The sequence below is a fragment of the Haliotis rubra genome, unplaced genomic scaffold, assembly GCF_003918875.1.
Source record: "Haliotis rubra isolate DU_JTF1 unplaced genomic scaffold, ASM391887v1 Scf487, whole genome shotgun sequence".
In the NCBI taxonomy this organism is placed as follows: domain Eukaryota; kingdom Metazoa; phylum Mollusca; class Gastropoda; order Lepetellida; family Haliotidae; genus Haliotis; species Haliotis rubra.
The window spans coordinates 552,461-696,639 of record NW_025767176.1 but is presented as its reverse complement, the minus strand read 5'-3'; the positions used below and the strand labels follow the sequence as shown (position 1 = coordinate 696,639).

The following is a 144,179-nucleotide window of genomic DNA, read 5'->3' as shown; positions in this document are numbered from 1 at the left end:
ACATCGACAATATTTCAGCCATATCGTGACGAGAACAATTAATGATTATATCACAGATCAATAAAATTAGAAATTAAAATCCTGTTGACAAAGAACAGTAAAGGTACTAGTGTATCACAGATATTCATTTAAAACTAGTAATTAAATCTAAAACATTTGAACTAGAAATGACAAGACAATGTAAAAAGAGGCTATAGATTGCCAACAACTGAAGGTAGATCACCATACTAGGGACCATGGGGACTTACAGTACATTTGCTTCCTGCATGGAGCCCTAGCACGTGTGTTAGAAGTACTACAACAATATCCTCGGGTACCGATTATCGGTGTTACGCAAAGGACGTGAATAAGCGATCGTGTTCTTTATCGTCTTCACTGCTAATACGAGTGTTTCTATTTAAATCAGTTGATTTTAATTCTGAAAGTAGATTATAGTTATGTAGACAACCGTTAACACCGCCCCATTCATTGTTCGTTTTTCTACAGACTGCATCAATTCAGACACAATGACAAGCCCGACTTCAAGGCTAAACTGTCGCAGCATAACACGGAGGAGATAAAAATGACTGGCAGGAACCTAAATGTAGCCTTGAGACACAGCTGTGTTAGTTTAAGTGTTCTCATGAGAAATCCAATCGAAATAAAAAATTCCTTGAGTGATTTAAGATCAATAGGAACTAATTCAGTCCATTCCAGTACAGTCCTCATCTTCCGCAGCCGAGATTCCGTTGACAAAGGGAATTAGAATGGCAATACTCTGTCCAAAGCCATTCCAGAACACAATAATTTTTAAATCCTTACCTTCCAAGATGAACTTCTTGAGTTTAATATTTATTTTTTATTAAAGCTTTCTCCTTGCAACGTTTTGAATTTAACTATTTCGGAAACACAGCATTCCGAAAATGGATGCCTGAAAACGAAAGTGAAACTTCACGCATTCAGCAAAATAGATTTTTTGCTGGAGCAAGTTTACTCACTCTTTTACCGTGAGTGTAGGGTACTGAACTTCTGTATTTCTAAGACATGAAAGATCTAGGCTACTGACAATGACCATAAACCCTGCAAAATGAATGAGATAATCTCCAATACATGCATGCATTGGTCGAAAGTGGTGCAACAAAATATAGTCCATGCGGAGGATTCAAATTCAAATACTTTTACAATAAACTTTGAAGCAATAGCACACCGTGGTTAATAGAAGACTCGAAAGACATACGATGCAATAATGGTTCGACACATGTCTCAGAAATAATCTTCCAATGACAACATGTAACGCCATTATAGCATAAGGGTAAATTGTTAAATTCCTAATCTCAAATATCTACAGACAGAGGTGGGATTTAATTGTCCGATTGCCTGGTCAATGTATTTACCGCTTTTACTGAAACATAAAACCTATGTTTAATCTGCAGTGTAAATGTCTTTATGTTGTGATTTTGCTGATCATAAGTAAATATGAAACGCCGATGCCAGTGTCACCATTAAGATATGAAGCATGTTCCATTAGACGTAAATAGTAGATAATGTTATGTGTAAAATGTTATCCCTGAAAATAGAAGAAGTCCACATAGCCTTTTTCATCGAGGTGATATTCATTATAAGTCCACCTTAGACAAATGCTTGCACGCTAACAATTCATAAATAAATGACAAAATGCTGCAGTACCTGGGGACACAGAGCCTTTTTATCGAGGTGATACTCCTAATAAATACACTGTTGACAAATGCTTGCACGCTGACTATTCACAAATTGGTGCCAAAATATAACAGTACTGGAGGCTAAAAAGACCAAAGACCAAGCATTATATTATTTTTCATGTCTTCGTGTCCAGTTAATGACTGAGAAGAAACAGGCAATTAACGTATACATTTTGGTGCGATATTTGAATAACTGTGTTTTGTTGATAGTTTTTTTCATATGTGTTCTCATACTTGCTAAGCTATATACCCAAGAGGCTTCTGGAAAACGTCTGTTTTTGTAACTTGATGTATTTCCTGCATTCAAGCACACATCTGGCTTTGTTAAAGATTCACAGTCACCCCATTATGCAAGAAAAACTGGCTATTGCATTATGCATGGTGTTTTAGAAGTATCTGTTTTAAAACTTCCTTGATGTTATCTGAAGAAATTCGTTACTGCTTAAATCTAGAATGTTCAGGACTTAAACCACGAAAAGCACGGATGTCGGAGTGTGAGGTACCTGTAATGACTGTTTGAATAATTATAAAGAATCGTCTGGTGAACCTAAGTGGAAAATAAAGAATACATAATCTATTACACTACAGTCCGGAAGCAAGATTTTTCTGGTACCTTTCAGGCCAAGGTTGACAAAAGACCTGTTGCTTTAACTTTTGTCCCAAATTCAAAACTGTGAATAGCTGATCATATAAACGTATTTAAGCAAACCTGGAAATGTATTAACGTAACTGCCAGTGAACGGTACTAAATATGTTAATTTACTTCATGAAATCAAATATTAAAAAATGAAATATCAAAATGATTATACCTACTGATCTTTGACGCCTATAGTTTATATCCATGTACACAAAGTGGCATTACTGTGGCTTGAAGAAACAGATGAGTAGGCATGTTCCTGCGGAGCCTATCATGCTATTAGTATACATTAATCATAAAGAAGACAATTTCACTCAACCGACTCGTCAATGGGCATTAAAACACTTGGACAGTTGCCTTTGGCAAGTTTCCAGGACTGGTAATATCTAAAAAGTAAGCTTTATGAACCTCTGGTTGCAACCGCTACGAGCAGAAAGGTGGCGCTATATAGAAACAAACAACATGATATATTGGTAATGCATCATTTATCAACAAACTAAATTTGCGTCCGAGTCTTTGAACTTTACTGAAATGAGATTTGGCCCCAAGTAAAATAATGCTTGTTATCTGGGCTGTAACTCAGGCCAGACAGTAGGTTTCATGAAAGTTGATAATGATGTTGATCGTTTGCCAAATTCTTATACAAATATTTACAGTTAATAAACACAGAATTGATATGAAGTCAAACAATGATAGCCTAAAGTACAAGGGTTTGTTTACAAAACAAATATATATGGGTTAGTGATATGTTTTGATAGGCTTACTTACGTTGTTTTGCTATAAATGACAAGTTTATAAGGTTAAGGCTGCAAAGTATGCAATATTCGTAACGTATATATGGGTTGTTTTGACACATTACTATGAGACTACAAAATCCAGACGTTTTCATGGCAACAGAAAGAAGACAGATATCAAGTCAATAAGCGTCAGTGTCCAACTTGACGCAAGTATACAATACACAAATCAGACAGTAGACACTGTAATTTGTCTATTTGACAAGGCAAGGTCGTGAAATCGCAGCATAATGCATTTACTGACCACTGGGCAGCGTGTGGACAGAACCACTTTCCCCGAGTCATGAGTAACAGTATTGATGATGGTTGGAAAGGTCCATGGTGATGTAAGATGCTAGACATTGTGTCTGGGCAACATTGCACTGATTTCCTTGCTAGTAAACACCATGTCCTTTAGGTAAGGTTGATGTATGGCTGTTGTAGGGAGAAGCACGTTTCTGCTATTTCTGTCAATATCAGCACGTGAACGGTACAAAACGTAGTAGAGACATATGAAAATATGCTTCCCTTTCTGTGGAAAATGAAATGCCATAAACAATTAACTTGTGCATGTTTTTGAACACTGACGTCAACGCCAAACGTGCATTATACGAACACGTTTTATTTGTTGGACTTGTTTATTTATTTGACATTTAATAAACATGTATAATTGCATGAGTGCGATGCACAGCATGTACATCACATAAGCATGTCGTTTTCAGCAAATTTAATAATATGTACATGACATTATAACTCTATGAAATAATAGCAGATAAAAGGCACGAAACGATACGGGTGTTGTAGCCATCATCATCATCGTAAACATCATTATCATCAACAACAACATCATAATCAGCATCAGCATCCACCACCACCAACACCAACACCCACGGTACAGAATATGTCAAGGGCATCATGAGAAATAACAGATTTAAAATTCGCCCGTGTACAGCCTTAGGCGGGTCCAAACTAACAAACCGGACCTTTTTTATAATTCCAATGGAATTATAAAGTCTCTGTCCCTCTTGGCACAAATATGAATGAACAAATTCAGGAAAAAACATGGCAATTCTGCAGACGTCGCTTATGGAATGTCACGCTTCCATCCCAAGTACCAATTTGTACTGTTCTTGGTGCCTTAGGTTATCATTTTCTGATTGACACTGGAGAGTACCCGGGTTTGCTGCAAGGAACACATCCCTCCTGACACCCTGGGTAATGCAGAAGACTTCAGTGTTGGGGAATCTTTACATACTCCAAAAAGTTCGTGGTGGGATCAAATAGGCAGCGCATTGCTCTGGGTGGCAAAGGCCCCAGTCCAGAATATGTTGGGTTTTTTTCCATGTTTTTATTCCCAGAATTATGTTTACAGACTTTACCTCAGTAGTACAGTACAGGTAGCTTCTTAGTATGCAAGTACAGTGTTTCTTTGATCTCATTGTCAAATAACATGCTGTTCACATATATGTAAAAAACGGTCAAAAACTAAGCATGTATATGAAGTGTTACATGTTTACAGATTTTACCTCGGTAGTACACAGTACAGTACAAATAGTTTCATTGTACACAAGTACAGTGTTTCCTTTGTCACTCACTGTAACATCATGCTGTTCACAAATATGCAAAATGGTCTAACTAAGCATGTACGTGAAGTATTACATGTTTACAGACTTTATCTCAGTAGTACAGTACAGTACAATACAGGTAACCTCACAGTACATAAATATGTAAAATGGTCAAACTAAGCATGTATATGAGTGTTACATGTTTACAGATTTTACCTCAGTAGTACAGTAGAGTACAAGTGGTCTCCTAGTACACAAGTACAGTGTTTCCTTGATCGTATTGTCCCATATCATGCTATTCCCAAATATGTAAAATGGTCAAACTAAGCATGTATATGAAGTGCTCCCAGTCCAGAATATGGGCTGAGTTGATAATGAGCTCAGTCAACTTGACTGTACCAGGACAAGCCGAACCTATTTCATTTTGCTGCATTTCTTCATATTTTATTTTACCTCCTCGCTGTGGCACATGTACCATTCACATGCCAAGGAATGTCATTTAGTACCTGAGAAGAAAAGCAGCAAGGGAACTGCACGTCATGTTTGTCAGTGATGCGTCAGATTTAGAAATGCCCTCCTCATGTCAACCAAAAAACTGTTTGGAGGCCACTAGCGTTGTAGCCCTCAGTTAGGCTCAGAGTCTTGAAATCTTCCAATAAAGATCATCTTCGTCAGTACCCATAAAGTTGGGAAATTCAGTTTTGAATTTCCACGAGGTAAAGTTATCCCATCTCCGTAGATGCCAAAAAATATTTCTAAGACAAAGCATGAAGATATTATATATGTTGATATTCGGTTTACATATTAATATTCATTTTTTTACAGACATCATCGTCTCCTTTTTCAACTTGATTCGGTACTGCTCTTGGGACTTCGATTTACAAGTTCTAAACCAACCTTCGTACAAGGCAACTAAATGAGTTCGGTGTTCTAGCTCGGTGACCTTGTTGATTGCATGTCACCGTAACTCGACGTGGCTAATTATATCATCCACTCGACTGTCTGTTCCAGACTCGATTACTTGCAGACTGCCGTCTTGTGAGTGCTGAGTGAATTTCCAAGCGTTAAATATTGAACAAAACATGAACCGACATCACAGATGTATGAACATCGACCTTAAGCAATTTCAGTGTCTAAGATGCACAACATCCAGACTCAAGAAGCTGCTGCAGTTATGGAACGACATCAGTTATATAACCATGCCTTTAAATCGGTTCCACTCTCTTCAGATAAAATGCAAAACCCGCGTATCGTTAATGAGTGTCCCACATTTGAACCCATAAGTTTTCTTTAACACTAACATAGGCATCACATTTCTTCAGTTCAATGCCTTCTAATGACATTGGGCCCGTGAAGATTCGGGTTAGAATTGATCTTCAGTAACCCATACTTGTCGTAAGAGGCGACCAACGGGATCGGGTGGTCAGGTTCGTTGACGGGGTTGACACATGTCATCGTATCCCAATTGTGTATATTGATGTTCATACTGTTGATCACTGGATTGTCTGGTCCAGATCCCATTATTTACAGACCACTGTCATGTAGCTGGAACATTGCTTGGTGCGAGAATAGCTAGCCTGGTCTCCAATCGAAGGGTCATTTCACAAACGGTTAAGTCGTTTTAAGCTGTGTGACGCAATGTACAAGAAAACAGGTTTACCGTTTTCGCGAACTCCTCGTGTCATTAATGATTTTCAGTGATCCATTCATATGGTTTTCAAAGCTGTTTTTCCCTGAACAGCGAAAGAAATGTTTCTGTGGACAGTTAAGACTGGTTGTGTTATTATTTTATTTTATTTTCTTAGTTTTGCATGTCAGTTAGTACATGCTTGTATGGGTGCTATTGGTCTCCTAACTCCTGGAATACCCTGTATTGCTTGTTGAAATCGTTGCTTGGTAACCGAGATCACGTATCCTGTGAAGCAAGTTTCCCATGGGAAAATAAAGTATTATCGTAGTTTATCGGGACACCTCACATTCCCCACATCTATTGTTTAGAGTCTGGGTCCATGACCAATTATTCAACAAAGGGGGATTAAGGTACAGTCTGTAACGAGAAGTCGGTGCAGATGATATTCGTAGCACTAAACATTCAGTAAGACAATTTACAGTCCAACAAAATTCATTACAGTGTTGAAGTATTTGATGGGTGTCTTGGCACCGGTGATCAACAAGTTCTTCTCTTCTATGATTCTCTCATCAAGGCGGCGGTACTTTCTTCTCTTGGGAACAAGTCTGCCCCCAGATTCGAGTTGTCTGATGGTGAGATTCTCTGTCACCATTGATTAAATCAAGACCTATTAAGACCGTTCACAATTTATAAGTGAACTGATTTCACCAATTGGCCGTAAGTACATCTTACAGATAGTGAGAAGTGTTCACCTGTGACACTAATTAGAACAGACCATAGTCCCACATCTACAGTCCAGTGACCTCCTAATCCCTTATTCAAACATTCAGATGTGAGGGAAGTGAGGTTAAACCAGTTTGGCATGCTTGCATCTCCGGAATCGATTCCTGAACGTGATGTCATCATACGTCTTGGGACATACAGGTAGTCGACAGACAGTGAGCAGCTATTACAGAGAACAGCTATGGACAGGGCAAGCATCGTTGGTAGAGATTGGGGTGCACCCAGCTGTACGTGGTTGACAGCGACGTGACTGGCATAGGGTCGTCTTCACTGATGAAAGCCGATTCTCTCGGTTCAAAGCTGGTGGAAGACGTGGCGTTTACCGCCGAAGGGTTACAAGCATGCCACTTGATGTTTTCTATCAGCATGACACCGCCAGACTCCATACTGTTTGAATTGCAAAGAACTTCGTTGCAGTCAACAACATCAACAAATTGCCGTGTCCTCCACGCTTCCCAGACGTGTTCCCCATAGCACATACCTGGCATGTCATAGGTCATCATGGTCAACAGCGATCCAGGCCATCAAAGTAGAGTAGCTTCACTCCCTCGTGACGTCATCAGAGAGATGACGTTTTCTGTGTAGGTTTTGAGTGACTTGTAGCAAGGGATAGTCATTGAACCTGAGAGTGAAAGCCCTTGTCCATCAACGTTGAAAGCCTGTTTCTAATTGCCCTTCTCTTTTGGGCAACTGTCCTGACAGTAACGGCTGCTATATGATAGATGAATGGATTCGTTGATTTCGTTCATATGTTCGTCTTTTCAGTACATTTTTCTTTATACATCTATTTTTTGTGGTCTGTTACTACTTCGTTTGGCTGTCAGATGATAAGAAGCCTAATAAAAGAAGAACAAGTCAGTGTGTGTTCACATATACGATGTAATATCTACTCTAAAGTTCACCACGTACAATTCTTGCGCATGACAAATCTCTACAATTCTCTAAACTGCAGTCAATCTGACAAAAATATCCCTGTATTTATTCCAGCCATGACGATAAGCGTACGTAATTCGAGCATATATATACACACTCCAAACAAAGTGTCACCATGAAGCAAATACAAGAACATTAATTTTTAAGTATCTGTTTACTATGTTGCAACAAAATGTCAACCTTTCTAGAAATCATTACCAGGTTTACACATTCATAAAATTGCAGTATTAAGGCATACATCAAGCGATCAGTTCCAAAACGAGACTCATAAATGCGTTTTTTTCTGCATCAATTGGTTTCTACACGTGTCTGTATCCAGAGTTACGTTAACTAAAACAAATTGGGATTTAAAAAGATTGATGTCGTGTAAAAATGGGAATTTTTCATTACCCTAAACATTATATATTAAAAACCTTGTCAAGCTTGGAAGTATTCATTCTAAACCGTTCACAATTTATGAACAGACCACTCGCTTTTTATGTTTAATAATATAATTTTAAACATGTTTTTATGGATCACTTGTAATTGTCCCTCAAATATGAATGCCGAACAATTGGTACCCTTTACTAACACACGAAAAGCCATGTCAAGGGTTCACTAGAACAAACACGGAAACACATTGCACACCTGAAAATAAGGAACTATATTAGAGGTTATTTTTGTCACTAATTTGGAAATTTAAAAACGTCGCATGATGTCTGCAACAAAACATCAGGAAAGCCTTACTGGGGCCCAGAACGTTTTGAACCTTATCAATAAGCTTGGTTCTGAATATATTGTCTCACCTGCCCGAGAGAGGGGTAGCCGGCATAGTTGTGATCTGTGATCGTGAAAGATTAGGTTTCTACGTTTGCCAGCACTGTACTCGCTGGTTTCACAAATGTGTAAACCTTTACGACCTGTGGGTGTTCTTCATCACCCCGACAACCAGTGACAGGAAAAGTAAGGTTTATAACGGCGTTTATACAAACTCACCCACTCATTCTTATCTTCATTTCTCGACTCCACTAGTTCAAACATGGTTTCAGGAGCTGAAGCCTTAAAATGGATTGGAATTAAAATGTAAATGCTGTGAATCGAGATGTTGAACCCCGAGTCATCTCTTAATGTGCTTAAAATGTAAAAACCTCCTTTCTACCTTCTCTCGACATAAAGGGACAACAACGGTTTCAATGTGACATGAACTCCATCTCCCACATTGCTATAAAACCTTCATATTATAATAAAGAAACCAAATCAGTGAAATACAATATATTATATTTCTGGAAGTGATTAATCCAAAAAAAGAGATGATGAAATATTATTTTCTGTATTCTCTAATCTTTTTATACTTTTGATCATCTTATTTTTTTATTAAATAGATCATCTGTGTTGATTTGAGACTCATTCGTTTGAGTTTTGTCTCCTTGAAACATTGAAAGGGCATGTGGAGTTTGGAGTAACAAGCAGCAAGCTATATGGACGAACAACGGTTCAGGAATTACACCGAAACGTGGCTCCAATAAAAATAAAGAAGCTGTGCATCCATATATCTTATCCTTCCTCAGAATTTCCGTGACAATGCTTGAGTTCCATGGTCTCAAATCAGCCTTAGTTGTTATATTTACGGTCCCTATCAACACAGTTCTCTTTTCTTGGGTTTGAACCCCATATTTAACGCCTTTAGAATGAGTCAGTACCATGTCGTGCTCGTTTGTCCAACACATATATAGGACCCGTGAAGATCCGCGTTAAAATTGAACTTCAGTAACCTTTGCTTGTCCTAAAAGGCGACTAACGGGATCGGGTGTTCAGGCTCAATGACTTGTTTGACACATGTCATCGTATCCCAATTGCGCAGATCGATACTCATGCAGTTGATCACTGGATTGTCTTGTCCATAGTAGATTATGTAGACACGGCCGCCATACAGCTGGAATATTGCTGAGTGCGGCACAAACCTAAACTCACTCTCTCACTCACATATCCGGGTTTGCTTCCTATATGTTAAGCTGTCACCGCATCATACAGTTCGAATATTGTTTACGGTTAGATTAAGCCCACACTCATTGGATGCGCATTCACACCTCCACTTATGTCAACTGTTGTGGGAGGTGGCATTTGTTTTAAGATCCGCACGCGCTGAATAAGTGAGTAGGCAATGAATACCAATAGCAGCGTGCCTGTGGGACACAACCAACCCACCTGGCCAAATAAATTGGGCCTTCAGGTCAAAGTTTATGAACTGACGTAGTAAGCTGTTGTAAAATGGTGTTGATTAATGTAAGTCAGTCAATGACATGAAGAACTTACACAACCCTATCGAACATCCACAAACAAATAAGTTCTATCTGGTGGTTTTGTCAGTGTCAGATACAGGCTGACAACAAAAGTGACATAACCCCGCCTCTATTTATTCACGAAACCCTTTTAAACGTAGAGTCGGTTGTCCGAATACATAACATACACGTGTTTATTCATCTCTATCAACTATGTACCATTCATGGTTTTACAGAAAAAGTGGGCATCTCTGCCTAACGATGACATCCGTCACAAATACATGCAAAGGAAAATAAAGTGTTCTTCATATTTACGAGATATAACCTTAAAAGTTTTAAAGCCTTAAACAAGGTAAAGCATTTCCGTAAGAAGCTGAACTGCATTAAAATAGTGAGTGAGTGAGTGAATGAGTATGGTTTTACACAGCGTTCAGCTAAATTCCAGCAATATCACATGGCGGAGAACACCAGTAATGGACTTCACACATTGTGCCCATGTCCATGTCTTCAACGTGACGACCGGACGCTGTTACCATTATATTTTCCTACCGCCCCGAATTAAACTAGAACGTGGCAATATACAATATTTTAATGCACATTGTATGCTGCTTTGACAATTTTCATCATAGCATCATTGAAAAACATGCTCCATTAAATCCTGATTGAAAATATAAGCTATACAGGTTACAAGTCGATCCAGGACCTTTGTACGTTGGAATGAATCAGACACAAAGCACAGCAGAACCAATCTTAACATATAGAAGTAAAAGTACATAGCCATAAGACGCCTTCTACGCAAGCTCAGCACTTTAGTACAACTCATATCATTCCTTGCCCTTCATGGCTCTGTGATGTTGATGCAATCTGCAGAAAGATATCATCATGATTTGTTGGGCAGTTTGAAAGAATTGATGATCTCCCTGGAATGAAAACATGATTGGGCGTAAAATGTTCACGGTGTCAATAATAACGAATAAGATAGAAGAAATGAACGTGAGCAGTCTCAAAGTTTACCATGACACAGTGGAATTGATTCCATTCCTCCTAGATCAGCTGTTTTGTACTGAATTTCACATCAGGCTGACCACTGTTGATGAGTGGAGTCTGAATCAGACCATTAAACACCATGTGACCCCCTCCGTGGTGTAGTGGTTAGAGCGTCCGCCCGTAGTGCAGAAGGTCGCGGGTTCGTTCCCCGGCCGCGCTTTACCAAAAGACGTTAAAATGTGGTACTTGTTGGTCCCTGCCTGGCGCTCGGCATTAAGGGTACAACAAGGACTGGTCGGCTCGGAGTCAGTATAATGTGTCTGAGTAGGGTATTCATGCTTCACTGCGGCATGGTATCTCAGTGGGCTGGCACTATTAAACCAGCTTCAGTCTGGGCTAGTACCAGCAGCCGCACATCCACATACACAAGCATGCACGTCGTCATATGAGCGAAATATTCTCAAGCACGACGTTAAACCAAATTTCACCTCACCTCACCTCACCTCACCTCAAACACCATGTTTGGATGGGTATTATCCAAAGCACATTATTCGGTGCCTTCATGGACTACATTCCCACAAGCTTCTAGGTCATGCTTAACCTTCTGAGATGTAATTATAAGCCTGAGGCGTGATGCAGAACAGGATGTAAACAGCACTCTTGATCTATACAGCACTTTGCAAATGTACTGGCGACTATGATCGCATATATTTGTCACTAGCCAACCAAGTCCACCTTTTCAACCTTTAAATGACTTGAATCAAATATATAGCCTAACATGATACAGTTATGAACTTTTTAGAAGTAGTATTAGACAAATACATTCCAAAATGTTAATTTTTCACCATAATTATGTTGTGGGCCACGTTCATACGACCTATACGTGAATTCCTTCGTCCTTAATTGCTATAACATATTTGATTGGGTTGGCTCCGTTGTCGAAGTATCTAAACTACAACTGTACCAAAGTGCATAATTGATCTTTTTTTCTGTCAGGTACCAGATAAAGTGCTTTACCTTTTGACACACCTGCAAGGATACTGTGTCCTTACGTTAACCTTTAGATTTGGATTTCGTAACCACAAACTCATATATATAGATGAGAAACACTTTGCCCTTCAAGGCAAACTATGTAGTTGAAAATTAATCAGAATGTTATGCAGCAATTCCAACAAACGACATGTCGACACATAGAACGAGGTTATCTCTATATAAAAAGAGTGAGTGAGAGTGTAGACTACTTTTATAACGATCAAGCTTATAACGAGATCTGATCAATATAACACACTGTTTCTATATTTTAGTGAAAATGCGTATAATGAACAACGGTTATAACGACTTAAAATGAATGTTCAGTTTGAGTTAGTTACAACCGTTATTACAATAATTACTTACTATTCAAACGCTTGTCCCTCTAAATTTGACATTTAGTAAATGGCCTACCCATGTTCTCAATAGCACAACTGATGTCAATAATGTGGTTAACTGCAGAATATATTAGTTATACAGCTGCTTTAATTTCTCCGAGGTCTGACATTGAGCACTAACAGATACAATTACTTAATTACACATAAAGGAATGTTAAGTAATGAAAATGTTAAAACTTCTTATATCCTGCCAGTCTATTTGAAAATCATCTTGGCAAGCAAAGACGCCACGCAGGCTAGGCGACATTTTGTGGGAGTATAATTGCAGCCTTTTACCAACCCACGCCTACAGGACGGCTCAGTGCCGACGAGTATAACAGTGTAACACAAACCCAGAATTGGAAATAAATTAATTACTTGCAACATATCATTGTGATACAGACCTAGTATCGGTAAGTAAGTTAATAAGTACATTCTTTTGCCCCCACGTTGACCTGAGTAGGAGATAAGGCACAACCTTGTCGCTTCAATCTAGATGTTTGACATGTCAAGTATGATGTATGTTCTGTGTATAGTGTATATTACGTTTGTTCAACCAGAGGAAAATCTAGGCATATTGGTCACTGATGTATTTTGATATTAGTAAGTAGAATTTCATATTTTACTTATCGAAAAATAAGACCAATCTGTGATCTCTATTGTCTAAACGATACTTTCTTCTGGAAATTTGGGTTGTCGTGCTTTATGCTTTATGTCATTATTTATGCTGCGACCGTTTTAATGGCGTGACGCTATTGTGGTTGCTGTTGATTCTGAGCTAGGAATCCACTGGTCATCTCTGAACGTGACTTAAGGAAGTAAAACTCGAGCATCTATAAGTCAATTAACAGAATTAATGAGAAAATGTACATATTCAAGTTGAAGAAGACACTTAAATTGAGGATTCCGGAAGCGAAATCAATACATTCTCATGATTTAAAAAAAAACTGCAGTGAATGTATTTCAATAATTTATTTTTTCTCGGAAAACACAGGCCATCAACTGGACTTCAACATGCATCATATCATTTGATGACATGCTATGTTCACCCTAATATACCGGGACGAATGACCCATCAGTCCAATATATTTCAGATAAAACTATTAAATATTTTCAAACATTGGAATAAATCTTAGAAACTTTGAGAATATTGTGTATAGCATTGTATTACATTGTGTTACATTGTGTTACATTGTTACCTATGACAATGTTCACAACAAACAAATAACGTGAAGAAAAACAACAGAAGAAAAGCTCATCTAATATCACAGAAAAACAACAGAAGAAACTCCGTCATTGTTCATGGCTCCATAAATACTATAACGGTCATTAACGCTAAGTAAAACGTATACGTGGCGAACAAAACACAAGTTTGTGGCTCCATGGTATAGGAACGATCTTTGCACCATGGCCTGTAAAGATCACTTCACGCCAGAGCTCGGCGACCGTTGACCCTTATCGTCAAAACATTTTTGTGAAGCTGATCAACGAGCTTCACACAGGATAAATGCTACAAGGAGCTGTGGTTCATGTTTGAAATACTTAACAGTAAAGAATAGTTGGTCAAAGTCTAACAGGAATGAAAGATAAATGCGTGAGAACTTGGGGATGTGCTTCAAGTTTACGAAAGAACATAACTGTAACTGACGGCACGTGAAACTCTTCAACTTTACGGGCGCCATGAAATTGTTTTCTTGACGAATCAACAGTTACTGGTATGATCTTCTTAACAGCCTCAGAAATAGCTTTAAGTATCGACGTACTGTATGAGTTTGTGCGTCCGTTGAAAATAACGAGGACATTAAGACGCGAAGTGTTGTCATCTTAGATAAGTTACTGAGATTAATCATATTCAATATTATATTAGGTATGCAAAAACAATATTAAGTGAGAAATTGATATAGGCTGAAGGTTAAAATTAATAGAGATTTGGTGTATGCAGATGTCAGGTGAGTTTACTAAGGATAATAGTACTACACATTTGTTGAATACAGAAGTCAGATGAGTTTACTAAGGATAATACCACTACACATTTGTTGAAAACACATGTCAGATGAGTTTACTAAGGATACTAGTACTTCACATTTGCTGAATGTAGATGCTAGGTGAGTTTACTAAGGATAATATTCCTACACATTTGTTGAATACAAATCTCAGGGGAGTTTATTAAGGATGTTACTACTACACAGCTTTTGTATACATATGTCAGGTGCGTTTACCAAGGATAATATCAGTAGATATATATTGTAATCTGAAGTCGATAGTTACTTCTTGATTGTTGATGTCATGCGAATTTACTAAGGATGATATTAAGGATATCTAAATATCTGTGGTATGTCAATTTCAATGTCGTTTTACTTTCCTAAGGAAAATGTTATTACAAATGAATCGTGTGCTAATGCCGAGCGAGTTTACCAAAGACAAACATTAATTTTGTTGTAGGCTGAAGTTTTGAAAGCAGAACAGGGATAAAATTCGATTTCATGTGTGCTGCCATTGTGCGAGATAATTATTACCTCAGCTAATGTTGTGTTACATGCATATATGTGTGTGTAAAGAAAGGAAGAAATAATCAATAGGAATGTGCTGAAAAATGTCATGAGGATTTTCTTCAGAAATTCAGATATCGATTAGATGTATATGCCACATAAATACGCGAACTTTGGGATTCTCTGAAAATGTTTTACAGTATATCTCTTTCTTCCGACATCAGACCTGATCACTGAGATAAACTTCATTTTTCTTCATGGTATGCACAACTTGTTTTGTTTGTTTAAGGCTGCATTCAGCAATACACCGGCTATTGTACGGCGGTATGTAAATACTCGTGTCTGGAACAGATAGTCGAGCGATTGTCATCATGAGCATCAATCTGACCTGTAGGTCGTTACTAAAGTCTCAGTTCTAACCTTGATCTTTCTTTGCCAGCCCTATTGTATTCTTAACATCAGAGTCAGAAGTGAGGTGAGGTGAAATTGGGTTTAACGTCGTGCTTGAGAATATTTCGCTCATATGACGACGTGCATGCGTGTGTATGTGTATGTACTATGCTGCTTGTACTAGCCCAGACTGAAGCTGGTTTTATAGTGCTAGCCCACTGAGATACCACGCCGCAGTGGGGCATGAATACCCCACTCAGACACATTTTACTGACTCCGAGCCGACCAGTCCTTGTTGTACCCATTAATGCCGAACGCCAGGCAGGGACCAACAAGTACCATATTTTAACGTCTTTTGGTATGACGCGGTCGGGGATCGAACCCACGATCTTCCGCTCTCCGGGTAGACGCTCTAACCACTACACCACGGAGGCGGTCCAGAGTCAGAAGAACCATGTGAAGGACAATGATCGGATTACACAGCATAACCACAGAAATTCCATTTTAGGTTCTCCTATGATCACAATTTGGAAACCTATATTGTCCAAACTCGCACGGATAACTACAGACATGAGACACCATGGGAACGGCGTCAGACCCCAACTCACTCACTGACTCATAACACAGTTTCACAGTTCCGGGGGGATTGAGAAATAATTCAGATGTCAATCCCTGCTCAGCACCGGCAGTATGATTCATACCCAGTATATATTGATATCAGTCTGAATCATTGTAAGAAATAAGTCGTTTGTCAATCTCTAAATCAGAAATGTTTCTAATTTAGGCTCTGGAGGTTATACGTCAGTGGCTGTTTAGTAAATGAACCGATAAATTCATTCAGCTTGCATGACACGTTATACGATCAGTCAGAATGGGCAGTCGTGTATAAAATTGCTCTGTTTCTACGTCACTAGGCATTCGATTGCAAAAACGCTACGATCTCGAGACATATAAAAAATGCCTTGGGATCGGATGTTGAATGTTGATGTTATATAATGTTCGTTATTCAATAAGTAACTTGAAGCCACGCTTTTTGTCCCAGGTTACAGATTTTCGTATAAAATATATGGCTGGATAAAATGAAATTATAACAATCATTATTTGCCTTTCTACAACGTTATGCGAGGAAAACTATATTGAGAAATAGTCACATGCTAAGGTGTTTAAAGATGTTTTTATGGATTGATGCAAACAAAAAGTGTGATTTACTTTCGGGGAGAATTGTTTTTTCTAATTCCATCGAGTGTGTTTTTGCATCCGCATTGGTATACCTGCAATACGTATAAAAACACCTCTTCTCCAAGGACACTAGGTCGCCTAGCCTGTTTGCCATCTTTGCTTGCTGATTTTGAAAAAAGACTGACAAGGTTTTAATATTTTCGTTAAATTGATTAAAGTGATCAGGTGGTGTGACTTGGTTGACAGCAGCCTATGCTGGTCCTAAGGAACTACCAAAGTGATCAGGTGGTGTGACTTGGTTGACAGCAACCTCTGCTGGTCCTAAGGAACTACCAAAGTGATCAGGTGGTGTGACTTGGTTGACAGCAACCTCTGCTGGTCCTAAGGAACTACCAAAGTGATCAGGTGGTGTGACTTGGTTGACAGCAGCCTCTGCTGGTCCTAAGGAACTACCAAAGTGATCAGGTGGTGTGACTTGGTTGACAGCAGCCTATGCTGGTCCTAAGGAACTACCAAAGTGATCAGGTGGTGTGACTTGGTTGACAGCAGCCTATGCTGGTCCTAGGGAACTACCAAAGTGATCAGGTGGTGTGACTTGGTTGACAGCAGCCTATGCTGGTCCTAAGGAACTACCATAGTGATCAGGTGGTGTGTCTTGGTTGACAGCGTCTCATTAACTGGTTGTTAGCTTGACGTGGGCACAATATCAATCATTGGATAGTCAAAGTGCCTCTCAAATTGTGTGGTATGGGATCATTGTGACAGAACACCTTGAATAGTTAATCACGCACATAATAAACGTAGTTTACTGTATTTTATACGTAGTTTACTGTATTTTAAATGTTGAGCTTAATATTCTTTAATACAACACACTTGATATGGATGTGCAACTTCTTTATTATTTACACACGACGTTTCTGGGCTAATACTTGCCCCTTCATCAGGTGAATAGTTACGGAAGTATATATAGTATGTACAGGAAGGCACAGAGTTGTTTTTACAAACGTATATATAGTATGTACATGAAGCCACAGAGTTGTTATAACAACAAATTGGTGAGGGGATTAAGTTAAATACATACTGTTTGTACAACATGTTTACATAGAGTGAATGACCACAGATGGAAACCCGTAACGGATATACAGTGATAGAGATTAGGTGATTGGGATGTACAATAATAGAAATTAGGCGATGGGATGTACAGCATGTTTTGGTAAACACCATTGTTGGAGGGAAATTAGTTAATGCACCAAGCATTGGGAAGGAAGACACCCTGGTCCCTATTCAACTCCGGTTTGGAACGTTTGATGTGGATAGCTTCCATTAATTTTCGTTTACGCCAATTGCTAATGTTGATGGCTAAGATTTATGTGTGTTGCCAGTTGATGGTATGGTCAGGAATATTCTTTACCATAATGCACTCAACCACTCTCAAACTGCAGTTTCAATTTCTGAATTTATTTGTTATAGCCAACTGAAGCCAAGGTTTAAAGGGTTTGGTCGTTTATGTCCTAAATGCAAAATACTACTGGCTAACGGTAGCTTATTAAACTTCGTTGCCATTTTTAAAGATCGGATCGAAACTGCTCATCATATTATCATAATGGTGTCTATTGCCCTTCAGAGTGAACTTTAGATTTGATATTGCGTCCGTCCACCGACATTTTAAGATCTCAAACGACACATTTAATCATATGCATTATCCTGCTCTACGGTCACTTCTTTGACTTTTGCAATGAATTCCAGTCAGACACCCCATAAATCATAAATTTCGATGTAATATAGCCTGTGAAAATGAACATAATTGTGATAGATCTTAATATCATTTGAAACTTAGAATGTTAAATGTTGATGATGAGTAATAACTTGAATGATGACACATTTACTCATGGTGTGGGTGTTAAAACCCTGGTCATCTGTCTCATTTCTCGGTGGCACTGTGGAGAGGGGGCCCGTCTAAGGCGTTACAACTCGCTTTGGAGAGTTCCATGCATGTCCATATTAACGTTGTCTTTTATTGTAGGTTTGAATTCGGGTTCGCGCCGGGTTTTTTTAGCAGTTTTTCAGCACCATATCCATGATATTGGTTTTCATCGTTAAACATCAAGGACATGCATCTTTTTAGGATTTTCTCCCGTATCAATAGTGAGTGATTGAGTGGGTTTAGTATTAAGTCGCTTTTAGAAATAATCCATCAATATCTTGGCGGGGGCTCCACACAATGTACCCTTGTGGGTAATGGAAACCGGATCTTCGGCACTAGGCTACCACTAGGCTACCCCCCGCATTAATATGAGACATATTGATACATTATTATTAAAGAGAAGGGTCTTTTCCATTTTGTAGGGATATTATTTTGAAACTGAGGTGTCTGAATGCATATGGATTTAGAAAATGGTTATTCCATTCAGAACATGTTTTGAACTTCGTACAATTTCGAGAAAGCGTTTTTCATGATCATGGTCGGGGAATATATCTAAATTTACAGTGAACTTGTCAGTGCTGTAGATGTACATTTCAGTGATAAAAAACAGATTGAAAGTTTTTCTGATATTGTGTTAAACTCAATTAGACTTTTTTTGGACACGTCAGGAACGGCTCCGTGCAACTGGCATGTTGAAAGTTGGAACAGGACAAAGCATTGTGGCACGAGGTCTTAAATTTCCACAGTCACTAAGTAGCAGATTACAATCACGATATCTACAGGCAGATGACGTTGATGACAGACGATCCGTTCATCCAACTTGCTCAAAAGACTGTTGCATCAGAACGACTGTGGTTACGTGTAGCCGTAGTCAAAGTGCCGCCTCAAATTGTGTGGTATGGGATCATTGTGACGGAACCCCTTAACATGAATTGTTAATCACGCACATATACGTGGTTTTATGTTTCAGGATGACAAAGCAAGAGCACACAGGGCTGGTATTGTTACTGAGCACTACATGTACCAACATAGATCATAACCACCTCACCATGGCCAGTACTTAGTCCAGACTGACATATCTTTCTCGTTTCGCTATCCAATGGTCCACTAGTCATATACCTTCACCGACCATCCTCGGGGACCTTGGAGCTGTCCTGCAGGAGGTATGGAATGGAATAAGCCATGCTGACATATCACGTTTGATGAGGAGAATGCCGGGATTTGCTTGAGAATAGAGAGGGATTCATGCGATATTAACGTGTTTGAGTTTTCATGCTAAATGACATGATGGACAATAGGGAACTTTGGCCAATCCTCTGACAATATGGTCATCTGATGTTCAATATCTTAACATCTTTGTATTAAATATCCCTTCCTTTTGTGAATAGTATACCTGGAACACTGTTCAAGGCGACGTTTAACCCAGCTCATCTTCACGAGCAAAGGTAGTTCAGTGGCCTCAGTTCTGTAGCGAGTTGTCTCTACACGCCGTTCAGTACCCACTGGTCATCGTACCCAGGTTCTCGCTAACTATGACATTTGTCTGACGGAACCATACGCACGGGATGTTGAAAAGGGGCGTAAACACAGACATGTCAATGTTTCTTAAAACATGCTGCAAACAACGTTTAAGACAAAGGCGCTTTTAACGAAATGGTGCATGTTACGAACTAGTTGTTTTGTCCGGCGGCTTGCTGCGTATTTTTGTCGAAATCCGTATAACGAACTACGGTTAAGACGAACTACAAATAGAGTTCGTTTTTAGCCGTAGTTTACTTTATAAATTGCATAATGTAGTTGTTTTAGTGCTGTCATTGAATGCAACAGACTCATTTGTTTTGGTGAAATCGTTTTATGTAAAATTAGCAATAACATGAATTTAATTAAGACTCATTTGTCGTGACATGCTTGTTAACACCTGAGTACACCCAACTGTGACACGGAATCAATGTAGATAGTCATTGTGACCTCGTTGACCCGGACTATTGTGTGCCCTCATCTGGGGATGTTCTGGATGAGGGTCCTGATTGTCCCCATCAACATCCGTAGCAGCTCCACTTTACAAAGCTGTAATTGGTTGATCCCGATTGAGCCACTACAGTTCCTTGGCCAGCATCGTTAGGCCGCTACAACAACACCGCTACAACAACACCCATTATATCCAGTTCTTTAAACGTCCATTGAAACACAGGCTACATATGGACGTTATTCGGATTCAACCCAAACTGAGGCAACATTGCGAGAAAATTACTACAAATTAATGCAACTCTACAAGCAAAGGGTGCCACGAATGGCATCAACACCCAACGCGAGTATGAACCCTAGTGCTTGGACCATGAGGGTCGAAAAGGTACCATCCTATTGCTAATACCATCGGTCGCAATGTGCTTGGCACACTTTAGGTAGCTCATAAGCATGTTTCCAAACACGGCTGTTACCTTGCCATCTGTAAATTCGAGAAGGAATTTCGATTCGTCACTGAACATTCTGGACGAAGTCACCTCACTCCTTGACGCTGCTTCGTCTCCATTCTTGAACGTTTTAGCTAAGCAGACATCTCGATGCCAATCACTGGGCGACAACTTGTTAATCCTGCAACTTCCAACTCATTGCTCACAGTTCGATCATTTAATCGCCCACGGGCGATAGCCCTAAATACAGCGTTTATGATTGCTGATGATCTGGAATTATCCTTTAACGCTAGACTCGTCACTGATGGTCTTCACGGTCTGTCGTTCTTTTGCCTCTACCAAGACCAGCCCGAATGTTTCATCGCTTTTTCTACGCAAATCCCTTTACCTTGAAACCATGACGTGCTGTCACGCTGTTTCGGCTATCCAATGGTCCACTAGTCGCCTGCTACCTTCACCGACCATCTCCTCGGGGACCTTGGAGCTATCCAGAATTATAGAAGTCGGAATGGAATAAGCCATGCCACAGCATATCCTACGTTTGATGAAGGAGAATGCCGAGATTTGCTTGAGAATGAGGGAGGGATTCATGCGATATTAACGTGTTTGAAATTTTTCATGCTAAAATGACCTTGTTGATGGACAGCTAGGGAACTTTGGCCAATCCCTCCGACAATAGTCGTCATCTGATGTTCACGGTCTTAACATCTTTGTATTAAATATCCCTTCCTTTTGTGAATAGTATACCGGAACACTGTTCAAGGCGACGTTTAACCCAGCTCATCTTCACGAGCAAGCGTAGTTCGAGTGGCCTCAATGTAGTTCTGGCGAGTTGTCTCTACACGCCGTTCCAGTACCCACTAGTCGCTCGTACCCAGGTTCTCTCCTTCTTCTTGATACATTTGTCACAGCCAAGACCATACGCACGGGATGTTGAAAAGGGGCGTAAAACACAGACATGTGTCAATGTTTCATAAAACATGCACCGGCAACAACATTTAAGATAAAGGCACTTTTAACGAAATGGTGCATCATTACGAACTAAGTTGTTTTATCCGTCAGCTTGCTGCCGTATTTTTGTCGAAATCCGTATAACGAACTACAGTTAGAGACAGACTACAAATAGTAATCGTTTTAGCCGACAATAGTTTACTTTATAGAATGCGTAATGTAGTTGTTTTAGTGCTGTCATTAGATGTAACAGACTCCATTTGTCTTTAGTGAAATCGTTTTATGTAAAATTAAGCAATGTGCTGAATTTAATTAAGACTCATTTGTCGTGACATGCTTGTTAACACCTGAGTACACATAACTTCAGACACGGAATCAATGTAGATAGTCATTGTGACCTGTTGTTATTGGACTATTGTACTTGTCTTCATCTAGGGGATGTTCTGGATGAGGGTCCTGATTGTCTACATCAACATCCGTAGCAGCCTTACTCCTTACAAAGCTATAGTGTATGGTTGATCCCAATTTCTCAGCCACTACAGTTCCTTGGCCAGCATCGTTAGGCCGCTAACAACACCCATTATATCCAGTTCTTTAAACGTCGACTGAAACGCTGAGCTACACTGCTGGACGTGTTATTCAGATTCAACCCAAACTAGAGGCAACATTGCGAGAAGATTACTACAAATTAATGCAACTCTCTACAAGCAAAGGAATTTTACAGATAGCATCAACACCCAACTTGCAAGTATGGTTCCTAGTTAGCAGACCGCGAGTACTCAGAAAGGTACCATCCTATTACTATAATACTATCAGTCCTGCAATGTGCTTTGGCAATTACACTTTAGGTATCCTTTTGCATAAGCATGTTTCCAAACACGGCTGTTACCTTGCCATCTATATAAATTCATGAGAAGGAATTTCTGATTCGTCACTCAGCATTCTGGACGAAGTCACCGCACTCCTCCTTGACACTACTTCGTCTCCATTCTTGAACGTTTTAGCTTCGTAGACATCTCGATGCCAATCACTGGGCGTGGCTTCCTTGTTAATCCTGCAACTTCCAACTCATTGCTCACAGCTCTGATCATTTTAATCGCTTACGGGCGATAGCCTCGCCCTTAAATATAGCAAGTTTATGATTGCCGATGATCTGGAATTATCTTCTTCTTGCTAGACCCCGTCGCACTGATGGTCTTCACAGGTCTGTCGTTCTTTTTGCTCTACCAAGACCAGCCCAGAGGTTTCATCATCCTTTCTACGCAAATCCTTTTACTCTTGCAAGTACTGACGTGCTGTCACGCAATGATTGCTACTAACAAAGTACAACGGTTACCGGATCCTTATACAGGCCATGATGATATATCCGAGACATAATCGTCCTTTCTGCTGACAATCTTTCGTCGAATACGTTATCAGCTTTGGATGATGTTCTTGGATCTGACGACTATATGGACCGTTTGTGTACACTACGGCGCGAGGATCCTCTACATCCTCCTCTACGGATGAATGGTGTTTTACCGATATATCTCGTTTCACAATGTGTGTCCCAAACGGAAGCAAGGTCAGGGTGAGGAGAGTTGTATTTGCTGCTGGCAAAAGAGCGGTGGCTCTAGTCTTCGTACAGGTTGCGCAAGCTTGATGTGAGACGAAGCCCAAAGTCTTATCTCGGGTTCGTTTGGTTTATGCTTTATTGTACGTTTAAGATATCACATCACTATCATCCCATCACCATTGCCACCACACGTAATACCACCACAATCACATCACCAGATCAACGCTACAATTCATCCATCACATCACTATCAAGCATCACCATCACCACAATCACATCACCATACCACCACCACCACCGTCATTATCACATGCACATCACCGTCATCATCATCACCATGCCATCACCATCACCATTTCACGGTACATCACCATTCCCATCACTCCACCTACCATCTAACATCACCATCATCGCCTTCCTCCTCCTGTCCCAGTATACATACCTCCATCACCGTCATCACCGCAGCATCATCATCACCGTTTCCATCGCATCATCACCGTCATCACCACCAGCATCATCCATCCACCATTCCCATCACCATCATCACATCACCATCACATCACCCACTATCCCCATCACATCCCCACTGTTTTCTTCTGTCATTGAATGCAACAGACCCATTTGTTTTGGTGAAATCGTTTTATGTAAAATTAGCACTAAAACGAATTTAATTAAGACTCATTTGTCGACATGCTTGTTAACACCTGTGTACAACCAACTGTGACACGGAATCAATGTAGATAGTCATTGTGACTCCAGTTGACCGGACTATTGCGTGCCCTCATCTGGGATGTTCTGATGAGGGTCCTGATTGTCCCCATCAACATCCATAGCAGCTCCACTTTACAAAGCTGTAATTGGTTGATCCCGATTGAGGCCTCTACAGTTCCTTGGCCAGCATCGTTAGGCCCATAATATCCAGTTCTTTAAACGTCCATTGAAACACAGGCTACATATGGACGGGCGTTATTCGGCTTCCTTTCAGCCAAACTGAGGCAACATTGAGAAAATTACTTACAAATTGATGCAACTCTACAAGCAAAGGGTGCCGCGAATGGCATCAACATCAATACGCGCAGTGGTGAACTCCCAGTGCTTGGACCATGAGGGGATCGAAAAGGTACCATCCTATTGCTAATACCATCGGTCGCAATGTGCTTGGTACACTTTAGGTAGCTCTCATAAGCATGTTTCCAAACACGGCTGTTACCTTGCCATCTGTAAATTGAGAAGGAATTTCGATTCGTCACTGAACATTCTGGACGAAGTCACCTCACTCCTAGACGCTGCTTCGTCTCCATTCTTGAACGTTTTAGCTAAGCAGACATCTCGATGCCAATCACTGGGCGACAACTTGTTAATCCTGCAACTTCCAACTCATTGCTCACAGTTCGATCATTTAATCGCCCACGGGCGATAGCCCTAAATACAGCGTTTATGATTGCTGATGATCTGGAATTATCCTTTAACGCTAGACTCGTCACTGATGGTCTTCACGGTCTGTCGTTCTTTTGCCTCTACCAAGACCAGCCCGAATGTTTCATCGCTTTTTCTACGCAAATCCCTTTACCTTGAAACCATGACGTGCTGTCACGCAATGATTGCTACTAACAAAGCAACGGTTGCGGATCATACAGGCGATATATCCGAGACATAATCGTCCTTTCTGCACACAATCTTTCATCGAATACGTTAACGTTTTAGATGATGTCTTGGAATGTGACGACTATATGAACCGTTTGTGTACACCCTTCGCGAGATCCTCTACATCCTCTACAGATGAATGGTGTTTTACCGATAGATCACAAACGTGTCTCCTGCAAACGGAAGGAAGGTCAGGGGTGAGGAGTTGTATTTGCTGCTGCTTAAAAAAACGGTTTCAGTCTCATACAGGGTGCGCAAGCTTGATATGAGACGAAGCCCAAAGTCTTATATCTTTATTAGTTTGGTTTATATTTATTATACATTTATGATATCACATCACCATCATCATCACATCACTCATCACCACCACATCACCACCACATCACCATCACCACAACCACCACCACCATCATTATCACATACACATCACCCACCATCATCACCACCATCACCCGTCACCATCACTACCAGTCACCACATCATCATCATCAATCACCCATCCCCAATTCATCACCGTCATCACCACCATCATCATCAATCACCATCCCCATCACATCACAATCAGCGTCACAGGCATCATCATTACCATCCCTACCCATCATCATCATCATCATCACGATAACATCATCATCACATCACATCATCATCATCACATCATCATCATCACCACCACATCACATCACCACATCATCATCGTCATCACATCATCACATCACCACACATAGGCACATCACCACATCACATCACAACATCACCACCACATCATTCGTAACCATCACCATTACATCATCATCATCAACACATCACATCACATCACCATCATCATCCATCACATCACCAACATCATCATCATCATCACCATCACCACATCATCATCATCATCACAACACCACCGCATCACTACCATCACCATCACCTCACTTTCATATCATCACATCACACACATATCACCTCATCATCATCACATCACATCACCACAACATCATCATCACATCATCATCACATCACATCACATCATCATCACCACCATCACAACTCACCGCATCACTATCATCATCACATAACCCCACCTTCATATCATCACATCACCACATCATCATCATTATCATAACCACATCGCGGCATCAACCAATTTACCACGATCACATCACCATCACATCACCACAACATCACCACATCACAAACATCACCACCACATCATCCACCACATCACCACAACATCACCATCAGCATCACCATCACATCACCATCACATCACCATCACATCACCACCACCATCATCACCACCATCACCATCACATCACCATCGCCACCGCATCACCAACACCACATCACATCACCATCACCACCACATCACCACCACATCATCATCACATCATCATCATATCATCACATCATCACATCTCCATCACCATTACATCATATCACATCACCACAGCATCATCACCATCAATCACCATCACATCACCATCACATCACCACCACATCATCATCACCATCACATCACATCACCATCACATCACCACCTCACCATCATCATCATCACCATCACATCACCACACCACATCATCACCACATCATCATCATCATCACACATCAACATCACCATCATCACCAACATCATCACATCACCATCACATCATCATATCACATCACCACCACATCATCATCATTATCACCATCAATACTCATTCATCATCACATCACCACCACATCATCGCCACATCACATCATCATCATCATTTCACATCACATCACATCACCATCACATCACACAACATCATCAGCATCACATCACCACATCATCCACACCACATCACCACCATCATCAGCCTTCCATCACATCATTTCTTCCATCACATCACACCACCACCATCACATGTTGTAGCACCGCATAACGTCATGTATCATCACACACTCGTGATAACCAAGACAATACTCACCCCCACCACGACCCTTTACACATGTACATGTATGTTACACCACTTCTCCAAAATACAGACTCTGAAAGCTCGCACTCATACACACACACGCATCGCGATCTTGAAGAAATATTATTGGTTCATATTTTACACGATTACATGTACCAATGCCATCATTCACTGTGGAACTGAAGTTGTAGTAAACGCTCTGGAAATATCGTTCAGGGTAACAATACGATCAGCTGAAACACATGGGCTGAACACTGACAAACAATTACCAATCGATTCAAGTGACAGCTGCGACCGTCCCAGTAACCCTTGCGTCACACACCACGGATAATGAATTACTTTTATCAACACGACTTACAAAAAGAGCTGTCCAAAAGTGCAACGGGTTAAACCACATTTCGTTTAAATTGATGATAAATGTTTTTCATTCAGACTCGGAAATCAGCAGAATTACTACGTACATTTTATCGTGTTACGTGGCCAAATACATAGTGTACATTTTGAGTGAGTTTGGTTTAATTCCGCCTTGAACAGAGATTGAAATAGGTCACAGTTTAACAGTTTGATGAGGGAGAAGAGCCTGAAGTAATGGTTACTATGTGGTGAACACATCAGGGTACAGATGGGGTTCGAACCCATGGTATTAGGCAACACAAGAAATGTACTCGTTGACAAAAGCTGTGGACTGCTGTATTTAGACTTTGACAGATTGAGACAGAATATTATAGAATGATTTTGAAAGAACTACAACGAACCTATTCCGGAATCATGTGTCATATTGTAGAATCTTCTAACATTGAGTGAGTGAGTTTATAGACGTATTAGACTGGCCCGAATCTGGAAAAAGGGTCAAATAAAAGATGTTGAGGCAGTTTTTAGTAGGATATGGTATCCGGGTTATTTTACCTATTTAAAGGATGCTGATCACGAAAAGGATTGCAAGCTGAACAATGTTTTTGGGACCTCATATTTGAAAAACAAAATGGCCGCCATAATCACCGCAAGTAGTGGTAGGTGTGCACGGTATGTCATCACCTGTGACTGTATATCTATTTGCTAATTTGTTTAAACTTGACACTTTTTGACATTCAAAGTGTGCTGATCACGAAAAAAAGGATACCAACTGAAAAAATGCTTAGATTGGTATATGATGAAACATAAATGACCACTGACTATTAAAATGTTAATATTGTTATCACCACAAGATGTAGAACTGCCTTGCATACCGGACAGTGTCTACATGTTCCTTAAACATTTGTATGTACACTTCATCCAGTAACGAGATCCAAAGATCTTGTTCAGTTGTTTCACAAAGCAGGACAAGTTACAAGGCAGGTCATGCGACTTGACACATCCATGCATCAAACGCTGGTTCTGTGATACCACTAAACCTCATACCAAACAGATTTGTTTTCTTCACAGCAGACAATATTGATATCCTGGATGAAACCTTGGATGAAAAAAACCCACCTTCCGTGCAGGATGGCAGCGTGGACCAGCCCCTGATGTGATTTTTTACACGTTGAAACTATCAAAACTTTAGATATTCCATATGTCATGTCAAAAGTCAGTTCAGCTGATATGCCTGTTTCTCTTGGCACACTTTCCATCTCTTAAAGCTGACAACATCAGGATGTTGACAGGAACTGCTCAGAAAAAAAAGTATATTCCAGTTGGTAAAGTGTACGAGAAACTGCTAGCATATTCTGTTGCATCGTTGTTGCCATTTCATGCACTTACGGGATGTGATTCCACATCCTACCTCTGAGGTCATACTAAGAAATCAGTCTGGGAGGTTTTTCTCAACCATCATCATCTCCTAAAGGATTTGGGTGATGGGAACCTGAACCAAGACAAGACCAGATCTGCTGAAGAATTTCTGTGCCAGGTGTACGGTGTTCATAATGTTCAAAGTGTGAGCACAGTGCATAGGTTTTGTTAGAGAAACCATCCAAACCTGGGATCAGTAATAGCCATGTCTCTGTCTGCCGACAGCAGTATGCAGATGACACACAGCTGAATAAGGTTTTCTCTACCAATGCTACAGATGCTCACGAAGCAGTTTCACAGGTAGCTGGCTGCTGTGAGGATATAAAAGTTTGGATCTTTCACAGCAAGCTGAAGCTGAATGAGTCAAAGAGTGAATATCTTCTCGTAGGTTCTCAGCATTGAAGGGCTGAGGCAGGATCCGCGAATTCCACTTTACACCTCACACCACCATCACATCACCATCACATCACCATCACCACAATCACATCACCATCATCACCACCACCACCATCATTATCACATACACATCACCATCACCATCACCATCATCATCACCACCATCACCATCACCATCACATCACAGTACATAACCATCTCCATCACATCACCACCACCATCACTAGCATCACCACCATCATCATCACCACATCACATCACCATCCCCGTTACATCACCATCACCATCCCCATCACCGTCATCACCACCAGCATCATCATCACCATTCCCATCACATCACCATCACCATCATCCCCACTATCCCCATCACATCCCCACCACATTACCATCACCACCATCACATCACCATCACATCACCACCACATCACCACCGCATCACCACCACATTACCACAACATCACCACCACATCACCACAACATCACCGCCACATCACCACCATATCACCATCACCATCCCCATCACATCACCACCACATCATCATCACATCACCATCACATCACATCACCACCACATCACCACCACATCATCATCACATCACAATCACGTCACCACCACATCAACACCACATCACCACCACACCACCATCACCACCACATCATCATCACATCACAATAACATCACCACCACATCAACACCACACCATCATCACATCACCATCACATCACCATCAATCACCATCACATCACCATCAATCACCATCACATCACCACATCACCACATCATCACCACATCACCACAACATCACCACCACATCACCACAACATCATAACATCACCACATCACCACCACATCACTACCACATCATCATCACACCACCATCACATCACCATCACATCACCACCACATCATCATCCCCATCATCACATCACAACCACCACCACATCACCACCACATAACCACCACATCACAACATCACCACCACATCACCATCACATCACTACATCATCATCACATCACATCACCACAACATCACCATCACATCACCATTCCATCAGCACCGCATCGCCACCACATCATCATCACATCACATCACCACCACATCATCATCACATCACCATCACATCACATCACATCACCATCACATCACCATCACCATCACATCACCATCACTATCACATCACCACACCACCACCACCACATCACCACCACATCATCATCACATCACATCACCACCAACATCACCACCACATCACCACCACATCACCATCACATCACTACATCATCATCACATCACATCACCACAACATCACCATCACATCACTATTCCATCAGCACCGCATCGCCACCACATCACCACATTATCATCACATCACATCACCATCACATCACCATCACATCAGCATCACATCACCATCACATCACCATCACATCTACATCACATCACCATCACATCACCATCACATCACCATCACATCACAAAAACATCACTACCACATCACCACAACATCAACACCACACCACCACCACACCACCATCACATCATGTCTCCATCACATCATACCACCACCATCACCACCATCACATGTTTTAGCGCACAGCATAACGTCATGTATCATCACACACTCGCGATAACCAAGACAATGTTCACCCCCACCACGACCCTTTACACATGTACATGTATGTTACACCGCTTCTCCAAAATACAGACTCTGAAAGCTCGCACTCATACACACACACGCATCGCGATCTTGAAGAAATTATATTGGTTCATATTTTACACGATTACATGTACCAATGCCATCATTTACTGTGGAACTGAAGTTGTAGTAAACGCTCTGGAAATATCGTTCAGGGTAACAATACGATCAGCTGAAACACATGGGCTGAACACTGACAAACAATTACCAATCGATTCAAGTGACAGCTGCGACCGTCCCACATTGCTGGTTTATGGCAGATATTTGAGAATCAGAACCTGAGGAAATCTTAAGACGTGAGGAAATCTAGCTTTAGTATTGCAGGGAGGGCTAGGCAGTAGGGAAAATAATGTGGTCCCGGAACTGTGAGACAGACTAAGTTTGTAGCCACATGCCATGAGATGACGGCGGTACACTCTCAAGGTGTTCTCTGAAACATGACGTTGGATTGTTATCAGCTCATTGATTATTGCTTCGCTTGCAGGGAACATGCTTAATAATGTGTTTGTAAATGATGTTGTGTGCCATATAAAACACGATAGGTCGTTTAGAGTCACTTTGACGGCTAATTAAATTCAGTTCTGTAAATGTCACGCGTGTCCTGCGTAAGACGGGACAGTCGTCCCGATCAATCTCTGTATACACTTTTAATCCTCTCAATCTTACAGTTTATGTGTTTATACACTGATTGGAAGTAGATGAATTTGTTACATGGTATCTAAGTTGGGGTCAATCAAGTTAAACCACACTGCCCATTTGTTACTGAACCCAGTTGTGGGTTTAAAACTGAAACGTATTTGACCAAATCATCAAACTGTGGACGGTTTTATGGTTTGGTTTTCGGAGCGAGAATAAAAAACATGTTTTCACCCCTATCCTGATGTACTTAAAAAATGCATCTACATATACATTCTTTAATCCGAGAATAGCTAAGATGTAAAGAAACCTGTTGTTCTCCCCACAAATATGGTTATACATAACGTCAAGGAACTCATCCATTCAGTTTAATGAGATTTTGCAAACTCGCGACAGTACTTTTTAAAGAGGACTCGCCATAACATGACGGCCATATTATATCGCTGAAACCATTCATTTGTGAATTATAACTCTACTTACAAACTAGTTTGGGAAGCAATAAACTGAAAGTAGAAAGGGATTGTCAGCAAAACATTTGGCCTGACTGTGCTGAAATTGAACGGCAAGCTGTAAAAGGTCTTACAAAGCAAACCTATATACCTGTTTTGTATTTGTTTTTTGTTGTTGAACGCTGAGCTAAGCACTATTTCATCCATATATCGCGGTCTGTGAATAATCGAGTCTGGACTAGACAATCCAGTGGTCGGCATTATGAGCATCGATCTGCATAATCAGGATAGGATTACATACATCGACCACGTCAGATATCTTGACCATCCGATCGCGTTAGTTGCCCTTAACGACAACCGTGGGTTGGTTCTAGCCCTGAACAAAGTCTGAAACTGAACAAAGGTCTTTGACATTTCACAGATTTATCTTGCTATTCAAAGCCACATTGTAATTTCTAATAAGCAAATGCGATAGTCCGCAGAATTGCATTCTGATGACCACAGGTGAATGTGAAACTATTTCAAAAGGTTATTGTGAATTAATATGTCGTGGATGCCAGCATGATATTAGTAAATATATTATCGCTACTGAATACCTTGACATACGGTAGTCCATGACAAGTAATCAGTCCTGAAATTTAACATTTGACAAAGACATAATATCTGACGTTCACAGAGAAGACCATACAGAAACAAGGCATGAATCACAGAAGAAACACCCTGGCTATCCAGTCAATCAGCTGGCGTGTTGTTGCATACGATTAGGTTGGCATTCAACAAAATACTGGCTGGAGATTTCACATATAGAACAAAGTGTAATCACAATAGACTGTTGCTTTGGTGTAGTTTTGGGGCATTTAACACAAGAAAATCTAATCATATCCGTCTTATGCAAACACTGTCATAAAAAACGAAGAATGTACTTTTAAAATTATAAGCAGCATGATTATGTCAGCAATATACGAACATTATGTCTTGTGGATTGAAATATGTTCGCGAAAACCAGACAAATCAGTGTCCGATGGCATTACAAACTATCCAGATCACGATCCACTATCCCGATTACCAATCACTATCAGTCCCAATATCTATTAACCAACGAGTTACAATGAAACCATTTTACAGTGAATTTGTTTATATTTATTAAATAGAATAATACACTTACTGTGGTTTCTTTTTGTTCCTTTTTAATTTTGGGTTTTGTTTTGTTTCTGTGGGTCTTAAATTGAAACCTGTAATATAAATTTTATATGTCGTGGGTACTATTTTTAGAAAAAAGACACAGTTTGTTTCAAGGTGGATCGGTTTGTCCCATAGACCATGGTTACCATTTATCAGATCAGAAACAGGAGTCCGAGTATAGAGAACATGAGCCTGGGTGTATTTGTCTCATAGTTTCCATTTTAGGAAGGGTTACAGGAGTATTTAGAATGTGCATCTTCTTTTTGTGTGTATCGTGGTTAAAATATTAGAGAAGGGATTGTTTTAAATGTGGAGCATGTCACCCTGTCTGCCACGGTTACCTCCATCAGAACAGAGATATATTATTTAGAATGAAAAACATATCGTTTTGTTTCTCATGGTTACCGACATCATCATCAAGACAGCCCTTGTGCTTGTCATGTTTACCAAATATAAGAATAGAGACAGGTTGTTCAAATTGTCAAACATACCACTGTGTTTGTCATGGTTACCATCAGCACAGAGACAGATTGTTCTGAATGTAAAACATACCCTCGTGTTTGTCATGGTTACCAATATCAGAACAGAGACAGATTGTTCAGACTGTCAAACATACCCTTGTGTTTGTCATAGTTACCAATATCAGAACAGAGACAGATTGTTCAGACTGTCAAACATACCCTCGTGTTTGTCATGGTTATCAATATCATAACAGAGACAGATTGTTCAGATTGTGAAGCATACCCTTGTGTTTGTCATGGTTACCAATATCAGAACAGAGATAGATTGTTCAGATTGTCAAACATACCCTTGTGTTTGTCATGGTTATCAATATCAGAACAGAGACAGATTGTTCAGATTGTCAAACATACCTTCTGTTTGTCATGTTTGTCATGGTTACCATACTCTTGTGTTTATCAGTTACCAATACAGAAATAGATTGTTCAGATTGTCAAGCATACTCTTGTGTTTGTCATGGTATACCAATATCATGGTTACCAATAGAGACAGATTGTTCAGATTGTCAAACATACCCTTGTTGTTTGTCATACTCTTTACATGGTTATCAATATCATCAGAACAGATTGTCAAACAGACAGATTATACCAATATCAGAACAGAGACAGATGATTCAGAATGTAAAGCATACCCTTCTTTTTGTCATGGTTATCAATATCATAACAGAAACAGATTGTCAAACATACCCATTTGTTTCTCATGGTTACTACTACGAGAACAGAGATAGATTGTTTAGAATGCAACACATGTCGCTCTGTCTGTCACAAACGCCTCGATTAGAACAGAGACAGAGTGTTTTGAATGAAATAAAGAACATGTAGTCTTGTGTGTAAAAGTAAACAATAGAGACTTTCATAAATTATTTACAACTGTAGCAAAGGTGATTATGGGTTTGGGGCGCGTTTAGCCCTGTCGTCTAAAGCGCCACATAACTCTGAGAAGTGTTTCGTTCCTTGCGCACGTCTGAGACTTACTATAATAGTAGGTTCGAATCCCGGTGCGTGCAAATTATGTTCTAGGTTTGTCAGTACCCTGCGTGGTCCCATGTTTCACCAAGGTTTCACCAAACGTTAAACGTATGAGACTTGATTCACGTTGACTGTCTCTCACACACTTAGCTGGCGTCTAGATAAAATGGCGTTCAACCCAATTCACTTACACGTTGGTGGTATTAGCGTGATTTCACCGATTTTATGAACAGTAAAAGCGAAATGTATTTGAATGACATCATCCAATTCTTACCTACTTACGCGGAACTGTCTTCTACGAACTATACATCTCGTACAACCAAAATAACAAATGTACAGGTGGTTTCGCCACGAAGCATCTTGTTTCAACAATATAAACTCGTCAGTACGAATTCAAAATTAGATAGGCACTGTAATCAAATCATTACAGAAATGAACATAATAAGCGGATCAAAAACATTTTTTGTGTACAAAACTCAGCACAATTTCAAGACATTACGTGAACGTTTGCAGTCAATTCAGACCCTTGACTTCAGTATCTAGTGTAACCACCACGAGCGGCCATAACTGCAGCACAGCGTCTATTCATGGAGTGCACCAAACGATTGATGAAGGCCATTGGCACCTGGAACCACACTCTGAGAAAGGCCTGGCGAAATAAATTGGCTGTGTTCGGCCTTGGTATGACATACTTCAGTCTCTTCTGAATTTCATCCCAAAGATGTTGAATTGGGTTTAAATCAGGACTATGGGCTGGCCACTGCATAATGTTGACACCGTTCTGCTGTAGGAAGTCCCGTGTAGCTCTGGCAGTATGGGCCCGGGCGTTATCATGCTGGAAACTGTTGTTCCGTTGACGTTCGAAATGTGGTATGACGTGGGGTCTGAGAGCTTGGTCGATATAGCGCACGGCTGTGATGCCGCCTCCTCTCCCTGGACCAAGGTTCTGGAACACCGCAGGACCCACTCTCTGGTTCTGGTTCAGGCCTATTACATCCCAAACCATGATGCTTGCACCTCCCCCTGAGTCTTTTTCCATAACACATTGGAGCAACGCTGGCCACATCGTCGCCATATTCTTGTTCTGTCATCTGCAGTTGATACGCAGTACCGACTCTCATCTGTGAACAGAACAGTTCTCCATTGCCTGTATCGCCAGTTTTGGTGTTGTAGGGCAAACTGTAGACGTTCACGCCGATGACGAGGGGTGAGGGTATGTCCACGGTAAGGTCTACGGCAATGGAGGTTCCCGCTGTTAAGACGTCGGCGTACTGTATCAGTACTGATTGGTCTTCCGTGTGTTTCCACTGTCTGGCGTACTGTTTCGGATGCCTGCATAAAGGGATTCTGTACATGCTGTCGCACAACATGGCGGTTTTGTCGTCTTGTGGTCACACTTGGTCTGCCAGTACGTGTGCGATCATTTGTGGTGTTGGTGGCCCGGAAACGTTGCTGCAGCCTGTAGATGGTCCGAACGTTGACCTGGAAGTGATTGGCAACGGCTTGTGTAGTGTGGCCAGCTTCAAGTCTTTCAAGCGCCTGGTTCCTCTGAGCTGTCGTGAGTCGCGGCATCCTGCTGGTGTTGTAATGTGAATGTTTTAAATCAGGTTTGGGGGTGCATTTTATAGGGCTTGTCATTGTGAACAGCACGTGCAGCATGAGTTGCATGAGAGCATGGAGAACACCGTACCATCTCCGAGATCAGTTTGCGTTTTTGAGACCATTTCCTTGGTTCAATTTTGAGTTTGGGAAGGAATGTCTTTGCTCAGGTAAAGTTAGAGATGTTATCAAAATACAATATACAATCAAAACATTAAATGAGTTTACAGTTATACGTTTATGCGAAGGAAAATTCCAAATTGACGTTTCTTTTGCTGCTTAGTATATAAACCTATCTATAAGCACATGAAAGTAAATGTCAACGCATAACAAATGCTTCTGATAGTCTGAATCGTTCCACATCGTATAATTTTGGAAATGGTTTTGTCATATATATTTATTATACACTATATGACTGTCTTTGAAAATTGTAGACGAAAACCTTAATGTGTAATGAACCAGTAAACCTTTGGCATGTGTGAACTGACAATGTCTATTGTATTAGATATAATCACAGACTTCAATAGCATGACGAAAATCAGAGGAGAATAATACGGTTTTGAGACCTGTCTGCGCAAATATTTTTTGCCATATGCTGTGTTCAAAAACAATGCTGTTCCGTCAGCAAAATACCCCGATACATGCATGTATCTGGCACAGTGTAGGTAATCTCTCTGTATGAGGGAATGACATTTCCACCATAGCTTTCAACACGCCTTGTTGTAAACACAATGTCAGTATTGAAGGTAACACTTCATTAGTAAAGCTGGTTGCTAACTATTGATAAAAATGGTCATCAAATCCTAAACAATTGCATCTAAACTATTAAAAATGATTTGTTCATCCTCCGCCGTGTTAATATCGGTATCTTTGATACACAATTCATCAATCCCCTTTTGTGTAATATTGATCGTAATGATTGCAACGTCCGTACATATCGTTTCAACCTGAATGTCATAACGATCTCCGTAAACAAAGAGCAACATTAATCATTCCTTCGTTTTGAACCTGGAGATGCATGACATAATACCCTCACCAGCGCCTTTATATTGTGGCAACGCATCGTAAACAAGGCCGATCTAGATACGGATAATATTGCATACTTCTGAGTATGCAAGATCCAAATTGCACATTAATTTCCTGATATGCCTATGATGATTATGATGCGCTGCATATGCAGATGTTCCGGCAATATCCGGGATGTAATGTACCAAGCTTATGTTAACGTGTGTGACTGCAGTTCCCCACTGCCGGTACGTTTCCCCGTAATTACACTATTTCCACTACGTTCAAACGTAACCAACAGTTTACGAATGCTGGCAGTCAGTTCCGCCAGGAAGAAAAGAATCTTATTAATATTCTTTGAATAGACGTGCCAGCGTACTTTCGGTGCAGAACATTATTAACATTGTTGGAACAGTTATTGGATTATGAACGTTGTTAAAGCATTTATTGGATTAAATCTGTGGGATTAAAGAAATTATCCTTCCATGCTGTTAAGTGATATAACAAAACCACTGCCGCTATCCCATGCTCTACATGTACGTTATTACAAGGCTTGCATCGGCTACGATTAACCAGTAAATATTGCTTTTTACAAGCATAGATATTGTTAGAAATTGCAATTTGATCATTTGATCACTGTTTTGTTCTAACTGAGGTATCAAATCAGTAACACGTACATGTTCATCATAATTATAACAACTCAGAATACGAAAGGTTCTTCCTTGTTTTCAACTAATCCTGATTTTTTCAAATTGATTCCGGATCTTCATGCAAATTTTGTAATTACCATTCTCTGAACATGCAACGAGCGCGTAAACATGATTATTTCACTGAAAAAATATATGACATCATCTCTGTTTAAAGCGATGGTTTAGATGCAAATAGGTAACTTTCATTGTTACAAGCCAAAAGAGTCGACTTGAATTTCGGTGATAACCGAGAACAAGGCGCTTAAAATAGTAATTTTAAATAAAAATAATAATAATAATAATAGTGCACATTTATAATGCGCTCATTTCCACGCTAGCAGCATGCTCAAGGCGCAACAATCAAAAGTACATAGGAAGGGATGATGACAATGTTAGTATGATTCATAGAACTGGCGGAAAAGATAGGTTTTTGAGACTCGCTTTGAATGAATCAAACGTTGGAGAAAATTTAAGATCTTGGGGAAGAAAGTTCCACATGTAGGGGCATAATGTTCAAAAGATCTCTGACCAAAGGACTTGAGTTTGTATTGTGGCACTGTCAGTAGGTTCTGGTGTTGAGATCTTAGTTCCCGTGCTGGGGCATAGGTTGATATCAGCTCTGATACGTATGGAGGAGATTGCTCGTGCAGAGATTTATATTAATTTTACCAATAAACTTGTATGCATTTAGTTTACCCTTTATGTCAAGTTAAAAACAAAATTTGAAGACATGAAATATAACACAACTTGTGCCACCTCATGAAGATACACTGTTTTTTGACATAAACGAAGAAACTGTATATATTTACAGATGGCCTACTGGGCTATTTGCTGTACATACTTATTTAACTTAAAGGTAACATTCTATTGGTACGGCCTATACCTTACACATATTCATATTTACCTGTAAAGGAGTCCAAAGTGGGTAAGAAGCCGGATGATCATGCATTTGTGACACATTCTCGGACTGGGAATATTGCAATGACAGTTAGCAGGAAGTCTGTATTGAATGAGAAGACGCCCATTCCACCCACAGAAGACTACATGAAGAAATTTCTATGACGTAAGACCTGTTTCTGGATATACCATTGTTATATACATCATCAGCCCACAGTGGATGATAAAATAGAATCGGTTATTTTGCAATAAGGTCTCTGGGGCATTCTATAAGCGTGGTGCATGGGTCACTCTCAGCTGCTTTAGCCCAAAGTCAATACCAATTAAGAGACTTGGACTCGGGCTCCACTGCCAAATAATATAGACGTATATAATATATTGTTTGAAATATATTTTAAAGCAGTTGAACAGGTTAGTAAATGTAGATATTGTTAAACGATCACGAGAAGGTAAATTATACCTTCGACCTTATTTGCTTCAGTGAGTGAGTGAGTTTAGTTTTACGCCGCACCCAGCAATATTCCAGCTTTATGGCCGCGGTCAGTAAAGAATCGAGTCTGGACCAGACAATCCAGTGATCAACAGCATGATCATCGATCTGCGCAATTGGAAACCGATGACATGTGTCAACTAAGTCAGCGATCCTGACCACCCGATCCCGTTAGTCGCCTCTTATGACAAACATGGGTTACTGAAGGCACATTCTAACCCGGACCTCCACGGGTATATTTGCTTCAGACCACATACGTATACAAAATAAAAGGTAATGAGAGTTTTTCACGTTGGAAAATACATCATTTATAATTTCGGGCTAACAGAATGAACGTAATATCGATAAAAATTACGACATTGTGATATATGTTTTCAGCTCTCTATGGCACATTGCTGGTTTATGGCAGAATTAAATTACTGATAATTTACATTTGTGATTGTAGACTTGGATTCATTACGTGATCTAGAGGTGCACACATGAGTGTAAGATAGTACAGAGTCCCCTAAGAGTAAAGTGCTGAAGTCGCAAACAAAAATGAATGCAACGGGGACAAATTCTTAATACTGTCACGTTCTAATGACACGTTCTGCGGTATGACACCTCCATATTGTCATTTTCAAATGTCGTCTTCTCCAGCATGACACATTCTATTTTCTCCATTGCATTAGAATGTAATAATATTCCAAGTAAATATAAGGTTCAAAATTGTAAGATTCCGACTATATAATGAGCATGAGTTCATATATCACCATCCAACAGTGTTACAGAAAAGGTATTCTGCCTCAAAGGTGGCACCCGTCACAAACTATTTAAGGTATATGCCCACAGTGATACGACCAACCCTTTTCCATTGGGCAAATCATCCTTAGTGCAGCGTAACTAAAGGGAGCTCCGCACAGTGACACAATTGCAACAGTCGGTGACATCGATCGGTTACATCTCCGACTATTGTGACAGTGCTGTCGGTGCTGTATGCCTAACTGTCAAAATGAAGAGTATTTGAATCATTGATTAGATTTTAGGACCAGAACCAAATCAATATGCTTGAGGTTGGAATATTCACAGCGAAACAACCACCTGCAACCTCTGAGCGTCTCCCGCTGTAGCTTTGTACTGCTACACATGATTGAAGAGGTCCAAATGGCAATCAACACTGGTTTGGTAGTTGCGTTGGGAGTCATGGTAAGGGACGACCTTCACTTAGCAACAGTCTTTGCTGTTGTTATACACTCTGCATATCCTTGGCGGGGAGAGATAGACGCAAGGGAAGTATTTTCAAACAAATAACTGATGATTGAGTAGCTTACACTCTGGTCTGAATGTCTGCACTTTGTTTCCTTTTTGAATTCGTTATTGTATACTACTCAGAACAAGATACATAAGACACAGTTGGAATGTTATGCGTTGCAATACCCTTGGCGGTCTAACTACAGTCATATTTAAACTTCTTCTGAGTAGTATATTTTCTGAGGATATGATGGTTGTATTGTGTCTGTCCTGTGCCCATGTATATGTAGATACATACTGTTTTAAATATTGGTGTTTGAAAGAAATAGCGTCGGTGATTGTAACTTGTCAATATCGACATGCACTGGGGTAAAGGCTAGACACATTATTCACACACATTTCCCAAGGGACAGTATCTATCACGTTGGGTGTAAGGCAGCTAAAGAAGCAATCGGACAGCTACTTGTTTGTGTGGTCATCCTGGAGCGGTTTCCTGCTGTTACCGTAGTGATTTGGGTAGATCTGGTGACGTGCCAATACTGGCGCATGTTTTACTTGACCAGTGAGACTGCTACATGTTGAAAAAAGGTTCAGAGTGAACAAAAACTCTCCGCAAGGGGAATGAGTTCAACTTTCCAATGGTCAACTTTTCCTTTGTGTCGAGCTATAAATCCAACAGCATCCGAGTTTTGTGTTTACATTTCACAACTTTTGAGGTACAATTAAGCATGCTGTTTAATTAAGATTTCAAAGAACACTATACTACTATTGCTCAGGAGTTCTTCGATAGTGGTTTCTACATTCAATGCATTTCTACATACATTTCAGAAAGTTTTATTAGTAATTTTATATAGAGGATTTTTCCCTATTTGAAAAATCTTATGTCAGATGAAATTCCATATAATCTCTTGTACCATACGTCCCCACACTTTTCAGGTGGACCACTGACTACCCGTTGTATTTGCTTATGACTCTGGTGCCACTGGTGTATGCTCACCATTTTGCTAACACCAAGTATCATCACTGTTTGAGTATACATGGAGAAAATTATCGCAACGTCTGTCGTTTTTGAACCACCATTTAGTCAATTATGTTCATATAATAATTTGCAAATGTAAACATCAATGCAATATGTTTACCCGCCTTTGAGCAAATATTAAGTGTCAGTAAACTGTCCTTACAGCGATAAATGGTCGGAACAAAAGTCGATTTCCTTTGTTCATGACTGGCGCTGCAGAAGCACTGCATATGCACCACAGAATCACTAGGAGCAAGTACCTCTCAGCGGAGTTCATTGAATGTGTGGGATGCCTTTCACCTGACTGTAAACATGACCTTGTAACGAATCAGAATGGTCAACGGCACATCACTTACATCCTAGACAGGGTTGTTGTACCACATTTCGTTGACAATCCTCTGAACACAAGGCCAGTCTTCATGGATGACAGTGATAGGCCACATCGTGCTGTTGGTGACTTCTTACGTAACGCGGTGATAGAAACTCTATGACGCCAGGAATCAAGATCTCAATCCCATAGAGCATGTTTGGGACGTTATGGGTAGCAGAATACGCGTGACAGATCCTCCAATACAAAATCTTGATGTATTTAAACGTTGTCTCCATCATGAATGGAACGCAAAACCTCAACGTCAAATTCAACGTTTGATACAGTCAATGAGGTGGAGGGTCAGGGATGTTATTGCAGTTGGCGGAGGTTACACCAGATATTGACATTGTGCTGGGTTAAGGAAACTTTCTTGAGGAATGTATGCCAGAATTTTGAAAATCTCAGTACCTGTTAACGTCATAGTTATCGGTATTACGAAATGAGTCATTGTTTTGTTGTTGTTTGCATGTTTGTATCTATGAATAAGCTACGGTGCTTTCTTTTTGGGTTTAGATTTGTCCTTTGATTATTCGTTGAGGGTTTACTTTCTCCAGAAAGTAAGTTTAATTGAGGTTCCTGTGCTATGGTAACTGTAAATTATTGATACTATGAAATATGTAGGGTGTTGCAATGCTTTTTCCCATGTGTATATAAACACATGATCTTGGTATTTTCGGAAATGCTTTTACCAGATATTTCTTATGAATGTGGAAAGAGGGACGTTTAATTATCAGGGTGCCGTTGTACAAAACAACCTTGGCGCTAAGGCTACCTTTAGTCCATGTTAAGGTATGGGGGTTACGGTCACCTTAGTACTAAGATCGTTTTGTACAACGGCACCCTGGGCCTCCTTTCACACAACACTAAGGTAACCTTGGCGCAATGTTAAAGAATGGGAGTTAGGTTTACCTTAGTAAAGGCTACATTCACTACAGCCCAACATTATATGCACAAATGTCAATTATACATTAGTCCGACATGTTACGATTGATGCATTAGCTTCGATAAATAGCATTACAGATAGACAGGATATAACACATGTATCACGACATGTTTTAAGTGATGCATTAGTTTGACTCATGGCCGATGAAGTCCGACACGATAGTTCGACTAAGGCATCACACCTTGTGTTGCTTTACGATGCATCTTTGCTTGTGTGTTACATAACGATCTACAATTGTTTGAGTGTCACTTTACAATCCACCCTTGTTTGAGTGTCACTTTATAATCCACCTTTGTTTGAGTGTCACTTTACAATCCACCCTTGTTTGAGTGTCACTTTACAATCCACCCTTGTTTGAGTGTCACTTTACAATCCACCCTTGTTTGAGTGTCACTTTACAATCCACCTTTGTTTGTCTACCACGTCACGATCCATCCTCATTTGGCTGAAATATCGCAATCCACACTGGTCTGTCTTTAAAATCATGTTAATCAATCCTTGTTTGACTGTCACTTCACCATGATGTGACTGGTCATTTAGTAATGAAGTTCCTGAACATTTATACAATCCATCCTTGTTTGAGTGTCACTTTACAGTCCACCCTTGTTTGAGTGTTACTTTACAATCTAGCCTCATTTGGCTGAAATATCGCAGTCCGCACTGGTTTGTCTTCAAAATCATAATCCATCCTTGTTTGACTGTCACTTCACCATGATGTGACTAGTGCTTTAGTAATGAAGTTCCTGAACATTTATAAGTCCGGAGTGGAAGAACGCCGCTGACGTTCAATTATGTCTTTCTTTTATACATGTAATGTTTCATATTTTGAGACAGACATTTTCAAACCTTGACAAAAAATTCAAAACATGTTTGTTTGTTTGTGTTTAACGCCGCATTGAGCAATATCCCAGATATATGGCGGCGCTCTATAACTAAACGAGTCTGGACCAGACAATCCAGTGATAAACATCATGGACATCGAACTAAGCAAATGGGATACGAAAACAAAGCAAAGTCAGCAAGATTGACAACACGATCCTCTTACGACAAGCATTGGGTGCTGTAGACTTATTCTAACCCGGATCTTCAAGGGTTGCATGTAAGAAATGCAAATGCCAAAGCTGATATTGTAAAGGCGTGCATCCATCACCATCCTGCGTATCATTCATTCCCTTCAATAGAGTTCATTGCTATCTGTTTCATTTGTCTAAATAGACCCATTTTATTCTGCTGAAACAAACGAAATGATGTGAACCAAGCCTTTTGATAAACTCGATCCACAACCATGAAGTCTATTACCAACCTCAAAGGGGTTTTGTTCTTTGAAGATGTAAATACTAATGTACACGTACTGTTAAAGTGGGTTATGGAACAGTTAAACTGCAACATAGAACGTACAAGCATATAGACGTTACGCGTTTCTAAAGTGTGCCTCTAACTGAGATTAAACAATTGCATTACTATCCTGATTAGACAGCGAAATTACTTTCTTTGAAGCTTGCAATCACCTTCGGAAATCAGACATACGCACAACGAATGACAGAGGGAGCCCAACCTTATTGACAATTACAATGCTTAAAGGACATACTGGAAGGCGTAGTTTTCTGTGGGTTTGTGGAAAGTTGAACTGCTGCGTGGTATGTAAAAGCAATTGTTCAAAAACTGGCAGTACGTTCTTGTTTTCAAACAAATCTTTTCAAATTGTGTGTGTTTTGATGGTTTTAGTGACCCATTAGTTGATGTATTATTTTTCCATCACAATTTATATTGTTCGGCAAATGGAATCTGTTTCGACAGATAGTCGAGAATGATTAGTCTCTGGTGTTCGAGTGTTATATTTGATATTTTATATCAATAGATATTTAATTGTCGATAGGAACATTTACATTTGTAAAAAGCCAGTTTGTTTCAAGCTGAAATTGTGTTTTCATGTGGTTAGATGCCTTGCATGTATATACGAATGGGAGTTGCTGACATTTGGACTTGCGTTACTAATGTGTTGGAATGGTATTAGCAAAGAGTGTTTTATACGATGTGGTACAAATGGTACAGAGCGGATACAAAGAAACAAAGAATGTGTGTTACATGATGCGACACCAGTAATTCACAAATCGATATTTCAGATGCAAAAGAAATCGAATTCGCTGATGTAAAATGTTCAATTGCAATATACGATATCGTGCCTCATCACAAAACAGATCAGCGTTTTCACGGCAACGTCATCGTACCCATGATCATCGATGAAGAGTAATAACAATGTTTGTTGCCTTCGAAGGAAGTGTTGTAACATTAAAACACCGAATAATGCAAATATTTTTACACTGTAGTTTCATAAATTTTGGACTTGCATTATACACACTGTGGTGTGCCGAAATAGTACATCACGCCTACTCTCTAACTTCACACAGATTTGTTGCATCTATCGTTTCTGTTCTTTTAACTCAACATACATTATTGAGTTTCTTTTTAATTGGAGGCTGTGGTCGTGTGTGGTGTGTATGACCTCTGTCCAGAAATATAGGGCGATCTTTTTCTGTCAAAGCGATTCCACAGCGTTTTCACTTCATGAGATTATTGCAGCAAATGCTTAGTCACACAAACTCCTTCACCCTTAAGACTCGCACAGGTTTATCCACCAACGTGCTTTGTAGATTTATATATGGCAAGTATGAGAGATACTCTTGGTTTAATAGGCTTCAGGAAATGCAAGAGAAGGCATCGTTCAGAAGGACGACCATGACCGCTACTAAAGTATATGATCTTATTTTGCAACGTTTTTCCACTCATGTCAAAAGCTCGGGCAATATCTGGCTTGCTTGCATATGATGCATTGCTAAATTATACAAAATGATAAATTGTTAATCAAATATGAATATTCACCAGATAAAAGGATATATGTATATCGTTTACTCTTAAATGCTCCCAGGATAAACTGATTGACTGATATAGTTGCAATTTCTGTATCATTTGTATTTGAAACGTGGTCCTAAATCAGCGGCTCAAAGAGGAACATATGCCTAACATCTGTATCGGTGTCTACAGTACAATAAGTGTATATACTTTACTCTGGAGTTATGTTCTTCCAACCTGCTTCCCGTGGACTTAAATGTTTTTTCATTTCATTTGAACTAAATTGTCAAGCAACAGAAAATTGTATGGATGGCACTTCAGAATAAAATGGAACGTGACAGGTATTTTTTGGTTCTTCAAAACAGGGTTGTACCGTCTGTGTATGTTAATGCTTAGATCTGACAACAACCATATTCTGAAACAAAGGAGATTTTATGTCTCTATTGATAACATAGTTATGGACCGCCTCCGTGGTGTAGGGGTTAGAGCGTCCGCCCGGAGTGCGGAAGGTCGCGGGTTCGATCCCCGACCGCGTCATACCAAAAGAACTTAAAATATGGTACTTGTTGGTCCCTGCCTGGCGCTCGGCATTAATGGGTACAACAAGGACTGGTCGGCTCGGAGTCAGTATAATGTGTCTGAGTGGGGTATTCATGCTTCACTGTGGCATGGTATCTCAGTGGGCTAGAACTATAAAACCAGCTTCAGTCGGGGCTAGTACAAGCAGCCGCACATACACATACACACGTATGCACGTCGTCATATGAGCGAAATATTCTCAAGCACGACGTTAAACCCAATTCCACCACCACCACCACATAGTTATGATACAAATACCATACCTATCAGTAATATTAAGCTATGGGCATTTAGAAATATTAAAAATAAATCATTGCAGTTAAGAAATACGAATTATTCCCGGATATGCTTGTTCTGTGGAGCACTATATTTTCTAACAGTATAACACTTCTCAGATATCAAAGAATTCGCATACATAAAACATTGCTAATATTGCACCTGTCTGGGAGTGAATACCAATAACCTTTTAAGAAAGGATAGTTTCTTATCGATTCGAACAGTGCATAAAGGTATTGTTCTAGATTTAATCACACTAAAATAGTCTGGTTAGTAATAGAAATATGATTTAGATGTTTATAGAATAATCTCGCTGATGACTTGAACTCTGTTGATTAGAAAGTGGGTCTCTCCTAACAATCCAATCAAACGTTATCGCAGTGAGGAACCAAGCACCAATTTCAGTTATCTAGATTGTATCAACTTACTGTCACTGATGGAAATACCTAACATGGCACACCAGAATAAATGCTCAAATGTTTTATGACCGAACCCTACACAATGACGACATAAAGTAGTTACCGCGTGATATTGATGCAATTCTCCAATACAACATTTCTATCTTTGTGGTAAACACATCAGTGTCCCATACACTTCAACTTCTCTACGGAGATCATCAAAGACGTATCACAGAAACAATCTTGCTCATGGAGGTTTACTACCAGAGTTGCTCGTAATTCCCAACTCAATTTCACCATTGTCTGTTTTAAGAGGGCCCAGACTCGTGACGGTCCCGTCATCCAAGTTTATCCTGATCTGGGGATTAGCCAGGCCCAGTTGGGATGAAGTCTCACGCCTTTCTGGAGACAGATCAGAGGCTAACTCAGTGTTATTGGTTAGAATAGAGCATGAAGTTGTATCACTTAAATTCCATGTACCCTTATGTAACTATATGTACACAATTGAAATGTTATAGCGGTTAGGTTATGTAACGTTACCCGAAATCAAAATACCGAGGACATATATGAGTCGTTCAGTAAATGAATATGATCTGTTTTATTGAGTAAGTATGTTTTGAAACCACTTTTAGCAATATTCCAGTAATATGACAGGAATGGGCTTCACACATGGGAATTCTAACTGGACTCAAAAGCGTGACGAGCGAAGGCTTTAACCACTAGGCTCATCTACAATAGAATCAGCACAAATCTTGACAAATAACCTTCAAAGCAAGTGAAACACTTTGGAGTGTCGAAATATTTGGGGATATAGAACATACAGACTGTTTTAGAATAGATGTTTTCGGTTATGAAACGTCGTATAGTATGTGTCACATATGAGTGCGTCAGTGAGTGCATGTGTGTGTGTTTGTGTGTGTGTGTGTGTGTGTGTATGAGCCATTGCTTAGGAACACGTTGTTTTGTTTTGTTGCATATATGTTACTGAAAGATACACATTTCGTTTCGTCATAATAACCAAGAACGTTCTATGATTGAATCACCAACACAAGTTCCATCAAGATATTTTGGAAAAGTACAGTGACCAAAAGTGACAGCATGCTTTTGTCGCACCTGTGATCACACAGTTCATATATAACAGTGTAAATGTTTTTTCCTGTCACATTTACTTATCTGCTCCAGCATCGGGAAGCCACAACAGTCAGCTGAGACCGGTCAAGTGAGTACTTTGATCTTCCAGATACAAGGCCAATGGCTCTGATATGGCTTCATCGGTCGTTGTTGTACGACAGAGAATAGTATAACTTCAACAACTCGCAACTAACATCTCTCGGGGGAACCCGGAGGATGAGTATTAAGACTGGTGTGGCCGAATTGTCTTTAGGGCCAGATACAAAGGATAATTCTAGAGATAAATATCTAATACATTGCCAAGCCTAAGTATGGTCGGTTATTTGATGTTATTACTGTTATTTGATACTGTGTTTGTTCCTATTAGAACGTAGTGTGTTGTGTACATTCCAAGAACAACTTTTGTTCGATACTAAGACAAATAAAGCTCGCTATGAAATGCAAAATATGATTGTGTTCATTTTAATTATTAATATTACTTACATTTAAGTAAAACAACATGTACTCGTGTTACATAAACTCATTTGCATGTCTGACATAACATTTCTGAAATGACGTATCAAAATCATCTCGTGTAGTTTTATAAGATATTTTCAGTGAGACATCTACACTGTAGGATTCCGACTTAATTATCGGCATTTTGCGTATGACTCACTATCAAGTATTTATGATACCAAGCCATCTTTAACAACATCAAATCCCACCAGTAGCACAGACAGACGCACAGACAAGTCAGTTGTTCAATTGAAAAACATGGGTCCACATATTTTTTGGGCAAAATAGGAAACTGAAATGATGCCTTAAATTTGTACCGGAAATTGTGTGACGTAAAGACCAAATTTCTGCAATAATCTGGATCCAAAGGGCAAGTTAACCATGTTCACGTTGAAGCCACCCTCTTCGTGGATGTTGTATTTTCATTCTGAATCGGTGCTCTTAGATCTACATATGAAACAGATGAGACGAGTTTTTACACCTCTAAAGCGCTTGGTGCCAAATTAAAAAGGCATTTAATCTAAAGTAAGAATACCTCATTTCTTTCAAAAGACTCATCTTCTACACACAAACCTCTATCTTAACCACACTGAAAGATATTGAAGAGCTGATCACTTTATATTTGGCGGTGAAACCTTTCGATTGCGGTGATGGTGTTCCAGATGCCTACAATGTGAGACTTTAAACTGTTAATGAGACTCGTACGATTCGTTTATTTAGGTATAGTACCTTTCCACCATTGACATTTTAATGTCATTTCAGTATCCTTAACGTTGACACTTGTCACTACAAGAATGTATTCATGGACCCTTCAGATGCCTACAATGTGAGATTTTAAACTGTTAATGAGACTCGTACGATTCGTATATTTAGGTATAGTACCTTTCAACCATTGACATTTTAATGTCATTTCAATATCCATAACGTTGACACTTGTCACTACAAGAATGTATTCCTGGGCCCTTGCAATAAAAAACCCTAATATTTGACACTTCTCTAAACACACACGTTTTCTTGCTCCATTCATTTGGTTACAAAACAACAACTATTTGACACCTTTCGCTGTACAGTCGTTCTTATGGAACACTAAGTCATGCATTAAAACTGGAAGCTTTTTTTGCATCTGTTTCCTTTTTATCCTTTTTCTAAATCACAAAACCGAACACGTAACATTGTTATTGTAATAATGGGCCCGCTTCCCCTGAACGTCAAAACAGTCATCGTTTACCAGGAAGGATTTTCGCCCTCCAAGTAATAACGCCTAATACAGATATCTCAAGTAATCAGATAAATTTACCATAAAGAACTAAAACATGGCATGATTGTCTTTCACCATTGATTTTTCTTCCTTCATAGAGACAACATCATTTATCAGCATTTTCCCAAGACATGTTTTGGACATTGTTAATGTCTCTAGTTGGTTCATCGCATCCCGAGTTCTTCCCCTAATGCAGTCTTAACTGCCCTAGGGGAGGACATTTGCCAAAGGGAATTTTTCTTGAATTCAGCATGAGCAATACTATTACACATCCTCAGAGAAGGACGATATTTCCCGTTGAAAGGAATCTGCAAGCTGCTGACAGGCCAGAACAACGCGTCAAATGTGTTCTTTTTTCAAAATGGAGCCGGAGCGATTAGAATCTTCCCGTGGAAGGAAACGCTCCTGTCATTACCGCAACGATAATTAACATTTATTTGATGTCCTGAATAGAATGTAGAATCTAACTCATCAGTGTTTGCCTCCTAGCCCTTTTCTGCCGTGTGTGATTCACGGCTCTTCCTTAATAAAGATGCCAGATGGGTTTTTTTTCGATACGTGCACATGATGTATTATGATATGTGTTTCTGTACCTTTGGTTATTTAATCACACGAACAGGGATTCGAGAGTCTGTCGCGTGAAGAAAATCAATGTCTCATGTCAGCGCATATCAACTGCCTCTTTAGTTGGGTTCAATTTTATAGCTACATTTCCTGTATAAATACATTGAAATTTCCTCCAAAGAGATGTTTTCATTGACAGTACATTTCCTCAAAGGAGTTTCTCATTGTGGTACAATCTGAAAAAGGGTACAAACCCTCTGGTATCCACAAGTTGTCCATGCTCGTTGCTAGTCAAACATGACACGGATGATACATTACGGCGTCTATTCGGTGTCACCATTGAAGTAACATGTCTCTCGTGTCCTATGTGTTCGTAGACTGAAGAATTGTTTGTATGATATTTAGCGCAACGTTTTGCTGTTGGTGACTTGCTTTGCCAGAGATGTATTTAAGTGTAAGTCTGGGTAGTAGCTGTAACACTTGATAGTCATCAGACTGGGATTCTGGAGTTTAGTGGATGATAGTCATAAGATATGTGTGCTTATAGTTCATTGTATTCCAAATATATCATAAGCATGTGATTTATGAACGCTATGAAATAATGATGATACCAAGTGGCTGCGAAAATGTAAACATACGCTCTGTCAGTGGCACCCGTCACAAATACATGCAAAAGTAAGTCAATTATTCAGAAGTTACAACAATTTTCGTACTAATGATTACTTACACACTTATTTAGGTTTAACATAAATAATAATAATAATAATGTATTTATAAAGCGCCTAATATCCACCATAGAGATGCTCAGTGGCGCTGTAATAATATTGGTGAAGGAAATAGTTCATAAACTTTACAGAAAGGCAGCAGTGAATAGATGGGTCTTTAGCGGAGATTTAAAAGTTTCTTTCGATGAAGTGTTCCTGATTTCCTTTGGAAGACAGTTCCACAGTTTAGGGCTGGCACAGGAGAAGGCTCGGTCAGACAGTTGGTCTGGAGATCTGTGTTGGGTTAGGAGAGAGCCAGAGGAGGATCGGAGACTTCGCTCAGGTACATACATAGAGATGAGATGTTTGAGATAGTCAGGAAAGTTATTATTGTAGAGGCAGTCATGAGTCAGAATGAGGATTTGGAAGGTAATTCTTGCAGAGATGGGGAGCAAGTGTAGAGACTGTAGTACTGGGGTGATATGGTAATGACGATGAGTGTGGGTGATACATCTGGCAGCAGAATTTTGGATTCTTTGAAGTTTCTGGAGTGATTTATTTGAGAGGTTGGCATATAGTGAATTACAGTAGACGAGTTTGGAAGTGACAAGACAATGCATCAGAAGTTTACAAGTGTCAGTATCAAGGTAGTAGCGGACTTTGCTGATGTTATGGATGTTGTATTATCAGGCTCTACTGATTCAAGTAGTTGGAGGTCATCCACGATTTTATTTCATTAATGCATAGCTCAAGTTTGTTGATATACAGTGAAACATCGTCTGATTCAAAGGCAATGTAGAGTTGCGTATCATCCGCATATATGTGGAAACCAATGAAATGCCGCCTGATAATGTCACCAATGGGGAGAATGTAAACTATAAACAGAAGGGGGCCAAGAACTTATCCCTGGGGAACACCATATAACAATGGTGACTTTGATGATTGAACATTACCGATTTTGACAGATTGTGGGCGGCCTCGTAAATATGAAGAGATCCACTTCAGAGCAGTTCCTGTTACCCCAATGTGATTTTGAAGTCGATGCAGGAGGTATGATCTATGGTATCGAATGCGCTGGAAAGATCAAGGAGCACAAGCGCTGTCGCCATCTTCTGGCCCATATTGACAAGGATATCATTGTGGATTCGCACCAAAGCTGTCTCCGTACTATGAGATGTCTTGTAGGCCGACTGGAACGATTCTGCAAGGTGGTTTGTCTCAAGATGTACCTTCAGTTTGCAAGCTACCACTTTCTCTAAACATGTGGATACAAATGAAAGGTTGGAGATTGGACGGACATTTTTCAAACTGTTTTCATCAGCTCCAGGTTTCTTTAGAACTGGCGTGACAATTGCATGTTTAAAAACACTCGGAACAGTGCCAGAGGAGAGAGATGAGTTCATAATGTCCCATACTGCAGGTGCTAAATAGTATAGCACAGATTTGAACAGCCAGGTAGGAATGGGATCCAGTGGTGAAGATTTAGATGTAGCATTCTTCATGATATCCAGTACCAGGTTGACAGAAACATGTCCAAAGCTTTCAAGCACATTACCAGAGAACTTGCTTTCATTAGAAGTGGAGCTAGTTTGATTGTATCCTGTATCAAGATTGGTTCTAATCCGATGTATCTTGTCCTGAAAGAATGTAGCGAATTTCTCAGCCAGAACAGTTGGAGTACTGTGCTCTGGAAGCTTGTGTTCAGAGTTACCCTTTATAAGTTGGTTCAACAGTTTGAACAGTTCTTTTGAATTGTTCTTATTTTTGGTTATACCATCTGATACAAACTTTTGCTTTGCTGTTTTCAAGGCGGAGTTCACTTTATTTCTCGTAACTTTATATATGTGGCGATGAACTTCGAGTTTGCTCCTGCGCCAAGATTTTTCAGCAGATCTACACAGATGTTCCAAGTGTCTGACTTGGACAAATACCAACTTGTATTTGGACGAACAATGTTGGAACGTTTCCTAATAGGAGCATGACAGTCAAGAATGTCTACCAGACTGTCATTAAAAAATTCACATTTGGAGTCCCACATGATCGGCATTGCATACATTTGCTGTGATGTCGCATCTATCTAAGTCGTCAGCAAATCAATATAAATGCTTCGTGTTTTGCGATAAGTGAAGACTTTACGGACTGGTCCAGGCTTTGATAGATCCAAGAGTACTGTCAATCAAAAAATGATCAGAAATCTGCTTATCTGAAACATCATTAATTGAGATGAAGTCATCCATTTCTCTAGTGATAACAAGATCCAAAGTATGACCTAGTTTGTGTGTGTCGATTTTCACATGTTGTCGGAGATTAGCAGATGACAGTAGCTGAAGGAAATCCTGTGCAAACTTGTCAACACTTTTGTCAACATGACTATTAAAATCACCAGTGATCAGAAGATGCCCATGAGAGAGTGTTACTGTTTCAATTAGTTCTGACATTTCAGAAGTAAACATATCATTTGTAAGTTTATTTTTCTTTGATGGTGGTGGTCTGTAGACAATGAGAAGTTTGACTTGTTCATTCCTGATGTTTAAGGTGAGATCAAGAACTTCAAATGACTGGAATGCATGAACACTTGACTTGACAGCTTTCATGGAGCTTTTGTATACGACTGCTACACCGCCACCGCTACTAAGCTGTCTGTATTGTGTAAATATCTCATATCCTTGAGGCACTAACTCAGGAAGCACAGCCTTGTCACTGTCATTCAACCACGTTTCTGTCATAGCAAAAACATCATAGTCATTCTCAAGAATTAGGTCACGGAGACACAATGATTTGTTTCGTACAGACTGAGCATTTTGAAGGCATATAGCATTAAATGTGTTCTAGTATGTAGTTAGGAAGATGATTCTTAATGTTCTGGACGTCAATGCACAATTAGGTGGATTGGAGATCATGAGAATCTGATATAATGTTTTAGAATGTTCTTGGAATTTTTGTTTAATAGTCGGATGTTTAATTTCCTGTTCCAGCCTTAACCCGTTGTTAGGTTAGCATTATAAACAGAGTGCCTTTGTCAGAAGTTAGATGTTATGTGTAATAAAGTAAAATATGTAATACAGCTCATAACATTGCTACGTAAATTCATTCGCAAGTCCACCATGTAACATTTCGTGAATAAAAATATTGTCCATAAGCATGAAACATCTCAACTGTAGTTCCAGACTGTGTGAGCAGAACTTTAGACGGTCCTGGAAGTCTCGGAATCGTTGGTCAACATTGATTTTAACTCTGTGTGTTATCCCAGACATGGGCAATATTACAACGTCGAGAGAATAACCAGCCTCGATTTTCTATTTAACTGATAAAAGAAAAAAGAAAAAAAAGAATAACTAGATAAATGGATCACGTCAGGGATTCGCGAAAGGGTAAGAATATCCTGCCCACCCACCAGTAGAACCCTCCATGCACATGATTGGAAGAAAAAAGTAAGTGTTTCTTGCCTGACGCTGTTCAAATGTACACCTACCTTAAAACAAGACAATAAGGTGGTCGATGGACCAGAAAATCCAGTGATACGACATCGCATTCATTGATATTACTGCTGCAGTATTGAACGATCCTGTTGCTTACAAATATATATATATAACACGTCAGCGCAATTATCACAACACTCTCGGTTATCGAAGGCAACAGATTCAATTTGACTTAAAAGCGAGTGAGTGCGGGTTTTAAGCTGCCTTTAGCAATATTCAAGCAATATCACAGCAGGGGGATACCAGAAATGGGCTCCACACATTGTATCTTCAACGTGACGAGCGACCGCTTTAACCATTACGCTACCTTAACGGTAAATATCGTTTGGGTGATAATCATTGAGTTTACACTAACTGTTGACAAGAGTAGTAAGCTTAGCGTTCATGAATTCATGTCAAATAAAGCTGTTCAGTAATTGAGGATGCAGAGGAAGAAATTCAAAGATTCTCTCGTGTCTTCATTGTTCAATGGACTATTGTGAAAAAAACAAGCAATATGCATAGATTTACATTCATTTAAGATATTTGAATAAGTCTTTATTGTTAATAGTATTTATTATATATATTTCATACTTGCTATGCTATTTACAAGAAGAGCTTCTGGCAAACGTCTGTTTTTGTAACTTGATGTATTTCCTTAATTCAAACACACAGCTGGCCTTGTTAAAATTCACTGCCACCCTGTGATACTAGAAAAAACATAATCATCTGTTTTAATGTGTTGATGAAATAATCTGAAGAAATACGCTGACTGCTTTAATCTGGAATGTTCACTATTGTGATCCAAGTTCATATACGTCAAGCTAGAGGAAGCTGAATGCTTTATGCGGTAAAAAATAAAGATTCTAGAGTGTTTTTGGAAATATCAAATGCTCGTTCTATATGGTTGCATACATGGTGACAAATGTAAAGTTGAGTGTCTTCAGAACAAGCATCAACAATTATTCAAATGTCTTTCAGTGGCATTTAGAAGTTGTACATTGATGTCCAAGATATTTTTATGGATTAAACTTCTTTTTAATTTCTCTCACGACGTTTCTAGGGACCAGGTTCATCAGGTGAACTGATGAAGGGACCTTGAATGGTCTCGAAACGTCGTGAGAGAAATTAAAAGAAGTTTAATCCATAAAAATATCTTGGAAATTATTCAAATGTCAGTTTCGCAATATCGGTCAGTGCCACTGACATTTAAACACATTTGCATCAGAATCAACTTTGGAATCATTTTTCTGCACTCCTACATCCTTTTAATGCCATTTCTCTTAAAATACCAGCTGTTGTAAAATGTTTACATTCATAGGTTTTTCCAAAGACATACCAAAGAAAAAGCTTCTATAGGAACATACCCGTAAAGATCCGGGTTAGAATTGATCTTCAGTATTTATATGTATTCAATTGCAAGACGAAGAACCAGCTGGTTCAAGTCTTAATAAAGTTTATGTTCTGTTCTGTTGAGCAGCCCATGCTTGTCGTAAGGGGCGACTAACGGTATCGGGTGGTCAGGCTCGCTGACTTGGTTGACACATGTCATCACATCCCAATTGCGTAGTTCGATGTTAATGCTCCTGACCACTGAATTGTCTAATCCAGACTCTATTATTTTCAGGACGCCGCCATAAGGCTGGAATATTGCTGAGTGCTACGTATAACTAAACTCATTCACTCACTCACTCTATATGAACTATTTATCACAATTATTTTCCTGATTTGAATGAAGAGCCACACATACCAAGGACTGTTTAATGCACAATGCTTTTTAGAAAGTGGTCAAACGTAAAGTGTGTAATATTTGGGATTGCACTTCCTCGGTAAAGTACAGATTCTAGCTCTTTTCTGTAGGCATTATGTATTCAAAGCTTCGGCCATGGAAACCGTGCCAATTAAACTTGCCAGATGGGAACACAAAAGTACGTTTTGGGGGGCGGTGGGGTAGCCTTGTGATTAAATCGTTGGCTCGTCACGCTGAAGACCCGTGTTCGATTCCCCACATGGGTACACTGTGTGAAGCCCATTTCTGATGTCCTCCGTCGTGATATTGCTGGAATATTACTAAAAGCGGCGTAAAGCCATACTCATTCACTCACTCACATTCCATGCTTGTGGATTACATTGCTGACTTTGCCTGCTGGCGAGTAGGTGCCTAACTCCGAGAGTGTGGTTTGAATCCCGGATGGGACTCGACCCCAAGAAGAACTAGGATACAAAGCCGAGTTTATAGTTTATAAGTACAAATATAGGAATATATATAATTTAGCATCAGAAGCATCAGTGTCGGTGAGATAGCGTTGTGGTCAAAGCGTTCGCACGTCACGCCGAATACCCGAGTTGGATTCCCCACATGGGTACAATGTGTGAAGCCCATTTCTGATGTCCCCAGCCGTGATATTGTTGGAATATTGCTTAAGAGCCATACTCATTCGTAGAGCCATACTCACTTACTCACGTTTCCAGCCACAACCATCCGAGTATTTTTCATTACGTTTCCTTCGAGGCGATCATAAAGCGGAGTTTATAGAACACTGCTTTTTTAACACGAGTGAATTCCTTCAATTCCGGGTACCTCTGTAAAAATAATACAGTTTCGTCAGTAAATTCTAACGGAATTCAGCATTTTGCCTCGAGCGCATAATGAAGTGCTGTTTTAAAGAGCCCACTAAAGTGAGATGAGAAAATCAGATGGTTACAATGTCTGTTATCGTGACTCGCCTGTTGAGGGATATTCGTATATGTCTGACTAACTGACTGAGTTTGGTTTTACGCCGCTTTTAGCAATATTCCAGCAACATCACGGCGGGGGACACCAGAAATGGGCTTCACACATTGTACCCATGTGGGGATTCGAACCCGGGTCTTCGGCGTGACGAGCCAACGCTTTAACCACTAGGCTACCCCACCGCCCCTATTCGTATATGTGACCTGTGGTACATGATGGTGAAATGAAATACATGATATATTGACTGCTCCTTAATATCTATGTTGTTCAAGTAGTCGAAATGTAACGTTTCTAGATATATGATACAATACTAGAGGTGAATTACCCAAAACATATTACCGTCGCCAGTCTGTATTTGAGTTAGAAATATTTGATAAGAGTGTCTGATTGTGAGAGGGTTGTTTCTGATTCTAATATATTAAACGAATAGTGTTAATACATCAGTGGATTTTCTTAACAATGGTAAACATTGTTTTGTTTTACTAAAGGTGGTATTTAATAAGAGGCTTCAGGGGCGGTGGGTTAGCCTGGTGGTTGAAGCGTTCGCTCGTCACGCCGAAAACCCGGGTTCGAATCCCCACATGGGTACAATGTGTGAAGCCCATTTCTGGTGTCCCCCGCCGTGATATTGCTGGAATATTACTAAAAGCGGCGTAAAACCATACTCACTCACTCACTCATAAGAGGTTTCATTTTATTATACGTGTGGGGCGGTGGGGTAGCTTTAGTGGTTAAAGCGTTGGCTCGTCACGCCGAACACCAGAGTTCGATTTCCCACATGGGCATGTTTGAAGCCCCTTCTGGTATCACCCGCCGTGATATTATTGGACTTATATTGCTAAAATCAGCGTGAAACTAAACTCACTCACTCACTCACTCGTTATTCGTGTGCTCAATAGCCCTTTTCTAATATCAAACTATGTACATATTCATTACCAAAGTGATTTTTCGAAGAAAGGTGTGGATTCGGTAACATTTAAGCTTCGCACTCCACATACATTGTCCATGCTCTTTTATTGTCTCCAGATACAGTAATCTGCTGTGTCCAGATTCAATCATCTGTTCTATTTGGCGTAAAAAATACTCCTATTCCTCGCGGGCTTCATGAAACAACGTCTATCCATTTATAAACGTTTACCATTACATAAATGAGTACTAGGGCAGTTTATGTATAAGACCAAAATACATCATGTGTAATAAAGGTCGCTGACATGTGATGATGTCAACCATTATGATCACAAGAACATTCGCTTCCCTACAAGACAAGCGTAGACGGTAAAATGGTTAGAATCTCCCATAAGCTCATAACGGAATCCCCCCTAACGAAAAGTAACAATCTCGTTACCAATATCAATTTTCAAGCAGCCGGAAGTCATATATGCAGATTGCATGCTGGGAGTTGGCCCGAAGCTGTCAAGATGGCGGCTGTGTTCAGAAAGAATAGAAAGGTCAATAGGGTGTCTGGTTACACATTCAATTAATGGGGTCTATTGAGACCAACAGAACGTATTGCCCTCGGCGTAACACAAAGGGTTTGACCATTGCTGTGTTTCTGCACCCCTTGAATACCCAGTGGTCATTTCTGATCTATTTCTGCTTCATTACGTCCAGTCGCATAAAATAACGTCATCTTGTGCAACCATATAGCAAACATATAATATTATCACTGCATGCGACGTGCAGTTCATCATTTAGCTTTCGGGGCTTTCGCTATTCAGAACAAATGTATCCGACTCGTAAATATTGATAAATATGCTTCGTACCGGCAGCTGCGCTAATTCACTGCTGGCGGTAACGAGCACAGATACGTTGCCAACTCGTATTGTTGTAAATCTGTCTCACTCAATGCCTCACAGCAGTCCAAGCAATTACGGGAGTACTGTTTAGTAGTGTTTTAATAATTTCCTTTCTGCTTTTATAACATTACGTTTAATGGATGAAAGGATTAAATTCTATCTACCGATGCTACTGATATAGATAGATGCATAAATGAATGGATGGATATGACAGTGGTACATATGCAAACTGTATTTATATCAATAGTTTCATTCAATGCGTGAGCATATAAACATGTAAATAACACTTTAAGTTACGGTTGTCGTATATATCTTATATAAAAAAAACCTAAGTGATTATAACGACATTAAACATGAAGAAATGGGGACAAATTTTATGAACATACAACTTCTTTATTCTGTATAGGCGACATTTCGATTCTAATGTCGTTGTCAAGCTCGAAACGTCTTCATCTCCTCAACTTCTAGACTGCCTGTCAAAGAAGATATTAAATATGCTGTTCAGTCATCTGACTGTGTACTCAGCAAATCAGATGTGAAAAACGATTGGGATGTGCAAGCTATATGTTAGTTTGGTTGGTTTGTTTGTTGTTTAACGCCACACTCAGCAATATTCCAGCTATATGGCGGCCCAGCTACGTGTATCATCATACATACCATTTTCTTTCTCTTGTTTATTCTTGTTATTGTCCGACTAACGGGATCGGGTGGTTAGTTTCGCTGACTTGGTTGACACATGTCATCGGTTCCCAATTGCGCAGATCGATGCTCATGCTGTTGATCACTGGATTGTCTGGTCCAGACTCGATTATTTACAGACCGCCGCCATATAGATGGGATATTGCTGAGTGCGGCGTAAAACTAAACTCACTCACAAACTCACTCTTGTTATTGTCGAATTGCAAGGAATTTATGTATGGAAAATCGACGTCAGAATCATTTTGGTCACGTTCAGCCAATGAATTGAATAGCTTTCCGTTTTCTAAAAAATATCAAAGTATGATCAAAACATATCAAAGTATGATCAAAATATGATCAAAGAGATCCAATCCTAACTCGCTTCCTTCCCATCCTTTCACTCAAGCACACTCACTCACCTTCTCACTAAAACATACAAACACTCCCATTCTCTTAATAACTTATCTACTAACTTACGTACCTAATGTACCCTGTCTGTCCGCCATGTGAAAGTAAGAATAGGTTATGATTGCATTTCTCATGTGGACTGCAATATGACTCAATCAACAATAAGGTTTGTTTGCCGTTTCCGTTAATGTAAGCTGTGTCTGGTCTGTTCCTCTAACCATCAATACCAGCAGGTTAGTGGTTTTCACACCTTAGACCACTAGCAGCTAATGTGGCGCTTTGATTAGTTTCACACTTGACTTCTGTATGGGGAATAGAACCACACGTCATGTAGCTGTGACAAGCCAACACCCTCCCACTGGGCGCCTCAAGAGACAGTGAAGTGTATTGGCGGTTTGGACTGTTGGACAGTGATCAATATATCGTAGCGACTACACCTGCAGATCAAGTGAACGCCGGAAGGTCTTCATGCGTATATTCGGTAAAAATAGGTGTGTTTTTTCCTGTACGTGGCGTTCAGAATCTGTTATGATGAAGAGGATTTTTTATGGATGGACAACATCGTGCAATATATGGAACGTTCGGTGACATCAAATGCTTGATAACGGTGTTAGCATCTACACGGAAACGTCGCATGTACTGCAATAAAGAGGTTGTCTATCCATAAAGAAATTATTCCGCCCAAAAATGGGTTTTACCTACATAACGCAGTTCTTAATACCACATTGTGTACGGTGAACAAATCATGATGAATTATGTTTTATCATAAAATAAAAGCGCCAACAATTTCTAATTCCACATTAAATATCTGCTGAATGCAGAGTACATAGTACGATTCCAATGGTATCATGAGGGTGTGCTCATGAATAACACACCGATGAGTGGTTAAACAAGGATTCAACAAAACGGTCAACGTATGTTGCAAAGATGGTAATTGTCAGAAGCCCATGCAACGGCTAGCCAAAGTAGTTCGAGTGAAAAATACACATGAACAATATGTTAGGCAATCGGACATCATTCTCTTACTACTGGGGTACCCTAATGGTTAAAGCGTCTGCTCGTCACGCTGAAGACCTGGCTTCGACTCCCCACATGGGTACAAGGTGTGAAGCCTAGTTCTGGTGTCCCCCGCCATGATATTGCAGGAATATTGCTAAAACCATATTATTTACTTACTCAGTCTCACTGCTGCGTCCTCCTCATATCTACCATGAAACTTTAAGGAAGCCGAGCTTATGCCATACATCTTGCTTAAGACGCTCGTATGACGCTCTTTAAAATCATCTCAGTGAACATCAAATGGTATTGGCATTAATGTTTGACAAATTGTCCTCAACCCCTGAAATATTAACTACTGCTAGCTTCCAAACTATTAATAGTTATTCCGCCCCTAGTTTCAAAGGGAAAATACATTTCAATTCAATATCACATTCTCACACCATTACCATTAATATTTCGACGGCCAACAAACGTGTGTCCGTTTACCCTTGGTTTTAGTCGCAACACTTGCTACTGTATAATACTCTCCTCTAAGCGGCTTATTATATGTTTTCTGGTTAATATCAAGGTATAAACGCTCAGACAAACTGTTCTGGAACTGTCGTGGACAGTACAGCGTATACTAAATCACAACTCCTGTGAGACCTGTTATGTTGAACAGGCTATAGATCATGGTAATGTTGTAGCAAAGCTGATCACATAAAAGAAATGATTACAAGGTAGATCAACTTCATCATCTTTGGCAGTGTCTGGTAATCTCTGGCAATCTTTGGCCAGAACCATGTGGTACCACGCCAGATACCTCTCTGCACACACAAATCAGGGTAGGGAAAAGTGACATTGTGAACCCTATCACAGTTATTTCCATATTGCACCAAACTGGTTCCTCTGCAAACTTTGCGTAGCCAGCACTTACATATACATTAAGCCAAACCATGGTAACCAAACAATCCGTGATCAGATTTGATTGTGTGAGTTCGGGTCTACGCCGCTTTTAGCAATATTCCAGCAATATCACGACGGTGGACACCAGACATGGGCTTCACACATTGTACAAATGTAGGGAATCGAAACCTAACCTTAGACGTGACGAGCAAGGGGGCTAAGGTTAGACGCGAAGTTGACGTAAGGTAAGAGTTTAAGGCACAGCAAATCTGAAAATGTTTTCGAGGATAGTGAAAACTGAACTGACATGCATGTTGAATACATGTGGTCAAAATAGGTTAAGTATGTACTAGATGAAGGCAACATAGCAGCATTGGTCCTTTTAGACCTCTCCTCATCATTTGATACCATAGACCACAGTATCCTTTTAAATCTGCTGAAAACCCAGTACGGACTTGACGGCAAAGTACTGAACTGGATAAGCTCCTATCTCTGTGACAGACGGCAGTGTGTAATGATTAGTAAATACAGATCTGACAGCATTACTCTCAAACATGGAGTACCACAGGGATCTGGTTTGGGCCCGTTTGCTGTTCCTGCTGTATACTGGTCATGTCGCCAATATCACATCAGTTCACAGCATGTCGCATCACTCTTACGCAGATGACACCCAACTCCTAAAGAAGATATCTCTGGAAAATCTAAGTCAGTCATTTCTAGAACTCACAAACTGCACACGGGAAATCAAGTCCTGGATGACAACTCATATGCTCAAGCTCAATGACACGAAGACTGAGGCACTTCTGGTAGGAACAAGCCAAGATGTCCCATTAAAAGTCTAACCATTGCCGATGCAGTTGTTCCTATAAGCTCATCTACTATCTACTCGTATACTTTGACACATCACTGTCTATGGAAACACAGGTGAACAATATCTGTAAGACCTGCTATTTTCATCTCAGCTCCATCAGCAGCATTCGTCAATACCTTAAAGCTGAAGCCGCCCATGCCTTAGTCCGGGCGCTTGTGATTTCAAGGCTCGACTACTGCAACAGCTTGTTGTTTGGGATCAGTCAGAGGCTACCAGAAAAGCTTCAGAAGGTGCAGAACACGGCCGCGCGTATCATCAGTCGGATTCCCAAACATGGCCACACCACACCTGTTCTTAAACAGCTACACTGGCTCCCAAACAAGGCAAGACACAATCCTCTGCTTGACCTACACGGCCCGTCACGGTCTTGCTCCCCCATATCTAGCTGACCTGCTTACTCCTTACTCAAACAAATACTGCCTTCGATCATCTAATCAAGGGCTTCTGTTTGTGCCACACTTCAGGCTTACAACTTTTGGAAACCGGACTTTTTCATGTGCAGCCCCAACCTTGTGGAATTCACTCCCATACAATCTGAAAGTTTCGGAGAATATTCCCACATTCAAGTCAGGACACAAAACATACCTGTTTTCAATGTATTATTAGGAACTCTATTTGGACGTGTACATATTGCTGTATAAATGTTGGAGACTCTTTTAATCTGTCATTGTTGCGCCTTGAGCATATCTGCTGACGTGGAAAAGGCGCATGAAGAAATCGGCAATATATATAGAGGTTCATTTGAAAATTCTGAGCAGTCAGAATGTGCATGATATCGTTAACATAATGGTGGCACCTGTATAATTCATTTCCAGTATTTTCAAAAGCTTTAAACCAGCTATATTCTCAACTTCAATAGGGAGTACAGGCAAAGGGTTAGATGTCCTTGGGAATGTTGACGTTCTAGTTAGACTTCCTTGGGAATGTTGACTGTTCTAGTTAGATTTACTCGGGAATGTTGACGTTCTAGTACATCTTTTCTCGTGTGTTTGGTTGTACGTCAAGAAGATGGTGAATAAAAGTGAAAGCAGGATGGAGACAACTTCTCCATTCTATTATGACTAAGTTGTCTTCCACAGAGTATCTGCCTTTACTGTCTATAATTGTCTTTTTCACCTATGTTCAATAGTTTACAACAGGTCGATCACACGATGTTTTGGGTCTGTTAAGCAGAATATTTCTTTAGTTACATGCAAAGCCAGTATCTTCGTTTACCTTTTTTGATCTTGGTAAATAAGGAAAGACTTACAGATGCAGAGGATACGTCCCCTATCTCTTTGCGAAACTACTTTGACGAAATAAATCACTGAGTGATGGAAATCAATGCTAACTGTGACCATTTGATAAGATTGATCATCTTGCTAGGTTAAATATATTTTCAGGAATTATCACTTTGTATCAGACATTTGGTTTCATATTCATGGTTTGCTGTCGACAATTCTTCCATTGTGTACTTGATGACTTGACGTCATAGCAACGCATTTTCGCATATCATTGAAAGATCTCATCAATCCCACAAGTATTGAAAGAAACTGTCCCTACTTGAGATGGGATAACCCACATTTTCCAACATTTTCCCGAAGACGAGTAAGGATAATACCATTGTATCTAGTCACAATCTCACTATTAAGATCCGTTACTCCGATTTGATGCTGCAGTCCATCTATGGAGGTCGTGGTGTGTGACTCTGAGCGAGTTGCTGTACTTGGGGTATGTTCACATTTTAGAAATGAAGTCCCAACTTAATATACATGTTTGTTGGTTGTCCCAAAACATTCAAAGTTAATTTAAACCTACTACTATTTTAAATCGTAGCATATATGTTATTTAATTTATGGCTAGATTATCTCAAATTGCCAATAGCTGAAGGGATGGTGCGAATCCAGCTAGGGTCCATGCAGGAAGCAAATGTACTGTAAGTCCCCATGTATGGTCCCTAGTATGGTGATCTACCTTCAGTTTTTGGCAGTCTATAGCCTGTTTTTATATAATATAGTTAAAATGTTTTAAGTTTAATTCCTAGTTTTTAAATTTACATTTGTGATAAACTAGTTGTTTTACTGTCCTTTGCTGACAGACTTGTATAATTTACCTATAATTATTATAAATATGTAACTTGATATAGTCGCAATATGGCTGAATCATGGGTTACTGAAGACCAATTATAATTCGCACTTAAATAACTTATAACGTTTATTATTGTTAATATTTATGTTATACCTCATTCGAAATTATCCTTTATGCTAGGTTTCGAGATTCACACTTCAGAAATGAAAAAGGGTTTTGGCATTTGTGTTAATTGGATACCATGAAACTAGCTGTCTGATTAGAATATAACTTCAGGTCAGACTGCCATAATGATTCGTATGCATCACACAGAGCGTCTGTTCACCTGTGTGCACGAGGAGTAATACATACATAATTATTAACAGGAGTACATCGTGTTATTTCAGGCATATGAAACACTTTCAGGCCAGAAGCTATTACACTGTCTGGTTTTGATTTGGCATTTGAGACATAATACACTGCTCATACTGGAACAAGTGAAAATGGAGCATTATTACGTCTAGTCTTAAATGCAATGGTGATAATGATGATCACAGTGAAGTCATGTATGATCACGTGGACTATTAAATATTAAGGATGAAACGAATCAGCTCAATGCGAGAACTTATTAAAACTCTTGTCAGCTGTAGATAAAGGTACTTTGAAGTTATTTAGGATTTGGGTCTTCGCATCCCAAGTCAACGTTCCATTTAAAGTTGTTATTTAAGGGTCAAACAAATGATCAAGCTGGACGGAAAGGTTTATTTTAAGTGATATAATTTGATCATGTCCACCTACACCTAATTAAATTACATTCAGTTTTATTTGTCTTTAAGAGTTATTAAGCTTATGTGCTTGCAAATATTTTATATGATCAATATTATAGACATTAGAACAAGATGCTTTACCCTTCTGAATACCTTCTTATAACAAGCTCCTTCTCATTCACATCGACGTGCTATGATGTTAATGGCTACGAAATACACTTAAAGTTTCTAATTACGTTATATGTTTGTTCAAAGTATTGTCCAGTGTACGATAATATCATAAGTGGGGCGGAGGGGTAGCCTAGTGGCTAAAGCGTTCACTCGTCACGCTGAACACCCGGGTTCGATTCCCCACATGGGCACATTGTGTGAAGCCCATTTCTGGTGTCCCCCGGAGTGATATTGCTGGGATATTGCTAAAAGCGGTGTAAAACCCAACCTACTCTCTCACATAAATGTCTGAATCCTTATATACATTTGTTCACGAACCGTGAATGTATATTTGGTATCTAACACCTGGTACCCATTACAAACACATACAAATGTAATACACATAATTCAGTTGTTCATTTAAACTTGTGTTACAGTTAACGTTCACTTAAACTTACTTTAAAGTTAACGTATTCATTAATTATATTACATTTGTCAAACTGTTTTAGCCTTCACAACAAAGTACAGTTACCCAGAAAAAGCATCACAGATTTTGAATTCTCAATTAATTCACGATAGCACAAACGCCACAGGCGAAAATACTAATCTGCAGACAAATTTATGAACATTAAAAGATTGAAACTTTTGGAAATATATGTGCCTTTTGTAAGTTTGACGTAGCAGATCGTAATGATTTTTCCTTTTCGGTGAAGGTTGGTTTAAGATAACTCTTTGATATATGGGAAGTTGATTTTGGATTTTAGATTAAAAAACTTCGTTTCTATTGCCAGTCCTTTGAAGCTATAAAGGAATCTCCGAATAAAATGTTATTATTTAATCAATTTTATTTGTAAAGTCATAAATTGATATATGTTGTTTTGACATTTGCTGCAGCAACTCATCTGTACTTGTACGTAAAATTCAGCTCCATTGGCGTTTAAATGTAACTTGAAAAAGTGGAATGCAAACTCGTAGTTACGAGAAAAGAAATCAGAAAATATTCAAACAAGTGAGTGAGTGAGTTTAGTTTTACGCCGCTTTTAGCAATATTCCAGCAATATCACGGCGGGGGACACCAGAAAATGGGCTTCACACATTGTACCCATGTGGGGAATCGAACCTGGGTCTTCGGCGTGACGAGCGAACGCTTTAGCCACTAGGCTACCCCACCGCCCCTATATTCAAACAAACTGGGCCCGAATGGTAATATATTACCTAACAAAGACATTGTGTATTTACAATTTTCGGTACAATTACAATACTATGGTCATAGGTATTTCTAGAATAACATCCCGAAGTGTGAAATTATAGTTTGTTAAATATTTTCAGAAGTATGTTCTATCCTAATTACAGTCAAAAGATATTTGGGTTTTATAAAGTTGAAAATTTAGTTCCAAACCTGTGACAAAAGCATGTTCGTATCTGCTCTCTTGAGAAGTCATGATTGGCACTGACTATCGTTGCTAATATTTTTCAGCGGTCCGTCGCCACTTATAATCATCTCATATCGGTTTAATCGTTTTCGTCGGCCTTTTCTTCTGACAACGTGCTCCTGCCTGTCGACTGCAAGCTAGGGTATTTACGAAGTCGACGGATGAAAATTCTATCCAGCAGACATGACCAGTCGTGTTTATAGAGACTTCTGTTGGAAAACAATCATTGGTTTTTGGTATCGAAAGCAAACCATGGAAAGCTAATACCGGACATATTTTGTAAAATACATTTGTTCTCGTCAGCAGAGCAGTTTGTTTGTTATCATCCAAGCAAAAGTTCTTGATGTTGATATGTCCTCATTTTTATTACTTTGCATTTTGAATAAAGGCTATACACATTAAATATAATGTATATCGTTAAAAGCTCACTATGTGTGTTGCCCGAACCACACTAACAAGTGTTATCAGAAGTTTGTAAGCAGGTTATCTGTAACTTCAGTTGTTTGACTGACTGACTGAGTTTGGTTTTACGCCGCTGTCAGCAATATTCCAGCAACATCACGGCGGGGAACACCAGAAATTGGCTTCACACATTGTGCCCATGTGGGGATTCGAACCCGGGTCTTCGGCGTGACGAGCCAACGCTTTAACCATTAGGCTACCCCACCGCCCCTCAGTTGTTTGAAAATCTTTGATATTTACGATAGCGTCAACGTTGTCAAATGTTATGTGCGATACATTTTGGCTTTAACGCTGCTTGGAACGTATTGCAGATGACGGAGTGATGTGGAGATTAGTCGTTTACCATTTTTGTGAAACCCGCGTGCAAGGAAATATGGCTGACAAGCATATCATCTTATATATACTTCCCATCAATAGTTAGACTCACTTAAAACACTCACTATATGTTATGCATATATATGTGATTACATCGAAGATTGATTTCTCCACTAACTTGGTGGAACCTTATGCAGATGAATTGCACGAGGATCATGCATCAAATTGTGTACAGCTACGTTGGCTACGTTGGTGTAAAGTTTTGTTAAGAATTCGCCAATTTTTTACTGATTTTTATCAGACAATAATATTTTCAAAGTTACGAATTTGTTTTACAGTACATAAGTTCATGTGTAAACAGTACCTTTCAGCAGTATGGAATATGTTGCAAAATATAGTTTAGAACAGTTGCCTGAAGTAAGTGGCTATATTTACACTAGTGAGTCTAAACCTTTGATGGGAAGTATATTTCGAAACATGGATTCGAACTCACGATCATAAAATCCATAGGGATGCAACTCTTCCTGAGATAACCGAGCCACCCTTGAACTACTCAAATGTTACGGCTAATACCACACCAGCACATAACTAAATGATCTAGTCAAATATATTGAACAGCCTGGGTCAGAACCAAGACCTTGGAATGATTGGCTGGTTGGTTGTTTAACGTCGCACTCAGCAATATTCGAGCTATATGGCGGTCCTTGGAATGAACATAACCGTAATGCCTAACAGTTTCATCTTTTTATCGCGTCATAGTGTCTCAGAGCAGCAATCGGTAATAAGTGACAACGCCCATCACGCTGATTCACGATAACGATATGAAGACACTTAATACCGGTAGACAAGCGAGTCAGCATTGCTTAAAGTAATTCCTAACCAGATAGAGCTGCAGGAAACTTGCGAAGGTCACCGTGGACCAGAGACTGGCACAGCTGGCATACACTGGTTACTACACTGGTGTTGCCATTACCACGCCGTACCATATGACATTCCATACCACGGATAATTAGACCATGATGTTGTCTGTGGGTACATCAGAAAGGTTCTTGGTTTTCCATCTCAACACATACGGTCGATAGAGAAGAATTACTGTGGCATTAAGATGAACATGAACAGGAGTGCGAGGCGATGGTAATGTACGAGTGTCGTCACAGACCATCGTATTATTGACACCATGTATAACATAGAGATTAAATAAAAGTGGCAAAACCCTGACCACATACATAAGAATTCAGTATGGCAGAGTCGATTGCACGATTCTGGCATTATCATGATCATTTGTTTATGAATGACCATGAAATAGTGTTACCAGGTGCACGCATCCCGTGAAGATCCTGGTTAGAATTGGTCTTCAGCAACCTATGTTTGTCGTAAGAGGCTACTAACGGGATCGGGTGGTCAGGCTCGCTGACTTGTTTGATACATGTCATCGTATCCCAATTGCGTAGATCGATGTTCATTCTGTTTATCACTGGGTTGTCTGGACGCGAAGATTTACAGACCGCCACCATATATCTGAAATATTTCTGAGTGTGACGTAAAACAACAAACAAACAAACAGGTGCGCGCAAAGGATAAGAGCATTGTGCCAAACCAAACGTACGCGTAAAGCATTGACCGTTGATCGCCAAGTTGTGATAAGGAGTAATTAAAGATACTTCCAGATATGTAAGGCAAGTAGTATCATTAAACATGTCTGCTCAAATTAACAGTTTTCGCCATGACAACTGTCAGGAGACATTGAAGACAATTTGAAAGCCAGTCACATCATTGCCAGAAACAAATACAAGAGTACATTACTCCAGCATTAAATAAAAAGGACAAAGCTCTTCCACAATCACAAGAAATCTCATGTCTTTGAATGACATTTAACACTGATATACACCAAGGAAAGAAACTCTGGGTTTCATATTCATGCAGCGAACGGGTATATCGAGGTGCAGTTTCCTTGATGTGATTCTGTCACTGTCCTCTGTGTCAGTATAGAAGAATGGATTTGGTGAGGGTGGTGATGATGGCTTATTGTATCCAGGGATGATGGGAGTGGTTGCAGTTAATGTAGGAATTTGAGCGTGTTGGCTTGATGTTCCTTGATGGTCTCCACTCGTCTTCTGCAGATCTGCATGATCTACAGAGAAAATGCGAAAAGGTCCTGAAATCTGGAGACACCATTCATCCATGAACCATGTCCAGGGAACATATCAGCCTGGTGCTTAGGACTGATTGATTTACCATCTATTACATTAACTATCCAGCTGGTACAAGTGCACAATAGCTGAATGGCTTGACCAGCTATACGTTCGTGCCTCGCAGAGGTTGGTCCAGTACATTAAAGCGTATTAACATGAATAGATTCAGTGATGACTGTGACATCATGCGATTACAGCAGGTGACCCGTCGTAAAAACAGGTCCCAAGTGACCTTTTGTTGTTATGCTTGTGGGCTAAGTGGTCAGGCTTGGTTGATCGCCTTTTATCGCACTGCAAGAGATGGGTCGTTGCAAATAACGCATACCATTTGATAGTCATGTCTTATTCTGGAACAATAAGCGCAACAAAAGCAGCAAACAATACAAAAAAAACAAAAAAAACACAACGCCAGTTGAAACGTGAACGGACATCTTTCTTCAAGCGTCCTCATATGAAGCACAAGGCCACCTGTCCTTTATTCAGTGCAAAGAGTGATTTATTTTCCAATTATTCTAATTTTAATAGTTTATCGATACTCGTTTTTCCTAATTTAAAAGTGATTGACCTCATGTGACCACCTTTGATAAGTTCGTAGACAGTGTATATCGTCGTGTTAAATTACCTGGTGTTATTGCTACGAACAGGCGAAACAATGAATCTGTACTTCGAACGTAAGACATCGACTGTATCGGATGTATTTGGGAACTAATTGACTTCGCACGTATAACAGGAGGGGGAAACGTTGTTGACACAGTGAATCAGTATTAAGAGTTGGGGAAAACTGGTATGTAGAGTCATAGAGTAGTAATCATTAGCTGGTACATATAACAGCTAACAATTACTCAAATTACAGAAAGGCAACTTTTGCCTTCGTCTTAGGTACTAATTGCAACTTCTGTTGGGAACCAGATATCATATCATAATCATCCAGCCTTGTGACGACAATCCGAAGGCCTGAAGGTTTGAACCAGATAAGTACAGGCTTGTCTTGTCTTGAAAACATTACATGAAATATCGGAGTTTTTATCTGTCATCGCTTTTCCTGTACGTCCTACGCCAAACATTTGGTCTTGAAAAGGCAGCTAAGTGGAATATATCAGTTCACGACATCTCACCATAATGTAGGTGGAAAACTCAAAGGGCTCGTCTTGGTGGAACCCACGAGAACGGGTATGTGTTGATCAACCAATAACATATTATCGGAGGAAATCTGGACATAGAACCAACGACTATGGCTTTCTGTCACGCATCCCTAGATTGTGAATTCCTTAACCGTCTAGGCCAGACGTACTCGGTACATTGAAACATATTACTGTTTTAAAATTCAACAGGTACAGAAGAAATGGCATAGGACTTGTGTCAGAATAACCACACCATTAACATCGTGAATTGCAAACATTTAACACAAGCGACGTTTTAATGAACATCCAAGCCATGTAGATGAACGTTAACACGTCACGCTCGTTACCATTGTCTCTGGGATGGGAATCTGTTAAACATGACAGTAGGCGTGATTTACCAGCACGTGGGCCACTATCTCAAAACTGAAGAGTCCACGTCAACGATTGACTGACGTCATGCGTAATGCTGTTGTGTAATGCACTGGAGGATGGTGACATGGAAATCATCAGCGCTAGTTTCATGATCACATTAACACCTTACGAGCACAAACGTATAATTAACAGTGTTAATAAATTCTACTCTGATCTACTATACAAGCTATTTGAAGACCATTTGGTAACGGAGAGCTAATTCGAAAGTGTGAGTATTGTAAGAAGTTTTGTTACCGCCATACACGTTCTCATTGGTGTAACTGCGTAATACATGCCTCACCTCTGGTTTACTGCCCACCTCTAACCCCCAAAGGCTGTTATCAAGTTGTCAAAGCGGTGTCAAACAATATTCATTCACTCTGTAGGAAACAACTGTATCTAAAGTGGTAATCCTGGAAACAATGTACCCCTCGTAAAAACATCTGTTACCATCACTATTTGATAATGATTCATTAACAACTGAATGTAAATCTTTGAAGGGCATTTAGAAGTGGAATACATAAGAAAAGCAAGATTTATGGACGTCAACTTCATTATTGTGAATAACACGAACACCTGATGAAGGAGCAAGCATATACTCCGAAACGTCGTGTTATTCACAATAAAGAAGTTGACATCCATAACTGAATGTAGATTTCGTTACATGTGGAAAGGGTTTTGTCGCTTGTATTTTAATTGTGGAAAGGCCTCTGTCGCTATATTTAGTGTTTGCGGAATTCTAAAAGTTGAAGATCCTGTACTTGATAGCAAAGGCATTGATTATAAAATCCAAAAAGTAATCTAATTGTGACCTGTGAGGAGAAATTGAAAATGTGTGAGCATTAAAATGCACAACGTTTCATGTATAACTGTGGCGAACGGCACTTATAGTATGATTAATGTTCCTAAAAGGATGATAAATCGGTAGTACCTTAATGTTGTGAGTGCCCATCGCTGAGAAATTTCAAGCAGATGAATATAGACAGTTTCATTTCCATCAAGTTTCTACAGGGTTTTAATATTTTGGGAACTTACATGACATGTACATATGCCACGAACGATGGTATGCTTCATGGCAAAAACCTGGTCGACAAACAGACAACCATAAATCCCGAAGCGGTGGCACGAACTGTTTGCTGTCTGAGTGGTGCGTTAGCTTCATAAAAATCGATGGCTGCAGCATGGTTTTTGGAGACCGCCCGCAACATATGTTGATGTTAAGAAGAACATCATTTAATCACGATGCGAACGTTGGTAATGCCTTTTTAATGTTAGTAAAATGCGATTTAGCTTTTAAATCCAAGTAAATTTACTTCAGTGTTGGATGACGGTAAGGACGTTGGTACGTTGGAAGCTTGAATATGTATCCCTATTACTCGCCTGAAAACGTGGCTTCCGTCGGGTTAAAAACTTCAGCCTACAGTACCGCAATACGTGTTTCTTGACCATGATGGTAAAAGCATTGTGAAATGTCCACGTCGGTTGCTGATGGTAGTTTATCCCAATCAATGGAACACACGCTCACTCATACAGTCAATATCGAAGGTTTCCTCGTTTGTAAGTTACAACGGAATTTCAGGGGTGCCACGGAAACGTCAGGGGGGTGGCTGAGAGGGGGAGGGATGGGAGGAGGGAGGGGGTCTATAAACTGAATACTCCCACACCAAACCTGACGCGAATTACGTTCAATAACTTGATTGGCTAGGCGGTATTAAAAGACCACGCCCCACTATGAGTTGGAATTAGCCTGAATGTCATGCGAATTGATTGATCCAAGTGGGAAACGCTACTTGCTGGGGGTCAGAGGTTATACCATGAATGGGAAGGACTTGTCGGTGGTAGACTTGTGGGCGAGTTGTTAGAACTAGGGCTGAACTGGGATGGTAGGTAGGAACACACGGGATCAACAATTCGTGGGATAATACACACGTTCTAGGCTCGCAGCGATTTTACTCTACTAGTTTCTTCCCTCTTCAAAGACCGACGTTGCCTTTACAGACTAAAGTAAGTTGTACTCTCTTGTCGCTTAAGATTCATTTTCTCAAATCATTTTTCTGACTTTGATATTTAAGTTGTCTTATGCTGTGTTGAGGGTGAGGATTTTGTAAGTTAGGCACACCATTATGACGTGTTTGTGATTTGGAGATGATTCATTCGAATGATGATAATCTTAAGGTACTGTGAAAACAATTCGGAATGGTTTTAGCTTTGGAAGAATGTATACCGTCTAGATGTTATTATTCTTTCTTGAAAATATTTCTTTATCAGTGAGAATAATTATTTTTCGTTCAACGTTAAACAAATTAGACATAAAATATTTCGGAAAAAAGAGTTTTGCAATAATGAAGTCTGTTAGCGATTTTAGGCATGTTCGGATTTTGGTTGTGATGTTAAATATTCATTACCAAGCACCGTTTTGTTCTGGTCTGTTTAAAAATATATACGACAGATAACGATTAAGCTGTCTCAGATGGTAGAGGAGACAGGGTTGGGGAAATTTAGAAGTGCTATACACGCAATGCTCATATATTTCTCCCTAGACCTCTCGATCAGGGTCATTAGCTTTAAATAGTTAGCGAAAGCGTCGAAAAAGTGAATATAGTTGTACACCGCGTTGTTCCTTCTCCGTGAACACAGTCACCACTTTGAGCCTTCCCCAGACTCACGGTATGTTAAACAGCAAAGACAACTACTGCTGGTGCGTTGTGGAACTTATTGTGAGATGACAGGAGTTTAATGTTTACTCGCAGAGCTTCCATGCTTGTCGAATATACCACGAAATAAACAGGACAAGATTTACATCAGAACCTTAGCACCTGTGGGCATACGTTCTGGGTAGTTTCTGTTTATGTGGATATTTTTTATCATGTGAATTAGATTCGCCAGCCATCCCTTACATGTTCCCTAGCAACAGTGTCAAACAAACCACTGTCAAGTCTTACATACATGTGCGTAGCAAACACAAAGGCAAAGCTTCCATTTCCTCCTTCCATGCCTCCAGTATAGTAACACGCAACATAAAGTGTCTTTGTTGCGTTTTGATGATTTGCACAGTGATCCTTTATCACGCATGTAGCTGAATACCCTCAAAGAAACTCTTGAATGAGACAGTGAAACTTCCCATTGATCTGTCACTGATGCAGCAGCAAGCAACAACAGTATAAGTAGTGTGGTCTTTCAAAAAAAACGATTTGATGTTTTTCCTTAATCTTAAAATGCGAAAATAGTCGCTTCAAATCTCAGTGGATGAGTTCTTGTTGACTAAACAGGATGACCTTCCGGCAGTATGCAATTTTGTTGGTTTTACTGTTGCCATTAGGAAAGTAGTTTTTTTTCAATTACTGAAAGGGCGGTCTCCAGTGATGATGAAGCTCACACACGTTGCACAAAGCTATCGTAGCGCTACGACTGACTGACTGACTGAGTTTAGTTTTACGCCGCTTTTAGCAATATTCCAGCAATATCACGGCGGGGGACACCAGAAATGGGCTTCACACATTGTGCCTATGTGGGGAATCGAACCCGGGTCTTCGGCGTGACGAGCCAACGCTTTAACCACTAGGCTACCCCGCCGCCCCGTAGCGCTACGACTGTCGTACCTCCTACTGTAACATAGACTTACGACAGTCGTAGATTTACGATAGCTTTGTGAAACGGGGCCCAGTTCCTTTATTAGTTCGTACTTATTATCGAAATAGAATGTCATCATACATTGGTTGTTGAAGGCATTGTAATGATGGGTAAATGCTTTTTCTTATGTCCAATACATTTCAGTTGTAAGGCAATGGATGTCGGTGTCCAGTTACCTTAAACCAAGTCGGTTAGTTTAACCACAGAACAATCAGTTAAGGTGTTTAACATTTAGTGCATGCATTATCACACGGTGAACGGATTTCCTTGATGTCTTTGATCATGTTCCTTAGTCGTACCAGGATTCGGTAATCCCGTGGTTCACCCTGATAATAAATTTATAGGCTGTCCTGCTTTCTGGTTCCACCAAGGTGACGCATATCTGAGACATTATCCATTTGTGTTTTTTTCCTCATTCGCAACGAAACCTAAAAGAAATAACTTTGTCATTAACTCATTCACATTACCATTAGATGATTGAGAAACACCTACACGCATCCTGTGTCATTTCGGAACAGGATCGGTGTATTACTTTTACGAGGAGGCGTTTGGTACTTTTGTAACACGACACTTGTCAGTGTGAGCTATCAATCAACGGCCTTTTGCATTCATTGAGACATATTCAGTTACATGTCACCATATATGTGGGTTGTCTAGACATATTGCAAGGATGTTTAAGACGTAACATCGTTCTTTTCGAGAAATAAATATAGATTAGCAGCAGTGCTTTGTAAGAAAAGACAATTTCGATTGATGAGTTGTGGAGACAGGAAACATTGAATGCTGAGAGAAAAAAACAAATTGTACATTTTCTTTGTGGTGTAATATATCATATGATTATAAGAGGATTTTGCCGATTCCCTGTCGAAGTAACATCCACATCCACTCGATATATGTCTGTCTTAGTTCGGGCATATGAAGTCAGTAGGTGCTACATCACATCAGAGGTTATGTTCTTCATTGAAGGTCACAGAGGATTCTTGTTATTGAAACGTCCACGCACTGTGAAGTGATGGCGCGCGTATCTTTGCGATAACAATGAAACAGTTTAATCTTTGTTTCTTTGAGTTTGTATTCAACAACATTCCGGTTGGATCAGCGGTCTGTGATTAAGAGGTCTCGACCAAGCAAAGCATTGTCGTAAGCCACGTCCACGCTGACGGGTACGATGACACACAATGAACCAATTGATCGAGTCTGACATGTACATTAGCCCACATCTTATTAGAAATCACAGGTTGCTTGGAACCGATTCTGTTCCGAAATCTCGCGGAGAGGAACTGAAACTATTAGGCAGAACGAAGTCATGGAGAACTGTATTATCAATAATTTTAGTCTAACAATTACACCATAATCTCGCGTGAATTAAATTGCTTGAATATTTAATTTCCGCCTTTTTTCTATCTTTTATAGAACCCGGCATGAGGGACTGTCAGTTTGAGTTTTCATTTACAGTCAGAATCGATTCTGTTTACTCTTTATCGATATTCTTTAATGTTGTGAGGTAAAAACATTTGCAAGGAACACTGAATGTGTCAACCTTTAATTGATTAGACAATTCAACATTTCGTTTCTATCGTTATGTCGTGACTTTCCATCCTGCTTTCCTAAACGAGGATATATCGTAAGTGTTCGTCTTTATTCTAAGCTGCAGAATTTCTGCTCTTGTATGCAGCAGACGTAATTCAGAATTTACATATAATTTTTAAGTCCTCACAAAATCAGTAAACACGTCGAGTCATGGAGTGTCTGGTCCACTGTCATTTGAATGTCTAACCAAGACTTGATTGTTTGCAGACCGCCTCCGTATGGCGGGAGTATGTCTGTACGGCGTTAGGGAAAAACATTTATCATGCAAATTTGGTCTTGCTTCAATAAACAGAGACATACTTATCCTTTTAGAAGAACACCTGTGTCAACACTGATTTTCAGAAATCCATTGACTGTTTAGCCTTTTAACCCCAGTGGAATCTGCTTCGACAGGAAATTGAGACAGTGTGGTCTGTGGTATGACGTATCAATTTCTTCACAGTGTCATATTATCGAGACTTCAACATAATCTATTACATACATGTAACCAGTGTTTTATTTGGGATTACACTTTCTCATTAAAGTACAGTCTTAGACTAAGGCACCCAATTGCCAGCAAGCAAAACATGTTGGTTTAAAGCCCGGATGAGATTCAGCAGCCCAAAGTACTAGAATATGTACTTTACTGTGAAAGTGTAATCCCAAATATAACATGTGTTACAATTGACCACTGGAACAAACTGGTCCGCCATTCGTATAACACACATCCAAAAATACTCTTGTGGCCTACGTGTTAACAGGTGTATTAACCCTGAACATTCACGGTCGTTATTCCAATTCTTTAGGGGCCTTTGTTCTTGCTGGTCCACGCGAACACCCGGTGTCATCATCGATATTCATTTGTTCACAATTCAATCGATAAGTTACCCTTTACGTCCATATATTTGAGCAGATAATGGAGAATGGTTACAGTCTGGCGTCGACATTTATACTGGGATTGTGAAAGAAATAACGAAATCGGTTAAACGTAACTAGAGTTCCCTTAATAAATCGAATTATGAGCAATTAAGACATCGATTGCCGTAAATTTCGATCGTATCAAGGTTCTCATATTATATAAGGATATAGTTCTTTGTATTCGCCAGCAACAGTCAACTTCAATGGCAGACTGACGTACCATCCCGTTTGGTGACTCCATTCAGTGAAGATGAATACGTCTGTGCTTAATTGAAAGTGAAACGAAACCATGTGCTTCACTGGTTAATCAGCCGGTGGATTAATTCTTACAACTACAGCGGTTGATTGCCTAATGGCGCCGTGGCTCGGCTCCGTGGTAATATCTAGATCGTGAGCAAACTGGTTTGGACACTGTACATCGCTTTGATTTCGACATGTTAAAAAAGTCAGACAAAAGCTGAAACAAAAGTTAATAAAAGCTTCTGCTACTACCAGATTGGCTTTGCATTAGTACCGCTGTCGTTGGCTTTGGTAGATCTCTTTGACATTGTAAATTGAAATGGTTCTCTTTAAATCAAACTGCTGTGTTGCTTCCCAGCATGAAACGTGTGAAGAACAGCTTCAAATCGCTACAGATCTGACATCTCAGACCTTCCACAGGATAGATTTGAGACGGCTAATATTTGCTTTCGGAGGGAATGGTTTTACTCATTTCATATGGGTGCATATTTCAGCTTATGTTCTTGTAAGTGGTCTCCGTGATTATGTCAGAAGCAAAGAAACATGCCACTTTACAGTCATCCTGCCGGGTTTACGAGCCACTTCAAACAAACTCTTTGGCGATGATCACGTATGATGAGTTTTCAACGTTCCCAAAGTTGAAGTGATCGAGAAAGTATGCAACTCAGCACAATCTCAAGCAAACACAGACTCGGTATTGATTTAAAGTTTTTAATTGTTGTTTTCTTATCGATTAATTTTACATGGTTTAGTTGGACTTTTATCGTCATTTTAACACGACGCATTTAGACAGCAGGGATGTATCCCCGATTCCAAAAATAGGCAGTGGTGCTGTATTCATAAAGCAGCGTACAATGCATTAAAAGCTTTGAAATAAGCTGCAGTGGATGTTAACCACATGTCTCGTTAATGCCATCATTGTTTAATCTATGGTGATACGCAGAATCTGACCAGTAACCTCTTCTCCTCATCTACAACTCCTAACATCGTGCTGTTACACTACAGTGTGTGTGAAGTCCAGTATAGGTACATAAATATGCATTAGATTTAATGGTTAAAGTGTTCCATTCCATTGACTCATTCATCAAGGTATCGATTTGAAATTCTATCAAAGTATTACTCGCTGTAATACCACGACAGTTAACGTTATTAGATGCAAGGCCAACGATGAAAGTTAAATGGGTATTTGCTTTATCCTGTTTTAAATAGTTCGTATTTTTTCTACTCATGCATGTTTCATGATTTGGGATATTTCGGTGGGAACATCTCATAAAAAGAGTCTCAAAGTGACTTTAGATAGAAAAATGTATTCCTGAAGAGAGTTCTCTTAGATGTTAATTAGTTATAATTCTTTTTGCCAATAGGACAAGGAAATTAACTATTCACAATCGCGGTGGCTGAGCGGTTAAGCGGATGACTTTGCGTGCTGACGATTAGGTGCCTGACTCTGGGTGGGTGGGTTCGAATCCCGGATGGGACTCAACCCAACAAAAGTACTAGAATCTGTACTTTACTGAGAAGGTGTAATCCCTAATAACATATGTTACAGTTTATTCTTTGTTTGACAAAAAAATAATGTACTAAGATGTATTGTTGTCCACCCATTGATTGAGATGCCTGTTGCACCAATTTGGAAAGACCGTCTGGATGAATTCGAGATGCACCTCTCTTGTAACGTCAACCATAGCGGCAGCGTTATTTAGAGTGCAGTAAACGAGTATGTCAGGACCCGACAGCAGTTGCTGACATGTGTAATCTAGCGATCACATGTTCTTGTTAGACTGCCTAGCTGCCAGAGAAACATACAAATCTGACCACTTGTTTTAACCATTATGGACAATACAGTGTTTGATTTTTAAGTGTTAGTAAGGGAGAGGAAGCTTCTTGAGTGAGTGAGTGAGTCAGTGAGTGAGTTTAGTTTTGCGCCGATCTTTGATATTGGATTTGAAGAGTATGTGTCATATTTTAATGCAGGAACACACGCGGATGAATGTTTTGTTTGCTTGTTGTTTAACGCTGCACTCAGCAACATTCCAGCTATATCTGCGACAGTCTGTAAATAATCGAGTCTAGACCAGACAATCAAGTGATCAACAACATGAGCATCAATCTGCGCAATTGGGAACCGATGACATGTGTCAACCAAGTCAGCGAGCCTGACCACCCGATCCCGTTAGTTGCCTCTTACGACAATCATGGGTTACTGATGATCAATATTCTAACCCGGACCTTCACGGGTGAAGCTTCTAGAAGCATGGATGCGATATATACGGGACGGAAGATTGCTATGTCCATCGATAACCAAGTTTATCAATTTGGATGAAGTGTTGATGAAGTGTGATGAAGTGCTGGCATCGCTAGTTTATGTTGTGGGATGTTCAGTGTGATAGGTATATGACACGAGCGTGTGCCCTCCTACTTGTCTTGTGTATGTTCTTTTACATCACATTCAGCAATAGTCTAGCTGCATCACATAGGTCTGTAAATAATCGAGTCTAAACCAGTCAATCCAGGGTGAGACATCATGGGCATGGATCTATGCAACTTTGACAAACATTAACCGAGTCAGCGAGCCTGAAACCCGACCCATTGGTCAATCGCTTGCTGAACACCATTGTAATCCTATTACCACAAACATATAAAACGGATCCCTTTGACTTCAGTTTACCTGCTGTAAATGTCAAGATAGTTCTATTGCAAATAGAGTTTGTTAAAATATCCTAATGCCTCATTAAGAACCAGAAGCGAAAAACTTAATGTTATGAATGGCTTCCGGTAATCATCGGGACTCACCATAAGTGTCACATTTCAAGTATAGTACACACGGATCGTTAAAGCTACAACAATGATTCAACGTAGGGACGCGTGTAGAATTAAAGGTGGCAGTGACTTCAGTGAGTGAGTGAAATGGCCGCTTTGAACAGTATCGCAGTTGCGTTATCTAAATGTGGATTGGAAGCCCAAAATGATGCTAGTCTTTAGACGTTTGCCTCTTTGGTGAATCCTATGAGCACGGTGAGTGAGTGAGTGGGTGGGTGTGTTTTGAGTGAGTGAGTGAAATGACCGCTTTGAACAGTACTGCAGTTGTGTCACGGCGCGTTATCTAAATGTGGGATGAAAGCCCAAAGTGATGCCTGTCTTAGACGTTCGTCTCTTTGGTGAATCCTATGAGCTCGGGTATGGTCCAGACTGACCTAGAAATATAACCTACAACGTTATTCGAACCCACGATCATAGGTTACTGGATTGACCAAGGGATGCAACTCTACAGTGGCAGTGCTTTAAACGACTGCCCAACCAATGGCTCCAGCAACTGAAGATCCGGGTTCGATTCCCCACATGGTTACAATGTGTAAAGCCCATTTCTGGTGCCCATTTCAGTGATGTTGCTGGAATATTGCTGAAAGCTGAAACTGAAACTCATTCACTCATTCAAGTCTGGAATAGACAGTCAAGTGATTGACATCGCGAACATGGATCTACTTGGGACGCGATGACATTCATCAAGTTCGTCAGCTAATCTGTCCACACGATCCACGTTAGCTGCATCATGAGTTGACCGGATCCTCCTGGATCTTCACGGATTGAGTCAGTGTTGATTGAAGCCTCCGTCAGTAACCTCTGCATGTGTATTGTGGCATAATGTGCTTCGTAAGCGTAAGCGGTGATCTAGTCGGCCACCAATGCGCAGTTGGTGCATATTCACAGAAACTACCCAGCCGCATATGAGTTAAAGAAATGTTTGCAACAACGGTACTTTAGCTATATACAATCTATGAAGGCGCTTGTAGATAATTACAGCATGGTACATATTCTGGCACAGAAACTACCCAACTGTATTTGGGATGCAAGCGAGACATTTCAAAGGCGAGGTATTATTTATCATTATTATTGGTGTTATTATTCATTATTATTATTATTATTATTATTATTATTATTATTATATGATACTTATATAGCGCACATATCCAGGCAACTAGTGCTTGCTCAAGGCGCTGATATTTTTTTCCCTCGATCCATGGATGTCAATCTCAATGGCACATGGTATTATCAATCTCAACTCCCTGGGGAGTATACACCTCTTGCTGCCACTAGCCGCGCCGAGTTATTGTGGCTTTCTCACGCTTACGAGGTACCCATTCACAGCTGGGTGGACTGGGACACATAGTCACAGTATTTTGTCCAAGTTCACTGCACGTTGCTGTACCCGCAACTAGGTGTTTGCACGTATTCTTGTGGCCACCATCTAGTCATGTACCAACGGATTCGTGGGTTCTTTTAAGTGCACAGGGTTGTGTACTGTACACTAGGGGTTGTGACAACACCGAAAGAGTCTGCACACAAAGTTGACTCCAAGGTTTTTACACCCGGTCACAGGTGGGCTCGATCCCGACACCTCATCCTCGCTGGATCACTAGCCTGGCGCCTAAGCCAGCTCGCCCACCGCGCCCCCAATATGAATATGAGTTCCAGAAAGTTTCAGCAATGCCACTTTAGCTATATACAATCTATGAAGGCGGCTTGTAGATAATAACAGCATGGTACATATTCTGGCACAGAAACTACCCAACTGAATATGAGTTCCAGAAAGTTTCAGCAATGCCACTTTAGCTATATACAATCTATGAAGGCGGCTTGTAGATAATGACAGCATGAATTGAACGCCGTCGGGGAACAATGACACCCAATCAGCCAGATCACACATTGAAACAACCTTATCTTCATTAGTAAGCTCTTATTATAAGCACAGCTCCCGTGGACCTATTTGACCCGGAATCCCGAGGGCAAGTGAGAATATGCAGGCATGTATATATAATATATAGATGTAATAACAAACAGAGATCCAGTTTCCCCACCAGGCAGGTCCAAAGTGCAATGAAGGGTTAAAGCGTTTGTCAGACAGTGTGGATTTAGGTTTATTGTTTTGTTTTGCCACCGCAATCAGACATGATTCAGAAACCAGAGGATATCATTAATAGGCATGGAACATCCGCGTGACCATTTCCCGTCTAACTAACTCAGCCGTTTTTTGCCTGGAAGCTATGGCGGGTAATTGGACCAGGGTATTAAATATTATGGAATGGCGTCATAAGATAATCAAATAATCACGGTTAATCAAGAATGGTGTTGGACAGAGAAAGAATTCGAAATAGTTATCGACTAAAGGTGTTCAAAGACATATGGTCACATGACGTGTATTTACTGGAAGACATACAGAAATATACGTGAAGTCATTTGTCTGTGTATGCGTGTGTGCGTGAGGGAGAGAGAACGAGGAAGGATAGAGAAAGAGAGAGAGAAGACATTTTTACATTGATCGTAGTCGTGATCACATCCGTTTGGAAACAGCAGTAGGACTTCCGAAGTTGATTCATTGCGTGCCTTGATCCCTCCACGGTGACAGACGCTGCAAACGCAATCAGTTGATTGTCTGGTCCAGATTGGATTATTTACTAGCCTCTGACACTAAGAGTTCTTCATTAAACAACAAACAAAAGCTGCCGTGATAATTCTGGTGCCCTGTATCTGTTTGTTTCTTATACGTTTTCTGTGGAATATACACATGAAAAAACTATTGCATCAAATAGAAAAGCCTGTGTTTAATGAGGGACAGGGGCGGTGGGGTAGCCTAGTGGTTAAAGTGTTCGCTCGTCACGCCGAAGGCCCGGGTTTGATTTCCCACATTGGTACAATGTCTTAAGCCTATTTCTGGTGTCCCCCGCCGTGATATTGCTTGATATTGCTTAATGCAGCGTAAAACTAAACTCACTCACTCATGATCACTACTGATAAATTGTACCCATGTGGGGATTCGAACCCGGGTCTTCGGCGTGACGAGCCAACGCTTTAACCACTAGGCTACCCCACCGCCCCGTCTGTCTTGGAATGTTTTGCCATGTTTTGCCATTACAACCCGTGAAGATCCAGGGTTAGAATTGGTCTTCAGCCAACCATGCTTGTCGTAAGAGGCGACTAACGGGACTAGGTGGTCAGGCTCGCTGACATGGTTGACACAGGTCATCGTATCCCAATTGCGTAGATCAATACTCATGCTCAATCAGCGGATTGTCTGGTCCAGACTCGATTATTTACAGACTGCCGCCATATAGATGGAATATTGCTGATTGCGGCCATAAACAACAAACAAAACAAACTTTACTTACACAAACGCCATAAATGTGAAATACGATAAACTTAGCACAAGTGACATCATGCTGTAATTTAACATAGATACCCCACTCTGTCACTTTATACAGAGTCATCGTCGCCAGTTCCTCCTTGTATCTCCATCACGACTTACGTAGCAAAATAGACCATCTTTAATGTCCTTCGGTATGACACGGAAAGACGATCGTACCACTGACAGTCCGCTTTCTCTGCAAGCTCTCTGTCCACAGTACCTCGGTGCCCGACCAAAGTAAATGTGTCTTAATGTAAAATAATAATAAAACCATGAGTTATTTTCAGCAGTGACTGGGACAGTCCAAACCATTTTGCTGATACTGTGCAGTACTTCGCGGAAAAGAACGGTCGTTACATATTTATTGTCCTATATTCTACCAACAATGTTTTATACTAACATATTTTTCATATTTCAAATATGCCATCATAAATGCCGTGGATATTTACCGTTACTTGTTTAATGCTGAAGTTTGCGCTAAAATCGATTCCAATAATCTATGTCTGATAAAGGAAACGCCTGACAGCCTTTCCATTAATGTAACAGAGAAAACAGAATTGTAATTACAGGAAAACATTTGGAGAAATGCCTCAGAGCTGCAGACGAAATGTCAACAAAATATTAGAAACAAATAAAGAACTCTCTGGTGACGAAAACACATTGCATCTAGATATCAACATTCATCCACCAGACTGTTATTTAAGTTTTCAAATGGCGAATCCAGACTTATTTGTAAGTAGTATCTTGAATTAATATTAGATAAGAGAATGTTTTATGTTGTGACATTATTAAAGTAAGCCCTAGAATTTAGTCTGACATTTGGCATTGCAAATCTTTGATGTTGGAATAAAAAAGTACGGTTCATATTTAATGTAGGACCACACGCGGATGAACATTTTTTGTTATTGTTTAACGCCGCACTCAGCAATATTCCAGCAATATTCCAGCTATATAGCGGCAGTCTGTAAACAATCGAGTCTGGACCAGATAATCCAGTAATAAAAAGCATGAGCATCGATCTGCGCAACTTGGATACGAAGGCATCTGTCAAGCAAATCAGCGAGTTTGACCATCCGATAATGTTAAGTTGCCTCTTACAACAAGCACCCATTCTGGATGAATGTGATGCAACAAATGTTCACATTGATCTGAATACCTATCATAAATCCTGCCGTGTCCCTCGAGTGACCTGTTTCGTAACTTTTGACCAATATGTTTCATTTATGGTGCATGGCATTAAGCTTCATTATCCTGTAATCCCTACTGATGATGAAATTGTTAACATCCATGCCAGGATTATATAGCTATCCGTACACGCGGCCATTGTTGATGGAAGAACAGATAAGTGCAGTGTCCAAACGCACTGTAATGAAGGCGAAGTCTAATATATTCTGTGCCACTCTCTTAGTTATATCATCAGTATATTTTATTGCATTTGTAAAGTTTAGGTCAAAATTGTTTCCTATGTAAATTGAAACTGCATTAGGTACATCAGGATAAACAGTTATAAGTTATAAAGGACGTTCGAAATAAATAACCCAAAATTAGCAGCAGCTTTCCTTATGTTATTTGTTGTTCCAAGAAACCAGTATTCGGATTACTGATCAAATGTGTTCATGCAAACTGGATTCTTTCAGTGTCGCCGCTTTGAGGTCATGGTGTACAATCGGGCAAACGTAGCCATTATCTTGTTTGAGTGGCATTTTAGAAGTTGAGACGTACAATATAGAACAAGTTTTATGGATAACAACTTCTTTATTTCGGAACGTCGCACTCACGAAATAAAGAAGTTGTTATCCATATCCATAAAACTTGTTCTATATTGTAGCCATTATCATATTATGTCACATAGTGAATCGTTGGTTCGAACCCCTGTTTGCTCTGATGATGGTCTTTGTGCCAGCACTACACTACTTCCGGATTCGACCCGTGAAGATCAGGGTCAGAACTGGTCTTCAGCAACCCATCTTGAAGTACGACGAATTTGTTCGGGTGGTCAGTCTCGCTGATTTGGTTGAAATAATGTCATCGTATCCCAGTTACGAAGACCGATGGTCATGACGTCAATCATGGGTTGTCTGGTCCAGGCCGAGTGTGAGTGAGTGAGTTTGGTTTTACGCCGCACTCAGCAATATTCCAGCTAAATGGCGGCGGTCTGTAAATAATCGAGTTTGGACAAGACAATCCAGTGATCAACAGCAATCTACACAATAGGGAACCGATGGTCCAGACCGACGTCATACAGCAGGATATTGCAGAGTGAGGCGTTAAACAAACAACTTCCGTGTTCGTGGTTCTTGCCATAGTTCAAAAAGTCTATGGCTTCTGTTCCTTTGAGGTCTCCTCTCATCACATTGCTGCCTGCCCGCATTATAATTGAAATACTGTTCAAAGTAGCTTTAAACCCATCTAACTTACCCCGCAGACATCATACGCAGGTTCCCAGAGCAAAGGACAAAGCACATTATCTTCCCTTTTTGCCAGGAGTATTGTCTTTCGTCTTTAATCCAAAGGAGGCAGGCTTGACATTCCTTATCATTGTCTGAAGCTAGGAAGAGTTATCTTCCCTTTCTGACTACCAAATTAAGAACGAAAAAAAGAGAATTGGTGGTGGTGTGTGTGGTTTGGTGTGGGTGGGTGGGGTGGGGAAGCTTCTTATTGGCCCAATGTTCCGCCCGAACACATAAAATATGAGTTTGTGTGTTTTGGGGATTATGTTGCTCAAATATATATTTGACGGATCGAAGTGTCAGGACGGAAAAAAGAATTTTTGGTTTAATTCCTTTGTTTTTGAGTGTTCATTTTCAGCAAGAACGTTATTTGTAAAGAATCTGATATAATAAGTACACAATAGCCTGTCAAATGTAACGAAGAAAATACTGTGGAAAGAAAGATATGTTGATATATATGCCAATACCTGTTATTGATACCAAGTGGAGTTACTTTTTCGTTTCCCAAATACAGTTAAACACAAATAAGGTTATGGCCATTTATGATAAAACGTTCTGAAAAACGATGTAATCTTTTACATCATAACACATTGACTGAATTATGCAATATTTACCCAAATTTATCATCCAATACTGGTTTCCAGAGCAGATATTGCTTGTAGAAGATCAAGCAATATCTCCTAGATAAGTTTTGAGCCTATTGCTGATTGGTCAATCTTTTTTGGACTACTTTTATCTGTTCAGCTGTAAACAAAGATGGCTACCGCAATTAAGTCATTATTTGATCAAGATGTGTTCTAACAACATAAACGTTTACCTAATATGCCACCAAGAAATGGTGAAATTAAAGCATTGCAGAATTTAAAACAATAAATGATAGCACTACATTTTATGTGCTTGTTTTTTGACGAAACCAGAAATAGGCTTCACACATTGTACCCATATGGACACTCTACATGTATTGCACAAAGGCAAATCTCATACCTAAGTAATCATTGTATTCCACCAGTGCACAGCAAGATCCATTTGTATGCTGGAGTCGCATCGCCTTAAACTGACAAGGAAAATTGTTGCGGGTGACGTGAAACGGAAGATAACCTATACCTAATCCTGTTAAGTATTAGTGTACATTAATTGACGCTGACAGTCTTTTGTTGGACTAAATGCGATATGAATGTCCGTGGCTCAGATGTACGACTGATAAGGAAACGGATAGAACCATTTCCTCAGCATCCGCTTGAGGTACTGGTATTTGCCTAGGTTTATGTAAGACTATACGCTTTCAAAGAGTATGTGAAGAAACTTATCAGTTACTGACTAAAATATGGGCGATGCTGTTGTTTTAGAACATAACGCATTGTCATCCGTGATTTTCGTTCATTTGAAATGTATGTGACTGAAAGTAGTTTGTAAGTTCCGAAACACCACACGCTGAATATAGAGTAGTAGAAAAAGTATATGATGGCGCAACATCGGCCTCTTAGCTTCGACGAGAATCAAGCTGAATGATTGAACGTGGAAATTTCAAAATTAATTCCTGTCGTATTAGAAACATCGGAAGACATTTTATGTAAGTAGCAATGGACTAGAACCTATCCTTTCGACAAGTGCCATCGCAACCATTGCCATGTAAATGAAATATTCTCCAGTACCAAATTGCCATGCCGAGTAATGAAACATCTGAAATTATATTTCTTTCCCAAATAGAAATTATTCCGAAAATCTGACGAGAAATGATCGTCCTTCTCTTGAAATGTTCTTGTTGTGAATCACCACTCTAGTCTTATAAGCTCAGCAGTGTTTGCTGAAGCCGACATGTTGTGACCAAATTGCCCAGTGACATGCTCTCTGGGCAATCAGTATGAGAAAATTGCTTATCCATTAAGCGAAAATATTTCGCTTTCTTCTCTCTAATGCCATTTTGATATTGCATATTATCTCCACGAAAGCCTGTTGTCAGATCAAACTAAAAAGGATTATAAGTAAGCAGGGTCGTTTGATCGAGCATTCATAGACCTCTCCTACACGTGCCACATGTTATGCCTGCTGAGCGCCTATTTCCTTGAACCCCAAAGCTTGAATAGCGACTGAATTCCGTTGACAATTATGCACCAGTGACAAACTCCGCTTGCATTAAGCTCACTTTCGTTGCATTTTCTATTCCTTAGTTTCATTAAACCGTTCTTTAACTTAATCTCTGAACAAGGTTTTGCCAAATATATCTGCGATAATTGTGCTAATACAGACGTTGCTATTTTAGTATCACTGGTCGTGCACTGACAGCATATTGATTACAGGTAACTTCCATTACGGCATCTGTTTGCCATTATAGGTACACCCAAACCAAGAATACCTGTACCGGTGGAAGTTCAAAATGTCACATACTGTGTTTATTTAAAAGTACACTTTCAGCTTGTTTTGATCAAAACAGTGCGTGCTACATATGTCAAGCACAAAGCGTAGATTTAATTAGAGACTAAACAATTTACGGTACTTCATTATTCTTCAAGTCAGGTCCATATGACTCTATCGTGTTTTAGCGACCATATATTAAAAAAGTACATTCTTGGACTGACACGGACACTGACTACTATTAAGAAGTAGTATTGGTACATTTGGTGTAAGTTATTATATGTAATATCTCCCCGTGACCTGAATGAACACCACGAATGTCTGATTGCTTACATACCAATACAAGCGGTTCATAACTCTCTCTCTCTCTCTCTCTCTCTCTCTCTCTCTCTCTCTCTCTCTCTCTCTCTCTCGCTCTCTTCTCCCCCCTCTCTCTCTTTCTTTCTTTCTTTCTCTGAGTGGTGTATTGTGTGGGTGTGTGTGCGCGTGCATGTGTGGTGTGTGTGTCGGATACATAACAAAATTTAGATTATCTCTGGGTGTTATCGAAGGTGATGATTGTGCATAAGTCACTTGGTCAACTGCTTTTATAGCCATAAACCGTGCAACTTGCCTTGTCTTTGCTTAACGAACAGACATACGGGTCTTAAAACGACGGTAGACTCTGCTAGCCTCATCACTGAAAGCAACCACGTCGCTAGATCCACTTGTATGAGACCAGTGCTACGGGCATTCACACAGTCTTGCCACTTCCTCTTCCTCGCTTAGTGTTACTGAAACAAAATCTTACCATAAAATATGCGTTTTAGTGTCAGCATAAACACGATTTAAAGGCTAGCAATTATGAATATCGCCAATGGTTAATATGACGAATGTTGCTTCGTTAACTTGATGAAGTGGCTCCTTGGTTCTTTTACAAGCCTTTAAGCCATGCATCTTAGATTTCCGCTCTGTACAGAACCTTGCTATTAGAGAGGTTAAACTTCCGTTCATTTATGGAATTGAAACTAGAATTACACTGAGTTTCAATTTATCTTCTTTTTCTATGAGCAAGTAACGATTACAACACATTTCGAAAATCAAATGCTAGTAATTACCCTCAAACAACCTGAAGCAATTGTCAATCTAAAAATATCGAATTGCACATTTGATTACGTGTGTTCCTGAATATCCAATTCTCCAGTCACACAAACTATCGAAAACCATTCAGTTATCTTGTAACAAACCACACGTTAACCAGAGGCATTGTGAAGCATATCACAAATGCTCACTAGTAGTCTGATACTTCCACGAACAACGAGTCCTGCTGATGGTTTCGCTGGTAATATGAGATAACTGTATACGCAAGGAAAATTCGTTGTTCAACTAGAGTTGAAAATAAAATAACAACAGAAAAACATAATCAGGGTCTTGTATCTGCATCTGTCCTCGGAAGATCAAGTGATGACAACCACTGAATCTTGCGTTACAACAAAAATGGATGATTTATATTTCTTTTCTTTTATAAAACTACTTAAACATGCTACCGTTAGAGAAGGTTATTCTTATTACTTTCAGTAGTCCATTGACATGATAAACATTTTTTTTTGACATGTGACTTCATCGTAAAAGGGAGTCGACTGACAATTCCTCCGCGTTGAATGTATATTATAGAACATATGACAAAAGAAAGGTATTCATTGCAGGAACTTTATAATGATAAAACAATTCCTGTTCCTTTGCATTCGGGTATGGTATTTGTGTTTTGTTCTCACATCCAGCCAAGTTATTCTCTTACACGGATTCTCGCGTTTTTGTGCCAACCTGGGCTCAAAACTGCGAAAGCATTAACCTATTGTCAAGATTGTATAGAGTTGTTGCTTTGAAGGCGTGAAAAACAAATCGAAGCCAATGTGCTCGCTTCGTTGCCGATACGTTTTCATCTCACGTATAACGTACTTCCAGTTCCCATTGATCTGTGACGCCTAAGAATAGAGGAAATCTTTGAATTTTCCGGATCACAGGTTATGCCAAGTTTAGATACACTGACGGGCTATGGATTATGTTTCCGGAAAGTGTTTCTGTCCACGGATCCTTGCTTCCTGAGTCTGTAATCGAAGAACTTGGAGAGCCCAAAGCGTCAAACAATTCTTAAGAATGTAAATGCCAACCCTTTGACTGTTTCTTATTTTGCTTTCTGTTGTTGTAATAATTGAACAGTACTCTAAACCTTAGCAAACAAAATGTTCAAAGGACGACTGGTGTCGGAAGCTCGCTTGTGTTGTTCCTTTGTTCCTGTTGTTATGACAATATCGAGACTGTCTTGAGATACTCAAGATTCAATAAGTCACTTCCAGATATATTATTATCGACTTTTAGAGTACCTGCATGCCACAGATATCATTTTAGATCGAAGGTTTATTATGGGAGCTTCATGTTCTGGATTTCAACCCTTTGTTTTTCTAGTTCCATTCAGACGATGTTTGGTTCCATGTCAACTTAAAGCAAGAACATTTATAAGTGTGGTTCACATAAACCACCTCTCAATACCGGAAACACGACATAACTTGAGCACTTGTTTAGTTCACCTTAAATAATCAAGCATTACTCGTTTGTCGATTGATCCCCCGGGCGATTAACGGAATGGTAAATTAGGATAAAATATTAGCCGATAAATGCCATGCAAAGAGCCAACAGGACGGAAATCTCAAAAAACTTCATTTAGATGATATATTTTCATCGATTTCTAAAGAACAGTAAACCCCCTCTGTGCTGAGAAGCAGGATCAAACTACAACAAAATAGGATTACCACTCTCTACAATTGGCAACGTGTTAGTGGAAAGCTTATCATAGGAATACTGTTCGAGTGCCTTGGGGATAAGGTGAATATGCCCCCAACTGGCACGACTCTCCATCCCTCCATGCCTACAGAACAGAGATCAGCAAAGAATGGCAATTTGTGTTACTAGTTTCACTGAGCCACAGAGGCGAAAGGTCTCAAAGGAAACCATCAATCAACCGTATCAACAATATTTCATGCTCAATTGTTTGCGAAACTCTCCAAAATATGAATTAAATGTCTGTACGGACCAAACGTGCCTCACCACAGAGGACCCAAAGGTTTCGGGAATAAATCTCGCTGACCAATTGATACAGATTAATGCATTGGGCTTGTTATTTAAGACCCCGCTCTTGTCTGTACTAATGGCCAGTGGTTCAGAGCCCTGTCAAAGATGAACAATAGAGAAATTAGCGTGAGAAAAATGTATACAAACCAGCCCTCCCATAGGGAGTTGGGGCGAAGGTTCGTATATCGTTAATTTCGACCGTTGGACATTTTCCAGGATTAAAGCAGATCAGACATATCATACAGACTTTGGCGCCAAGATGACACCATGATGTATTGTGGATTGTAAAGGGGATGTCATGATGTAGCCAATGTCGTAAGCATTGTATACAGTTTGTGCACACGTTGAAAGCACTCAGCATTTGATATAACACCTGAATGTTAACATGGATTCTATTGAGATTGCATAGAAGGAACAGAACCAAACCTTCTGTTGCTCACGTTGATGTAGTTGATTACAGGCTGGCAAACGTGTCCAAATGTACGTATCAGCATTCAAATTGAACTCTATGGAATAGCAATAAATAATGATAAAGCGCGTTGGTGTTCAGGGCAGGCTTTCTGAAGGATGGTTACGCGTACCATAGAGACATTTTGTTCTGTGGTCGAGGTCCACCTTAAAGCAGTTTTTTAACAGTCTGAGAGTCAAGGAGCTAAAACAATTAGTGAAGTCCATGATAGCTTAATACAGTAACGCCTTTACCACACAATAGCCTACTGTTAAAAGGATATTGTATCCAGTTTTGTGGGGTTACAACACCGGATCATTTTTTTCGATGATCGTCTCCAAGGGTTTTGGGTGAAGTTGACACATTGTTTTCGATGTCGGGTAGTGAAATCTCTATTTTTAGGCACCATATATTCATTTTGTTTTTCACTTTGTCCATATTTTACACATCGGGTAGTGAAATCTCTATTTTTAGGCACCATGTATTCCTTTTGTGTTTTCACTTTGTGCATATTTTACGCATCGGGTAGAAAGGCAAATATAAGAAAGGACACTTTGTATATCCATTTAATTGTATTCACTTGTATGAGTTTCTGTTGCATCTTCACAGTTCGCAGAATCAAAGGTAGAGGTATTTGAAAAGAACTTAATTCTGTGATATATAAAACAAATTAATTCTGGGTTGGCATGAAATGTAATCAGTCCAACGGCATTGGAAATGTTAAGATCAACGATCTTGAATGGCATCAGACAACTCGGTTTCCTTCTTAATTAACCAATGACATATGAAGGAAAATCAAAAGACCACGATTTTCATCATTTCTATAACATCCCAATAACACGGAGTTATGTGTCAGGATGTATTTGTTAAATTTGATATGATCAGTATTTGTAATTATTGTGCTGAACTGATATTACTGTAATCCATACAAACAGTAATTACTCACCTTCATGTTGATATCTCATACTTTCATTACCAGTACGTCTATTAACGGGTTGATTGAAGTATATATCTTTATGACAGCATATGGTATTAAGCAGGCAGGCTGCCTAGTTAGATAATACATGTCATCTTTTCTATTAGCGAGGCTTTTTATCATCAAGGCGTTCTGTTGTCTCAGGACGACCAAAGCGATTGCCCAAAGCGTCAAAAGCAAGGGTCCCGATCCACAAAGCATCCGTAGCGTTAAGAGCTATCGTAACTGTATAATATAGCATTGGCTTACGAAGACCGTAGCGCTACGAACGCTTTGTGGATCGGGCCCTTGGTTGCGATTCCCATGGTTTCAACGTTGTCGTCCTGACAACGCTTGAATATTTCTAAAACAACCCAGAAGCACTTCGCTGACACATGTCATCGTATCCCAATTACGTAGATCAATGGTCACGCTGTTAATCGGTGGACTGACTGGTCCAGACTCGATTATATACAGACCACCGTCATATAGCTGGAATATTGGTGACAAACAAACAAACAAATTTTAAACAATAACAATTCTAGAAGCATATTCAGAGCGACTCAGAAATTCGAACCTTGCAAAGCGAATTGTGACGTTTGAGTCTTCTCGGGTGTTCCGTAGTCCACCGTCACGCCAAAGCTGAGCTGTGTCTCTCGCTGTGGGTACAACATGAAACGGTTATCTTCGACCTCCACTCCTTTACAGGGGTGGGTGTAACATCTTGTTCACCCATTCACTATGTAACAACTCATTGTTAGTTTACCCGCCAATGCTTCACTTGAAATCTGTTAAAACGGCTGGAAACCCTATTAAACCAATCCTCGAACAACCGTTCTTTGCTGGAGATTGCAAATGGAAGTTAAGCTCTGTTAATACGCACTTTTGTGATAACAAAGCAAAGTATAAAAATATTACTGCATTCTATGTTTTCTAATGATTTATCACCATTGATTGTAATTTGAGAGGGAATTAAATATACATGTTTTTGTTTAAATTTCAGGATCCTGCTGAGCCCATAAAACAAACAGAACGACTCACGAGGGAACACAAACGAGATATTACCAGTGACATCCGTCAAGTATTATTATACATAGGGTGAGTTAAGTGGTGCTTAATCCTTCATTATAGGATCTTACAGCCGATTACAGCGGATATCACTGAGAAAAGAACGGATATCACGGGGAAAATAAATACACAAAACCCACAAAAGTAAAGCATATTTTACTGATATTACACGAAATCTGTCAAACAAAACTAATTCCGTTTTACACATGCTGCGCTCAATGATTCTCAATAAAGAATAGACATGTTGGATAAGTCTATGGGGATTCGAGTTAGGTAGCTGCTAGTGTTCGCCTCAGGGAAGTTACAATTTCTCTCTGATCGTCGTTACGGGTTCATGATAGGGTAAGTTTACTAATAGAACAGTATAGAATTACAAATTTGAAATGATGTATTATTGAGGATTAGGGACTGTAATGAAAGTGTGCGCTCGTCAAGCCAAGGACATGGTACCGATTAAATGTGTACAGTGTGTGAAGCCCAGTCTTATTGTTCCTTTTGGGATGTAGCCCATCATTGTTGAACCCTGCCAAAAGAAATTGAAGCTCCATTTACCAATTGTTTTTAAAAAAAATAAATCATTTCAACATTTTGGGTAATATCATGAATGGCCATGGTTTTGATAGTTAATCATAACATATAGTTATCGTACAATGGACAGCTAAGAATGATTATGATTATTAAAGGTGTTTTCTCATTATATTTCATTATCTACCATTAATACATGGCACATACGTTATGTGAAGAAAATCGACTTTTGTGTATTTATCAGTATTTATGTATTGTCCGAGTACTGTGGTGAGAACTATTGTTTAACAAACACATCTACTTCTGTGTTTAATCTCTTTTGACACTATGGCATATGGTGCCGCCACTTTATTGATAATTATTGGTGGAACATACGGTTCTCGTACAAACAAAGTGTACATTGAAACATACGACAATGGCAGGACGGCCTGAAACTGTTTCCACAGTTCCAGCCGTTATCGATTGGAAGGTTCAATACTTATCACAACCCAGTGCTGCATTAAAACGACAGAGGGTATTCTTAGACAAGATCTGCGACTCATCCTGAAGATCTCTCCCAAGAGGCTTATGTGAGTCGGAAGAGGCTCACCAAACAGTCGAGCTGCTATGAATGATATTCATTTATAGAAAGTGAATTAAGGGAGATGTGACTTTTATCATCATGAATTGAAAGCACCCACGCGAAAACTCACGAAACCTAGAAATACACGTGTTCTACAAAGCTGTAATGTGATTAAATACTTGACAGATAGGGGCGTGAGTGAGTATGGTTTTACGCCGCTATTACTTGGTTAGTTGGTTTGTTTTTTGACGCCGCACTCAGCAATGTTACAGCTATATGGCAGCGGGCTGAAAAAATAATTGAGTCTGGACCAGGCAATCCAGTGAACAACATCATGAACATCGTTCCACGCAACTGGGATACGATGAAATGTGTCAACCAAGTCAGCGAGCCTGACCACCCGATCCTGTTAGTCGCCTCTTACGACAAGCATGGGTTGCTGAAGATCAATTCTAACCCGGATCTTCACGGAAACTTAATTTCACATTATGTGCACTTTTTGGGAACCGTACCTAGGCTTCGGATTGACGAAAGTGGACAGGTCGTGCAAGACGCCGCAATTGTTACACAGTTGCGAACCTTGCACAAACCAGAAACACAGTTTTGTCCTGAACATGTATAGATTTGTCATCTCACTCGTCCTAGTAAATGAGTCAGCCCTCTCAAGTTCGGCTTTCTTCAAGCACTTAAATCCTCTAAAAACTGTTAAAGGAGTCGTCAACATAGCCTCACTCATAGACTTCTTCTCACGCAATCACATACCTGATATTCCTATTGCACCCACACCTCGTGAACTTTTAATCACTAAACTATTTCACCGGCATCCGATTTAACAAAGCATGTGAGTGAGTATGGCTTTACGCCGCTTTCTGCAATATTCCTGCATATCACAGAGGGTACACCCAAAGTTGACTTCACACAATGTACCAGCATGGGGAATGGAACCCGGGTCATCAGCGTGACAAGCGGACGCGGACGAGCTAGCCACTTAGCTACCCACTCACAACCATGTCACGATTAAATGATCCACGTACGAATAAGCCCACAGCAGCTTGTAGTTGGTCGCGACTCATATGATCAGATTGTGAAGCATAGTTCACTGCGTGTCCACCTGTGGAGATCTTGGTTAAAATTTGTCTTCAGCAACCCATTCTTGTCGTAAAGGGCTACGAACGGGATCGGTGGTCACTGACTTCGTTGACATGCCATTGTAGATCTATGCTGATGCTGTTGGTCACTGGATTGTGTTGTCCAGACTCGATTTACAGACGGCCGCCATATAGCTGGAATATTGCTGAGTGCTTAAAAAACAAACAAACACACAATTGAGTGCCATCTTCCACCTACGACTTGGGACGTTGCTCATGACATTAATCACTTTCGATCATGTGGATTGCTATATGGTTCGGCTAGGAACTACTCAGTTTTTGTCCCTCAGCCACCACCCCTCCCGTCGACCTCGCACCTGTCTGATGTTGATACAGTTGCTGGTCATGAATGTGAACATTCTAGTTCTTCAACGATGTTATATGTTTATGTCAAATATCCCAGGTATGCGCGTATTTCTAGTAAACTATGCCCTAGTGCCATTTTCCCAGGGATAAAATGAAACTCAAAACCATAAACCAAACTACTGGAAAAAGCGACATGACACCATCATTTTGACCTTTTTTGAAAACAAATATTCATGGGTGATCAAAGAGCAGACAAGGTCATCGTCATTAGTTGAAATATTTTAAATTATGTCTAGACAGTACACCCCATTTGCACTGTAAAAAACATGTTGTAAGTGTGAGTCATGATGATTGTATGTCTTCTTATGTGTAGACATAATGGCATCACGTTATGTGACAACTTGAGCGTTATGCTACATCGAGCTTATTCCAAACGACTTTTTCTCGTTTGGATAGATGCAAAATTAATTTTACAAATATCAACCTCATTTCCTGACTGCTCGTCAGTGTATCCATCAAATGATTAAAATAAAATAGTGTGAGTGAGTGAGTTTAGTTTTACGCCACACTCAGCAATATTCCAGCTATATGGCGGCGGTCTGTAAATAATCGAGTCTGGACCAGACAATCCAGTGATCAACAGCATGAGCATCAGCCTACGCAATTGGGATCCGATGAATCGCATGATGAGGCTCTGTGACATGTAAGTGTGCCACAATGGCGCGAATCGTTGCTCTAAGTGTGAGTCAGTGTCGAATCCGGTCTTGACTCAGTTACTTTTCAGGCCGCCTTAATATTGCTAAAATATTGCTGGAATATCACTGAGGCGGCTTAACAACCTTCACCCACCCACAGAGAGAAAGTGACATTCTGCTATATGATAATGAACGCGTTGTCATACAGACCCTGAAGCAAATATATCCAAGAAATCCCACGCAAGTCTAGAAAATGTGGCAAGTCTAGATTTCCACAGCTGAAAATGAAGAGAATCTCAGGGCTCCTTTTCGTTATATTATTTTTTTCACTTTGAGCTTTTTTCTGTAAAATATGTTCATTTCAGAGACTAGTTGTTAGTCTAGTTTCCACATGAAAAAGGCAATGATAAAAGTACGCCATACATTTGTCCATGGATACGTGTGTATTTAAATCATGTATGTTGACGTCAAACACTTTTTTCCCCGTGATGATTTGTGAAACTTGCCGACGAAACTGGAACAAACAAATACAACCTTAAACATTTCGTAATATTAATCTACTTATAGATAGGTTTTCAAGTAAGTCAGTCATGATATATTTCCTAACCATACATCGTTCCTTGAACATGATCTGTGAAATCCCATGTAGGCGGAATAATGAGCTTATAACGTCAGTATCATATTATCTTCACGATTACAAGCTTAATGTACTCGTTACTTGCCCAGACTCATACATTCACAAACAAGACTACAATCTCCTACGTAGGTCAAATGACGGAAGTCGGATATAAATAACGACTGTATATGGTCCTTGAGATTAATTATATTGTCGCTGTGGACACAACTAGCTATAAACACCATACTTAATCCTTCAATAGTAAGGTTAGCACATAATCCGCAGATGAAGAATTTCCCATGTACAGCATGGTGTTCTGTGAGTTTTCGGTATTAATGGGTGTCACTGTTGTATAAAGTATTTGCCTTTACCAAACGTCCGCTAAATAGCATAATCACTTCGCAATAAAGCAGCGAGCGATCCATATATAGTCCCAGACGTTTATATCAAGATGAGAGACACTTGTTGCTATAGACGCCCGTCCCGATGTAATTTAACGATTATTGTTGAAGCCATGATAACGCGCCTATTTAACATAGCATTCTCATAGCCCGACACAATTTCGTATGCTCGTGTTAACATAATGTATTGTTTAAGACACCACCACTGTGCATATTTCCAGAGGTGGAAAATGTCCAATTGTAACACCGTGTCAAATGGAGTTCGATGCATTTCAACATGGATCCTCTGTTACAGCGTTTGTTCACTTTAACACTTGATTTGCCTTCGCATGTGTTTGTGACGATGTCAATATTTCGTGAATAAGTGGTTTCAATACTGGTTGATATTGATTTGTGAACACATGGAGATGCTGTAGTCGGAGCTACACAAGGCTAAACATTAACCAAAATTGAAATCTGATGACCAGAACCGACTGTTTTTTATAATTCGAATAAATGTCAATGTCAATGAAGTTAATGTCATGCTTATCTAACTCTCAGCCTTGAGTTTTCGAGTGATTATGCTTTCATAGTAATATACAATTTACATCACGGCGCGAGTCCATCGCATTTTAACTACGATGGAAAATCCCGAGTCTTCAAATTGACGGGCTTCACCCTACCCCGACCCTACCACCATCCTCCCCACCCTCTACACCCCTCCCCCAGTATGTTATGTCCTCTTTGACCAATGTAACTGGGAGGAGAGACTGGGTACCTCGCATTATACTGTAACAAATAGACGTATATGTAAATGTACATAAGTAAAAAATGTAAAATATAATATTTCTAAATGCTATTTTTTAAAAAAAAATTAAATTTGTGAGAAAACTCATCTAACAGTGGGTCTTTATTTATCAGACATCCATGAACCCAGGCTAAAAAACTAAGTTTCGTGTCGCGCCTCTCTGTCGTGATAACACGCTGGTGAGGGTGTAATCAATTCTTGCACGTAAATGTCGAGGCTCAAATGGATATTATCTTAAGCTGCATTCTTTTGTTAAGTCTTTTGTTAAGTCAAGACTTGCTCTTCTGCATTTCTCATAATAGTATGGTATCCAAGTGATAAGAATCTTCTCGCGGTGTTATGTCTTCATGGTTGTCGTATGCAGTTTTATATTCTTGACGTCCAATGCAAACCATTGTCATAAGCTCAAATAGCAACCTCCTTGGAAATGCATTGCTGTGAGGTATTGTTTTGCAAAGAAGATAACGGTACTGTTTATTGTCTGGTGTCACGTTGGTGATGAACTTGAACGAACGAATGGTTGATATTACTAGCAATGTCTGTCCCAGCCCATCCTGTATTGTCAAAGCCTTAAATGAAGCAAGTCTAGGGTTTCCTCAGGTTCAGACAACAAATCCCACTTCACCAGGGCTCATTAAAAAGTCAAAAGGTTGTTTCTCTTCTATCAAAATTAGATATGTTCAGAGACTAGGAGTCAGTCTACATTTAGCCAAATAGGTTCCGTAATATTAAGATATGTACGTTAGGGTGTGTGAGTTTGATGTATATCGCTCTGAGTAGTATTTCCGTTATAATGTGTCCGTACGATGTGGGGGAAAAGACGTACTTATAGTATGACCAGAAATTATTAAGAATTTTAGGAAATTGGATTTCTAGTATAAACGAGCTTGACCAGCTATCAAGTGTTTGGTTTCCTTCAAGAGAGACAACTCCGTTAATCCTTTTTCATTAGTTCGTGAAGAGTTATCCCCCTTTGTTTACTTGCTAGCAGACGACATTTTCAGTAATCCTCTGTATGGATGATTTAGAGAAGAGGAAGTTGATTTTAGAGTATTATAACAAGGGACATCAGATCAGCTAAAGTGATTTCAAGTAGATCAGGCATCCCTTTGTCCACTGTTCATCGTGTTTTATAAAATATTGCAAATGGATATCGCATTGAGCACCAGGGAGGCGCAGGTAGGCCTAGAAAATCGACTGTCAGTGACAAGGAGGCGGTATTGTTTCTAAAAACAAACGAAGGAGTTTAGAAACTTAAGGCTGGATATGATTGATAGAGGAACTGTGGTTGTCTGTAAGGAGACAATTAGAACTGAGCTGCATGCAATGAGTTGGTAGAAAACCATGAACAGAAAAAAGTGAAGGTTGAACTGGTGCTTACAGCATAGACATTTTAACTGGGCAATGTGATTTTCTCAGATGAAAGTTCTGTGTGGCTGTTTCCTAATACACTAAAATTCTGGACCAAACAAACTGAAAAACCTTTGTATCAGCGCCTCAAAGTACAGTCCGAAATTTAACGTGTGGGGTGGCATATCTGTGTTAGGGGCAACGTCCCTCTGTGTATTTGAAGTGAATATGAACAGTGAGCGGTACACAGATATTCTTGAGGGACATTTACTTCCATCTGCTCACGTGTTCTATGGAAATGTTTGGATTTTCCAGCATTCACAAGTCTGGTTTCGGACCCAAAATATGACATTATTAGATTGGTCAAGCTATAGCCCTGACCTAAATCCAATAGAAAAAGTTTGGGGACTTATGAAGGAAAGTGTCAATAAGAAAAATCTGACAAATATTGCTGCAATGAAAGAAGAGGTGGTCCGATATTGGGACAGCATGGACCACGACTTTCTAACTTCTTTGATCAGTAGTATGCCCCGCCGCATTGAAGCCTGCATTACTGCCCATGGTGACTTGACAAAATACTAACTGTTCACCTGTCTTTGCATCTGGAGTTATGTTCTGCTAATATTCACATGTAAAACGTGAGTCATGAGTGAATTTGTAAAAAAGAATTACAATCTGTTAATTCTCAATAATTTCTGGTTGTACTGTAATACAAGCCTTATGACTGCACTGCTTAATCCATGAAATCCATGAGGTGAGGTGAGGTGAAATTGGGTTTTACGTCGTGCTTGAGAATATTTCGCTCATATGACGACGTGCATGCGTGTGTATGTGTATGTGCGGCTGCTTGTACTAGCTTAGACTTAAGCTGGTTTTATAGTGCTGGCCCACTGAGATACCATGCCGCAGTGAAGCATGGATACCCCACTCAGACACATTATACTGACTCCGAGCCGACCAGTCCTTGTTGTACCCATTAATGCGGAGCGCCAGGCAGGGACCAACAAGTACCATATTTTAACGTCTTTTGGTATGACGCGGTCGGGGATCGAACCCGCGACCTTCCGCTCCCCGGGCGGACGCTCTAACCACTACACCACGGAGGCGGTCGAAATCAATGAGCATGGGAGGAATGGTGCTGACCAACAAAGAAACATGCAAGTGAGTGAGTGAGTGACTTTGGATTGGTTGTTGTTTAACGCCGCACTCAGCAAAATTCCAGCTATATGACGGCGATCTGTAAATAATCGAGTCTGGACCAGGCAATCCAGTGATCAACATCATGAACATCGTTCTACGCAATTGGGATATGATGACATGTGTCAACCAAGTCAGCGAGCCTGACCACCCCATCCCGTTAGTTGCCTCTTACGACAAGCATGGGTGGCTGAAGACCAATTCTAACCCGGATCTGAGTGAGTGAGTGAGTGAGTGAGTATGGTTCTACGAGTGAGTGAGTTGTTGTTTTTTTTATCGTGGTACACCAGTGCCGAAAGAAAGAACAATGTTAATGACTCGCCGAAGTAGCTTACATACCGGCGACGTTTTATGTTGGTGCTGCAAGCGCTTAGCTGTACAACGTATGTAGACATTCCAAATGGAAGATAAATTATGCACTCCAAAGGATAATATCGCAAGGTGATACATCATATATGATAAGCATACCTGTTGTCTTTATTCCATTAACACGCTACGAAAATAGTCATGTAACCAGCACGATTCCATCTCATGTTAAGTGGATTCGTTACACGTATGATATAAGTCATTAGGCCAATAAGCGGATTCAGCAAGTGGTGTCAAACGTCTCCAGGACTTCATCAATCAGGGGCATCGTTTTGAACTGGGAACAATTATTGAATAATGGTCGACTGTCATAAAATGAGGCAGGGTTCGGAGGCAACCTATACGTCATTAGTGTAACCATGTGCTTATATAAATCGCTAAAAATTCGGCAATTACGTGTCTACTTGCTGTAAGACATTGTAATCGATTGTAAGTAACTACCGCAGTTAAGCAACGAGTTGGAATAACCCTTTGAACAATATTCATTTAATCATTTTTGCCATCGCGAGGCAACTCACATGCAGCCAGGGTCGTTCATCTCCAGCTCTGCTTTATCCTAATATATGGCATATTCATTGTGGAATGCGAATTTATCCTCTTCTTTACAGCCTCCCAAGCAGTTGTGATTGTCGTTCTCCACTGTGACGTAATAAGTCACATGTTACGTTGAGTCGTGTAGTCTTTGGATAACGTTTGATGGTTATCTCATAAAAATGTGAAAGGTTTACGAAACCCTGAAACATAGATGACAAATGAGTGATCAGAGTTAATCTTAGATTATACTATGGATTACGATTCAGCGATAGGGATACATCTCTGAATATAACAATGATTGAAGGTTACTTTCAGCAAACCATAGGATGTATGTGAAAGAGGATATATGAACAAAGTTAAGGCAACAATCTTAATGGCCCGATGTACTATTGTCAATGGAGCATTTCTCTTCCACCGTTGACTATAAAACACATTGTGTGTTAACGAAACGTAGGAAAATACATAGATCAGCGTTTCTTCTTCAAGCATCAAACATCTCCGTTCCTTAACATTTTACTTTGTGATGGACGAGACACTATAGAACCAAAAAACGTCAAAATATGAGAATCAACGAGTTCGTGATTCAATCATTTCATTTTGCGGATGATCGAACATTGAAACGCTTCTAAGGCGATATCTGATTACAAAGGGTTTCTGTATGATCCTTTTCTAAAGGTTAATATGGTCTTGAACTATTCACTGAAGTATGACGCATGGATGGCATTTTTCTACAAGCTACATGTTATCTAAAAAATTCTTCAGTTGTATGCTCTTTTAACAGCATGGTAAGATTGTACTTGTATATTCACAAATATTTAATGGGGGCATGATGGGCGAGCTGTCTAAGGTGCCGCGCTAGTAAGCGAAAGGTGCCTGGATCGATCCCCACTTGTGACCGGGTGTAAAAATCTTGGAGCTAACATTACTTGCAGGCTCTTTCAGTGTTGTCACAACCCCTAGTGTGCAGTACACAACGATGTGCACTTAAAATAACCCACTTAAACGATGGTAGGTGACCAGATGGTGGACACACGAACACGTGCAGACACCTAGTTGCGGGTATAGTAACGTGTAGTTTCATTATACAAAATACTGCGATTGTGTTCCCCAGCTGCAAATGGGTACCTTGTGAGGATGAGACTGTGTGATAACTCGCTGAGCCCCAGGGAGTTGAAATGGGCTAAAGAATACCAGAAAAAAAAGTCATCCGTTGATCAAGGGAACACTCAAGCGCCTTGAGCATGTACTAGTTGCGTGGATATGTGCGCTATATAAACAGCCTATAATCATCATCATTAACACTTACTTACGAAACAGTTTAAGTTGTAAATAGTCTTTGCATCTAATGTAGCTTGATTTCACGCATACCAACTTTCCTAAACCAAAGAACTAAGGGAAGTGAAATTATGAACTGGCAACCGGGTGTAATAGGTCATATTTTCGCAATGTGTTTTTTATGTCTAATATCATATTCTACCACAGGGATGTTTACTCAAACACACCTTTTAACCGCAAAAAAAGTCTAGTGGCTTCCGGTTTGAAGTATGCCGCTCCATTTCAAACATTCCCTGCTGTTTCAGTAAATGTTCATACAAGGAGCGCTGGGGCTCACGGCTGCAATGACAATAGCGCGCTTATCTAGGTGAAAGGTTAAGACGGTGAGTTCTGCGTAGGGAATGATATACCCTCGTGTGAATATTCGCTGTGCAGAGTATCTGGGATTATTCATTGATCAACGTGTTTAGGCGTGGGACAAGACAATCGCCTGTAGGAGAGACACTGTGTTTTGTACAGGTAAGGTCGACGCAACCTGTTTTGTTCTTTTGTTCAGGTGAACACTTGACTTGCCTTTACGCGTGTTTGTGACGGGACAATACACGATCAACTTTTAAAGAGCACCTTGTGTTATCATTGTTTTAGTGTGTTTCATGAGTATAACGTCGGTGCAATGACTATGTTAAACTATATGTTAAACACATGCTTATGATATTGTCTGAATCATGCAACAGAGTCTGCCTTTAGTACAGGCATAGTATGGTTATCGAAAAGATTTGTTGCTTTTTTGTATTTGTACTTTTATCAAAATATATTATACATTTCACATTTTTATATAATCGAATTGATGATAACTAATTAAATGATGATAAAGTAATTTGGACGACATTTAACAGAAAATGCTGAACTTGTCATACCCAAACAGTGTTTGTCATTCAAGAATACAGGGTAGCCGTGACATTGTTAGTTGCTCTGTTTCACACAGGACCGTACGTTAATTTCATACCGCTGTTACTGCAGTACCTGGTGATCGATTAAGTCCATACTGTGACTAGACACACCATAACGTCATGTAGTTAATCATGTATGCTGAAAGACTGTTAAGCCAATACGTGTGGCCTCCCTCACGGTTTGGTAGTGTCGTGGTTACAGTGTTTGCTCGACACGCCAAACCTCTGGGTTCGATTCTACACATTGGTGATGAGTGAAGCTATTTATGTTTTACTATCTGGCTGGAGTATTGCTAAAATATTACTTAATCTGTACTCACTCAAACACACGTGTTTTGCACGCACTCTTTGAAAAGGAAGAATGCGTTGCTAATGGACACCAGAACTAAAGCGTTTAGTACATTGCCGTTAATCAAGAATTAACTCTTACAAAATAATGCCACCAGGTAACGTCCTTTGTATATATGAAGGCTTGCCTCACAGGGATTACCCGAAAGGGGATTTGTTTCGGTCCAACGATGTTTTTGGAATATAAATACATATTTAATGTGTGGAAATGGTAACCCAACTATTGAACTGTTGCATTTATCATGTGCGGCTGTCAGAAATTAGAGCTTTTTTCACAACCAATTTCTCTTGTTTTTATAACAAATAATGCGTCCTTGAATTCAGTATATTTTATAAAGTAATTGACACGTTTCTAATGCTGATGAATCTGTTTCTGACTGACTGACTGAGTTTGGTTTTACGCCGCTTTTAGCAATATTCCAGCAACATCACAGAGGGCGACGCCAGAAATGTGCATCTGTTTCTGTGTTGTATAGAGCTGATGTAGCAATGCTGATTAACCGTTGTAGCAATAACGTTACATGGTGTTGCAATGCACCAGTACGTCTTGCAATTGTGTAACACTTGAAGTTCTTCACGACGCAAGACGGATCATGAAATCATTTATCTCCAACAGATAGCTAGTTAATAGTGAAGCAATAGCGGGAAGTTTACAGAGAGCACGATGAAGATAGCTCCAAGTGTAACGGCATCTCCTGTCCTAACTTGCCTCACATGTAGAGTTAAAGGTCGCGATATCACCGCATGAGTCTTGCCGCTATCATTCGGTAATGTTTACACAACTAATGTCGGGGTCTGATAGCCTGACTGAATATTTTGCTTGTCTCACGGTGTAACGGGTAGTTTAAAACAATCGCACCCCGCAGATATTCGGTCAGCTTTCAACTGAGTTTAGTTGTATCAAGAGCGTGCTTAACATGAAATGGGCCGTGTGCTCATTGCAGTAAGTCGTTCGCTCGTCACGCCGAAAACCCCGGGTTCGATTCACTACATTGGTACAATGTGAAGCCCATTTCTGGTGTCCTCTACGGTGAGGCTGTTGGAATATAGCTAAAAGCAGCGTAAAACTCACTCACTCACTTACTATTGCAGTAAGTTACAACTCCTAACATTAATAGAAAAAACGCATTTCAAAACAATCTGTACAGTCAGTATTGATCATTTGTGGTAAAAATTGAGATCTTTCATGATTTTTTCTTTTTGTATAAACAAATCAAATCAATCTGAGCAAAAGGGTAATAAAAATCACTTAAGTGAGCGTTTCTTCGTGAAAGGATGACGCATAGAAGCTGATGGTATTTCAATATAGTCATTTAGTAGTAATCACGTAATATCAAACCCGTTCACCTAGAAATAACTATCATAATTACCTCACTATAAATCTTAAAAACAACTATTTTGGTATTCATTACATACAGTAATTTTGTTTTGAACATACTTTTGTGTTGTATAAAATGACAACGTTGCAAATGACCATATGACATTTGTGCAATGCAATTGTTTTGTCCTCTCAAGGGATAACCTATCTAAGGATTGCATCATCTTCAATCAGTTTAAGTTCTGATCCAAGAACCAACCATGATCTTATGTTCATGACATTTTATATTCATGTGTTCAAAAGATTGGTAAAGGAGTGACGTCATTCTCAATGTGGTCCAAAAGTAGACAATATGTACTCATGTTCACGTGGATAAGAAAGATGTGGGTAAATAAACAATGGATCCTCGATGAATTTGTGAATTTGGTTCCAGGCAATCGTATTCCTTTAGTCTTCCCATACGTTTACCACACAGCCTCCTGTAGTATCCAAGTCGTATATTTGTTCCATAAAAAGTGGGTCGGTGGAGTAGCCTAATGGTAAAAGCGTTCGCTCGTCACGCTGAACACCTGGGTTCAATCCCACATGAGTCCAATGCGTGAACCCCATTTCTGGTGTCCTCCACCGTGATAGTGCTGGAATGTTGCTAGAAGCGGCATAAAACCATACTCAATCTCTCACTCCATGAATAGAAGCCCAAACAAACCTGCCCGGACAGATTCTGGAATACGCGAATCATCAATGCCTTTGATGAAACTCGAGGGTTACAATTATGATTTTGTTGCTTGTCGTCACCATAACCCCAACCCCAAAAACCCCAACACCCCCAAACCCCCTCTCCGTTAAGGTGAACGCACCATTCGACTGACTTATTGTCAGACCAGTCTTACACCCACTCGTTTTGTCATCAGGCTCGAGAGCTATTGGCCTAAAATGTTAAAACGGCTTTCTACGAATGACGATATTTCTATGATGCAAAGTCTGAAAGTGGATTAGGCATTTAAGACATAACTTCATTTTATTAGTATTCAGCCCCACACCAGGAAAACATTAGTCAGCTCAAGATACCAATATCAAAGGCTCTGTTGGATCATGAACCTTAACCAAAATCAACAGGCTTCCAAATCGGATTGGGGTTTCATGTCCGACTGAACACATCACGCATTGGCCATCCATATACACAAGAATATGAATCCACAGTAACTGTCATTAATTTGATTAGGTCAGAAATTTACGTTCCACTTAAACAAAACTCGAACATGACTCCTGAGTTAGGATTGAGGATTTAATTGGATTCCGATGTTTGCTATTTTATATCGGAATTAACATAGATAGAAGTACACATTAGAATCGAGTACTATCGTGTGAAGTTGTAGCGGCTTCAGTTTTGTGCGTACTTCACTAAATGTTATGATATGTGGTCGACAGCTATCTTATGAGCTCGATAGGATAAAGTCTATCACAAACAACCCTGGATCTAAGTACTCAGTTTCATTACTGCTATAATAACTGGTCTTTAGAGATACGCAGTAACTGTTTCACTGTTTTACGAGGTGGTGTTTGCCATTAACCTCAAACCGTTATGTTTATGGCTTGTTGAAATTGTATCATTCACAACAAAAGTCTTGTATACGAGATCTCCTAAGTACGTATGTAGCGATTTCAAGGTAGTTGCATTGGAAAATGTTTCGTGTTACCGCGTTGAGCGATAAATGTATGATATTACGAAAAGGTCGTATTTACTAACGGTTGGTTTTAATAAGGAGTAAATGATGTCGATGTTAGACTTCTTAATGTTTCAACCCGTGCTACAATGTATGTTTATGTTCATTAGTACGTACTTTTTAAAAAAATATTTATCTAATAAACCCGGAAAAGGATTCCGCCTGTATATTTGTACGTATTTCCACAACAATACATTTGTAAAATCGTTCTTGATTTTTTTCTGATGTAAATTTGTTCTGTTTCACAAAGTGACATGCCGATGTTGAAATTGTGAAATCCAAATCGATTATTTGATCATGTGTATCTGTTCTTTGCATTTGAACCCTTTCGATGCCTTCCTCTGAGTCTTAACATCAAAGACCCGTGAAGATCCGGGTTAGAATTGATCTTCAGGAACCCATGCTTGTCGTAAGAGGTGACTAACGGGATCGGGTGGTCAGGCTCGCTGACATGGTTGACACATGTCATCGTAAATGCCTAATCCACTTTCAGACTTTGCATCATAGAAATATCGTCATTCGTAGAAAGCCGTTTTAACATTTTAGGCCAATAGCTCTCGAGCCTGATGACAAAACGATTGGGTGTAAGACTGGTCTGACAATAATTCAGTCGAGCGTTCGTATCCGTGGCTCGATGCTCATGCTGTTGATCACTGGATTGTCTGATCCAGACTGGATTATTTCAAGTCCGCCGTCGTATAGCTGGAATATTGCTGAGTGCGGCGTAACACTAACCTCGCTCACTCCTGACATCATATAATGCAGCAGTTCTTGTGACCATCAACACACATCATCCCGGTATCGTTGGCAAAGAACAAGCGTATTGATGTGAGGTCATTGGCGTATTATACCAGTACCTTAAAGTATGTGGGCGTTCGGATGTTGAAGCAGAAAATAGTGTCAGATATTCATACAAAACATACTCGAGGTGTCGTTATCCATATCCCCATATGCCGTAATATCGGAAAGTCAGTGTGTATAACAATATATACGACAAAACTCTTCAACAGTCAAAATATATTTGTCTATCGTGCGATGTCGAGAATAGCAGAAACATTACTAACTACACGATATCTTGGAATCGCGATTGAGAACGATACAGTGCACAATTGCCAAGGTTCCAATGCGCATACACACGCATGCATGTCGTCATATGAGCGAAATATTCTCAAGCACGACGTTAAACCCAATTTCACCTCACCTCACCTTCAATGCGCATATCGAAGCAAACAATAGCAGTAGGTGCCTGTTGAGATTCTTCTGTAATTATTCCTTACAAGTGACATGATTGACGATGTTGATATCCTGAAGCATAACCTTATTGAATGGTCATCGTATCTCAAATCTTTATATCTCAATAATGAATGAATGAGTTATTATTTAACGTCACATCGGCAATATTTCAGCCAAATCGTGACGAGAACATATGTGACATTGAAATGGAATAGATGTATATTATAAAACCTGTCGACGAAGGACAGTAAAACAACTGGAATATCACAATTACAACTAAAACTAGTGTGGAAAATTAAAACTAATAGCACTATTTGGACAATACAATATAAAAACTGGCTATAGATCGCCAACAACTGAAGGTAGATCACCAAATTAGGGACCATGGGGACTTACAGTACTTTTGCTACCTGCATGGACCTTAGTTGGATTTATATCATCCCTTCAACCGCTGGCGACTGAAAGCAACTTTAGCCAAAATTAAAATGACAAGAATACTACATTTAAAACAGCTGGTAAATTTAAATTTCCTTTGAATGTTTCGGGACTTACGTACCCTCTCAGGAGGACTTCGAAAGACAATTGTAAACTACAGCCGGATAGAAAAAGCAGCAGGGGTTTAAAATGGCAATGTTTGGAGTTTTTGTATTTTCCAAGTGTCGTACGTAGAGACTGGAATCCTGTTCAAAAGCTACGTTAAATCCAATTCACTCACTTACCGACAGGTAAGGGTGATTGTAAAGGTATAATTTTTCATCAGCTCACTAAGAAGGCTTAGTGTAGAAAGCACCACTACTTGCGGTCATTAACAATGGTAATCAAACTGCCCGTTCTGTCAGTGTAAAGGTTACTGTCGCTCATATAACAAATTAAAGGGTGATAGAAGAGACCAAGTTCTTGTCTATTTAAATTGTGCTAATTTGATGTATCCCTGTGGGGGTTCAAGTGAATAAACCTTAATAAATAAAATATGAGCCTATTTCATGAAATGTGTTCGTTGCAATTATTACTTTAATATTCGAATTTGTTCTCCTTTCGAAAAATGATTATACCCTTAACTGTGGGTTCTGTAATTTGAATGATGAGCCCGAGAGGTTTTTGTCCACAATTTAATGCCCAGATAGAATTAACTAGTAATCAATACTCCGTGGTCCGACTTTTCGCAACATGTACAAAGGCTGTTCTTTTTAGATACTTTGGTGAAGATTTTCAAGCACGGAAAATAATGAAGTACGGTTGTTCTATAAAGCAGCATTCTCGCTATTCTTTCATTTGTCAGTGTGGACGTCCAGAGTCTCAGAAAAACAAACGCCATCCAAATTAGATCAGCTAGAATCCAAGTTTACAATTTGATTTATGCAGGAATCTAATTTACTTTGCAGGAATAGTTTCAGTGCAATGCATCGGCTCACCGGGAGCATTTGTTTTCCGTCCAGAATGAACAAAGTGATGTGGTGTCAAAAAGAATTTCTTTGCTCACATTAGGCCAATAGGGGAACACTGTTCGGGTTGAAATTACTCTGATCTGCAACATTCTGTCACAGCGGTGTTAGTGGGTCTGAGACAATATTGATTATGGACAGCTAATCTGGCAAACAAGATTCCTCACTGTCAAATTATTATGCTTAGTGTGGGAAAGTTTGTCTTCATGTTCTTGTCTTAAAGGAATGGCATATAGATGTAGACGTACATTTGCCCACAGCTGGCTTTGGTATGAATTTAGAAAGTGACGAATGAATAGTTTTGCATTATAATTGCCTTTTAAACCAATTGTGCATTTTAACAGTGAGGTCTGTCAATCTCTTGTAGTTTGGTGTTCAGACACCAAGACTCCAGTGTTCATCAGAGATGAATGTTGTCCAAGAGATGGACTGCATAAAATAGAGTAAATTCCTGCAATCAAGCAGCTGACAACGTTGATCGTTGCAACGTTTCTTGGTGTGTTCTTGGGCATTATTGTTTATGCTGGACATTTAATAATGTATTGTTAAATTATTAGACTTGTTAAATTATTAGAATTTTACCCCTTCTTCTGTATTGGTGTCATTTCTCCTTTCTCCACTATACTTTACCATACATTCCTCTTCAGCATGACATTAATATAGTCGTTCATGTTCATTAAGAGACCGTGGAGATGTCTAAGACCACAACTGCATGGTATTACAATGTCGTTTCGCGAACACGTAATGTCGTCACTATTTGGTAACGATTCAAGACGATAGGTTGGTTGGTTGTTTAACGCCGCACTCAGCAATATTCCAGCTATATGACGGCGATCTGTAAATAATCGAGTCTGGACCAGATAATCCAGTGATCAACAGCATGAGCATCAATCTACGTAACTGGGATACGATAACATGTGTCAACCAAGTCAGCGAGGATGATCACCCGATCCCGTTAGTCGCCTCTTACGACAAGCATGGGTTACTGACGACCAATTCTAGCCCGGATCTTCACGGGTCCAAAACGATAACGTTGTAATCATAAAGTGGATTCTGCTTATATTCGAGTTTTCGTGGGAAATGGTATTGCTGCTTTTATTGAGTTGATATTGTCAGATTGCAGCTCACAACGTCATGATGTAGATGTTCAATACTGACTCAGCCGCGCTGTTTAAACCGTTATCCATAAAAGATTCCTTGTTTATGGTCTACCATGAAACTTATCCAACCCATGTTTCGCTTTGCTCATTTGAACTCCTTTGATCTCAATTAGAATCAACAATTTGATTCTAAAAGAGATTCATCAGCATTCCATTCAGCAACAGAATCGTTTCTATTTCCCATTCAAACTTTATTCAAAATCGATCGTAGACTATTGTCATTGTTTACAACATTACTTTGATATTCTATTTCCATTGCAGGACATTTCACCAGAGTTAATTTAAACGAGCACGTTTCTTCTCAGGTGCAGACAGGTCTTCACAAGGTCTTTTTTATTGTTCTCTGAGTTCTAAACCTGCCGGTTAGACAATGGATCAATATCATTTTATTCGTGTTTATACTGTCACCTTTCACACCTAAACTCCACCATTTTCTGTTTCCCAAACTGTATTGCCAGTGTATGCAGAACAAGGCCAATAATTAGGTGTCATTTCACCTTCTATCGTTTCCATTAACGACAGTCAACACACCGACATAGGAAGAATGTAATTTAGCCTCGGCGGACGAATTGGCTCAATAACGGAGAATGTAACACTTAAATCCCCGACCGTCTAGCTGCAGCTAACTCTGGGAGGTGGAACCAGAGTATGGGTTGTTAACTTGCCATTCTGTACCATATAACACAGCTTTCACTGTCCTGTTTATGAGCCTATGGAGCTTTGTTGTACCAAATGCAGAATTCATCAGACGACAAGATGCTCATTTTCTCGCAGTACGTCACAAGGATATGAAGAAAACTCTATTTTGAAAGCGTTACCAGGAAAGCGGATTGTAAAACGTTTTATATTACTCTCGATTGAATTTCATTCATATGTGAAATGATATGAACGCCCATGAACTGTCAAATGTCACTTTCTGTTTACGTCGTCGTGTCAACGATGCCATCTGCATTTACAGCGTCACTTAAAGGGACTTACTGTAGAAAGTATCACTGAGCCTATTACAGCAAGTCGTATGTCTGTCGCCTTCTGATAATCTTCGACGTCTCACGGGGTCGAGTCGTGAGCTGAAGCCTCCCATGTAATGACAATCGACGCCTTTGATTTCATTTTCTGGAAGCAAAGCGGAAAGGGTCTAATTCGGTGAGACTTGTCGCCCCTGTGGGATCTCAATAACCCCATCTGTATACCACAGGGGGCATCCGCAGAGCGTACTTATAATAGATTGTGCAGAGGACAGTCTCGCGAGACATTCTTTCTGTATTGTTTAACAGCTAATAGTATCATGTATGTTTAAGCGATAAACGATTTGTGGAACTTCACTGGCCTTCGCAATTTACTTAACACTGACATTTGATATGTTCTTATGATGTTTACGTAACAGAACAATAGTTACAAATTACGTTACAAAACAGATGTGCCACTGTGTTATCTAAATGCCACCATCCTCCTTGAATATCGTAAAACTATTGAATATTTTGCATATTTTGCCTGTGACTATTATTCAGTGATGGGAAATTTAAATAGCTAAATCTCTTTTTGTTCTACCGAGCAGTATTTAAAATGAATGTTAAAAAGAAACCAATGGATATGAATTTTAAAGTTATGCATTTTCTTTAACAAACTGTCAGAAAAACAATTAATACATCAGGCGAGATACCCCGAATGTTGTCCTTATGAAAATACAATTGTGGCATGTTTTTTCAATAAATATGTTAAAGATCATCATATGACTTGTTAATGATGAGCGACGAGTTCTTTGATGACACGCAACGATTTCAAGATGTTTTGAAGAAGACATGTGAAGGCTGTCCAAATATTACCGTCAGTGTATTTTTACTTTAACCATATGTTCCCGTGTGTGTTCAGAGTATCACTTGAAATGAACTTAGCATTTGTTTGTACCTGGTACCGTCGGATGAGCAGGATACGCTCATCGTTTTGACGCGAACTGGTATAATTTAATTTACCATTTGTATCTACGTATTTCATAACACAACGACGAAGCATCGCATCATCTGAAATGCAAACCTAGGATTATAAATAGTAGGAAACATGGGGTTCAAACAACGGTCCTTCTAGATTAGGAAAGTCAAGGATTGCTACATTGAGCTGTGACGCTTTAACCGCCCGCGTTCCCTCACAAGCAATGATACACGTAATGTTTAAGATGCAGCATCTCATTAAACAATATCGGTTACCCACTTGTATGTTAATGTCGCATTTTCTGATCCTTTGGGAAATAGAAGAAGTTATTGATTTGCTTCATGCTATGTAAAAATACCCGTTGAAGAGCAAACATTCCAAGTGATTGATCATTCTTGTTCAACGTTGAGAATGATTGTACTGCAGTTGCCTGTAATGAACGTGTAAAGAGCAATCATTTATTAGCCAAACATGCTCAGTAATCATGAGATTTCTTCGGCTTTGCTGAAGACCATTTTTTTGCATTCCTACGTTTTATATGTGCTTATTCCATATCAAATTTGAAATATGAATTTCGCTCTGAGAAAATGGTCGTATGGAGACGAAATGACCAGCAGAACGTACAGATAATGGCTGACTTCTTTTCACCAGGGATCACGGATAGCAACTTGACTTAGCTTGACTATATTTGACGGATAGCTTAGATTGTATTGTGGAAAGTCAAGATTCATTAATTCTTCAATTTATTTACAAATTTCTGATGTAAAAGGTTTTACTCAACCTTAATAGATTTGTAATGTATTAATGGACAAATACCAACACACACATTTGTCAAATGATGTCTAAAACAAAATAGTTGTTCATTTGTTACTCTGTTCTCTGTGGTATCTCATCCATGTTTGTTAAAACAAATGTATTTCATAATACAGATAAATAACATCAATATACACCTGTTACGTGGTCCTACATGGTAATCACTTAAAGTGTCTACTTTGGAAGTGGTTTGAGGATTAAGTAAATCTGACAAATGGCACCAGGGAAAGGATGTCTAAATTGAATTGAATTGAAATCATCCCTAAAATCGGCTACACGGGAAACGTAAAGGTCGTGGTACCTACACCATGTAGAAAATAGCTTAAGCTTTAGATCATTTGAGTAATGAAAAAGCACAGCCGCAAAGGCACACCATCTGAATTATCTGTTTGTGTGGCGATGCATTTTGGGCATCAATGAATAGCCGCAAGTTGTTTATCGATTCTGCTGACTGTATTCGTGTTCTCTTGATTAGGTATGAAATATCGTTCATTTTTCATATTTCGGCTTTTTACGCTTATCACTTTATCTCCCTTGGGAGAGAGACAGTCAGTCGGCACTTATTCACAAACCTCATCTGAATAAGAGATAGCAACATGGCCAAATTCGTTATTGTTAATAGGACTATCGATTGGGATCATTTGAATGTCATTTTTGTTTTCTCTACTGATTATAGGTTGATGTATTACAAATAAGTGTTTCAAATTGATAGCGTTTTGTTGCAAGTGAGACAACACGTCTTGGGCACCTTAAATGTCTTGTACATTCAAGATGTGAGACAGTTTGCCTGTAATAGCCGTTAAATACTGACACACTTTACAAGCAGCGTGCTTACTGTCTTGTCTCATGGTACCGTGTTCCAGTGATACGAAAAGTACAAGATTCACGTTTAGCATGATACTTTGAGACAGAGATAGTAGGATGTAGGACAGCTTTGAGCAGTATATTGGGTGCATCCAGTCGTTGGTGCTCATTGTAGGAAGAAACCTACACGCTACGTATATATTCGCAGTTCATACAAATGAAATAATACGACAATGTCTACAATGTCACAGTTTAAAATACTTTAGCTTTGTTCTGTACGTAGATGGCAAATGAATACTGCTTTGTTGAAATAAGTATCATAAGTGTTTTGAGGAAAGGAAAACATTCAGAGGACATCAGTTGAAACATTGTGCAGTCATGAATGACTGGATTCATTCTACTGACTCATGGCTCGAGTTGTTGGATGTCTGCTTCCGATTTCAACCATCTTCGTCATGCACCAAAACAGGAAATCCTTCATGAGACTGTTTTCCAGAGCGTCAGAATACATCAAAACGATAATTCCTATTCCTGGACTAACATATAACGCACTTATCCATTTAGAGGCATCGAATGACTTCTCATATGTACGAAAATAAAGTAACGCTTTAATGAAATATATATTGCTGTTACTCAGTGCTCCAAGTGCAAAGGATTTGGTGGATGCTTACGTTCCACTGAGACTGTATCCAATTGCTTACTGAAGACCTTTCGCGCCGCGGGATATAGTGAATTGAGGCAACCGGTAACGCTGGAATACCAATATATGACGCCGGACATACAACTTTGGTGAACAGGCTGCAACTTAATGAGGATTTTCTTTAGAAAGTTTTATGTTTATTCTGTTTATCAAATCATAATAAATCAAATCTTTGAACATCAGACATGCATCAGAGTTGCATGTGAAGCATCGTTCCCATCATCGTTAACTCCGTATCCGCAAATTATACGTTGTATGAGAACGTCCTCATCTGTTGACAATATAATCTTCGGGTAAAATATAGCAATACACCAAGGAGACGAAGTTATTAATGATATGAATTCTTAGCAAATATGAAATTGACATGATACATTCTAGTCCACGGATTTAATACTTCAATTGCTGACCCCTTGCAGCGGTTTGAAATTTACATTCTACAGACGCAGGAACTAACGTTATTATTGTCAGAGAAATTCAATAAAGGTCTGCCACTACCTGTATGTCATATTTACATTGCCAAGTTCGAGACATTTTCTTTGTCCGTTAACGGACGGAGTGAGTGGTTATGGCTGAAGACACGCGGACCAACTAATGGAGTTTTAGAGCTCCCGTGTTTACACTGCAATGCGGACATGTCGTGGGATCTATGGCTCCTCTATATCACGCTTCTTGACAATACAAGCATACACACACGTAAATAGGGTTGCTTCATTAGTGACAGAAAATGCGAATAATAACGAATAATTTCAATACACCACCTCCCATCTAGAGTTATTTGAAGAATCGTTTCGTGTGGTTATCGATATTCATGTTGGTGCCTTACACAGTTGCTTGTACTGATTTGTGAGAGAATTTACACAACTTGTTTTCCATTAAGGTATGATTGATGACTCTTTATAACAGACACGCCTTTTTCAAAGCTGCATCAAGTACGTAATATTAGCATTGCTTATTATGTAAATATGAAGCGTCACTTTCATTTGTCATAATGTTAAGTCATTTATTTTATTCTTTTAAAAAATAGTGCAACATTGTGAAATGACTTAGTGTTTTCTATCAATTTCGTCGTATATACACGTCTGTATTCGTCATGCAAACTTAATCTCTTTTTACTGTCCCTTTGAAACATTCAAAGGGTCGTTTCGGGCTTTATGCAACAGAATCCAGGGAGAGAAATACTACATCAAACTGTCGCATTACCGAGTCTTGCGTTAGTAACCTATTACTTTCGCTATGAAATAATAATTCTACCGTTCAATATCCATCAGTAATATAAACAAAGGTTTTGATCGTTACTGTAACAGTCTGTACGATTTGTTGATACAAAACTTACGAAGTCTTCCGAAAGGACAACATCTATTTTTGACTGTTTGGTTTTTGGGTAGGAATCACAAGAAATATAGGACGCTTCAGGAAACGAAAGCAATACATTCAAGCTAGAAAAAACATGTTTCCGTTCATTTGACCGGATACGTGATTTTCACACGATGTATAAATCGATGTGTCATGAGTCTGAAGACACTTCGACTATTCCGTCAACAGAGTGCCTGTCATGAAATTGGTTAACAGACGACGAACCTAGAGATAATAAAATATGTTTTGTAATTACAAAATACAGACCTGACTAATGAAATGTTTTTCCAACACAAACCTAGGTGAAAAGCATTAATTTTCCGTAAAACATCTCGATATATGAATGCTAAAATTGTCCAAAGCAGTATATGTGTCTGTACGTGAATATTTCATGGTCACATATATGCACTGCCATTATAATTGTATCCTTAGTTTAACGGAAAATGGACTTTATAAAACCTTTTTCAGAGGTTTCTTATGATTATGGATTACTATGATGTATTTATGTTAGTGTCGCAAATCGACAATATCATGTTTTTAAAATATTATTTGAAAAATCATTTAAAGTTATTAGTTGTTGACATCCTTTACCAGCTTCTGATGAAAAATTAAAGCAAGGCAATTTACAAAACATCCATGACGTAACTCGGGATGATGGAATATGTCAGTGGCAATATGAATGTTGTGTTCGAACTTACATTTTGATTTATGCATTTCATTTGGTAATATATCATCAAAATGGTATTTGGGGGTGTTTAGACAGATAAATTGTGATTAGAAATAATTACAGTAAACTACAGATATAGAGAAATGAAAAAGACGACTATGTTTTGTTCGTTATAACAGTAGTTCGTCATTTCTATTAAAATATACAACCGGTATCCATTATATACGGTATCCATCAGTTCGTTTTAAGCGTGTTCGCTATAAACGTTGTTTACTTGAACCAGCATTAACTGTTCATCAAGCAGGATTATATCTGTCAGTGGCTTTATAGAACCTGTTGCAGCAAGGAAAATATAGTTGATTTATTTATAATAATCATTGAATTCTTTAAAGTCATTATCGTACAGGTACCGTGCCTCGCTTAATAAAAGTATACCGAAACGTCGCATTGAAAAAAAGGAACCGCTAACAATGGGAACTGTGAGAATCGCTAACGAGATTCCATGTGCATTTGAGACACACGTGAGGTAGATAAAAGTATTTGCATATTCCTATATGTCAAGAGTCGGTGTACGGTTTGCGGTAGGAAGAGAGTGAGAAAACTAACTCCATAGCTTTTGGTATATATATATATATATATATCTGCCATACATAGACCAGTCAATATTTAAAGGTTATATATATATATATATATATATATATATAATCAGTGTAAATTAGCCTTTGGAATTTTATGTTCAGTCAGACAAAGGTTGATTCTCATCGGTCGCAATTCCACATGTGAACTTCAGTTTCCGCCTAACCTTTACGAACCAACACTGAATCAAGTCTCATTGCTTAATATACATATTCGACATTCAGTATCTGATCCGGAATTAAATTATTTCGTAAAACATGATAAGTATTGTACGCGTATGTAGGTTCTATTTCAAATAATTGTGCTGTCCGCATAATTAATTGTCTAGACACGGTTAGGCGTACATGTAACACTCCAGAACAAGGTATGTGACCCAAGCTAGATTTGTCTGAAGTCATGTCCACCACATTAGCTGTGACAATCTAAAACCTTCATTTAGAAACGTCTGGGGATCTTAACAGATACTAGACAAATACAACGTTTGATGATGGCGTTATTTTACACTTCATTCCCACAAACACTGGTAAGACAGGCACTAATATGATCCTTCAATTCTGTGAAAAGTCGTTGACACCCCCAGGCGAGGATATGGTAAGATTCCTAATAGAAGGAGAGAAGGTTCTCTGCCAACGAAACGCGTAGTCTCTTCGTTGTGTCGTTAAAAATACCACCACCCTCTAGAGGAGATATGACTGGTCATTTAACGCTCGGATCTATGCGAACTGTTCAAGCAGATATATCTCTGTTGCAGTCACTACGATATACTGACACTATAATGTGCAAATATGAAGCATTGCTTCACACAATATATGCTATAAGTTTGATTATTTTTATTCAAGTAGTTTCTGAAGTAAATGAACATCACCCTGATAAACTGCGATTAATTGTGAACTACTTGTGTTGTTTTTCTATCGTGTGGTACAAAAGTAATGCTACTTTCATGATAAAAATGTGAATCAAAAGAAAAAGAAAATGTGTACTTTCCTCTGAACAAAGATCGTGAATGATTTTATACGTCAACCTCAATATTTATATATTATTTTTGTGTTTGTTCTTTGTGACCGTCTCTATGTGTTCCCGTCTGTTTCTCTGAGCTACGTCTCCGTGAATTATTTTCTTCTATATTTTTTCCGTTTATCGCATAGTTACCACGACGACAAATGTGTTTTCCGTTCTCTTAAGATGAGATATATACTTGAAATCACACTGTTTTTACCACGAAACGATCCACTTCCCCTGCTAAATATTTTCCTTCATCTCTCAACATCCACATCTTAAAACCATTCCCGTAGGGCAGAGGTCAAATACACAGTCCATGATGTGGGTGGGTGTATTTAGAATGTGTTTGTGCAAAGACAACTCAGTGTTTGTGAGCCTCGGAAGTCAAATGTAAGGTTAATCTCTTGGAGGCTTCATGAAGCCATAGCAACCTCCCAGTTCCAGTACCCTCTGACCCCAGACCATTGGCCTTGTCTGTGCCCACAGGCGATGGTCATCATTTGCACATTTCATAAACACACGGGTTCTGATCATGGCGCATCTCAGTATACAACCCTGTTCCGTTAAATGATGGTAGTCAAGTTAAACACACACGATGGTGTCTGGAGTCTGCCTCGATGGCAGCAGCCACTCTCATAGGTAGTGAAGATTAAATGGGCAAGCACGTTAGTGATAATTATCACCCCCTAGACGTGATAGGACAAGCTGGTAATTGTGATGTTATATTTGCCAAAGGGGACGAATAAAACAGTCATGTGTCTTGTCCGCATTAAGGAAATGTGAGCAAATTACTTCAACGTTGGGTTTTGCATGTGTCCCTAGGAGACAGCCACAGTGGCATACTATAGTTTGAACATCATAATTAAAAAGTTAATTATAGTTAATCTTGTTCTCGGTGGTACCAATGTTTGCGCGAGTGAGTGCTGTCTTACGCCACATTTAACAATATCCAAGCAATAGCCTTTACGACGTAGTACCATAATTTGGCCAAACCAATTGTTCTTCCTATTATGTTTGAAGGCTTGTAATCACCAAAAGTGGTGAATATCTGAAGCAGTATCAGTTCCGGCTGACCCTCCAGATATTCTGACACGCCGTGTATAACTGGAATTATTATTATTTTTATTATTATTTAACGATATTTATATAGCGCAGTCCAGGCAACTAGTGCTTGTTCAAGGTGCTGGTCTAGATTATCACCTGTTTACTCTTAACCAGATAGCACCATAACCCAGCTGATTGGATTCATGATAACCATATATGCCTGAAAACTGTATCACCTTGGGCTTTCTTGCCACATTAAATTGACACACCGTGGAGTCACTGAACTGTTTTTCAAAACGTTGTAATACAGAAAGAAACCTTCAATCAGATGTCAGGCTCAACAATCTTGATTGAAGTAATTCCTTGTGTGATTACTCAAATTTCATATTATATTCAGAATTGCAGTAATACATCCGACAAAACTTTCCACATCAACCACAACCGCCGTGATATTGATGGAATATTGCTAGAAGCGGAGTAAAACTAAACTCACTCACTCAACGAGAAATATATGTCCAGATCAAAGTCGATTGTAAGACTTCGACCATATATGTTTATAAATCACTGTCACAAAGTAATGATACCAGGTGTTCGCGAAAAACGTGAACGTATCCTGTCCCACCTTTGGCACCCTACATAAAACCTAAGTCTAAAATATCAATAGAAAATTGCAGAAGCATTGTATGTTTCACACAATACATTTATAAATAAGAACGCATTGTCTGCGACAGTGTATATTCCTTGAGGAAGCAAAAGTAATCAGTTCGTTTAGTTCAGTTTTTTACTTTGATTTAAGGAGATCAACACTTCCCCAACCCCCTTCAAACCAATCCAATGTATGACCTTCAAAGTGATGACGTCTTTGTTTCAGATTTTCCACAATGATGAGAACAACGTTATTAATGCTAGGATTGCTGCTGGTTGCCGTTGTCGCCTCCCTTCCTCACAACACCCACAGCCGGCAGAAACGAGGGTTCCGAGCCAACTCAGCAGACAGAGTGGCACACGGATATGGCAAGAGAACATACTCATCATGGGAAAACAGTTTTAACACAGAATCAAAGTAGGTGTTTCTCCGGGGATGTAGTGGGGAAGTGAAAACAAAACTGACAAAATCGCTTCCATTATCTGAAGAACGTCCATTGTATGATTTTTCGTCTAAATCACAAGCATGTGTTTATCATTAACAGTGATGAAAAACGAGAAAATGGGAGTCAAGGCCGCCTACTGGTGGTGGTCACCCCTCTTGTCTTACAGTCTTAGGGATATAATTTGTCACTTATAATCTTTATGAAACTAAAAACAAAGAAGGTATCACTGGTAACCTTTATTTCTATGTCACATGGGTCTGGCAGTGGGAGGTATTGGCTAGTTGACCATTATTGAACGATATAAGCATATCGCTACTCCTGAAGCTCACCTTCCCTTTCAATCTCCTTTGCATTGATATTAACTGAGGTGGAGCTGTCACTGGTATATGCATAGAGATGTGCATCGAAATACAACTGGTGATCGGGTACCTACGGCTTGCTTAAGTGTCCTATCCCCACATTTCGCATTCATCGTATTGATGAAGAAGTACATAAATTCTTATTGTCTTCTCACTCAAACTCTGATGCAATTTGCTTTTATTTTCGAGTTGCATCTGTATGTAAGGTAGCCATATTTCCACACAAGTGCCAATCAGGGTCAGCGAGTAAGGTTTGCATAATCAAGCTATAATACACAGGACTAAAAACTCGCAGGTATAGTTACAACATACAAACCTTAGTCACTGTTTTGTAAACCCACGCATGCGCATGATACCTTTGGGAAATTAAGCTTTTCGTATCTTTTGAAACGTTGGTTGTCCTTTACGAGACTGTAAAACATGGAAGTCTCAAACTGTTTGTGAAGCAACTTGCTTGCTTTGTCTCGAGAGTTCAGTGAGCTACTGTTTTCCCTTTCACTTGGAGGCAAAGCTATTTGTCTTCCAGAAATCTTCCTTAGATCTTTTAGTCAATGTGTCGATCTTCTTATGTTTTCATATAAAGTGCACTGACAAAACAATGCAGTGTGGCAAGTGCTATGTTAATGCTTTCCAGGCTAAGGTATATCAGAAGGTGACTGCGAGTTTTACGTAGATGAAAGCTTTTACCAACGCAATGAATTGTGGGAACTGAACCCGGTTCTTGCCAGCTTCCCTGAAGTCTACATGTGCCAGTTTGTTTAAAGAAACGTATAAGGGCGGTTGGGTAGCCTAGTGGTGAAAGCGTTCTCTCGTCACACCGAACACCCGGGTTCGATCCCCACATGGGTACAATGTGTGAAGAATATTTCTAGTGTCCCCCGCCATGATATTGCAGGAATATTGCTAAAAGCTCATTCACTCTAGTCTTATACGGACACTTACAGCCTTAAATGAACAAAGGAAAACTCTCTGGCTAAATATTTTTTCTTGATATTTCTTTCAGTATGTAAAAATATATTCACTGAATTCAGTGTTTAAGTGAAAATTACAACGAACACACTTTTATGTATTACTGCCTTCGTTGCAGACAGAAGTAATCTAAAATTTCACTTTGCGTTATGCACGATATTTACATTTAGATCCGTTTAATCATGCTTTCATCTCAACATAGGATGAATGTTGCTACAATCAATAGTCTCTTTGGCGAGCTTATATAATTGTACACTATATATGCAACACAAATATTACCGGATTTTCGCATGTTATAAATGTATTACAAACCCCAAATCAAGACAACGTCGGAGACATATTTCCAGATATTTGCTATATTAAACGAAGTGGCAAACTTCTGACTAGGCCTCGAGATGTCGCGAACACGTGGTAATTTCACTATTCCATACTGATGCAAGAACATTTGCTATTGAGCTATTTGACATCGTACACAGGAAACTTTTGAATTTCTGAGCGATATAGGGTGAAAACACGCTCGGTGTAAGACTGAAAGACTGTACTTTCCAAAATTCAACTTCCCTTTTTTAGTCGAGCAACATTCCGGCAGCTTCATCCTTGGTATTTACATTTGACACCTATTGAGGTTCTTTCTATAAAACAGATGTCCGATGCAACTGCAGATGGAACCCGTGTATTTTGCTGTTAAATAATTCACTTGCCTTTGTATGTGTTTCTGACGGGGACGAACGACAGGGCAGGATGTGTTTATCTTTTCGCGAACACCTATCAACAATATTTTATAGCTACTCATAAACACATGCTCCAAAAGGTTCATGTCAGACTCGTGGTGGACATTTGATGCATCAGTGAGAAAAATGATCATGTAAGACGCAAGTTTGACTTGTACCATAGTTTACGTTCCCAATATTGTAAGATAACCAGTTGACTAGCCTTGCATGTGTATATGACGTTAGGCATCAGTGGGACTGGATAGATTCACCTTTTAGCGAACACAACATATCACAATATTTTAGTCACTCATAATGACATGCTCATGATTTAGCTGGATTTGTCCAATCGGCGATTTCTCACGATTATGGAAAGATTGAATAGCATTGGACATAAGTTCGGTCATAATGCACGTGCCTATTGCACATTCCTGGTAGTCGGTAATGAATCTTGCATTTCAAATTCTTGCATGGCATCAGTCTCAACGAGGGAACATATCCAAGTTTTCAATCTCGCGTTTTCTCATTGCTGCATGTTTACGTTTTAGAAGGACGAGATGACCCGATCGTTACAATTTCCCATACAGAATTCAATAAGAATGTGTTTAAAGTCAAGAAATTCGGCATTATAGAAACACAAACTGCCACGTGTACCATAGTTTCTTTCTGACAACCATGTCGTCACTGTTTGTATTCTGTGAAATATATTTAAAATTTAGTAGATGTTGCTGCAATTGAAGTCTTGAAAAATCAGCTACAACTTTAGAGTTTCAGAAGTGCAGAAAGAAGAATGATAGCAATCACTCGATTTTGATCGCACGCTTCGATACCACCACGATCCATATTAGGATCTCTCTTTTCTCATAGTCCTTTTCATTGTAAATAAGACGTCATTGCTAGGTATGCTACATTTGCAGGCAAATCAGGCGGCAAACTTGGCAAACTTTACATTGATTTTCCGTAAAATGAACATATGTAACCCCATCAAGGAAAATTTACAACCCTTTTATGACGCCCTGACGTCACAAAAGTCGCTAAAACAACCCATATTTTTCCCTTTCGTAAATTCATTGAGTTGCATCTTGTCACAGGTTGCACGTTTTCAGAATAGGATGGGTCGTTGGTGTTTTGTCTGTTCATATAAAGGCATTAAGTCATTGGCAGCTCTCACGTTTTGCAAGTTCCGATTTAAATTGGGTGGCAGTTTAATTGGGAAGCAGAAAACCCTAGGCAGTAATCTAATACACGTCAAGCGAGGAGTTTCAACCCAGCAGAAATGAATGCAGTTTTCGTAGGAAAGACTGAATTTTGACGAGTATTGGAACATCAATCAGATCTTTAGAATTGTTAGGGGCTCCTAGCGTAGTAAGAAAAGGGTCAATTTGCCAATCCATGAGCCCAGGGCTTCTGCAAGTGGGCTAGCAACCCTGAGTCATTCATCAAAGTAATACGGGAGGTGTGCTAAGCAATTTACACATTCATCATCTGCTGATTGCTGAATATGCGCTTTTTCACCCCGCAAATACTAACCCTGCAAAGGTCACGTTTATAACTGGCCATTATGTGCTGACGGCAATTGAAAAGTCCTTATCTAATGGACGCTCCCTTGTTAAATGAGTATACTTTACAGAGGAACAGTCGTGCACTTAGTTAAACGATTCCCTGTAGTACAAGATTGATTTACGTCAAGACCTGTTCCAGATATTTCCTATTAGCCCTCAGGCAAATAACGCGTTCCGTTCCATACAGGACCTACAAAATCTAAATGAAGTCAGATGCGTGTTAAAAATTTAACGAGCTTATAATAAAACTGAGAATATATTTTTTTTGCTCTTTAAAGTACAAGTCAGATGTCCAGGTGAAAGAGCTGCTCATTTTTCTGCCCATACATGGACGTTCATAATGGATTGTGTCTGTACTTATGTCCTGCTCTGTTTATGACCATTGGAATATGGATGTGGTGTCGATAACAACTGTGATTGCTGCCAATTGTGTTATTGGCGTTTCTGGAATAAGGAATGATTAACGTTCAACGGAGGTAGGCGTCGTTTATAGTCATACCTTAGGGTACTTCAGGAGAAACATATATTATCTTATTTTTATATCTAAAAGAGCTGGCTGCTATTCAGTTCACGATTCCGTGTGCATGTGTATGTTATGAAGATGGATACATTACCAAACATGTAAGGATTTAACATTCATTCAACTTTGTAAATGCAAAGCTTTCCTGGTCCATTTGTGCAATTGATGTACTGACTGCATCTTCAACAGATCTGTTGTCTTGTAGACGTTTTGTTTCCTAAATGGTTTTCTACACCCCACCCCACCACACCACGCCACGCCACACCACACCCAACCACACCACACCACGCCACGCCACGCCACGCCACACCACGCCACACCACACCACACCACACCACACCACACCACACCACACCACACCACACCACACCACACCACACCACACCACACCACACCACACACCACACCACACCACACCACACCACACACACACACTACACTACACAAGCATTTACACTACGATACGTGACACCACACCACACCATACTGTACTATGCCATGCCATAAATGTCCGTCGTATATCCAGGTTGGTTGAAAGTAAAAAGGAATAATGAAACGTCCTTATGCCTATAGCTAGAGTACTTTCCTCTTAAATCTTCAAAATATTATTGTCATGAAGTACCTCATTTTTCCTAGAGACAGGTGCTGAGTAACTTTAAGTAATAGTGGGCATTCTAGTTCTGTATTACTATGTTCAGTAATCTACAAGGGACCACAATTTACAGTTCCCTATAACCCTTGTTCATTGTATACATTTCGAGTAAGATGTGGCCTGGACCGAAAAACACGTTATGCCATCAGTTCATTACGAATGAATGAATGAATGAAAATGAATGAATGAATGAATGAATGAATGAATGAATGAATGAATGAATGAATGAATGAAAATGAATGAATGAATGAATGAATACATGAATGAAAATGAATGATGAAAATGAATGAATGAATGAAAATGAATGAATGAACGAATGAATGAATGAAAATGAATGAATGAATGAATGAATGAAAAAAAATGCACAATGAGTTGTTAACATGCCAAGGAGTATCATGGATAACAACCTCTACGTTGTACATGTACGACTTTTCAGGGTTGTTCTCGCCCTTTCACCAGGTAAAATACCATTAAGATAAGCTCATACATTTTTCTTTGTATCTGGTTGTTCAACACCGCACTCGGCAACATCTGTCAGATGTATGAAGGCGGTGTGCAATTAATTGAATCTTTACCTTAATCCAATGATTGATTTTATTTGCATCTATCTACATATAGGCAAATGTGGTACGATGACATGCATCAACCAAGTCAACTAGCCGATCCCGTTAGTCTCTCTTACGACAAGCATAGGTTGCCTATTGGGAAGAGCATATCTGCAAGAGACATTTACTTTTCAGTCTAATTACAGAATCATTAAATCATGTGTGTCAATTACCTGATATGACAAAAAAAGCCCTGAAACGTATTTGTAATGACAAATTGTTATCCATAATACTCCTTGTAATGAATACGTCCAATTGTTAACGTGTATAGAGATTCAAAGATTTTTCTTTATCAGTTCGTGGCATATTAAGGAAGACATTATAATCTCTAGAAAGTATATAATGATTTGGAAAAACCTTCCTCTGTTCTCACTAACATTTGAAAAGAAATATGTAATGCTAGCTCTTACATTATTTTGTCTTCAAAAAGCTAATATCCGGGAATGTAATTGAATATTATCATCTCTCCATAAAGGTTATGCTAAGTGAAAGTAGATATCAACGTTTTGCTTTATTTCTTTGAAATTTCATATGATGACGATAACACTACTGAAAGTACTTCACGTTAACTGATAAAAGTGTTTATCTTCTTCATTCTCATGCTGACATTTTATCTAATGTATCTACCTAATCAGATTCAGTATGTACAGTAAATGAAAACCTCTTTCATATCAATGTTTGAATACTAGTGACTCCCACTCATGCAGAGTGACGAAATATTTCGTCACAAATCTACAGGCTAGAACAAGAGGGAGGACTTCAACTTAATGTCGCGTATTATCCCAGCATATTACCCTAATGTCTTCATTTCAAAGCTCTTGGAGGATCAATCGAGCTTGCTCCTTGTGTAAAAGATTCCAAGGCGTGCCGTCACAAAAGTTGTTTGATCATGGTTACAACGTTGAAGACTTTAGTAAATCCGAAAAACAATTATTATTAACAGGTACGGAGCATGTCCAAATTGGAAGCACCAGTCATAAAAACTAATGTTCTATGCCATTCCGTACAGATATTGGAAGATATAATGAGTCAAAAAAGAAACTTCACAAAATGTAATTTGAAAAATAATGAATAATTTTTCTCTGATGATACATCTATGTATCCGAAATGGGATCCCTATCTTTCGACTCTAGAAAAACGTTAGCAAAACCCACTCAAACCCATCCATTCGTCGTGCAAATGACGTTAGTGCCAAATCAGGTTTTGCACGTGCAGTCGATCACGTGATCTTCGCATCGAAGTTTTCTTCATATGCACGTGTTTGCATTGGCCTCAAGAATTGAAAAAACACTTTTAAACCACAGTTCTAACGGTACTTGCAATGCCACGATTGTCAAATGTGCAACGTGAACGTGCCGTTGGCATGTTGCAAGCGGGAAGATCAGTTATTGACGTCGCAAGAGCAATGGGATTCGACGTCCATATCGTGGGCCAATATTGACGCCGTTTCATCAACGTCAACGTCTGCTGTGGGCCCAACGTCACCTCCGATCGACCCAGAGAGACTGGAATCGAGTCGTCTTTAGCGATGAATTCGCGGACGGTAGGCAGAGAGTCTGGAGACGACGTCGTGAACGGTATGCCCAATGTTGTGTACAGGAAGTCGACAGATTCGGGGGCGGAAGTTGCATGGTGTGGGTTGCTTTCTGTGGGAACAAACGTTCCCGACTTCTGGTCATCCGTGGAAACCTCACAGCTGCTGCTTACCGCGACCAGGTGCTCACCCCTGAACTCGTTCCTTTCATGGCGGCTCATGGCCCAGGTCTACAGTTCCAGCATGATAATGCTCGGCCGCATACCGCGATGTTGACACGAAATTTCCTTCAAAACGCTGGAATCATCGTCATGGACTGGCCATCGAGGTCCCCTGACCTTAATCCAATAGAGCACGTTTGGGATGCACTTGGGAGAAGGCTTCGTGTTCTTAGGAACCAACCTCAGAATTTGCAGGAACTTGGCGCTGCCTTGCAAGAGCAATGGCGCAGAATCCCCAACCACGTGTTCACAAGAATCAGGCAGTCGATGAGGAGACGGTGTTTGGCAGTGGTGAATGCGCGGGGCGGCCATACACGATATTGAACTGAGAAATTTCGCATTTTTATTCTTGTGACTTGACATTCTGTATACCCATGTTTTGGAACGGCGGGGTAGCCTAATGGAACTGATTATGGCAGTGTCAGTGTATCGAGTACATCACACAGATCTCAGCAATGAAATAATAGCAATTTAACCATCTTACCATCTCTTGTTCTTTTATAGTGCCCTGCAGAAAGAATGTGAAGTTTCTTTTTTGACTCAGTATATTTCAAAATTTGAAACAAAATGACCAGTTTGTCCTGTACCATTTGTTCCAGTGTTTGTTCATATGAACAATGCACTGGTCCATGCATGTATGTTTCAAGAGTGCCCCACGTACAGTTGGTCAGGATACGTTCTCCACGTGAAAACCTGGAATAATTGCTATTCGAATAATTGTATAGGTACACGGTTAAGACAAAATTTGTACCATACATTTGACTGTATTTAACACAATGATGACAACAAAGGAATTTCCAAGTATATTATATGTGTTACATTTATAATGCAGAGAATCAATGGACGTCAACTATTGTATTATGAGGAACACAACGTTGTTGAGTATAGGCTTGCTCCTTCATCAGTTGTGCACCTAGAGAAGAATTAAGCATGTATAACAAATTTGGGACATGACAGGCTACTTTGGAATCGCCTTTCAGTTTATTGTGTCGAGGGTTCATTGTATTTGTGTCACCGCATAGTATGGACTTGTATAGTAATGTGTTTATTGTTCTCTTTCAGACATTTGTTGTCGGTAGAAGATTTGGCAAACCTGGTCGCGAACAACCCAACATTAGCAGAAGCCTTGATACGCAAATTCGTTGATGTCGATGGTGAGTTGTCTTACTCTTTGAACTTAGAGGGAATAAGAAGTAAAGCCAGTTTGAGCAATATTTCAATGATATGAGGGATTGTGGTATCAAGATGAGCGAAAACCCAGAAGAAGCACATGAGTTGGGTGGTTGGTAACTACTTTGTGGAGCAAGAGTTGGGTGGTAGGTTGCAACTTGGTGGTAGTTGGGTGGTAGGTAACCATTTTGTGGAGCAGGAGTTACGTGGTAAGTAACTACTTTGTGGATCAAGAATTACGTGGTAGGTAGCTACTTTGTGGAGCGGAGTTACATGGAAATTAACTACTTTGTGGAGCAGGAGTTGGGTGGTAGGTAACTACTTTGTGGAGCAGAAGTTGGGTGGTAGGTAACTACTTTGTGGAGCAGGAGTTGGGTGGAAGGTAACTACTTTGTGAAGCAGAAGTTGGGTGGTAGGTAACTACTTTGTGAAGCAGAAGTTGGGTGGTAGGTTACTACTTTGTGGAGGAGGAGTTGGGTGGTAGGTAACTACTTTGTGGAGGAGGAGTTGGGTGGTAGGTAACTACTTTGTGGAGCAGGAGTTGGGTGGTAGGTAACTACTTTGTGAAACAGAAGTTGGGTGGTAGGTTACTACTTTATGAAGCAGAAGTTGGGTGGTAGGTAGTACTACTTTGTGGAGCAGGAGTTGGGTGGTTGGTAACTACTTTGTGGAGCAAGAGTTTGGTAGGATAGCAGCTTGGTGGTAGTTGGGTGGTAGGTAACCACTTTGGTGAGCAGGAGTTGGGTGGTAGGTAACTACTTTGTGGAGCAGGAGTTGGGTGGTGGGTAGCTACTTTGTGGAGCAGGAGTTACATGGAAAATAACTACTTTGTGGCGCAGAAGTTGGGTGGTAGGTAACTACTTTGTGGAGCAGGAGTTACGTGGTAGGTAACTACTTTGTGGAGCAGAAGTTGGGTGGTAGGTAACTACTTTGTGGAGCAGGAGTTGGGTGGTAGGTAACTACTTTGTGAAGCAGAAGTTGGGTGGTAGGTAACTACTTTGTGGAGCAGGAGTTGGGTGGTAGGTAACTACTTTGTGGAGCAGGAGTTGGGTGGTAGGTAACTACTTTGTGGAGCAGGAGTTGGGTGGTAGGTAACTACTTTGTGAAGCAGAAGTTGGGTGGTAGGTAACTACTTTGTGGAAGCAGAAGTTGGGTGGTAGGTTACTACTTTGTGGAGCAGGAGTTGGGTGGTAGGTAACTACTTTGTGGAGCAGGAGTTGGGTGGTAGGTAACTACTTTGTGAAACAGAAGTTGGGTGGTAGGTTACTACTTTGTGAAGCAGAAGTTGGGTGGTAGGTAATTATGTTGTCGAACAGGAGTTGGCTGGTTGGTAACTACTTTGTGGAGCAAGAGTTGGGTGATAGGTTGCAACTTGGTGGTAGTTGGGTGGTAGGTAACCATTTTGGTGAGCAGGAGTTACGTGGTAAGTAACTACTTTGTGGATCAAGAATTACGTGGTGGGTAGCTACTTTGTGGAGCGGAGTTACATGGAAAATAACTACTTTGTGGCGCAGAAGTTGGAGGGTAGGTAACTACTTTGTGGAGCAGGAGTTACGTGGTAGGTAACTACTTTGTTGAGCAGAAGTTGGGTGGTAGGTAACTACTTTGTGGAGCTGGAGTTGGGTGGTAGGTAACTACTTTGTGGAGCAGGAGTTACGTGGTAGTTAACTACTTTGTGGAGCAGAAGTTGGGTGGTAGGTAACTACTTTGTGGAGCTGGAGTTGGGTGGTAGATAACACTTTGTGGAGCAGGAGTTGGGTGGTAGGTAACTACTTTGTGGAGCAGAAGTTGGGTGGTAGGTAACTACTTTGTGGAGCTGGAGTTGGGTGGTAGGTAACTACTTTGTGAAGCAGAAGTTGGGTGGTAGTTAACTACTTTGTGAAACAGAAGTTGGGTGGTAGGTAACTACTTTGTGGAGCTGGAGTTGGGTGGTAGGTAACTACTTTGTGAAGCAGAAGTTGGGTGGTAGTTAACTACTTTGTGGAGCAGGAGTTGGGTGGTAGGTAACTACTTTGTGAAGCAGAAGTTGGGTGGTAGTTAACTACTTTGTGGAGCAGGAGTTGGGTGGAAGGTAACTACTTTGTGAAACAGAAGTTGGGTGGTAGGTTACTACTTTGTGAAGCAGAAGTTGGGTGGTAGGTTACTACTTTGTGGAGGAGGACTTGGGTGGTAGGTAACTACTTTGTGGAGCAGGAGTTACGTGGTAGGTAGCTACTTTGTGGAGCAGAAGTTGGGTGGTAGGTAACTACTTTGTGGAGCTGGAGTTGGGTGGTAGGTAACTACTTTGTGAAACAGAAGTTGGGTGGTAGGTTACTACTTTGTGGAGCAGAAGTTGGGTGGTAGGTAATTATTTTGTCGAACAGGAGTTGGGTGGTTGGTAACTACTTTGTGGAGCAAGAGTTGGGTGGTAGGTTGCAACTTGGTGGTAGTTGGGTGGTAGGTAACCATTTTGATGAGCAGGAGTTACGTGGTAAGTAACTACTTTGAACTACTTTGTGGAGCAGGAGTTGGAGGTAGGTAACTACTTTGTGGAGCAGGAGTTGGGTGGTAGGTAACTACTTTGTGGAGCAGGAGTTGGGTGGTAGGTAACTACTTTGTGGAGCAGGAGTTGGGTGGTAGGTAACTACTTTGTGGAGCAGGAGTTGGGTGGTAGGTAACTACTTTGTGGAGCAGAAGTTGGGTGGTAGGTAACTACTTTGTGGAGCAGGAGTTGGGTGGTAGGTAACTACTTTGTGGAGCAGGAGTTGGGTGGTAGGTAACTACTTTGTGGAGCAGGAGTTGGGTGGTAGGTAACTACTTTGTGGAGCAGGAGTTGGGTGGTAGGTAATTATTTTGTCGAACAGGAGTTGGGTGGTAGGTAACCACTTTGTGGAGCAGGAGTTACGTGGTAGGTAATTATTTTGTGGAGCAGGAGCTGGGCCGTGAGTAACCACTTTGTGGCGCAGATGTTCTGTGGAATTTAGTACCGACGAGGCACAGGTGTTAAGTGGAAGGAAAATCCAACGTAGTGCAGGTGGTAGGTGGAGGAACTGCCCCAGTAGTGCAGGTGGTAGTTGGGAGGACATACTTACAACACCATCTGATAGCCCATAAGGACTCATTTTGGAGGGGTGGTCTTGTATCGGCTGTGGTTGTCATGAACGCAGGATATTTCCATGGTCATCCTGTTAATGACTTTTCCCTGAATATACACGTATGGTCAAGGAACAATGTATAATGTACATAAGAACATTGAGATATAATAGGAGATATCTTCTTTCTGAAAAAGGTACAATATTTTCTAATGGTATTTATATGGATGTATCATAACTTTGACACCACAAATGATAGCTACATTTTATGTACCGATTGGCTAACATTTCCACTTTATTTCTTTTCCGTAGATGATGGTTTTGTTGGCAACAACGAACTGTTCGAGAGATCCAATGAATAAAAGAGATTTCTCTCCTTGGAGATCATGTGACAAAAATCTATTTTTGGAAGAGCAAGTCTCCGAAAAGTGAAATAAATCTTCAAATGAATGACGTCATCGACAGTGAGTGTTCTCTCAAGAGCAATCAAGAGCTGGGAGTGTTTACGATGCTGGACATTTCATGGACTAAGAATTTGGATAAATCTATATATCAGATAGTACATAATATTTTCATATTCATTCCAATGATCATGGATATTTCGACAAATGTCACCCAGCGGCTGCCTATACCATTTGTGTGTGTGCCGTTAGTACAGCAACAGTTCTCGAGTAGTGTCTACATCTGAACTTGAATCAAATGAGAATTAAGTAATTCAGAAGGCAACAACATGACCCCTGTGAAGAAAATAGCTGGAAACCAAATTTTGCAACAAATGTGTCGTAGATCAAAAACTAGAAAACTGATTTTGACAACTTTGTAATTTTTGACAGAAATACACTAAACAGACACATGTCCACTGGGAGAGCGAATAAAGTGAATGGATGACGAATCTTGAAATGTGTCCCATGTCTATTCATGTTTTCATCATTGAGAAAGGACATTTATCACGCTTGGGTTCAACTATCTGCAATTGTAAATAAACATAGTGTTTCACATAACAAAGTAGAGAGTCTTAATGTTTACTTCGTCCTACAATGGTTAAGAACAAAAGAAGTATTGATGATTGATATCCTACAAGATGATACATGCCAGAACGTACAGCATGTAACTCATTGATGAAATTATGTTCATATTTCCAGTAATAATTTGTTCACATAAAACATCATTTTATGCATAGTGTATAGTGTTCTCGATGGTCGATATGCTTGTGAGATATTTCTACATTGAAGCTGTTGTAGTAGCACGTGCCAAGACCATTCAGTTTGAAGTAAGCCTTAACCTACTTGAGTATCTGCAAACGGAAACAAGCTTTGAGATCAAACGGATATTGCGTTGATGATAATTACGATTTATGCATTTCTGTACAAATATTATCTCGTATGGCCCGCCCTTCTCTGGTGCTTTAGATGACTTGAGGTCCAATGTGCAGCTACTGTAATAATATACTTCTGTGATCATCAGCATCTTGTCTTGTAGAACAATAAAAGCTTATTGTCTACTTACAAGCTTAAAGTGTGTTCTTCACCAATGAAACTCTCGCTAAAACGCCACGACTTAAGCGCTAAAACTGTCGACGAGGTCATTTTCTTCATAATCATAAAAACAACTGCGATTATATGAAAGGCACGTCAGCTCATGTTGTTACTACAAATATCGAATGTTTACGTTACATTACATGTTAGGATGTCGTGTGATTCCAAAAGGCATTTGTTAATATCAGCTTAGCCCGAAGAATTGAGCGTGTAGAAGTCGGTTCTACTGTTAATATTTTGTCTGAGAATTTGCTGTTCCACATTCCATTTTATGCAAACTAAATTAAATATGTCTTTGACAGAAAATGTAAAATGTCAACCCAAGAGGATAAACGAGTCTCGATTATTCGACGAAACAGATTCTAATGGGCTTAAAATTCAAAAGAGCGACGGAAACTGTACAAATGAATCACTGAAACGGATTGCTGGCATCAGGAGAAAAGGGTTAAGCATGTCCTGTCCAGCTGGACGCAACCATCATTCACAGAACTAGCATTAAAATGTTTGCGTTTGACACCGCACAGCCATATTCCTGCCATGCGACTGCAGCAGGCCACAAACCAGACAATCAGGTGATTGTCATTATCACATGGTACAACAACGATGCCATTGGTGACGGCTTGGGTCCTTTGTGTTTAGGAAGTAGGATGCATTTAGATTTAGTTTGACCAGTATTGAAGAGTATATGCGACTGAGGAGATGTTTGCTTGGAACAGTAACGTATGTGCATGCAATCAATATAGACAATGGGCCGAGAATTGATTTAATCATGCACCGGTGATTCGTAAGTCATTGTTCGTTTTGAATTCAACATTTTTTGTAAAGTCAAATCATGCCACACAAATAATTACCTCTGCCTGGAACAGCCAACACCACACGCTGTGGAGATATTGACTCGTGGAAAATAAGTTCTTCCTTCCTTTCCCAGCAAAATATAAATACCCACCACCTACGTATTTAAGGCCTCCAAAGCAGAAGCAGACAAATGGACATAATTCCTTGAGAGCGGGCTTTCAGATGCATTAATGTATGTACTGTTATGTATGTACATGTAGCATTTTAAATTCCTCACGAGATTAATTTGCTCACGCCGAATACAAAAAATAACGGCATTTATTGGAAATTTGCTCAATTTATACGAGACCAGTCATGATTGCCACCCACACTGGAATTTGCTGTTACTACTCGAGTGATAGGTTTGTATTGTCCATTTAAACAAAATAGGATCGGGAAGGAAAGAACAGTTCCTTTAGGGTATACATATTACCTGGAAGAAAAACAAAGTACAAATATTATGGAGGCATTAAATTCAACGAACTGCATTCACAAATCACTGAATACAAGGTGTTCGATACAATGGTGAGCATGTCTATATTTACCAATATACCGTCCGTGCTTTATTCAGGTCACGAATGGACAAGCCTTTGCATTTGTTTATGACGGATGCAACCAGTTGGGTAGGATATGCTCACTGGTATCTTCACCACTGGATAGTGATCAATAATAACACGCTTATGATATAGTCGAAATTGTACAAACTCCTACGCTTTTAGCAAACATTTAGTCTGGATGCGGAAAGGGTTTTCTCGCCTCTACTTCATTGCTACAAATAACAGCGGTCATTATCCAAACTGGTTTGAGTATTGTTCCGTCCAGTGCTGTCCTTCAGGAATTGGGGCGGTGGGGTAGCCTAGTGGTTAAAGCGTTGGTTCGTCACGGCGAGGACCCGGGTTCGAATCCCCACATGGGTACAATGTGTGAAGCCCATTTCTGGTGTCCCCCGCCGTGATGTTGCTGGAATATTGCTAAAAGCGGCGTAAAACCAAACTCAGTCAGTCAGTCAGTCCTTCAGGAATTAACCGACTACCTACCGATTAATGCCTTGGTCTTGCACCCGATTGAAAAACTACCCCATGGTATAATTGTTCATTTCACCGACCCAGTCACATAATATCCGCCACAATTTTGCCTTTCATAACCTTGGGGATTTTTGTCAATAGATATTTCATAATGTTCATTCTTTGGAGTTGATCTTTTAAATCTACTATTGCGGCTGATAATTTTTCAATCCTATCCCCTATGGAGGTCAGATGGTCGGAGTAATCTCTCAAATAATATATCAAATATTGATTTCATGTTTACTTGAAATGTTCCTTCCAACAACTGTAAGAGGGTAGTCCCAATGATTCCCAAGACAATGTAATGTGTTTAAATCACGATCGATAACGTTCTAAGAAATAAATCATCTTCAAGGACAAATGTACAGATACACAGAGAGAGCAATAACTGGTTTTATCACCGAGGAATAGGTTCTTTTATGGAACGTGTAATAAGTAAACTTTAGGAAATGGTGCATACCACCCTTACATGGACCTAATGTAATTCTTCAGAGCTAAAGACTATCGATTTTGCCTTTGATCTTTGGTAATCGTGGAGAGTAACAGCCGCAACTGCTGTGTGGATCGATAAAGACGAGGATGGGCGATGATACGCTTGATAACTTGGTATCATCTTCTTCATCTTCATGATAAAGGGAGGCGGTATCAGGCTCCAGGAATAGAGGTCGTACTTACGACTTCTTCTCACGCTGCTGACACAGGGCAACCTTCTCAGAAGTTGTGATTGAGAAGAAACAGATGCTGGTTTATACAGAAAAGCGTCAAGCGTTTGCTGCACACTAAATGTGACTGGAATGTAATGTTATGTTGTTATTGTCAAAGTATTGGCATTAGAGAAGTGATTCTGAAAAATGGTTGGACAACTACGGAACGCATGTCAAAGATAATGTCATTAAAACTGATAATTTCGTACTTAACGCACATTGCCTAACACGTGAAACAGATACAAACAAGCATAGGGCAGTGTGCAAGAATAATACATACTGAACAAAACTGACATAATATTTCGAGAGAAGTAAATCATTACACAGCCGTGGGGTCCTACCGCAAGTGATGGCAGCGGTGTATCTGTTCATTCAAAGCGCCATTTCATTTTAGTTTTTATGCTCTGGTTCCACCTGCATCATAACCAGGTACATTTTATCAAGATAAAGTAAAGATCCCGTTACTGGAGCCATGACATGAATTTTCATCTGATTCTTAAAACATCATAAACATTTATACTTTTAGTGGTACTTGGAGACGCATAGTTCAATTACCCGTTGTAAAGTAGTTATATTCTCCAGCCTCCAGTTGCTCCAGCGGGTTTAGCTATTTTTGTCCAGAGTGAACCGTTATGAGGGCGTTTGGATAAATGTCTTGTTATGACCCTAACTGCAGAGTTAAAGAACACGCCGAATATACAGTTTCACGTTAACAAGAGACCAGATTGTCCTCCAGCATTATTAAAGAACGAACTAACGAGACCAACACACAATATCGCCCAATATCGAACAAAATGGAGACTCTTTCTCAATTGTCGTATCAAAGGATTTTTCACCCAAATCAACATGTAAGACACTCACAAGATCATAAAAGTTTACGCAATATAATACCTGTATATACACTATTGATTTTTCACTCGTGGAATTTCTTATCCAAATATCGTATCAAACGATTTTTCACGCAAATCAACATGTAAGACATTATAGCATTTAGAACAATAAAATACTTGTGTAAACACAAGAGGTTTTTCACATGTTGACATTAATGTTTATAACCAAATAACAGACATTCAGGTTTCACACGGAAGTCAGATGAAGGCTAAACCACTCAACGCGAGCGACACGATGGTAGTGGTTGAGAATGTAAATTCAGTAACAGGTTGTTACTCAGACAGAGCAAATGATACACGTGTCTGCTCCACGACAATGTCACCCAGCTCGCATTTTTCTAACGGACAGCAAAATATATCACTCCAAGCTAACACTGATTCATTGTGTGCATCAGACATCCACCATGATTAACTCGTCCAAAGGTCATTTTTATATGGCTGCTGCTTTATGAATAAATGCGTTGTGTGATTTGCATTTTAGTGCGATTAAGTATGGAGATCTTCGTTGTGAAACACTGCTTACGTTTTGTAAAAGCCAGTTCCACAATGAAATCATAGCTCCAACACTGACTTACGATCATCGTAGCGTTATGATTACTTGATGGAACAGATCCGTGATCTTGCTGAAGGCGATGCCATATGATACAGGCATGTTTACCATTTCAGTCCTAGTGTCACATAAAGAAACATATTTTTGATGCAATTTCACCTAAAACGGGCCTCCTCAGGCAAAACATGACATATATATGTGCATTAATCTTCATATGCGTACTGGCTTTAATGAGTCTTTTCAAGCCATATCAAATTAGCGGCAGGTTTATGTTTCAGGACATTGACTTCATAGAACAGAAACCAAGGTAGCATGGGAGAATATCATAGCTCTAATTACTCTCTAGTTGATGTACATATTTCTTTGTTTGTAAATGTAACTTTACAGCAACCAGTCGGAAAATGCACAGTGTACTATCCAAGTTGAGGCATTGAATATGCTTTGAGGGCAAGGAGCCGACGGTTTCGCCAATAGGACACCCAACCACGTACTCATCATGTACATGTATCCACAATCTAAAACCTAATATAAATGGTCAACTTGTTACGGACTCTCTGGCTCTGCAGTATGATCATTCCTGTAAATGTCCTCCTAACTCCCGCCACTCACACACTTTTTGGAACAACCGATGGCGGTGTATGTGGAGAATTTGGCGTATGGATATTCGAGTGTGGGCCAACACAATCACGTGAGTGATATTATGAGCACCGATTTAGCCGTCATAGTATATGTACAATTATATGTACACCCAAGCCACCGCGCTCCATATCCATCAACGTACAACCACGGAAGAAGGAAAAATGAAACTTCCACAGTATATTATAGCAACAAGCGTCATTTTGACTTGCGCTGTGTCATACTCTGTAATTTCCTATGTATTCATGCTAATGTATGAATCAAAGTATATTCTCACATGTACCTTATTGTTATTTTGCAACAGTTATTCTTAATTCATTTCAAACCAGTCGTACCTCAGAGTCAACCAACGTATCCAACAGAATCTTTCACCCGTCTTACAAAGAATCAGATAATGCTTCACACCCTGCGTTTTACATCATCGTCCCCCTGAGCTACCATCTGAGAGCAAAAAGAACACTTTCGTACGCTCGTAAACAACGGATTATGCTGATTTTTCTTGTTTCATTTACAATTTCCATTCATTTGCAATACGTCTCTGCATATATCAATATTTGAATCCAAACCAGAAAGTAGCTTACAGTTAATAGCTCAAGGAACCATAATTAGATAGTCAGTTCACTTGCCTTTCGGTGATAAACAGGAAAGATAAATGAATGATTTAACCAAAACCAGTCGATACTGCAGAAACAGTCTGCATCTCTCTGGCTAAAGGAGGATGTCTTACTTGCTCACTAAACCAAGATCTGGTTCTGGTGGAGACCTAATTCGATATCACTGATTCTCAGGAATGCAGCCCCAGTATCGCCTTCAACAGTAATAGGTGGCCAGAGGTGCTTTTAGTATGTTTTGTGTTCAGACGCAACTCGAAGTCAAAAACATACTGAATACCCAGTTTCCATGAGTTCCTTTCTCTCAGTGTATCTTTGTCTTAAGTATTTAATACAGTTAGCTGTATCTTAACCCAGACAATGCAGCTTATTATTATTACTCTTACTCACAGTGGTTTTGTTATCCTATTATAACTGCGTCAGATCCATCTTTAACACCAAACCAAATTTGCAAACTGTCAGGCAAGATAATGCAACCTTGTATTAATTGACAGAAACATAAAGAACATTAGCATTCATTTGGAATATCCACAGATCAGGCAGGACATTGAACATGCTTCCCGGGTTATAATTTTGTTTTCCCTGAAACAAATACCCACTGTCACTATAAGAAGTGTTGTTTTCCGTCAGGAATTAAGCAACTGTCTACAAAGCAACGCCTTCATGTCTACCAAGTATATGTTGTAAGCCTTGCACCTGGCAGAAGAGCCACTTGATGGTGTCATCACTAATTGAAGTGGTCCATTCATAAAACCTTTAGTCCCACTGGATTTGTGTCGCCATGTTGTCTACTCCGGCGTTGACCTTAAGAGTAAATATTATTTTCACATAATGTATTATATGCCCAATGGAACACGGTATATCAGAAGAATAGCTTTCAAGAAGTAATATCTAAAATACCTAACAAAGTGTTTCAAGCTTTTTCGAAATTGTATTATAAACATTTCATGTACTCCTACATGATTCACAAGAAAATGTATTGTGATAACATCGCGATCGATAATTTCTTAAGAAATATAATATCACCTTGAAGGACAACTGTACGCGACACATAAACAGCAATAACAGAGGAATACTTTCTTTTGTGGACCACATAATGAGCATAACACCCTTGCATGGCCCTGATGTAATTACTGAGAGCTACGGTTATCGATTTAGCCTTTGATCTTTGGTAATCGAGGAGGGGAGCTGTCACAACTGCCGTGTGGATCGATGCAGACAGACTCGAGGTGATACGCTTAATAACTTTGCATCTTTTATCTCATCTTCATGATAAAGCGAGACGATATCAGGCACCATGAATGGCGGTCGTACTTACTTCATCGTACGCTGCTGGGATAGGACATCTCGTTCACTGAAATGGTTTGCTGCGCACGAAATGAAGGAAGTTAATGATACTTTTTAATTCTCAACGAATTGCAATTATGGAAGCAGCAGTGAAAAATAAACGGGCAGCAACTGAAGGGAATAAGACACGGTGGGTGATACGTTTTTTAAAATGGCAAATTAGTTGCTGATCAAGTGAGGCACGTGACTTTTATTTAATTTTGAAAGAATCCTCAGCCTTTGTACTTCGATTGGTTTAGCAGGTATATATTACTCAAATATTGCTGAGGATAATTTATAAACATATACAACAGACTAAGATAGAAATATACTGATATGCAATGCTTGGGTAACCCTATTGGACCTATGGACAGAGGCAGATAGTCATGGGCACGATGTCCACGTGGTGCATTGAGACCTGGTTTTGGATGTATCGTGACGGGTGGTGTCACATCATTATCAGAGAGCATGTCAAAATATTTTCTTCTGGTTATCTCGACAGATGAATGAGATTGTGCCCCTTCAGCGTCAAAGACGTCGTTTAACGACCCAGGAAACCAGGTAAACTTGGCCTTAGATGTCAGCCACAGTATGAACAACAGGGCCTGCAATCGATAACAGACGTTTCGACCCTGTCTTCCCACTTGTCCGACACCTATTGTTTACAGGTTCCAGATCAGTGGAGCGCGATAATTCCTGAGAACAAAAGGTGAACTATTTATTTTGCTCCCCAGCCGGCCTGTGATATTTGGTCACCCAAGCCAGTCACCCTACCCCATATTTAATAGTTTTAAGTTCGAAATGGAAGAAAATCTCATAAAATACTTCTTTATTAATGCACATTTATTCATTTATGTTTTTGTGTTGTTGTTGCATATTTCATATTGCGTAGCACTTTTACATTTATACATCATACAGGTTCATATTGCATAGCACTTTTAAACATTATACAAAGTAGAATCCCGGATGGGACTCAACCCCCCAAAAGTACTAGAATATGTACGTTACTGAGAAAGTGTAATCCCAAATATAACATATGTTACATTTGACCACTTTCTAAAATGGCATTGTGTATTTCAATTTGATTAATTTAGTGTATACATTGTACATGTTTCTGTAAATTAAACACAATCAGTATGTTCACTAGGTGTCAAAATCATGACATGTGAACTATATTCACCCTCATCATGTTAGTAAGATAAACACTGCAGCCATAGCCGCCTGCCGGATAAGGTGAGCGGTGTTCACTGATCCCCTAGCCGGCTTGACCAGGGGATCATTTTTCATAGGGATCAACAAACTTTGCACAAACATTCAACCATAACACTTAATCCCCTCGGCCTGTCGGACAAGTGGGAATAACCCAGAGCAGGAGACATTCGCCAGCATTGGGTGGAGAACATGTCAGCAGACCTTAAGCATATCTGGAACCTGCAGCAGATTGCACTTTGAAGACGTTCTGTTCTTGCGACAACTCGGCAATGCCCTTACTGAAGAGTGAAACTGTCTTTCCATGCCAATCATCCTGACAAATTATTGGGAACATGGGACGGTGGTGTCAGGTTGCGATCACATACACGCAACCGAAAGGTGTTGTTTGCAGGGAAACTGAATTTGTTCTCGTGGTATTTCTACTTTTCAGTTTTGGTCAGATGATTTCATTTTAAGTGTGATCTGACTGGATATTCGTCGTATTTTGTTTGTTGGAATTGTGACTGAGTGAGTAAGGTTTTACGCCACTTGTTGCAATATCACAACAATGTCACGGCCCGGAACCCCAGAAA

The 144,179-nt window shown here is 39.8% G+C and overlaps 1 protein-coding gene and 1 long non-coding RNA gene across 3 annotated transcripts; one reads left to right on the top strand and one right to left on the bottom strand.

Annotated features, from left to right (window-relative positions):
- Positions 1-73,822: 73,822 nt before the first annotated feature.
- LOC124291238 (allatotropin-like) lies at positions 73,823-135,145 on the top strand. 2 transcript variants are annotated; one of them, XM_046728180.1, is made up of 5 exons: positions 73,823-73,987; positions 94,838-94,932; positions 122,653-122,844; positions 131,067-131,158; positions 134,558-135,145. In XM_046728180.1, exons 3-5 carry the CDS (start codon positions 122,663-122,665, stop codon positions 134,605-134,607), a joined length of 324 nt encoding a protein of 107 aa, XP_046584136.1. In that variant the 5' UTR covers positions 73,823-73,987; positions 94,838-94,932; positions 122,653-122,662; the 3' UTR covers positions 134,608-135,145. The 2 variants fall into 2 exon arrangements, with proteins under 2 accessions (XP_046584136.1, XP_046584137.1); XM_046728181.1 differs by lacking the exons at positions 73,823-73,987; positions 94,838-94,932 and adding an exon at positions 105,028-105,183.
- Positions 85,497-102,642, bottom strand: LOC124291239. The gene is made up of 3 exons (XR_006902174.1): positions 102,591-102,642; positions 101,883-101,886; positions 85,497-85,540 (listed from the first exon to the last, which is right to left on the bottom strand). It is a non-coding gene; the product is annotated as an uncharacterized LOC124291239 (long non-coding RNA).
- Positions 135,146-144,179: the final 9,034 nt, after the last annotated feature.

Excerpts from the sequence above, each read along its gene's own strand:
- LOC124291238 (XM_046728180.1), top strand. The coding sequence starts at position 122,663 with ATGATGAGAACAACGTTATTAATGCTAGGATTGCTGCTGGTTGCCGTT. Across the intron at positions 122,845-131,066 it reads AGTTTTAACACAGAATCAAA|ACATTTGTTGTCGGTAGAAG; the intron begins GTAGGTGTTTCT and ends GTTCTCTTTCAG. Across the intron at positions 131,159-134,557 it reads CAAATTCGTTGATGTCGATG|ATGATGGTTTTGTTGGCAAC; the intron begins GTGAGTTGTCTT and ends TCTTTTCCGTAG.